At 36.6% G+C, this 144,179-nt stretch overlaps 6 protein-coding genes, 1 long non-coding RNA gene, 1 other non-coding gene and 2 pseudogenes across 18 annotated transcripts in view; 3 read left to right on the top strand and 7 right to left on the bottom strand.

The window, feature by feature from the left end:
• The first annotated feature begins 320 nt into the window (after positions 1-320).
• LOC122148854 lies at positions 321-2,399 on the top strand (annotated as a pseudogene).
• A 4,887-nt stretch (positions 2,400-7,286) lies between these two features.
• Positions 7,287-12,278, bottom strand: LOC122148818 (annotated as a pseudogene).
• Positions 12,279-13,892: 1,614 nt separating this feature from the next.
• Positions 13,893-15,590, bottom strand: LOC109063814. Of its 3 annotated transcripts, XR_006162641.1 has the most exons (4): positions 15,129-15,590; positions 14,511-14,572; positions 14,296-14,338; positions 13,893-14,112 (listed from the first exon to the last, which is right to left on the bottom strand). It is a non-coding gene; the product is annotated as an uncharacterized LOC109063814 (long non-coding RNA). The 3 variants fall into 3 exon arrangements; XR_002013301.2 differs by lacking the exon at positions 14,511-14,572 and having other exon boundaries at positions 15,129-15,585; XR_002013302.2 differs by lacking the exon at positions 14,511-14,572 and having other exon boundaries at positions 13,893-14,117; positions 15,129-15,585.
• LOC122148882 lies at positions 14,406-14,472 on the bottom strand. Its single transcript, XR_006162691.1, has one exon. It is a non-coding gene; the product is annotated as a small nucleolar RNA SNORD52 (small nucleolar RNA).
• A 456-nt stretch (positions 15,591-16,046) lies between the features above and the next one.
• Positions 16,047-30,779, top strand: LOC109063757 (alpha-tubulin N-acetyltransferase 1-like). Of its 7 annotated transcripts, XM_042776758.1 has the most exons (12): positions 16,047-16,187; positions 18,555-18,615; positions 18,703-18,794; positions 18,971-19,028; positions 19,108-19,221; positions 19,938-20,039; positions 20,484-20,529; positions 21,859-21,904; positions 22,310-22,384; positions 24,055-24,259; positions 26,653-26,756; positions 28,639-30,779. In XM_042776758.1, exons 1-12 carry the CDS (start codon positions 16,096-16,098, stop codon positions 28,913-28,915), a joined length of 1,272 nt encoding a protein of 423 aa, XP_042632692.1. In that variant the 5' UTR covers positions 16,047-16,095; the 3' UTR covers positions 28,916-30,779. The 7 variants fall into 7 exon arrangements, with proteins under 7 accessions (XP_042632692.1, XP_042632693.1, XP_042632697.1 ...); XM_042776759.1 differs by lacking the exon at positions 26,653-26,756; XM_042776763.1 differs by lacking the exons at positions 26,653-26,756; positions 28,639-30,779 and adding an exon at positions 24,836-24,969.
• On the bottom strand, positions 29,487-37,901 carry si:ch211-152p11.4 (regulator of G-protein signaling 1). Of its 2 annotated transcripts, none has more exons than XM_042776767.1 (6): positions 37,646-37,901; positions 36,677-37,129; positions 35,033-35,095; positions 34,708-34,838; positions 32,136-32,302; positions 29,487-30,979 (listed from the first exon to the last, which is right to left on the bottom strand). In XM_042776767.1, exons 2-6 carry the CDS (start codon positions 37,123-37,125, stop codon positions 30,809-30,811), a joined length of 981 nt encoding a protein of 326 aa, XP_042632701.1. In that variant the 5' UTR covers positions 37,126-37,129; positions 37,646-37,901; the 3' UTR covers positions 29,487-30,808. The 2 variants fall into 2 exon arrangements, with proteins under 2 accessions (XP_042632701.1, XP_042632699.1); XM_042776765.1 differs by having other exon boundaries at positions 36,677-37,169; positions 37,646-37,897.
• Positions 37,902-45,355: 7,454 nt separating this feature from the next.
• LOC109112474 (uncharacterized protein C5orf49-like) lies at positions 45,356-46,430 on the top strand. The gene is made up of 3 exons (XM_019125391.2): positions 45,356-45,557; positions 45,853-45,969; positions 46,085-46,430. Exons 1-3 carry the CDS (start codon positions 45,441-45,443, stop codon positions 46,259-46,261), a joined length of 411 nt encoding a protein of 136 aa, XP_018980936.1. The 5' UTR covers positions 45,356-45,440; the 3' UTR covers positions 46,262-46,430.
• A 591-nt stretch (positions 46,431-47,021) lies between these two features.
• LOC109092483 (adenylate cyclase type 2-like) lies at positions 47,022-111,086 on the bottom strand. The gene is given in 26 exon segments (XM_042777180.1): positions 47,022-47,476; positions 47,570-47,694; positions 47,817-47,931; positions 48,107-48,214; positions 51,104-51,250; positions 51,346-51,504; positions 53,405-53,434; positions 53,436-53,490; positions 54,127-54,311; positions 54,978-55,108; positions 56,562-56,688; positions 56,750-56,800; positions 62,037-62,069; positions 62,906-62,981; positions 63,141-63,184; positions 63,330-63,506; positions 65,654-65,736; positions 65,739-65,789; positions 66,094-66,248; positions 67,924-68,051; positions 68,160-68,271; positions 70,807-70,955; positions 79,870-80,019; positions 91,742-91,903; positions 100,969-101,166; positions 110,637-111,086. Coding segments are annotated over 26 exon segments (3,255 nt in total). The 5' UTR covers positions 110,988-111,086; the 3' UTR covers positions 47,022-47,323.
• A 14,391-nt stretch (positions 111,087-125,477) lies between these two features.
• LOC109112222 (terminal nucleotidyltransferase 4A-like) lies at positions 125,478-140,173 on the bottom strand. Its single transcript, XM_042776768.1, is given in 14 exon segments — positions 125,478-127,096; positions 128,371-128,526; positions 128,630-128,776; positions 129,790-129,971; positions 130,820-130,926; positions 131,010-131,136; positions 131,908-132,121; positions 132,331-132,459; positions 135,593-135,700; positions 135,872-135,992; positions 136,564-136,610; positions 136,712-136,835; positions 139,341-139,790; positions 139,792-140,173. Coding segments are annotated over 14 exon segments (2,271 nt in total). The 5' UTR covers positions 140,004-140,173; the 3' UTR covers positions 125,478-126,949.
• A 3,316-nt stretch (positions 140,174-143,489) lies between these two features.
• Positions 143,490-144,179, bottom strand: part of LOC109112475 (3-oxo-5-alpha-steroid 4-dehydrogenase 1-like) — a 3,748-nt gene continuing 3,058 nt past the window's right edge. For both annotated transcript variants that reach the window (XM_042776770.1, XM_042776769.1), the window contains one exon: positions 143,490-143,712. In XM_042776770.1, coding sequence (XP_042632704.1) covers positions 143,646-143,712 — 67 coding nt within the window. In that variant the 3' untranslated portion in view covers positions 143,490-143,645. The remainder of the gene's footprint in view (positions 143,713-144,179) is intronic.

Here is a 144,179-nt window from a genome sequence, read left to right on the forward strand (position 1 = left end):
TGAGCCCTGTCCACTAAGCATATTTTAAATATACAAGTAAGCTGAAGCTGTGACGGCCAAACACTACTTATATTGGTCTGAAAATCCTGTCTAGGTAGTCAGCTCGCTTTTTTAAAACACAGCCATACCTTGGGGAAACCAGGGTCCGTCCGCAACACGCCGTCCTCCCCGAGGGAGTGATTTAGACAGGCGCAAAACTCATCTCATGTCCTCGTCTCCTGTTCATATCGCGTCCAGCTCGACATTCTGACGAGAGAGCTGAATTTCTCGTCGTTCTTTAACATCCTTTAAACCGAGAGCAGACGATCATCGACCTATGAATGGAGACCGAGCGCCGCTGGAAGGTTTGTTGGGCTTTTGATCAGCGCTATGGCGGAGGTATCAGTACATCGAGGCGAGACGATAACGGATACCGTTCCGACGGGCACACCGCCTCCGCCCCAGCAGGTAACCCTGCCCTAGATAGCGTACACACCATCACGAGCCACACGCTACACCGAATCATTCAGGTTCACGGGAGCGTGAGTAAACAGCAGCCCGGGGTCTCTCATTAACTGATCGTTTGTAGTTAGCACATCGAGTTAGTTTAAACAGGACGGGGACTAGATCCCAGCGCGAGGCCTGTTCAGTGAGCAGCATGTTCACCAGGGCTCTTGGTTTCGGTTTGGCTTTAGTATCACAAGTTAACCCACATCAAAACAGAAAGGTCATCCGCTGAACATCTACCTTTAGAGATATTCCCCACGGATAACCGCGGTTTGTTAGGGCATTTACTGCAGTTTCTTATTGTTAATGCCCGTTTATAAAAGGACATTAAAACTTGTGCTTTTTTACAGCCCTGTAAACACTTTTACCAAACATGGTACGGCACAAAAAGTACTCGGGACAGTACTAGGGTTATTACAGGTTAACTACAACTAAAACCTAAAAAATTAACATTGTTGTTCCTTACAATAAACCGTAATAAAACGTACTTCAGCTGGTTTCAAAGGTAACTTCTCATTTGCATTTAACCATTTTCGTTTAGTTTGCATATACTAACAATGTCAAAATGAATAAATATTATTAGACATTATCAATATATATATGTATTGTATATGTGTGTGTGTGTAGTACTGTATGTGTGTGTGTGTGTAAAATAAAACATGACAGATGCCAACAACAATACTAAAACTTTAAAGGAAATTCAAATGAAAAATATATCAATAAAAACGAATTCCAATGTTAAATAAAAACTGTAACAGTATGTTAACTTACTGTTTATATTATATATCTCTATGTCTGTATATATATAATGTATGTATGTATGTATGTATGTATGTTTTATTTCTACATTTATTTTTGTTCAAATTTTGTAATGAAAAATACCAGCAATAGTGATCCCATAATACATATATATATCATATATATATCTCTTATTATATATATATAGATATATATATATATATATATATATATATATATATAATACCATATTTTCATATCACCATCATGCGTGTGGTTTTTTTTACAGTAATTTAAAGAATGGGTAGCTATTGCTGTTGTGTACTGTATGTCTAGCAGATGTTGGTGTACTGTAGTACAGTACATGGTAAGATCCCATGTTACTTTAATACGGTTTTACAATCAGTAACATAAAGCCTAAACAATGGTTGAGGTAGCTGTCAGTCACCATCATCGTCGTCTAACTGTTAATGGTTACTCATATCTGTAATAACATTTAATACTGTAAGTAATATTCTCCCTATGATGGGCTGGTTGTGTGTGCTTTCAGGAGGGCAGAAGCCTGACCCATCAAGCTCAGGAAAAGGAAGACGGAGAAGAAAGTGGAGTGGTCCAGTGACACGCGTGGACAAGAATGAGCATCTGGGCCGGAGGTCTTCAAAGTGTGAGTCTCGTTTTGTTAGCATTAGCTCTGAATCCGTTATTCAGTTTGATATTCATCGAGGACTTGATGAGAATCTGCTTCATACTTGAAACCAGTGTAGGACAGATCTGCATCTGGGCCAGATTTTAAATAGCTGACCTTGAAAATCGGTTTTAAATGACTTGCATCTATTGAACGCGCTTCGTTTCTTTAAATAGATAGTCCTCGGCTTGTTTGTGTTTCTTTCTTCCGTCACATTCTTCTAAAATGGCTTTGATGTGTTCAGGTTGCTGTGTTTACGAGAAGCCTCGACAGTTCGGCGAGTCGTCCTCGGAAAGCGAGGGGGATGACGAGGTAAAGGCTGCGGAAGCGCGCACTGCATTCTGGGACACGGGAGAATAGGCCATGGACAGAGGGAGGGCGGAGGGGGCACAGCGCCCCCTAGCTCTGGGGGATCAAACCCTCACTAGTAGCTGAGGCCAGTGGGAGAGTGGGTTTGGAGGGAAGGGTAACGGACGGCGTGGCCACTACATTCATATCCCTCATCCTCAGCTACCCACCATCCGATTACATCACACCATCACGGGGTGTCGGAGTAAGCTTTTTGCGATGAATGAAAGCTTGTAGAGCAATGCAATGTGATTCGTTTTCTCCTGTCATTAGTTTGATGACCGGGAGAAGATTCTTTTTGCGATCTGAATGCTGCAGAAAATTTGTTGTACATAGGTTTTTAATTATTTTGTCGAATCTGTATTTATGTGTTTGCATTTAACAACTTGATCTTATCAGTTTTGTGTCCACAAATGGATTAAAACCTTAAAATATGATTCGGGAGGGTTATACCTTTTAGTTTGAATCAAGCGGATTTAAAAGTAATAAATGCAGTGTAAAAAAGGACTTTTCTATCATATATAATTTGCCTTCGGTGTCACAATTCTAGCAGCAGTTTTTTTCTTCATATCACTTGAGGAACTTCAAGCGTAATGTGTGTTGGGTGTTATAGTGAATTTAAAAACATGGCAAGGTTCAGGAACTCAACCCTTTGGATATTTTTACAAGGGCGCACTTTAAATCATCTCCATCAGCCGTCGTAAGTTTGATTGAGTTATAGTGAGACTCCCCTCAGACAATCAGACTAGTGAGAGACTCGGCATGTACGTGCAAAGACATCGATGTGTTTGTAACTTCGTGAAGTGGACTGAGAAACATCTGTGACGCTGGACTTCATTCTGAAGGCGAGTTGAGAACGTCTGCTTGAGCATCACACAAAACTGACTGAAAATAAACCGCAGCAGTGAAATTAAAGAAATAGTTCATAAACATATGAATATTTGCTGAAAATGTACTCTCCTTTAGGCCATCCAAGATGTAGATGATGTAGATGTTCATCAGAACAGATTTGGAGAAATGTAGCATTACATCACTTGTTCACCAGTGGATGCTCTGCAGTGAATGGGTGCCGTCAGAATGAGAGTCCAAACAGCTGATAAAAACATCACAAAAATCCACAAGTAATCCACACCACTCCAGTCCATCAGTTAACGTCTTGTGTGTGTTCATAAGAAACAAATCCATGATTAAGACTTTTTTTTTTTATTTCAAACCACTGCTTGCGGCAAAAAATACGAGGCCATAATCCATAATGTTGCTTTTCTCCAGTTGAAGTGAGTCATCTTGTGTGTGTGTGTGTGTGTGTGTCTAAATCAGGAGGAAAAATGCATAGATCAACAGTTCTAAATGAATATGTTGCTGGATTTTTGATGAGAGGACAACAGGGGATGAACCTTTTCCATTGGAGAAAGTGTTATTTTGGATTATGATATTTTGGCCAGACTTGACAGTTTAAAGCTAAAACACTGACTAATGATGGATTTGTTTCTTAGAAATGTGCAGCTTTTAACTTCACAAGACATTAACTGATGGACTGGAGTGGTGTGGATTACTTGTGGATTATTGTGATGATTTATCAGCTGTTTAGACTACCATTCACTGCAGAGGATCCATTGGTGAGCAAGTGATATAACGCTATATTTCTCCAAATCTGTTCTGATGAAGAAACAAACTCATCTACATCTTGGATGGCTTGAGAGTGTGTAAAGTTTCAGCAAATATTTTCATTTCTGGGTGAGCTACTCCTTTAAACAGGCAATTGATCTAAAAATGTGTAGATTTAAAATATTTTCCTTTCATTTGCATGCCTTACATGAAATACAGGGGAAATGTTTTGTGTGTGAAAAAGAGGATCACCCTGTGACATGTAAGGTGTCTCATCTCATCCTGGGCGCTATGGCTGCTTTTATTTGGCAGAAATTGGTATAAAATCCTGCTAAAAGTGGGAGAAGTGCATGCCGTCAGGATGGTGTGTAGTAGTTTTGACTTGAGCTCTAAGGTGTAACTGGATTATATGTGTAATAAAGAGCACGAGAGAGTGCATGGCTGAATGCTGGCCAAGACCAAATGCACATAGCATCATCTCTCTTCTGATGTCACATACAGTTTACAGTTGATTCCCATCAGGACCGTCACTGCAGTCATCAGCATCCAAGCATTCACATGCATCTGTTGTCCCTTTACTGTGAATGCACCTGTATGTACATAGGCAATGGTCATAGAATGGATTTAACATGAATAAACAGAAGTTAAATTATGTGTTTATATCTATTAAAATGCTTAATGGCAACCTGTAATGTGGTGTTTGACTCTCATCCTGATTCTATTCAGTCCTTATGGAAATGTACATTTATATAATGATTCATGTGATGCAGTTATTAAGGGTTTCAGGAGCTAATATGTTTTAGATTAGTCATGTGGAAAGTGAGTGTTAATTTAAAAATATACATTAGAAGCATAGAATGGAGATGTGGATCAGTGATGTTATTAAAGGGATAGTTCACCCAAAAATTTAAATTTGATGTTTATCTGCTTACCCCCGCCCGGGCATCCAATATGTAGGTGACGGTTGTTTTCTTCAGTAGAACACAAAATTATGATTTTTAACTTCAGGCGTTGCAGTCTCTCAGTCGTATAATGCATGGCAATGGTAACAGAATCTATGAGCATAAAAAAATCATGCACAGACAAATCCAAATTAAACCCTGCGGCTCGTGACGATACATTGATGTGTAAAGACACAAAACGATCGGTCTGTTCAAGAAACTGAACAGTATTTATAACGTTTTTTACCTCTGATTCACGCAATGTCTGAATTGTTAGAACTCTTGTGAACGCGCTTCACAGCAGCAAGTGGACCATTGACACTCTATCTACAAATCTCAATCGATTTGGAGGCTGTGCGGTAATGCACTTATAAGTCTGCAATCCGCCATAAAGCAAGAAGAAGAAGACGATGCCTCAGGCGCCTGCTGCTGTGAAGTGCATTCACAAGAGTTCTTAGGGTTATGGGATTGAGTGAATAGTTGGTACAGTTAGGAGATTTTGTTAATTTTAGGTTTATTGAGTTGTACGATCGTTTTGTGTCTTTACACATCAATATATCATCAAGAGCCGCAGGGTTTAATTTGGATTTGTCTGTGCATTTTTTTTATTTTTATGCTCAGATCGTTTTACCATTGCCAAGCATTATACAACTGAGAGACTGCAACGGCTGAAGCTAAAAAATCATAATTTGTGTTCTACTGAAGAAACAAAGTCACCTCCATCTTGGATGCCCTGGGGGTAAGCAGATAAACATCAAATTTTCATTTTTGGGTGAACTATCCCTTTAACTTTGTGTTCTACTGAAGAAACAAAGTCACCTACATCTTGGATGTCCTGGGGACATTAGATTTAAACAAAGTTGGCAAATAACTGAAAATAAAATGGCTTAATTTGAAATGCTTAAATGATTAAAACAGATTAAAATGAGAACAGATTTAGAAAAATATCTCTTCTAAATTTATTTCAATTTTTATCTCTTATTACTGAAATTAAAATTTAAATGAAAATTAATTCAAAATCGAAAGCTAATTCAACAAAATAAATAATTCTAAAATAACACTACTGTGGATTATTGGTAGTTGCATGTGAACCAAGGTAAATAATTTAAGATAATAAACATATTACAAATAGAAAGGAAATTAATTGTTCCTGTCATTTCCAGGACTGAATATGTGATAGAAATTATTAAAATCTTAAAATGTAATGGAAATTTGGTGTGTATGTGTTATAGATTTTTTTAAAATCTTAAAATGTAATGGAAATTTCTACAGTAAAAATATTTTTTTTTTTTTTGCTCTCTTGTGTAATATATTGTTTTTTTGTATTTGCTTTTTTTTATATTTTAAATAAAAAAGTATGGAAAAATAAAAGATTAATATTTAAAAATCCATCTTTGGAGGTTGCATGAACATTTTTAATTTTACTAATAACCACGGTGGCCATCTGTGTCATGACAGCAAATTTAAGTTAGAGCCGGGATATAGAGGTTTCCGTAAACATCCATACAACCAATATTCATATCGCCATGACCAAAAATGGACACGGTGGTTAAACGAAGTAAAATAAAAATGGTCAAGCAATCACCTTCACAATTTTTGGACCACTTGAGGTGGACTGACCCATAACAGATAAAATCTGTGTCCACAAGCATCCATGTCCTAATATAAACAAACATACTCCAGACATGAAATATGGGGAAAATGAAAGTTTATTTTAGCTGTAAGGACTATTAAAGACTGAACTGTAGATGCAGATCTCACAACCCTGAGCTGCAATCCATTTCACTCTACAGCAGACTTTTCTATTCACAGCTGTCTGGTTTCAGCAGTGGCCCGCACTTCAATCAACTCAGGGCTTACAAAAATGGAAAAACACATTTTAAAGAACCTTCAAAGGTCACACATATTCTTACATTGCTTACACAATTCTAGCGCTACATTTTAATGCTTAAATAACTGACATGAACATCCTAGAAATTTATAAACCAGTACCACAAAGAAAAAAGTCATTCACGACACAAGAAGTTTCATGCATAGATAAAACGCCACTGAACACATTCAGGAAGAGAAAGCTATTCTTGCAAGCGAGAGACATGCTTGTGCAATAAAGCAATTGGATATTAAGCTGTCAGTATGCACTTATGCAAAATGACTTCCAATTTATTTACACATAATTCCCTGTGAACTGGCCAAAGTACCAGATATCGTGAGGCACAAAAGATATAATCAACTGAAACAGAAATCAATCAAGGAAGACTGACAACACATCTGAAATCAATCTAGATATGCAGTTAATGCTGTAATGAAGTATACAACAAACAGAATGGTTCTAATGACGTCACCCAAAATATAAAGGAAGGCAGATTTGTAGCATTTCATGAACAGGTTTAGTAAATTAAAATAAGTATGGAACAACGTAATGCACAATGCACGCTGTATGCAGAAAGTGATTTAAAAATCATTCGCGTCCAGTTCCTTTATAATTGCACTCAAAAAAAACAAAACAAGTTTGCCTGTGATTGGACTAATGGACTAATTAAGGATGGGCGATATAATGGACTCAGCCCATTAAATGGAAGGGCACATATGAAAAGTCAGATACAAACAATCCAAAGACGCTGTTAGAGGCCACATTGAGCTATGAATTCAATAAAGTGACACATGCAGATGTGCAGTACATACAGCGCGGCGTCGCAAAGCTATTAATCACCATATAAAAGTAATGTTTCGTTACAAACAACTTGTCGTTGAACTGGTTCAGCCTTCAGAATCTCACTGAAATTCCCTGACAATCAATGATTGCTGGGGTGCTCAGTTTTCTGTACGTGTTTCGTCAGGTTTGTAGATGGCAGATGTTGTTTTATCGCCGTGGCTGTAGAGTCTAGTGTTTAACTCGTCCACTTCTCCTGCTAGTGTGCTATGTAAAAATAGTTTTGGGGAAAATTAAAAGTACATTTTAAAGTGAGCAAAAAACTTCCACTGGTGGTGAGAAAGAGGTGCTGGTACATTTAGGGTGCTCTTCAATCACTCGAGGGGTCGAATCCTCAGTGGAAGATTTGGGTGCTGGACGATCTGCACGTCAGCAACCTGTGACAGAAACACAGAAGTGCTTAATCACTGCAGTATGAGAAAAGCTTGATATTTGTGTGTTCTACTTGAAACAGTTCATACAAAAATGACTAATTCTGACCTAATTCACTCACACTTATATTGAGCTATGATGGAGAGAATGGATTAAAGTCAATATTGATTCAAATCTTGGACAGTTTGTCACAAAGTTATTGTATAACTTCATAATAGTGCTGGGCAATCAATTATATCATATCGGGATTGCAATAAAATGTATGTGGATAATGATGATAAGCTCTGGACGTTTTTTACTAGGTATGGATTTAATCTAACAGCCTATAACGTAGTAGAAATAAATGTGAAATAAAATCTGCTTCACAAACCCAAACATGTGTGACATGAACTTCATCAGAGTCACTTCACCAGCTTTACACGGTTTACTTTGAGAGAAATTACCAGCAAACACACACTGAGATCTTCCTGACAACCCGCCAAAATAAAAGTGCTGCCTTACTTACAACAGGATTATATTATTACTACTGTTACTACTAAATTATAACTGAAAAATATTACTACTGTATGCTAAAATGCAATTATTATTCAGAATATTATTTTGTTTGAGGAATATCTTTCAACCAAGAGATTTTTTTCATTAATTTATAGAAAATAATAATTCTTTGTTGTAAATTAATTGTTAAATTTTCATTTGATTGCAATTTAAAAGATTAAATTGATATTAATGCATTTAATTTGACACTTTTTTGTGATCAACTTGTATTGAATCATAAAACATAGAAACCATAAAAAAAAATTTTTGATATGGGGCCATAAATTAAAAGGTAGCTAATCCGAAGAGTTTCATTGTGAAGAAACAAGTTATGTTTACATTCATTTTCAAGGTCTAACAAAAATGTGCAAAGCATTTTCTTCCCCATTAATGCTTAATGAATATTGTGATACATTTTCGATATGGTCTGATATGGAAAAAAAAGTATTTGACAATATTTTTAGCCATATCGCTCGCTGCTCTTCTTCTGAATACTTGAGATGTAGCAAAGAATTGTATGGACTACCTTTATGATACTCCTTTAATGTGCTTTTGCATCCACATTCATCATAATTTCAGGAAAAAGAAATAGTAGCACAAGCTGTGGTTTAAATTTTAAAAATAAATAAAAAATATTTGTTTATCTGCATGTCATGAATTCTGTATTAACTGATGTAAGAGAACTGTGGACATGAAAATGTATTTACTTAAATTACTGAAATATTAAAAGGAGAAACTTCAAGCAAATATTTATGGCAAAGTAGTGGAGTGACAAAAAAAGGAAACAGCATGTGTGTCCTCAACAATACTGAAATATTAAAACGAGAAACTTCAAGCAAATATTTATTAGAATCATTATATGAGCTTTATTTTGTTTAATTGACACACAATTTTCATTTTAGGATGAACTACCCCTTAAAGCCAGAGGTCAAAACATACATTTGTGTACAAAGAAATTAAAATGACAATATATCCCCATAGACAGTCACTCTGGGGGAAGAGGACAATATCTGAAAGTGCATCCCAGAGAAACAGAGATCGTGTCAGCTGGGAAATGATGTATGGTTTAAAACCACAAGCAGGTTTCACAGCTCTCTGAAAATGTCATGCTTGTTTTTTCTCTGGGTGAAAGATTTAAACCACAAGCCTCACAGCAAAGGTTAGGAGACCTTATTGTAGAAAAAAAAATAAAAAAAAAAAAAAACTTATAGGAATACCCATCCAAAAATCAAACAGTAATCCATAACCGAATGTTCTGTAAAAGATGTGAGTGCAAAAATCATATTTTTTTGGCATTGTGGGTGGTTGCGAAGCAACTTAAGTGTTCTTGGTGTATTTTAGCATTTTGCTGTGTTTGCGACGGTGCAAGAAAATGGAGTGAAGACTTTTAGATCAGGGTTTCCTAACCTGATCGGGGGTTCATGAGTTAATTAAAATCTAATTAGAAATAATCATAAAAATGTACAATTAATGTAAAATCTAAATGAAAAACTTTAAAAAAATATTTTATATTTTATTTGTTTACCTGCATGTCATGCGACATTTAACCATGTCAGGAAACCGTGCACATGCAGATGTGTGTACTGAATTATTAAATTAAAAGGATATACTTCAATCAAATATTTTTGGCAAAAAGCTTTGAGAATCCCTGGTTTAGAGAGTGACAGCATACCCCTCTTCAACAAGCCTCAAGACTGAGCTATATTTTCTTTAATATTCATGCATGTAGCATAAAAGCTGGACGTATGACAAACCTAAGTTCAATACTTACTGTTACAGGTTTGTTCAAATCCTTATGACAGTGAAAGTGATTACTGATTTTGCAAACTTTATACTAAAATGCAGTAGTGCACGAATTTCCAGCAACCAAAAATATTTGTTTGAAAATTTATTTTCGGTTTCGGTGACCAAACACTGACCAAGAAGGTGACTTTTAGCAGTTATCTGATGGTACATTTTGACTGTGTCAGTGTCTATTTGTGCACACTTGGGATGATCTGAGCTGATCTCAAGGATTGGGATTGGGACCAATTAAGTTTTTTTTTTTTTTTTTTAACTAATCAGTATGGGTTCTTCTAAGCCAAATCCTTATTTTACATCAGCTGTCATGCAGGTGTCTTGCAGTCGGTATTAACTTTAATGTACTTGAAGTGTGCACCAAACACTAGGAAAATACAAGTTTTGGATTGTGTGGACGGGATTGACAAAATCAGTTTATCATTTTAAATGGATCTTAATCTTGATGAACACAGATCTTTTAGTCAATGCTGTCTTCAGTTGATGCATGAACCAAACTTTACCAAACATTATTCCAGTAATCACAATAAGCTTTGCAACTTTTAATATGACACAAAGTCTGAGCTTTCAAACAGTCTGTCAGTTTTTCTAATGAAAGTAAAACAATACGTTAACAATTCGGTTTTTAGCTAAATGAAACCTTTAATTTCAGCTTTCATTAAAATTCATTTCGGTGCCTCACTACATACGGGACGGATAGATTTATACATTTCTTGCGTAAGTAGATAACAGGAAAGCTTTTTCCCTTATGACAACAGCACAAACAAAAGAAGAAAAACAACAGGTTCTGTGGGCAGAAACAACTAACAGCTACTTACCCAAAAACACACTTTTCCCAGGACTTCAGCTCCTTTGTTTATCTCCGTTCTTGCTTTCTTCAGCTGTGTGCTGTGGCTCATTCTGCTCCCGTATGTCGTTCTGTTCCTCCTCGCTCTCTGTGACCTCTCCGTCAGCTTTCCCATCATCCCCGTCTGCCGAAGCCTCACTCTGGCGTACGCTGACAGAGATGACCAGCGCTTGCACGATACCGAAGATCAACGCGAACAGCAGCAGGTACTCCTGTACCACCCACAGCAGTCCGGCCATCCCGACAGACGACACCAGAAACATGGCCATCAAGAAGCCCCCGTGGAGCCACAGCTTCAGCGCCCCCTGCACCCCCAGCACGTCCAAAAGTAACTTGGTCGGAGGGGATACGGTGGTCAGGAAGCCCACCACAAACAAGTCAAAGAGGTGGCGGAGGAAATTAAAGCAAATATCGTAGTGCTCAGGCACGATTTCTCCCGTCCACGAGCGAGAGAAGAACTGGAATGCAGATGTCTGCGGCGTGGGGGACGGCGGAGGCGTCCCATAGTCTGACTCCCCATCGACTTCATCGCTGTCCCACGTCCCTTCACTCCACCCGGCACATTTCTGCTGGTGGAGCGGGGTGGACAGCGACCACCGGGGCCAGAAAAAGTATCTGGATGGAAGCATTCGGCTCCACCAGCGCGAGGAGCTTCGGGCGGCTGCTTTCTCAATCTCAACATCAGCCCTCAGCTCTTCAACTTCCAACGGCTTGAAAGTCTCCTCGGTCTCCCAGAATTCCTCTGCGATTGTCTTTTTGGTCCTTTTTGGTGTTCTCCGTCCCCCCCCTCCAAACCCAGGCAGTAAGTCCCCACAAGCCTCCATCTGCTTCTAGCATGAATCTCCGTTGTTGGGGGTTTCTCAGGTTTGGCCTTACTGCCCCAGGACGAGTACAGACTCGCTGGACTGACCCACCCCCAAACTCGCCCTACAACTGCGGTCATGTCTGCACTATTACTTTATAATGTATATAGTGTTAAGTCTTTATAATGTGTGGGGGGGAAGCTAATATAGTTGATAATTACACATTAATAACTATAGTATAACGCAATAATAAGCACAGACACCTCTTCATCTAATGGTATAGCTATTAAAAAGTCAGAAAACTTTAGAACGATGTATAAAGTGTTACACTGCTTCAAGTATAAGAAGACAATGAGACCTCAGCAGACCTGTGTTAAGGCGTGTTTGTATTAAAGCAGCTGAAACCAGAAAACGACTGACGGCCACACCTGTGCAAATCACTCAGTGACAGGAAAGAACATACTTTTTAATTAAAATTAAAACCGAAACCGAACCAATATTCCTGTGGCAGGGGGGGTTCGTTTATTTTGAGCTCTCCGGTGGAGCGGCGTCGGTTAGCATGTCTGAACTAGCCGCGCGACTTTAAACACTGAACTGTGTCGATGCTGAACGACGAAACACTAGCGACAGGGGAATAAAACATACCTGCGACCCCAAATCCTCAGATTTATATGACTGCAGTAAGGACATGCAGTTATATCTTCCAGACATCACGGGTCTCTCTGCTTCACTTAAAAAAACACACATTTGAGTTCACTTATAGAAACCAGCTTCACATTCCTGTTCACTAGCACCCGGCAGAAACGTGCTAAAATTAAACCGTTTCAGCACGTAACCAGCTCGACAAGGTGCGAAAATACAGTCCAGTTTAAGTCTGTGTACGAGCTGGTTTGCTTGTCTAGTTAATGGGAAATCCGGCTCATTTCGGCGAATCGATTCTTTCAAACGGTTCATTTGAAAGAACTGGTTCAACCAATCAATTCAGTGAATCTTTTAACTCGCGCTGCCTGATATATCTCGGCGTGGCTTATTGTTCGATCGAAAATGTCCCATTAAAGCCATATAATAAAGCCACATTGCTGTTATTTACGAGTATTTTATTACGAGTCATACATGTATGTAAGAGACTAGCTGGAATAAATGCCATTACTTTTTATTACATTTATATTTATGCATTTAGCTGACACTTTATAGTCATAGTGTACAATGCCGGGTTTAGCTGTAACGCTTTTCAATAGTAAAAGTATGCTAATATATGCCATACCTGAATACCACAGATCTTTTACTTCATATAATAAAAGAAATACGCTAATATATATGCTAAGGTTCAGAATTTAACAATTCTTTCAATCTGTTCTCGGTTTTCAATGAGTTGGAGTTGTTGACTCGACAACAGATTCATTTGAAAAGATCCGACTCAAGATGACGATTCGTTCACAGATCGAGCGTCGCTACGCACTGCTACGTGCAGAACAGAAGCGGTTACAGATTTGTGACAGTGCGTGTAAACTATTAACATTTATATACTTACAAAGCGTTGGTCCTTATTTTGTTACAACAGGTAGGCTAGTAGCAAAAAATATGTATAAGCGTGTACCGGTAGTGAGTGGAGTGAAGTCAAATATAACACTAGCCGCTAAGTAACTGAACTCTTTCCATAATAAAAGTCCTTAGCGATTCCTAACAAACAAACAGCAGCTGAAGAGATGATACATTGTACACGAATACTTGAAAAGACCCATTAATAAAAATTCGAGCCTATACTGACTGATTCTTAATCTTTAAATATATTTTAAACATTTAGATAGCATATCAGAATTTCATGAATAACCAATTTCATTTTTTTTAACATATAAATCATGTATAGGGTGTAAATCTGCTACATGGTATGAAAGCTTTGTACTGTAGAATGACTCCTAAAAGCATTTGCACTAATATTTGACCTTATCCAACAACATGAATAAGATTAAGCATAACACTACAAGTTGGCCCTGCTACTCCCATAAAAAAAAACAATGACTTCATATTGAGCTGTAATAGTGATTTTTATTAAAATGTAAAAGAAAACTACATTTTTAGAAAAAGCAGCATACAAAGAACTGAGAAGTCAAAAACAAGCAGTTACTTTCTCAAACTGTCCTTGGAATGACACAATGACACTGAAACACAAGTGTATAGGCTGAGAAAACAACAACTACAGAGGAGCTTTCAGGTCACCACCGGCCCTTCTGCCACTGCATCAACTTCTGTCCTTGAAAGAAAACATGTGTATTAGATTACACACGCATGAGATGAGTGTATTAGTTGCCTGTGAGTGTTTCAGTGCGCCGCGAGAAAGTTACTTCATTGAGTTTCAGTGGAACCGAACAACGCAATCATCATTAACACCCAATTATAACCAAAGCGAAGTTTACTGGGCCAGTACTTACACAGTGACAGATTCAAAGGACATCACTCCGGCATCATGTCAACCTAGAAAAGATAAAAACATTAACTAGAAGTTCTTAGTAATAAAACACATTTCCATACTCAAGAGCTGTGCTCAGAGAAATGTGAAGAGCTTCATGTTGTCATCAGAGACTCTAGTCTATTGAATCATCAGCGCACATCACTGATAAAACATCAGCACTGTTAGGACACTGACCTCTATGATGATTCACGGGCTGGAGACTGTATCTATGTTGGCTAAAAATCCTTAGTTGAAAGCTTTGAAAATAATATATAATATATTTTGTCCAGCGGGGAAAAAAATAATAATAATACACACACACATACACACACACACACACACATACATAATACACACCACACACACACACACATATATATATATATATATTAACCCAGTCATTTAAACAACACATTTCAGAGCTGTAACAACAATACCGTGAAACCATGATATTTTTGCTGAAGGTTATCATACCATCAAAATCTCATACTGGCCCATGCCTTCATGCAAAAATAATAAACAGGGGTTTTCAATCTTTCAGATGTCACAGACCTCCAAATAGAGTCAGAGGGACCACCATCCTTAAGTTTAAAAGACTATATATTTATATGTATAAAGACCATATACTATTACATAGTTTTCAGTTACATTTTTTAGTACAGTAAATGTATTATGAGTCTATTTAAATACATTTTTAATATTTTTATATTAATTGAATGTTTTTGTTTAATTATAGTTTATTTACTTTACACATTTTTAAGCTGTTTTGTAAACCTCTGAAAGAAAACAGAAGTGCTGTGGTCTCGTACTTACCTAGAGACTGCTGCAGCTTCGATACATTCTTTGACTTTTGTTTTCCCAAGAAATCAAAGTTCAGTTCAAGTACATATGATCTGCAGAACACTGGAGGTAATGTTATCGAGTCATATTCGTCTGAGCATGTTGATGTATGGACTAATGGCGCATTCGAGGTTAAAGCTCGGCCACGTCGGCGTTTCTAAGCAAGCTTAAAAATATAGCACTAAACTGTGTGTTTGGGGGTGATTGATACTAAATAAATAAATAAATAAATAAAAGGTAAATCGTCGCTGCCTAGATCACTGCAGTGCAGCATCCGCAGAATTGAAAGAAACGCGCAGCGAATGACATTTAACAGGGTCCTAACGCTGCGGGCAGGGTAGCGAAATATCTGCCTGCACGAAAATACAAGCATATCTTGTGCAGATGTCCTTTTCTTCTTTATAATTTATTCAAATAAAATTATGCATGCACTTTTTATTGCGAGATGGGATATTTGTGCTACGACAACAACCATTTTTCAAACCACCGAAGCATTTAAGTATATTAATGTAACTAATAATTATTCATTAAGTAATATCGCAAAAGCACAGTCGCTCAGCATGAAATGTTGTTATTGAGAAAAAAAACAGAAATCATTAAATAAGAGATAAAGTTAAATGTTCTTAAAAAGTTCAGAAATATATATATACGAAAAAATATAAAATAAATATAAAAGAGTACAAATATTGCAAATATCGCACATTTCTGCCACTGTCTGAATGAAAGATTTTTATGTTTACAGTTATAGAAATATAACTAGAAGCTATAAAATATTTTGCGGTATTGAATCCTGCAGGCGCGTGCACGGTGTACTACGGCTGACCGGTGTACTACGCTCCTCCAGCGCGCACTAGTGAGGGAAGGGAGTGACACAGACACAATGGGAGGACAGGAACAGCATCAGTAGAGGATTGTCTTAAGATTCCAGGTCTCTCCTACAATGGATTTCCCCTTCGACGTGAACGCGCTTTTCCCCGAGAGAATTACAGTGCTGGATAACAACTTGAGTGCAGGTCGGAGAGCGCATGGGAGGTAATGTGTGCTGGGAGAGAGATGAGGGGCATCTGTGTGCAGCATGCACTGCTTTTGTCTTGTAACAGTGGTTGACAGTCGTGCATTGTGCTGGGAGTGATATTGCATCTGGTCCAGGTCATCTTTGTCATCTTTTTGCTGTAATGATAAGCCCAGTGTGTTTCTGTATGGAGGGCTTGACGTCAGAGTATGCAAATACTGCTCTGAGTAAAAACCAAATCTGCCATGAGTCTGATTTTAATCTGCCATGGGTTTAATCTGACCGATGCTGATTCAGCAAGACAGCCGCAGACTTCACTGTCATCACACAATAAGAAATCTCACCATGCTGCAGATAGATCGATTATAATAAGAGTTTGAATTAATGCATTTATTATATTGAATATAAATCAATTTTATAATAATAATACAATACAAATATTTTAAGAATACATTTTATTTGTAATGCACTTTTCTTATTACAAACAAATAATAAATGATATTTAAATAACAATAATAGTTTTACTGAAAAGATGTGTTTTGAGCAGTTTCTTAAAGCAATCAAGTGAAGGAGCATTTCTAACAGAAGCAGGTTATGAATTGCATATTTTTTTGAGCAATGGAAGAAAAAGCCATTTCCTCCCATAGATAGATTTATTTATCTATGCGATAAATCTATCATAAATAATATTTATTTATGAATTTTAAAATGAATTTTAAAATGCACCAAAAATAATTTTGAATATTCAATTTGCCAACATTAAAAAGAAATCAAAATTAGTATTTTTTCATTGACAGATACATTTAATCATTTAGCAGAGGCTTTTATCCAAAATGATTTACAAATTATAGGACAATCACACTAACAAAAAAAGCGACAAGATGTAAGTGCTGTGATAAGTCCCATTTAAACCTGCATATTGTTTTTTTATTAAATTTAGAGCTCTCTTTAGAAGTTTCCCAACCTTTTGGACACGAGGCTGTATCTCTCTTATTCGCAAGCTTCTGATTGACATCTGAGTTCCACCTTAAAAGACGCGATGCTTCCGCGTCAGTCTGCTTGTTATTCGCTCTCAACTAGGCACCGTGCTGCTTTTTCTCTTTTTCATGCTTTTTAAGGGATTATTGTTGCTTTTGTGTCTATTTTCAGAATAAAGAATAAATAAACTATCTTGAAATGCAAATTGCACTGCTTTATATAAGCAAAAATGGCCTAAAAATATAAAGGCACATAAAATATAATTACAGTATTTTTTAATTATTGAACATGCCATCAGTTCTACTTAGGGACCGTGTGATTTTTCTCTTATTCATTCATTTAAAAAAAATAATTCAAACAGTTATTACAAATTTTAATATCCCGAGTTGACTAGAGATTATGCCAGCTACAGCTTGGATCCAGCCTCTTCTGAAGACTTCAGATGACCCAACACCAGATTGACACACAGCCCTGCAAGGACTCCAGAACATGAAACATGGATGAGTATACCAGATGATCGTCATCATTGTTTTAAAATGCAAATGCATGCGTATTTGTAAATACTGTAAATTGTACTACCTTAAAAACTGTACTTTCTGGATCCAAGCTGTCGCTTTTATGTGCCTTTATATTTCTACAGTCCATTTTTTTCTTATACAGCAGTGTTATTTGCATTTCAAAATAGTTTATTATTCTTTTATTCTAAAAATAGACACAAAAGCAACACAATCCCATAAAAAAGCACAAAAAAGCCGCACGGTCCCTAGTTGTGAGTGAATAAGAAGCTGTTTTTTTAAGGTGGAACGGATAGTGTCAATCAGAAGCTGGATTCAGCCTCGTCTTTTTGACTCCAAGGATCACTTTTGTCAAAGACAATATTCAAAGGCCCTAATATGTAAGCTGATATCTCATGTATAAACTCTAAAATAATAAAATAATATGTGTATATGTCAATTTAATTTGTATCTACATTGATGCATGTTTTTTGTATCAACATTTTAATTAAGATTATATTAATGCAACTACTTACTGGGGCCCCCTGGAAGAGCCATGATTCACAACTGTGACGTAACAACACCCTATTGGCTATTTATAAAAATAGGATAAGCCATTTAATATGTCCCACCCAAATATAATATATTAACACAGGACAAAAAACTGCTCTCATTTATATATGTATATTTCATAATATCAGCCACTGACCTTCTTGATATTGGCGTGAGCTATTGAAAAACCTGTTAAAATGTATAGCACAGCTATATATGATTCCAGCTTGTAAACCAAACAGTTATGCATTGTAAATGTGTACGCATCCGTTATGACTTGCATAACTGGAATCATATATGCGAATTCACATTTGACGACATCTGTGTGTGAGATTCCTAACATACCTGGTTTTTGTTCTCCAGACCAGATCCTCTTCTTCAGATCAGCACAGTTATAGATGAGCTGGGCAAAGCCTCCTCTAAGGTGATAATAACTGTCTTTTTGAGCTTGCAGATGTCAGTTTCAGTTTGTCATCATGTCATGTGTGTGTGTGTGTGTGTATCTCCTCAGGCCCAGCAGCTGCCTGCTCCTATAACCAGTGCTGCAAAGCTCCAGGCCAACAGACACCATCTCTACCTCCTGAAAGATGGAGAACAGAACGGGTTCGCTCTCTTTCTCTGTCCCTCCCTCAGCCTATGCTTCAGATTTAATCTATTTACATGTCAATACAGCTGGGCTCTCTCCTTCCTGTTTTCCCATTTCCATTACATATAAACACATCCTCGTCTGCTGTTAATAACAGTGTTTGATTCGCTCTTCCTGTCTTTTGCTTTACCAGCGGGAGGGGTGTTATTGTTGGATTTCTGAAGGTTGGCTACAAGAAGCTGTTTTTACTTGTAAGAGTTTGCTCATTATTGAGTTGGTAATTAAATCTTGACACATTAGTGATTTAAAGTATGTTGTAATTGCATCCAGGACCAACGGGGGGCGCATTTGGAGACCGAGCCATTGTGTGTGCTGGATTTCTATGTGACAGAGACATTGCAGAGACATGGCTACGGGCTCCAGCTCTTTGACTTCATGCTCAAAGTGAGTGTCTGTCAGCAGACAGATTTATTAAAGGACTAGTTTACAGAAAAATCAGTCCAAACCATGTCACTTTTCTTGCTTGCTTGCGTGGAGCACAAAAGGGGATGTTTCAAAGAATGATCATGCTGCTTTTTTACCATGCAATAAAAACAAGCAACAAAAAGCATCATAGAAGTATCATGAAAGTGGTCGATATAATTCATCCTGAAAGTCTGAACAAGCTGGAATGTAATTCTTTATTCTCAGATCATTCCCCCTTCACCATTAAAACTCATTTGCAACTTCACATTTTCAAACTTGCCCCATCAAGACCATTTGTTTTTGTGTGTCGACATTGCTGAATGCGACACAGCAAGGTTGAATTTGCAGAAGTGCAAATAAGATTTGAGCACTATGGTGAAGGGTAAGATTTTGGTTAAAATACTTGTTTTATTCAGATTTCCATTGAATAACTTCATTTAAATCTTGAGTATCTTATATTTTGTGTATTTCTCAGACAAAGAAGTTGCATGGACTGCTTTTCTGCTTTTTTTTTTTTTTTTTTGGGGCTTGTGTGGAAAAGAGCAGCAGGAACATTTTTCCAAATATCTATTTTTGTGATTTCCAGCTGAGAGGTTGGTGTAAAGACCCATTCGTATTTGCTACTAAGGAAAGAGTCCTGTTTGTATTTTGTGACTCATGTTTTCCTGTCCTGATCATAATCTCTGATTGAACAGCACAAACGGGTGGAGCCTGAACAGATGGCGTACGATAGACCTTCTCCTAAATTCCTGTCATTTCTAGAAAAGCACTATGATCTCAAGAGCAGTGTGCCTCAGGTATGATCTCTCTTTTAAAATGAAAGTGCTGCATGGTGCAAAACAATCACGGCCAGTCAGAGCATGTTTGGTGTTACGTGGAGGGCCAGTGAGATTTTAAAATCTTGTTCCTTTACATTTAATTGAGTCACACCTGGTTATGAGAACACACGGTTACCCTTCTCAGAAATGCAAACTGTAATCCAGTTTGTATTTGAAACAAACAAGATTACACTACTTGATGAAAACGACTTCATCAGATACTGTAATAACATGTTATGTCTTGGGTGTAAATCCTGATATGGATTATGTGCATGACGTGTGAGCGTTTGTTTTTGCACACAATACAGACTTTATACAATAGTGTTTTCCTCAAAGAATTAGGTGTGTGAATGACCGTTGCAAAACTTGATTGTTATGATGTAATCGTCCAATTTCTTGTCCTGTCACACTCGTTCCTCTCAGGTGAATAACTTTGTGGTGTTCAGTGGATTCTTCCAGAGTAGATCAGGTAATGCCTGACTGCATCACTGTTCTTCTGTGGGTTTGGAATGTTGTTCTGGATCTGTGCCAGTGTTCAGTGAGTCGTTCTTTCAGGGCAACCTCCCATTCAGCTCATTATAGTACGTGCAAGGCGGCACTGCATTGAAATTCCTCCTCTTTTTCTTTTTCTTTTCTTCCTCAAATTTCTGCAAGTACACCTGACAGTGACAAGGAAATACTGGCCATAAATATTTCTTTTGACCATGAAACTGTATTTTGCATTATTTTAATCCTTGCTGTTATTGTTAACTAAAACATACTTTTCATTAATTGAAATAAATCTGAAAACAATATAAAATATAAATGATAGATGAAAATCTTAAAAGTAAAAGTTGAAGGAAATTTTGAAGTCGTTTTGAAATGACTGCAACTAAAACTAAATTAAAATTTAATATAAAATATAAAATAAATAAATAAAAAATAAGTGCATAGTAATTAATAATAAATAATAAAATAAATTAATATAAAAATGTCAAAAGCACAAACAATTATAAAACTAAAAATATAAGCTAATTGAAAATATGAATTATACGTATACTATAATAGTATATTAATTAATAAAAATCAAAAAAATATTTATTTAAATCATATGACAGTGGGATTATTTAGTTGTTATTCCTTGCATATTGGTGATAAACACTGTAGTTGTACAACTAATCTATGTGTCTCTGTAGAACTGCTATTGTCACAAAAACTTTCATCTTGATAGCTTCGGTTTGAGATAAAAACTTTTTTTTTTTCTTTCAGAGATTTTGATAAGGATCACCGCGTTCACTTGCATAACTCAGGGCTAGGTTATCATTCTTGTTCTGTATATAGTTATCAGACAACTGGTGAGTAACTTTAGATTGAAATTTAATACAGAAAAAAAGTCCAGAGCCTAGTAGTTTCTCTAAAACATTAACAATATTATTTTGCTGCCTTGCAAACAAATGACATTTTAGACGATTCCACAATTAATTGAAAAAAAAAATCTGTCTTTGTTGTGCTTGTCCGTAATGCTCATAGCTCTCTTTTGGTTCCTTTATTGTTTAATATTTTTAGTGCTTCTATATTTAAATCAAGTGTATTTGCTGATCTAAATCATGACCTGTTATGTTGTTTTCTATGAAAAGGAATCTTTGTACCTGCCAAAAACATTTCCAATGCATTTATTCATGTGTATAAATGACTCACCGAGCCTGATCTGGGCTGTTTATACAGTAGTTGATAGCTACACTACACTGGTAGCTATCAACATACAAACAACTCAAAACACTTATTGTTCAAGTGCTTTTGTCTCATGAAATCTATCAAGGAACACCTCCCACCCCTTTGACGGATCAGGGGATGTACGGATTTTTTGTAAGGCCATTGAATATCTATTGTTCCCCTCCCCAACCCCACAGTGACCCAGCTTCCACCTTACTTATCACTCCCTTATTTGTATCCTCAAATCCACTCAATACAGACTCTTCCTCTGCAGACAGAACCCCATAACCTCTGCCCACATCAGTCAGTCCCAGCAACTCACTCCCCTACAAGATCCCTTGCTGTTCCCCTTTAAAATCCAATTATAGATAAGTGCTATATGTTTTCCCCAAAGTGCAGTGGAATGATAATCGATATATGCATTATGCCCATGGATATAAATATCTGTGAAGAGTGCAGTGTGTGCTGTTTAACTGCTTGCTGAACTCTAGACTTATCCTCAACCGGTTGTTTCCATTGGCTCTTTCTGACCACAATGCTCTTTTTTTTTTTTACAGCGGTCCAATTGAGAAAAGTTCCCCCAAAAAAGCCAGAGGGAGAGATCAAACCGTATTCACTGATGGAAAGAGAAGGTGGGTTACTCATAGGCTCACTGTCGTATATTTAACCAGTTGGCACAATACAGACCCTAGTAGCAGACATTAACACCAACTACCTGAATACGGACATCCGCTGTAATAAATAGTTTCAGCTGGAAACAGGCCTCTCTTTATTTATTAAGTGTTTTGATTTGGTCCATCAGTTACTTTAGAGGCCTCACAATCCAGTCACCAAGTACACAGGTAACAAGGTGGAACAAAAAATCTGTTCTTATTCAGAGCCGGTGTCATTCTTTCAAATACTGGACTGGAATGGCATTTAAATGGTTCAAGTGGAAGTGATTCAGATTCCTGAACAAATGACTATTATGAGGCGGTTAGCAGATAGGACAGTTGATGTAGTCTGATTGTCTAACAAGTGATTCTAAAAATTTTTTTTGTGAGTTAAAAACAGAAAAACTAGTGTAATCAGATTCCTGAACAAATGACTATTACGAGGTGGTTCTTTTTAGTGATTCAGCGGCTTACGGTACAACCAATGAAGTCTGAATGTCGAACAAATGATTGTAATGAATCCTTTTTCAATGATTTAAAAACATATGACTAGTGTAGTCTGACTCATGAACGAATGACTGTTATGAACCAGTTCTGAATCAGAAACATATAGTGTAACAAATGACTTTTATGAGCCAGTTACATTTAGCCGATCGAAAACATACAAGACAATCAATATAGTGTGATTCCTGAAAAACTCTTTTTAGAGATTCAAAAATGTACAGCACAAACCATGAGGTCTGGTTGTTCGAGTTCTGTTTAGGGAATTATAATTTCACCAGTGTAGTCCAATTGAACAAATGACTCAGCATCAGCTATGAATCAAAAACATACAGCACAACCAGTGTAGTCTAATTTCTGAACTAATGACTGTAATGAGCCAGTTATTTATAGTGAGGCATTGGAATTGACCTATCGGTAAGCCCCTCCCCTCGGTCGCAGATGAGCCAATGGCAGTTGAGTATCAGCTGCACGGAGACCGGAACTCGGACATCTTTAGGTTTCAGCGCCATAGAGAAACATTAGAAGATCCGAAGCTTTCATCGGTGTGATGGTGTTTATGCTACGAAAATGGAAAAACGATGTGCATGGGGTACTTATAACACAGATTCCAGGTATCCTGAGAGGATGGCCAATGGAATTTATTTAAAACCATCTCCTAAACCCAAATAAGACTGTCACTAAGCGTTCAACCCCAATTCCAATGACGAACAAGTTCATTTTCTCTGGTTGTCATACTCTCATTAAGTTACAATTTTCATCTGCTCAAGCAGAACGTTTATGTCATCTTGTGCTTCAGCAACGTATCTCTGGCTAAAAAACCATGCTAACGTAGTAAAAACCTTAATAGCTAACTCTTCTCACGTTATGTACAGTGTAGGTCAAAAACACAAAAATGAAGGTCTACATTTCAGTGCCTCTCCATATTAAACTGGTTAAATGTAAATTAACTTAATCTTACCCTGCGGTACATGAATCCTGGATGTTCCAGCAGTAACTAAGGGGGGCGGGGCTTACCAACAGATCAACTTCCTTTCACTTTCTTTTCCTTAAAAGTACTAAAAGGATCATAAGTGGAACTGTTGAGGAATCGGTAAGAGGAATCATAATTCATAAATCTTTTTGATTCCACTTCCTCTCTTCCGCAGTGGTTCGGCAGGAGCAGAGGGCTCTCCCCTGGCCGTTCATTCACCCCGCGGGTCCCCCCCACTCTCCCCGTCTGCTTCCGTCATCTCCGCAATCCCGTTCGCTCAGTGTGGGATCCTCCCCCAGCCGGGCCCCGCTCCGGCCCGCCGCGGCCCCCGGGACCCCCTCCTCCCAGCTCAGCGACAGCTGCAGGGCAAAACGCACCAGGTACACCTCAGCCACACCTCACAGCCAGTTACAGCATTCTTCATTCTAAATCCAGCACTTTGCTTGCAAATATTTACATTGCCTCCTCTTCGCTTTTTTCCATCTGGGGCTTATTTTGGAGGCTGAGAGCATTTGCTTTGTGGGAATGAAAGCGAAGAGACACAGGTCGCTCATGTTCACTAAGAGCCACTTCCTGTGTTAGATGAGTGCATGGTCGACTTGGCTGCAGGAATGTGAAATTCAGCTCATTAGTGCATCATTAGTGTGTCACTGTGTACTGCATACAGCTCAGATACACTGTCTGTTTATTCTTCTAACACGTAAGCAAGCCTTGACCACTTTCTTTTGGAGAAGCGCTAAACATTTCTCCTCCTCTCCCTCTCTCTTTCTTCTTCTCCTCCTTTCATCTCTGATTATGACATGCTCGTTTTATGCATTGACTTCCCCAATTATGACACGCTCATTTTGTTGTCGAACCCCTCACTTTATTTGATGCGTTTCAACTTTTGTTTCCTTTTAACCACATGCTTTCTCTCTTTATCTCATTCTCTCGTTCCACGCTAGTTCTCTAAATAGATCTAGGCTCAGCTTTCATTGACCCTCAGTCTTTAACTTCATTGTCTTAAACATCTTAGCTAGATCCAATTAAAGGAGTAGATCACCCAGAAATGAAAATTGGCTGAAAATTTACTCAGCTTCAGGCCATCCAAGATGTAAATTAATTTGTTTCTTCATGGGAACAGATTTGGAGGAAATTAGCATTACATCACTCGCTCACCAATGGATTCTCTTGCAGTGAATGGGTGCCGTCAGAATGAGAGTCCAAACAGTTGAAAAAAACATCACAATAATCAACACATCTCCAGTCCATCAATTAACATCTTGTGAAGTTAAAGCTGAAATCCATCAAGATGTTTTTACCTTCAAACTGTTGCATTCGGCTAAAATACGAGTCCTCTCTTCATGGTATTTCATAATATTCATGTTTTAATCAGCTGTTTGGACTCTCATTCTGACGGCACCCATTCACTGCAGAGCAAGTGATGTAATGCTGAATTTCTCCAAATCTGTTCTGTTTTTGAGTTTGAATGATGTATATATTTGATGTATTTATTAGATGGTATGTTTTTGGGAATTTGTTCACCAAACTTTCTTTTGTGTGAATTTTTAATTTAGTTCATTGATACGTCAAAAACTGATGTCATTCTTTACTCACACTTTTGTTAATTTTATGTGGAACTCACAAGGAGAATTTTGAAGAATCTTCAGAAGGATGGTGTGAAGATTCTGTAGAATTCTATTTCTATTGAACTTTTTCATTGTTTGACTGAACTAAAATGTTCTGATTTTGCTTTCTGCCTTGTGAGTGTATGAATGATGAATGATGCCTGTAAAAGTATTTGATAATATTACACATTTGTAATTAAACTGGAATCTCTTTTGGTCTTTTCCACACCCTTTTCAGTCAGGAGTGTTTTAGATAATAGAATAGAGTTTTTACAGATCAATTTGCTATAGCGTTAACCCTCAACTGTCAAAAATCCTCTGTCCTGACCAGCAAGTAATAAAAGTTGCCACTGAAAAACTGATAGGTGGTATTATTTAATCACTTGTCAATGAATTCATTTGTCATATAACAGATTACTGTAACAGAACATAAGGGATATGTTCAAAAATTTGCTCGGTGTATCATCAGCTTTAGATTCTACACTTAATGGTCAGGAGCTCCTTAGGACCTTGGATTCATTTTTAAGTCTAGATTTTTGTCTGGTTCAAAACAACAGCATTTGTTTTTTAAAATAGAAATATTTAACATTATAAGTTAACTGCCACTTTTGAACAATATAAAGTTTCTTGCTGAATATATTGATTTCTTTCTATCTTTTTAAATGATTTTATACTGTAGTTAACAAGATGAACTAAACTCTTGTCTGAACGTCGTGTGTTCACTGAAATGCCAATTCTGTCAGTCTGTCACAAAATGGCTCAGAATAAATGGTTCTGAGAAACGCTTGCCACTTGCTTTTGATATTTAAAGTCCTGAAATATCAGCCATTGCATTTGACTGCAACTCTGATGTCCAAAAGAAAACCCAGACGTTAAGTTGCATCATTACACCATACTAGATTTTAATCTGTCGTGAGATTAAAAATCCTCTGTCACATTACACAATCATTTCCTTTGTCCTCTTTCACTGGAATTTATTTTCATACAGTGTTGAGTTTTAAATTTGCGTTGGCAGTTATGTTTAATTACGCTTTTATTTGTTCCTTTTTTTCTGTCACATTTATTTTTTTATTGTTCCATTTCTGTCATTTTTTCATTTATTTCTCCGTTTTCACTCTCTTCGTTCCTCTGTTGCTGTTGTTTGTCCATTTCCTCATATCCTGTAGCCATCAGGGTCTGGTTGCCAGGAGCAACCTCTACAGTCGCCCTATCAACAGCCGAGAACTCAGGCAGTTATTGGCGGAAGAGCAGAACCCCTTGAAGCTTCCAGGTAATGCACCGTTTGAACCGCAGTCAACCATTTACCACGGCACAATGTGCAGCGTTACGATGGTCCTCAGGAAACCACAGTTGTAAACCATTAGTAGCTGTCCTGTGTGCTTCCTCGGGGCTGAAAGCAGAGTTCTGTGAGAGAGTGTGTGAGACAAGGGCAGATGCAGAGGAACACAAACACACTTCAGAAAGGTCGGCCTTTTCTCACATAACCTTTGTGAGAGTCAGTATTGTTTACATGTGAACTGGAAGTGTATACTGAAGAAAACACCAGGGATTGAGAACGAGGTAATGACAAGGGCTCCACAGAATCAACGCCTACAGAATTCCACAGAAAGCACCGCCGATTTCTGCTGAACTTGTTTATTAATGAGGTTTGCTACGCCAAGTATCACTTTTATTATAGCTCATGCTGAGGGTTAGGATTTGAGCAAACCATTAACCCAGAGTATGCAAACTTGCTGCATTAATTTGTCCCATACTATCATGCTTGTTTTCAGAGCTTAAAAGTATATTTTTAATGTAGTTTTGCTTGCAGATAGTATGATATTAATGAAATAAAAGGTAGCTTAAGTGCCCTTAAAGAGAGTACACTTTCATGACTACATTTCTTAACACACTTAAGTACACTAAAATATACTTTGTAATAATGTCACATTTAAAGTATGCTTTATATCATGATTTATTTAATAATCTTTTGTCATGCTTAAAAAAAAAAAGACTTATTTTGATGTGTTGACTAGCTTATTAAAGCACGACAAGTATTTTATGATTTTATGATTTTAACATTACTTTGTTATTCGATATTAGATTTAAGGTTAATATATTTTAACTGTACCAAATTGCAGTTTCATTACAAATATGTTATTAAAAATATATTTATCTACATACCCAAGTTTCTGTAGAAATGACGTTAAATTATATTTTAATTTACCATAAATGTTTGTCACTGCATTCAGCAGTACACTTTAAACATATTTCAATGAAATGACATATAAAGATTTACTTATATCCTGGATCAAAAATGCACTCAAAGTTCAGATAATTGCATTTAATATAATTGAATAAATGTACACTATAAAGCATTTTCATGTAATTGCACTTAATAGGCAATTAAGTGTTGGAAAACACAACGTTCAGTTTGCACTTAAGTTGATGTAAACATTGATTTTTTTTAAGCTCTTTTTTGTAATGTTTTTCAGTTCACCAAAATAAATCATTTAAAACCTGGCTTATTCAATATTAAGTTTAATATGCTAATGCATGCAACTAAACTCAGCTGCAACTAAAAGTCTAGTATCCTCAGATAAGTTTAACACTTGTCATTTTAACTGTTATTTTGCGTATATTTTCTTTTACAAACAGTGCAAAAAAATGTCACTGAAGTGTGTATGTTCTGTGCAGGCCAAGTTATGATAGGAAATACAGTATGTGCATGTTCCTACTTTATCTTTCTTTTTTTTCTGATACAAGTTTGATTTTTGGGGAAGTTGTGGCCTAGTGGTTAGAGAGTTTGACTCCTAACCCTAAGGTTGTGGGTTTGAGTCTCAGGCCGGCAATACCACAACTGAGGTGCCCTTGAGCAAGGCACCGAACCCCCAACTGCTTGGGTTTGGGTATAGGGTAGGTGGTTGCACAATTGTGGTGGTGTTTGTTAAGTGGTGTGTGTGTGCACTTTGGATGGGTTAAATGCAGAGCACGAATTCTGAGTATGGGTCACCATACTTAGCTGTATGTCATGTCACTTTCACTTTTTTTTTTTTACTTCTACTTCTCTTCTCAGCCTTGGCCTTGTACTTAATTCACTTGAACTGATCTTCTCTGCTGCTCAATGTGCTTCTTTCTCTCCATTTTTCATTGTATTTCATCTTCTTTTCCAGACCACATCCTCAAGGCCAGGTTGTGTTCTTTCCGACACATACCACCCCAAAGAAAGATCACGTACAGGAACAGGCCTCCATAACAGCCTTGGAACGCAAAGAAGAGCCGCAGACCAAAGTGTCACAGAACAGAGAAGAGGACTGGAGGAGAGGTGGAGCGGCTGCGATGGAGAGGGGCGGAGGGAGAGGTGGATGGTCCTGGACGGTTGGGGAGAGTCACTGTATGGTCCAGTGGGTCCGACAGAAACAAGAGTATCGCAGCACACGGCCCTGGTGACAGAAAATGTTAAAGGGGTCATCGGATGCCCATTTTCCACAAGCTGATATGATTCTTTAGGGTCTTAATGAAAAGTCTGTAACATAGTTTGGTTAAAACTTCTCAATGGAAGTGTAAAACAGCAGTCTTTTTACCCTGCCAAAACAGGTCTTTTCAGAGCAAGCGGTTTTGTAGCATTTTCCTTTAAATGCAAATGAGCTCTGCCGACCACTGGGTGGATTTTTATCATTATAGGGTGGTTGTGTACACACACTGCCAACACACATTTCAGTTCAAACAAAGTGCATGTGCATCCGATGACCCCTTTAAGAAGAGAATGAACTGTCGGACATCGCAAAGAAATGAGAATAATAAAGGGAGAAAAATAATTTTTAAGAATTTTTATTAAACCACAAAAGTGAAAAAAGACCTTTACTGAAAAAAACATCAGCAGCTATTTGTAACTTTTTTTTTTTTTTTTTATCAGTCCTGTTTATAAATGTTTCACCTATTCATTTTATGGCTTGTGCTTTTATAATCACAATTTTATGATGTATTATAATGTTTTACAAAAACAGGTCAATGCAAAAGAACAGAATTTTTTGTGAAAATTTAATTAAACGGTGGAACATTTGTTCTGTTCGATTCATTTATATCGCTGCTCTCAAACAACATAAATACTTTGACAGTCAAACTGATGCTCATTCTTGTACAGCAATCACATAATTCAATGAATCCCTTAAGGAAATCCTTTATATTATACTCAAAACAGATTAAACCCTTGGAAAACATTTGACCAAGGACATTAGTAGCATGTCTACAGTAATAATACATGTACCGTCTGTAAGTCACAGCTGACATCATCAACAGACACTAAAATACAAACATCACAATTTTTTTTTTTTAATCTGTGCGTTCATCTGGAATATACATTTCAAAAATGTTCCCTCTCAGATGTTCAAGTTGACATTTTTGTGATCTGCTCTTTTTAAGATGTTCTTCAGTTGTTTAATAATAAGAATACAGTGCTAAGTGCTAATACAGGTCATTTCCTCTTTAACTGATGCCTTGGAAATGTATTTGTGCTTACTGGGATGGTATTAGTGCTGGTGTCAAGCCAGTTTGCTCAAGCAGGATCCCATTCAGTGTCTGCATTTTAATCCTGTCAACTTGTGACATTTCCCTGCAACACGCTCTACAGAGTATTACTTATGTATGTGTGATGATTTAAAAAAGGGCCAAACTCTGTGATAGACCTTTGATTTCAATGTGTATAGTCACACGAGTACAGCTTTAATATGCAATCTGTGATCATAAAATCACAATATGCTAATGCACAGGGTTTAATATGTCTCAAACATTTTAAACTCAATCTGGCCGTCTGTCAAGCCTACAAGGAAGTTTTCACCTTTTATTTAAAGTACTTGTGTTCATATTGCTTATATAGATAACAGTCTATTTTAATTTTGTCTTGGTGAGAGCTTGAGATTTTGTTTGAATGTGTATTTAAGTATAATATAGAATTATTTATTGGAAAGAAATTTGAGGAATGAGTCATTAGTGCTGCTCCTTCGTAACTACACATACAGTTGAAGTCAAAGAATGGTCTGACCCTGAAGTCACCCTAATGAGTGCTCCAGCCTTTCACTGAACAGCCCATTCTTGCCAGACGTGTTTTTCCCTTGTTGACTGTCAACATGCCAAATGTCAGCACTTTTTTCCCCATTGCATGTCCCTTTAGACCCTATGCATTCAAGTTCAAGACAATCGCATCATCCCTGCTCGTCTGCTTCCCTTTTTTTCACTAAAACGTTCTTCAGTAGTTTAGATTTATTTTTTTTTCATCATAGAGACACATTTGCGGTCTCCGCTGTCCAGGCATGATGTCTGTTCTGTTTTCATCCCGTTCTTGTTCTAATATGAATCCCTCAGTAGTGTGACGTAGATCTCTGACTGGAGGAAGCGGTGGTAACTGTCCATTTCCAGGAGGCTGTAGATGCGCCTCTGGGCATGTGAGAGGGAAGTGTGAGAGGGGGCTTTGAGGAGCTCTAGGGTCAGTTCTCTCGTCTTACTGTCCAGGTTCACCTAAAAGTGGCAGAAAAGAAATTCATAGTTGACAAATATTCGCACAAAAATTAAATACTGAAGGATATCTAAAATGATCTTTGCTTTTATAACAGACAATATGACTGACTGTCAAGCTCCCAAAAAGGCAAAAAAATTGTTACTTACAGTATACAAAAATCTTATATATTTAAGCCTTCTAAAGTCATATGACAGATTTGTTTGAGGAAATGCACTGGGAATATCAAGTGTGAAAAATATCCCACCCCCCACCATATAACTTGAATAATTATATATAATTATACACAAATTCAATATTTATTTTCAAGTCTTATGATAGATTTGTGTGAGAAATTTGCCTTTGCTTTTATAATAGGCACAAGGACTATCAAGCTCCACGAAAAAAATGTAAAAATAAAAATACATGAATGAATAAAGAAATGCATTTAAATAAAAATTTATATATATTTTTTTTATTATAAAAACTGTTCTATATATAAGTCGTCTGAAGTCATATGAAAGATTTGTGTGAGGAAAGGACCAGAATGTAATACGCACTGGGACTATCAAGCTAAAATAAAAAATAAAAAATAAGTTCAGTAAGGAGTGTGTTTTTTCTAAGTCTTCTGAAGTCATATGACAGATTTATGTGAGGAAAGAACCAACATTTATTTTGCTTTTATAATACGCACTGGAACTATCAAGCTCTAAAAATGACCAAAAAAGATTTTTTTTTTAAAATTCATTTATATATATTCAAAAATGTTTTATATTTCTTTAAGTCTTCTGTAGTCTTATGACAGATTTGTGTGAGGAAAGGATCAAAAAAATTTACTTTGCTTTTTATTTGGGACTATCAAGCACCAAAAATGACCAAAACATAATTACCATTTTTTTTTTTTATGTAATTACTATTATTATTTTAACAATCCAATAATGTGCTATATAAGTCATCATATTATAGATTTGTGATGAAAAAACCAAAATATAAAGCCTAAGTTTACAATTTCTGTGGCATTACTGAAATTTGCAAAAATAATTAAGTTGTCAGGTGTTCAGCAGCCCCAGTCCCCATTTATTTATTTTTTGAATGAGAAAAAGCAGCTTGTACATTGTGGAGGTAATATTTTCAATGCTGTGAACAGACAAACATACAGCCAAATTTGGATGAATCTACCTCTCTGGGAGCACCCGGCTGGATGTAAGTCTCAGTGATCATTTTTGCGCGTCTCTGCAGGCTGAATTTGTTGGACGACTGTCTGTACTGCTCACAGGCCGAGTAGAACTGCAGGTTTTCCTCACTGAACTCGGATCGCAGGAACGCCTCAAACACTGTGACGCCCACTGAAGGACAGGTGAGAAGAGAAAGAATCTTAATGAACTTAGTGGGGGGAAAAAACTGCTATTTCTGGTTACAAATGGAGGGGGTAGAGGCTGAGATGACGCATTCACAAGCATGTTCTGCCATACACCCACACACATTATATATAACACTCAGGAAAGAAAAAAAGCTTTGTACATAGATATCTTGAGGGTTTATCTCACACCACATACCTTCCTTCCCTCTGATTTTCTCAAAACCCTTAAACTACGAGTTGCAACACTCTGAAGAGAGAAAATAGAAGCAGGACGGGGGGCAGGCCTCTGGAGTTACAACATACTGCTGTTCCCACACTTCAACCAGTCCAGACACCAACACACACCCACCACACATTTCACAAAAGATTCAAATGTGAAATCAAATGCTGTATAACCCACACTAGCTTCTGTGCAGGCATAAACAAATATGGCACAAAAAATATTGAACTTGAATTTAAAATGTAGTTTTAAAATATGAAATAAATTATGGTATTGGCTTGTTTTTTTTTAAATGCATTTAAAATAATGCAAAGCTTAAAAAGGTCAGTTTATAGTTATTGATAAACATTTTCCATAAAATTCATAAAGTATTTGTTTGATCAACCCCTAAAATTTACAAGGGTTGAATGGTTGAGGCAATCAGTCAACACTATAATTTTTGTAAAAATTGCACTTATGTATTTCCCATCACGCTGTAGAAATAATCCAAAGGATGTTACTTATCGGGTGTCGCAATTTTAAGAAATGTTGCTATGTTGCTTTAAGAAATGTTGTAATGTGGAAAATTCATGTGGTAATAGCAATTCGCTATATTCTGAATCTTGTGGTTTTGGTTTATGTCTTTATTTCCGTTAAACAATACCCTATTCAAGGAAAGCACCTAATATGTAGGTGTGTAGAGTATTAGTTTCCAAAACAGCAGTGACACAGAATGGACTGAACGCAGAAATGGATCCTCACTCCATATTATACTCTGAGCAAACAGTCTCGGCTGTAACTGCAGACTGTACAACAGCTGTCTGAGAGATGGAAATGACGAGATGCTGTTAATCATTAAGTCCTATTAATAATAACTAAAAATGAAAATCACTGGAACCATGACGTCAGGGATCAAGCATAACCGTGGCCGCTGTTAGTCCACTGTTTACACACCACAAGCTGCACTAATAATAAACGTTTCTTAGAAGTTATGTGTTGTTTAGACAGAAGTTTGTCATGTACTGTATTTCAGTCTCACATTCGAGGTCAGCAATAATTATCAGTGGTGCTTTCTAAGGCAACTATTGTTATTGCCCCTAACTATATACAGTAAGTACTAAACTTTTACTTTTCTGAGAAATCCAACCAGCAATTTTTGCCTGGTGGACAATGAATCTTCCACTCAAGGGACTCGAATCATATCTACAGACCTCATGGTTGGACTCTTTTTCTCCCTGACAGTCACTCACAAAAGCCTGGCGTCATGCGACAAACCTTTCATAGATGAGCCCCACTCACATTTCCTTCTGAAAATGTTGGTTTAATCTGTGCAATAACACATCTGCGCTCTCATCCTCTCGGGAAAAAGCTCATTATTATGTTATCTGGCTTCTTCATATCGTTTCATGTTGTTTGGGAATTCTCCGGAAACACGTGCCTGAAGCTACATGGTTCCTCAATGTTTAGAGGAAGCAGTTTCAAGGGTGTTTCAATGATGTAACAGATGGGTTTCATTACTGAACCACAGAATTATACCGAACACAAACCAAGCTGACCTACACTACAGGTGCATTTATTTGATCTAAAGTACAGTAAATCTATTGTGAAATAGTATTACCATTCAAAACAATAGTTTTCTATTTGAATTCATTTAAATGTATTTTATTAATCTGATGCAAAGCTGAATTTTCAGCATCATTGCTCCAGTCTTCAGTGTCACATGATGATATGATAATTTGCTGCTCATGAAACATTTCTTATTATCAATGCATGATAAATAGACAGTTCAAAAGAACAGCATTTATTTGAAAAACATATTTGTCTTTCCTGTCATTTTTGATCAGTTTAATGCATACTTGCTGAATAAAAATATACCTTTTTTTCAAACCCCACTCCCATACTTTTGAACTGTAGTGTATATATTATAATGCTACATGATCCAGTATGGATATAAGCCAGGATATGGTCCTTTCTGCACAGATTATTTTCATTAAAACAACATTTCAAGCATGGATGGGCAGTCGGCCACAAAAATCTCAATTTCCAAGAACAGCTTTCCAGGTCAAAGTTAGAAGAACAACCAACAGCTTTGCTTTAGCACGACCCATGTGATGCTGTGGTGTCTCACAAGCGTCCTTTGACCAGCTGCCTGGCGACTCACGCAGTTTAAAACCGAACGACTAAGCGCTCACCTCTGCTTTCCAGCAATGCATCAAGGGACTTGGCCCAACTTTCCATGTCCTTCCTGCTGAGTTGAGCTCTGCTGTGACCCACCTCACTCCACTGCCTGAGGAAAGGCATTCGAGAACGCCTCTCTTTAGCGCTGAAAAAAACAAAAGAGGATGAGAGGATACGTGACAAAGATAGCCACAATAAAATGTGTGGAATCAATAACAGCGGGCCAAAATAAAGAGCTGGGAAGGGGCAAGCGGCAGACAGAGAATAGGCCAAAAGTGAAACAGAGATGAATCTGAGAAAATATGTGGCTTGGTTGTTTGCTGAGGTGTTTGATTTTACCTGGTTATGTTCTCTCTGTGCTCCGCACTTGTCAAATTCGAATGTGAGGACTGTGGTGAACCCGTGTGGAAGAAAATAAGGTCACTGATTAACACTGCATAACACTGTCAAGATGATCTGACATGATTCAAGACTTTAAGGAAGTATCATTTACACAAATGTTCCATGACTTAAATGTCGTGAAGGTGTTGCGTCATGGAAAGCATTCACACAAAGCCGGATCTATCAGATGCCAAAATATTTCAAAGAATTAACATTCTTGCTCCACAGTATCTCTTCAGGATATCTTGCCACAATATTGTAGATTTAAAAAAAAACACACACATTTGCATCAATAGTGTGATTCCCTCATACAACACCATTCAGTTCCCCTTTCAGAGCCTGCTTCTCCTTTTACTGTTTGGACAAAGCAACATTATCTCAAGGGATAAAACTGATTCAAAGTGAGCTTGACTACTTCTGTAATACAACTGCATTCATGTCTTTGACTTCGTTACACTTGGCTGAATTCTGAATAAGCAGTGCTGCTGTCTCCTGGAGCTGAAGCCCTGCGGCTCCTGAATTTATGTGAAAGACATCTTGTACTGTACAAAACGCTCAACAATAAAGATGGCTCGGTGGCCAAGGGCCAGTGTGAGAACGTTTCAGACCATTTAAAGGAACTGTTCTGCCATATCAGTCCAGAGAATACATGCTTACATGATCTTCTATTTATCGGTTTCTGTAATGTTTAAAGTACCATTGTTTTTTTTCACAAATTCTGCAGACTTAAATGAGGTAATACTATCCAGCTGTCTGACATATAAAAGCTTTTGTGATCGTCTTGGCCTCAGTTAGAATATGTGGACAATGATAAATGAATCAGTGAGGTCTTGCACTCTATGCCATAATTTTCCATAAGTACTTATAAATATAGCTGTTATGGATTTACACTACGGTAGATAACCGTTTGTTGTTAACATTTTTGATTTTTTTTTAAATATAAATATATTATATTATAAAATGTTAAAATATATATGTTTTTTTTTTTTGGTTTGTTTTACAAAAACACCATTTAAATTACACTGCTGTTCAAAATTTGAAGTCTAAGATTTTCTGCATTAAATTAATCAAAATGTTATAAAATATTTATACTATGCTGTTCTTTCGACTTTCTATTAATCAAAAATTAATTTTTTTTATTAAAAGTGTCATGTTTCCACAAAAAATGTGAAGCAGCACAACTGTTAAGAAATGTTTTATAATAAGAAATCATGTGCTACTGAAGACATGAGTAATGATGCCAAAAATTCAGCAGGAACAAATTACATTTTAAAATACATAAAAATAGAAAGCAGTTATTTAAAATCGAAAAAAAATATTTTACTGTATTACTGTTTTTACTGTACTTTTGATCAGATAAATGCAGCCTTGGTGAGCTTGAGACAAAAATGTTAAAAACAATTATACACCGCAAACATTTAAACGGTAGTGTTTGTTGTTAAAAACACATTCAAAAATGCTATATTAAAATTGCTATAAAATAAAAAAACTTCAGTCCTGATGAAATTCAAATTGTCAATATGTGAGCTGCAATGTGCAATTAATTTTAAGGATTGTTTTATAAACATTAACTACACTCTAAAGAAAGTCTCCAAACTTACCTGTCCAAACAAACTTTTGACGTGTAATTTAGCAGCTGTCAGTTTGGCCCGAGCTTGCTGTCGGTGATAGTGGGGAGGTTTTGGGGAGACGGGCATATGGCCAGATTTGAGTGTGGATGACGGGGAGTGGTGCTCGGCTTCACACTTTCCCACACTCTCACAGCTGCCTTTAGCATTGCCAGTGAGCTGGCTGTCACTGTACGCTTTAAAGCTCTCATTAAGATTCGTCACTTTCAGTAAACCAGAGTTCTTCTCCAAGTCCACCAGATTTTCCATACTAACGCTGTGATCTCTCTTGAGCTCCCCCTTTCCAGCACTCCCCGACTTTGCATCTGGGGTGCAAGGATAGGATGCGAGGCTCCATCTGGCCCCTTCCTCCGAGGTCCTGTCCGTATCTTCCCAGGGCAGGAGGTCCAACAACGCACCCTCCGAACTGAACTTACGCATCATTATGCTGGATTTTGAAAGAAAGAAAGATACAGAAAATGACAGGCCTAAAGAAAGAACAACAGAACAGACAAAAAGAATTAGGCTACATTAAATATATAAATACATACAGTGTCTAACTTGTTTCTAACTTGTTTCTAACATCACTGAAATAGAGATAAGCTGCTTTAGACAGACAGAAAGACAGACAGACAGACAGACAGACAGACAGATAGATAGATAGATAGATAGATAGATATCTCTTAACACATTCCCAAAGTGTTGCTTCAAAGTAAGAGTGTTTGTTGTTGACTACTTAGTTAAAGGGTTAAAATATAACCTACGTTATGCTTTACATTTGTAAAAAACGAGTCAGTTCAGTTCTCATCCACGAACGGCTCTACACTGCAAGCTCGCGAATGCGTTTCTTTTAACAGGAGCGCTTCAGTTTGTCGCGTCGCGTCGCGTCTGTAGCGCAGCGTGTAAACAAACCATCGTGAAATCTGAACACTTGAATAGGCTATGGTGCACATATGTCATATACCTTATTTTAGATCCCTTTCTCGTCTTTTCATGACAGATCCTTGATCGTGTCTTAAATCCGAGCGATTCGGGTCGAGTCCGTGCACACACAGAGCCACTGGATCCGAAGCGAGGCAGCAGAGCGGAGCGAGTCTTCGTGTGGTACTCAAAATCACGTCTTGTTTGTCCCTCTTTTCATTTTACTCTTGCATGACAAGCAACGCCTATTTTCTTTTTGTCACACCCATAGTTCAGTCTGGACTTGCCCTCCCTACATACTTGTAAGGACGAGTAGTAAATACTGACACAGAGAGCGGTTATGGTGACTGTAGTTGACGTCAAAATACCGCCGTAGTAACTGTAGCCACCACATAGACATGTAACAAATTACAGAACGATAAGCTTCTAATAATATGCCAAGAAAATAAAAGATTAATATTTTATTGTTTTGCATTGATACCTTGACAAAGGCGTTGTGCCGAAACGTTGGTAAATAAAGAATCACCTGCAAGGGAGTGTGCGGTCTTATAATTGAAGTAATTATGATTTGGCATAAACCATGTTTTCTATGGTACAGTTTTACACATAACCGCTGGTTGACAGTAGGTGCCTCCCTGAACGATTAGGCTATATGTATGTATTTTTTTTTTTTTTTTTTTTTTTGTATATTATATTATACAATCATATTTTCTATTAAATCCTGAAGGCTCTCTATTGTTCACAAACAGCGCCGCCTACAGGTAAAGCGTAGTATTTCATGCAAGGACAACGGATGCCAAATTTCCCCATTTTGATAGAATGAACTGTTCTTTTTTTTTTTTTTTTTTTTTTTTTTACATAGTACGATTTAATTAAAATAAATACATTAATAACAAAAACAGCCTTCCGATTTAGGAGAGCCGAGAAACCTATGTAGGACTTTTAGGATTGGCCATGTTTCCCTGCACATTTAGGCTACTAATGCAAGCTTGTCCAGTAGATGGAGGAGTTACACAACAGATGTTTTTTAGAGCCATCAAGCTGGATATCAAGCTATCAAGATACAAAGAACTATCAAGATTATACTGAGAAATACTTATAATCTAATTAAATTCTAATAAAATGTTATGTTCTCGTTTTGTTTTGTTTCATACAGGGTTGTTGGGTTGTTTTTTAGCCCCCAAATCTGAGTTCAACTTGTTACTATCTTAAAATAGTTAATCCATTTAGCCTGTTACATTACAAACAATTACAACGATTATATATTAACAATTTATAACAAAACAAGTCTCTCTCAGAATTTGTTATGTGCAAATGAAAATAATACACATTGACATTACATTACAGTCACTGCAATGGCCATACGCTCGTCACTGGTTCAGTATGTGTGTTGCTACTCGAGCACTGAGACGGGAGTTTTTGCATGGCCCATGAGCCTCTCTGTCTAAAGGGGTGCTGTGCTTTTGCATGTCTCTCCACATGGGGTCCTTCAGTTTCAGGACCAGACAAAACAACAGCAATCCTTCTCCCAAGAATGCATTGTACTTTAGCCTTGAAATAGGTCACAAAGTCTCTGAAGAACTTTGCATCATGGTTCAAGAAGAAATCTTGCGTGACTGAGCTGTCACTGAGCTAGACATGATCTTGAATACTAATGCTAAAGTCACCAGTAGTACTCATACTAAAACTGATCATGCGTAGTATATTAATCCTTGTGTAAAGACAGATTGTGTGTCAGTTCCTAGGCCGTCCTCAGCACTACCAGTGCCTTCTGAACTCTGTATTGCAGCTGTTATACTAGCTGTGCTACATTGTCATCTCTCACAACTCACAAGTGTGCATTTCTTGTTCTGTGGCTATTTCATCTCAAAACTGCAACTTGTTCCAAAGAGTCTGGAGCCGTAGAGCCTTGTATTATCCATAGTTGTTTACTCAATGCAATGTACATGAAACAATTTTCAGAAAGTAATGGTTTAAAATTCTTGTTTTCCTTTAAATGGGTTATTTTACTGTGAAGGCAGAAACAGTGAGTAAATGCAAGTGAAGTGTACTAACAAGCAGCAGTATCCAGCATGGCTCACCTGCTGAAAACATTGTGCTGTGTCCTGGTTGGGAAATGTGTAATTTCAAACCCAGTCTAAAGGAGTTTTCTTTTTTTTATATTTAAATGTGCACATTGCTGATGTTTTTTTTGCAGAGATGGTTCATGTATGTATGGCCTATGTTTGGATTGATGCTAAGAGTTTAAGACAGTGTATTTGTATGCATTTTAGAAGGACTCTTTATTGGTGAGGTTACCACATCATGGTCCAGTTTGAATATGGATTTAACATTCTTTTCGACATGAGACCATAGTCTGGACTATTTTTTGATTGTTCCTGGTTAGGCGGAGTCTGGTGTTTGAGAGCTGTGGCTTGTTTTCATTACAAGAGGTTGGATTATTAATTTGGTATCAGCCAACTTCAGCTCTGGTCAGTGTTTGGACATTGATGTATTACAGATAAGACTTTCGCACACATCAACTTTCACTTGACGAAATCCTACAATCTTACGTTAATTCATTTGTTTGTTTGTTTTTTGTACTTTTGTGTATTTACATTTTTGGCTATATGTTGCTGTATTAACCTGAATTTAATGTTTTATATTTTGTATTTAATAAATCCATTGATTTCAAATCCCATTGACTACTGCACATTTTTGACAATATAGACATAGTTATGTGGTGACTGCATCCATCTCAAATGTGTAATTGATTTTCCCAAAGACTTAAGTTATAGTAGTTGAAAGTATTTAAAATGAAACAGATGTATTGTTATAGATCAGGGGTGCATCCTGTTCTTGGAGATCTACTTTCGTGCAGAGTTCAGTTCCAACCCTGATTAAACAAACCTGTCTGTAATTATCAAGTGCTCCTTCAGATCCTAATTAGTTGGTTCATGTGTGTTTGATAAGGACCAGAGTTGGGCACCCCTGTTGTAGATTAATAGTGTGGCCTAAGTGAGGGTTGCCCATGCAGGGCTAGCAGTAAGGGGCCAATGTTTTGCCAATGAGCAAAATCTCAGAGGCACCTTGTATTGGCAGCCTGCTGGGGGCCCTTAAGCTAGCCCTAAGTGGGCCTGTAATGGGCCAGTGCAGGCTTGTTTGCAGGACATACTATCAATGTTGATGTATTTAATGTTTTTAGGCTTTCTGTCAATTTTCACTGCCACCTGTACAACAAAACAAAACATAACATTACAATTACATTTACAACATGACAGGTGTTCTGCCAATTTCATACCAGCTCAGAATGTTGTCTGTTAAAAGATTAATAATTGTAGTTGGCACGAATTGTCAGGCATTGACAGCAGTGTGTGTGATGTTTGGGGTTATGGCAGTAAACTCACCCTCAGTCGTCAAGTCCACTATGCTGCTGTGAGCTGATGCTGGACTGACTGGACAGCTTTGAACCTGTTGATCTGCTGGGGGAAGGACTTTAAGACCACTGGAAAGAGGTTCCTGAAGACCATGATCCCCTATAGAGACCAGACATTTGACTGTGGAGAAATTTGGTCTAAAAGGGGAATATACACAGTATATATGCATATAAAAAGCATGTTTAATCAAATAGTTATTAAATATTGCATACTCATTATGATGATTCTTCAGTTGCTACATGCTATCTAAAAATGTATCTTCTTCAAACCATGTTTCATCCGTTTAAAAATTTATGTCCTACAATATAAATCTTATCATTCAAACTTATAGAATTTTTGTAATTTGATGTAATGTGTGATGATGTCGATTTGTAATGGATGGTAATTAATGACACTTCATCCTAGACAACAGAAGAAAATCCCCTAATTAAATAAGTTCCTCTTAATAGATACTCATATCTAGCTAAAAAAAAAAAAAAAAAAAAAAATTAGTGTTTTTGATGTACAGAGCTCTAGTAAACAGAAAACAGTTATACATTGTCAAATAGTTATTTGGTTTACATTCAGCGTATCTCTCAGGTGTCCGTGCCTGCTCTGATTTAAGAGACAGCAGCTTCTAAAAACTATCAGTCTTTCTCCTCTTTCTCACTGGTGTCTCATCTTCTTCACCAGCACTAATGGGCAGATGTTGCTTAGCCGCATCGGTTCTGAATGTTAAGGCTGAGATGCCGTACACCTGAGCACTGAGGGAACATTGTTCTCTCTTTTGGCCAGTGAGAAAAGATGTTTTCTTGTTTTCATCTGTGTTGAAAGATTTATGACATGTGGAATACATATCTGATGATGGCCTTGAACTTTTGTATTCTGATGTGTGTGATGGTGTGGATTGGAAAATATATATATATATATATATTTTTACCCTTAGCGCGTCTCTCATAAATGGATGACTGCTCTGAGCTGCTGCCACTTAATGGATTTAAAAGAGAGCAGCTTCTCAAAACTCTCCGTCCTCCTCCTCTTTCTCACTGGTATCTCATGTTCCTCAGCAGCAGCACTAGCGGGCAGATATTGCTCAGCTATACATTTGCACACATTTACCTAGATCAGCCTTAAGGTTACTATTTTGTTGTGATGCTTGCTGCTGCACAATGGTGCCACATTGTTTTGTCCAATGTTTCTACATTTTTTATGTACATGTTATAGTGATTCTTTCATTTACATTTACATTTATTCATTTAGCAGACACTTTTATTATTTCATGTTGTAGACCACAAAATAGCAATTGATTTACCATTGAGATACAAGTTTTAACAAAATACAAAATAAATTATAAAATGATAAACCTCACAACTGAACCTTTAAACCATTTTTTTTTAAAGAAAAGGGATGAGTCGGAAGTATAAATCATTATATTTTTTAAAACGTTTTATGTGGTTGAATTTTCGCATTGGTCTGAACAAAAACTGCAGACTGGATTATTGAAAATGCACATTAATTCATTTTTTTTGGATCGTAGGTATTGTGGTTTTTTCCGGTGTAGGGTGTGTATATAGAGGATCTGATCTTATATGTTATTTTTTATGGTGTAATGTGAATGTGGTGATAAATTTTTTTATGAGTTTCTGAATCAGTTCCCTTCAGAGGTTCATTCAAATAAAAACTTGAATTAGTGAGAATGAGAAAAGTGGGAAAATATAGCCTATATTGATGAGGAAAATCCACTGATGAGTTACTAGCGTAAGCCTACATTTTATTTTAGTCATTTTAACTTAGGGCTGTCAATCAATTAAAATATATAATCATGATTAATTGCATGATCGTCATGAGTTATCTCCTGAATAATCACAACTTAATCGCACATTTTTATCTGTTCTAAATGTACCTTAAATTAATACTTTCCCCCATGGTTTCAAAGACAAGGCTTAAGCTAGTCCCAGACTAAAATGCATGTTTGAGCTGTCTCAACTGAAAATATCTTGCTCTAACATATTTTAAAAATGAATTGTTCTGTGTCAAGATGCACACCTGTAACATTTTGTTAAGGCATTTTTGTAAAAGTTGCTTAAATATCTTAATTTAACTAAGGCCTAGTCCTGGTTTAAATTAAGCCCCATTTGTGAAACCGGGCATTCAGGTTTTTAATCTAATCAACATGGGCATGGACAAATATGAATGCTTTATGCAATATGTTTATTATTAATGAAAACATAGTTAACAGAACATGAAGAGTAGACATGTTTCATAGGTCATAGATGTTTTTCAAAGAACTTGTTCATGTCTATTAGACACATGAAAAAAGAAAAAAAAAACAACAACATAGAAATACTAGGTTCTTATTACTTCTCTTTCTTTGCACTGAGCAATTTACTTACACAAACCTGTTTGTATTTTCGCAAGACAGGGCAGCTCACTTTTTCTGAACATGCAAAATGTACATTTAGTATTTTTTTTATTACATTTGTTTGCCTCTCTGTGCCACATACTGTATTTTGATGCAGCTAAATTCTCAAAACTGTTTTCATTGACGTATTTGACTGTTCCTGTTGTCAGACAACGAGATGAATATGAAATAATGACTGAAACACGACCCATTAAGACTAACCAGCTCTCCCTTCCAAGATGTTAATCTGCACAAAAAATCCTGATATAAATCAAATAAGCTACACATAAGATAACGACAATAGCTGAGCTGTGATTTTGGATGTACTTGCATGTAAAATTAGAGAAGCAGCATATCTTTGTTTTAACTGAAAGCGCAGCTCCTTTCAGATTTATCGAGGAAAACTTTGCTGTGTAAGCTAATTTAATAAGATATTACATATGATTTGTGTAAAATGTAAAGTGTTGCACATTTTATTGTTGCAGAGATGAGTTTTTTCACTTAACGTTACCTGTAGGCCTAATTTGAGCACCACAATTAAACTGCAATACGTAGTGCCAAGTATTAAATGTACAAAATGTTTAAATAAAGCTCTGTAAAAACTTTACTTACATTTTCCATTGGATAATCAAAAGATAATCAAAGACAAGTGCAAAGACCGTTAGTGGGGGTTTTGGGACCATATATGATTGTCTATGATTGGGACAGTACCTCTGTCATTGCTCACATCTGAGGAAAGACTTACTCTCAGTGTGTGTGTGTGTGTGTGTGTGTGTGTGTGTGTGTGTGTTTATTTCCTGTAAAGATAGGTGTTTGAAAAATGCAGAGACGTCTGCTGATTTGTTTCTATCCATTTACTAATTTTCTCTCTGTCTTTCTGCAGTTTTAGCAAGAGATGTTCCTCCACTACCTCCTCCTGGAAGATGTGCACCATTAGGACAACAATATAATAGGCTAAAGCAAAGCAGAGTTCAGCTGTGAAGTTGGAGGGTGCATGAGGGACATAAAAGAAGTAAAAAAAAAGGTATCAATTTATAATTTCAAACATAGAAATAAATCACGTTTAAATGTAGAAACTATTTATTTAGTTATTTTACAATCGCAAAGTCACAAAACTGTTCAAACAGGGAGCACAACAGCAGTCTATGGGTTAAACTGTGGACCATTTATCCCTGCTTTGACGCAAAATGCATTCAATGACTGCATCTTTCAAATTACATGGCAATTTGCATGTTTACATACTATTTTCAGAACTGTTAAGCATAAGTTCAAAACCAATTAAGACCTATTAAACCTTAATTCAACATTAAACCTGAATAAGACAGCAGTACACAGCCTGACGAAGGCAAAACAGCCGCAGCGCGCAGGTGTGCACTTGTCACCTGTTTTCAAACTTATAGCCATGATGTAATAAAGGCTTTTTAAACTTTCTGAATAAGATTCGAGTGCCTTGGACTATTTTTAATCTTACGAGTTAAATAATGCCTTGCATCCAACGAGCACCGAGACATTTGCATTCTTTACTTCGAGACAGCAGTTTGTTATAAATGTCTACAATGATACTATATTCTAAATCTAAAAGAAGAAGAAGAAGAAAAAAAAATGTTAGTCTTTTAATTTCATTACCAAAAAGGGACTACTCAGGAATGATTTTATAGACCATGCAACATACACACATACCCTGCGGTGAATTCATACAGTAGAGAGTTTTATAAAGAAATTTAACAAAAGAAAGCATTGGATAATGCCACCTGTTATTAGTGTTTGTGAGAAAGAGTGCTTGCAGGGTGACAAACTTTGCTAGTGTTATGGAAGAATTAAGTGTTTTCTTAGTTTTAGTAGCCTGCATTTTTAAAAATGTAGTTAAATAAAGCAATGAAACAGAAGTAATGTAGCAAAATTAGCTATAAAAAGGCTTTTAAATAAAGCCAGTTCGATTTTTTTTTTCCTAGCAACCGCTTACCAAGTTTCCTAGCAACCGCAGACGCTCGTGTGTGGTAATTGTACACGAGCTCTCCAGCGATAAAAGTGCAACAGCTGTGATGAACATATTATCCGAAACGAAGTCTAAACCGCTTTCCTCGCTGTCAGTATTCAGCTTTATACCGCCCCGAAGGACAGAGCCCAAAGAAATGCGCTATTTCAACTGCAGCCCGAAGGTAAGAGGCGCTGCTCAGTCGAGTCTTCTGCAGCCACTAACGTTACGTTTTGCATTAATATCAATACTAGTGGCTTTTGTATATCAGGTAGATTATGTGCAGTAAATGTAGGTCTTTTAGTATATCTGGTTAAAACATAATTTTATAATTTAAGATTTTTTATTTAGTTTTATTTAACGTTCATATATTTCTAACGTCTTAAGATCCTTTGGATACACTGTAGATCAAAATACCAAAGTACACATTTTCAAAATAACATTTTCTGAAACCAAATTTGTCCATTTTTCTGGGACAGGCCCCAGAGAGGTCTCTGTATGACTGCTTACATCAGAGCACTGAGGGCTATGATGACAAACTCCACCGTGATGACAGAAAACATGACAAATCCCGGGGCCTGGACATCTTCAGTGAGGTGCGCTTTTCCCCAAAACTCCACAGCGATCCATCCATGTCAGTCCATGCATTCTGTGTGTTGTTCTTTTTGTTTTAACAATGCTCTCCCATTACATCTCAACCTCCCATCGTAGGAATCATCTAGACCAGCACCTGTTCTGTCCTCTTCTGTGTATGGCCGGTTTTCACCGCTGCGGTACGACTCAGGGAGGAGCTTTGCTCGTGTTGCTCACATTCGTTCTGATTTCTACAGTAAGAATGGGATCACCTGGACCGTGGAGGAAAGCTATGGTTCTGTGACACCTGTCTAAATGCATCTCTTACATATGGTTACATATGTCACTGCACATTACAGTTCATGTCTAAACGTGTGTAATGCTACAAGCAGAGCAGATTGTTACTTACATCCATACAGTATAATATGTATTAATCATATGGATGTTTTTGATGTTACACAGTGAATTAAAAAACCTGTCAACATGCTCATGTCACAATTCATGCCTAAACAAAAGAATCAAAAAGAAGAAATTATATGCTGCAATATTAATTAATATTATAAAAGAATAATATTCATGAATATTAATTAATACATGAAACCTATTTTTAACCCAAAACAGCTCAAATTCATTACTATAAAAGCATATTATTAATAATACTATAAGAAAGTATATATGTAAAGCATTTACAAGAAAGAGTGTGTGTGTATATTTATATATATATATATATATATATATGTGTGTGTGTGTGTGTCATGAAAAATGCTTAATATTGCAAAATATAGCCTTTTTTGCATTCTGACATTATGTGAAAAACTGTTATGTTACTAAAATGATATTATTAATAATAGTGTGCCTGTGTGTGTGTGTGTATATATATTTTGATATATATATATATATATATATATATATATATATATATATATATATATATATATATACTTTATTAATTTTTAGAATTATAGTATTGTCAATAAACATATTTTGCCTATATGGCTTGTTTATATTAATAGGTTTTTATGTGGTTTTAACACTTTTCATAGGAAGCCTATTTAAAATTCACATAGACAGAGACTTTGACATTTATATATAAATTTTAATGGATAACAAAATGATAGCATCAAAACATGGCCAACTTTGTTAACCGTCTTTATTTTACAAAATTCTGCTGCTTTAAATTATGGATTGAGCGACACACAATTACAAGTCTGAGTTACACAGAGCCTCTGAGCCATCCATTACTTATAAAGCAATGCAAATAATCTAGTGTATGTGGTGCAAACAGAATGCTGTAGAGCTCCACTACAACAGGCCAATGCTATATTGAACTGTACACGTTTTAATCAGGTCAGTGACTGACTAGTGTGTGACTGAGGTTCAAGGCATTACATTCCCTTGTGATAAGGATCGTGTCATCTCAGTGTGAACGAAGAAGGTTTTGAGATCCCCTTTGCCCTTCACGTTGATGATCCCTCGACAGGAACACATGTAGCCCAACGTCTGCAAGATCCGACTCGTCTCCTCTGTGACCTGTGGAAGGAAGCACACAAGATGTGAGCCACTGAAAAACCCATTAACAATTCACCAGGCTTGCAAAGTAAGTAGGTCAGAACAAGGATCGACCTGGATTTTGCCAAGCACCCCTGTGCTTTCCATCCTACTGGCTACATTCACAGTGTTCCCCCAGATATCGTACTGCGGTTTCTGTGCTCCGATTACTCCTGCAATTACTGGGCCATGGTTTATTCCTGGTGAGAGAGAAGCCGGAAACATTTGAAACATCCTGAAGGTTATTATCAGACTCTCTGCCAATTAGGAAAGGCAAACAAAATGTTACCGGGGTGTAAAAGTGCTGATGGGCCCTGCTTACCCACTCGCAGCTTGAAGTCATTAAAGGAATGTTTGTTGATGACGTCAAGCTTCCCCACCAAAGCAAACGCAAACTCCACCATTGTTCCAATGTGCATGTACTGCCGGTCGTAGTCCTTCAGAATAAGAACAAGGAACTCAGTACCCTGGGACTCTCAAGTGTGACGTTTCAAGCACAAATCAAGCTTTTAGCATCACAGGCAGGTCCTACAATAGGTCTAATGAGACTCTGCAATCTGTTCAGTATAATAATTATAATTTTGGACCAAACACAAGAGCTCCAATTTGTACCTGCGCATACTCTGGTCCAGGGGTCACATTCAACCCCGTAGCAGCCATGTATGTGCTGCCAATAGTTTTGATCTTCTCCACGCCACTGAATTTGGGTTTTGACAGCAACTGCAAAACCCAAAAGAACAAAAGCATTAAGAAGAGAATTAGATATGTTAATGCATTTGATCTTTGCAGACTAGATCTGATGCTGCTTCTGCTGCTGCATAGCAAGTATAGACTTCATACTGCCATCACTCTTTACTAGTGGTCGACCGATATTGGTTTTATATAATTTTATATATATATAATTTTAGTTAATATTTCAGAAATTTGAAATCATTTGACATACTTTTAATAAGTATTTTTCACAAATAAATAAATATTTAATAAAAATATAATTAAAAAGGAAGAAAACACTGTAACCCACAGGGCACTCGGTATTCTGGGAAGTTTGTGTGCATCATATTTTCAAAATAAAGCCAGGGTAACACTCATTTTACATACAGCCACAGAGAAAATGACATGAATATGACAGTGGGCAAATGCATAAAGTGCAGTATAATTTGAAATCACAAGTTTAAAGTTTAAAGCATTCAATTCACACGGACCGACCGTCACACAGAGAACACGTGATCATGCAGGATAAAAATGCACACTTCACAAGGTCTCACAACTGGATTCGACCAAGTTCACAAGGTTTGTGAAATTAAATGTTCATTAGTCATTCAAAGATTTGTTTAAATTATATAAATGCATATTTGGTTAATGCTGATGGCAAACAAGAAAGTATTATAATGTTAGCCCTTCTATTACTAAGAATATAAAAGCAATTGTTATAATACTTTTTGTATACTTTAATTCCTTTTTTTCAACCATTCTATCTGATTATAAGACAGGCTTCTATCCATATTAGATAGAACTGTTAACAACGACAGTAAACAAGAGAGAGAATGTGAGCACTGTGCACTGTCAAAATAAAAGTCCCGCCTATAACACATCGGCCATGCAGAAAAACGTATCGGCCAATGCCGATATTTGGAAAATGCCAAATATCGGCCGATATATCGGCCATGGCGATATATCGGTCAACCACTACTCTTTACTGGCATCTATGATTCTTTAAAGAACCTTTAACATCCATGGAACCTTTAAAATGCACAGAAAGTTCTTTATAGTGGAAAAAGGTTCTTTAGATCAAAATGATCTTCATATACTAAAAAAAAAAATGGCTTTTTTAAGAATGGTTCACTGTGAAAGGTTCTTTGAGGAACTCAAAATGGTTCTTCTATAGAATAAAAAGAACATGAAAACAAGTCTGATTTCATATTTATAAGTACATCTCCTTTGTTAGGACCTGCCCCCCTTTTTACTGTTACTGTGACAAGCTTTCAAACTAGAACTGGGTTTGTGCTATTAAAGTAAGTATTACATATTGCTCTTATCTCAAAAGCCAGACTTTTGACTAGTCTGATCCACTTTTCAGCTTATTCCAGCCAAGAACTGCCCACCTAAACTGGATGAGACCGTATAATTGTCACTTAAAGCACCCAGAGTTCATTTTATTTTTATGTGCCATTTATCTGAAACTGCTGATACCACAAAGACTTCTTTTTCAAAGGCAGAATTTTTCTCTATGCATCAAACAGTCCAACTTTTAATGTTTTAACACTGTAATGTGCTATTTTTAGTTCATTTCTGAAATATTCTGTTTGAAACTAACCAATGGACCTAAATAGGCGTACGTCAGTAACATTATTAAAGCAGGGCTAAAGGAAGGATCGCAGGTGATGTTTACATCTTCACAAGTACTTTAGTGTAGCTTTCCACGGCATCTGAAATCAAAATAGGGTTGTGTTCATGGCAGTAACCAGCTATGATGTCACTGAGGTCCAAACCTACATTAACTGTTCAATTGTTTCAATTGTTCAAAATTAACATTTTTTCTCTAAATGACTAATTTACTGTTTAAAATCTTCATATGAATATGTGTCTGCATGTATAATAATTATATATTATATAATGTATAATTAAGTTTAGACAGTTTGCAAGAATGTTTAGCATCCGTGGTATGAAAATGATCACTGCAAGGCGCTGGCGGAGTGAATGGGGCTTGAGAGAGTTGTGAGTGAGGGCATGGGCACAGCCTCCTGTGTTGCCAGATCCAGCTATTATAAGCGTCTTTGGACTTTAGAGCTAAACTCAATAGGACACTGGCCCTCCAGGAGAGAGTATGGAGACTCCTGCTTTAGAAAGTTTACAAAGTAAGAAGTTGCAGTTTAGGGTTAGCAATATCTTTATCTTATCTTATTTACAAAAGATTTGTACTAATTAAGGTTTATTTATTTCTTTTCTTTTTTTTATAGCAATATCTGGCAACACTGCACTTAAACTGACAGTAATCAAAAAAGCCAACAGACAGGTTATTGTTGGCAGGATACCACATTCGGTAAGGCAAACACAAAAAAAACATTATGATATAATCTGTCAGAAACTTTATCAACGCTATCAAAAACAGTAGCATTTAACAGTAGTACACAGATCTGTAGAACAAGTAGGTTACAAAATTAAATGAAATATACCATGAAGTATATGGTATATACTACCCATGAAGAAGTCTATGCTATTTCATTCAGTATAGTAACTAAATTTTCATGAAGTCTTGCTAAAAACATCCATAAGAGCACTAGACAAAGGAATGGATATTAATGAAAACTACAAAAGTAACATGCATTGTTGCATGAATAATAAACAACTGATAAAATTATTCACCCCTAACTTGTAGTAAAGTATTAACTAATTTTGATGCAATAAATATGGCATAATTTAACAATGTTCCTCCCTCCAAAACAGAGAAAACATCTTTCACAAACATCTACATGTCTGTCTCTTTTAAAGTATTAGTGTATATAATGAGTTGTTTTTGTAGGGGTTATTATAACACAATTCTTAACCCCACCCCAGACCTCACTAATTTTCAAACCCTGTTTATGGCCATGGTTGTGTCTGTGAGTTTACCTCATCAAAATCTGCTATAATCTCATTAAGGAGCCTGAGACACTCCAATCCTTCCTTATTAACGTCAGATTCTGTGTAAAATTCCTTGAAGTCTGGGATGGAGGCGAACATCACACATACCAGATCATACGACTGATGGTAGAGATCCTGTCAAAAATACAGCATACAAAAATACATCTGGTGTTATAAACACAATTTATGCACTTTTCACTGGTGTTTTTGGACATTTGGATGCCATTCACCTCATTCTTCCAGTTCCTCCCCAGGAAATGTTCTGCCACATGGGCAGGAAGTACATTTTCCAGAAGCACCTGGTTTAGGTTCTCCATGGTCTCAATCTCCTCACACTCCTTCTTAAACTTGTTCCTCCACAGGAAGTCTAACCTACAGTAATATTCATTCTGTTACAAGAGGACACAGAGGTAAAGAGGTGGTACACATCTGATCACCGTAATGTGGCTTTCAAGATGACAAAGAAAGCAGAATCAAATGCACACAAGGACAGTACATTATTTTTATGGATTTTTCTTGCATAAAGGGCTGCTATCATGAAAAATTGCTTCAATTTTCTCTGAGTTGTAGCTTTGTGTTCCAGCAGACATTCATCATGAAAAAGACATCTTGAATCAGTGGAAATGGCACTTTGAAAGGCATTAAGTAGGCACTGATAGTCTTTCTCACTCATTCTATATTTGCTTTTGCTTATTTTTTTCTGGTTCATTGCTTTGGAGAAAAATCAGTCCCCGGCTTACCTATCACCTAATCAACCCGAACACCACATTACTTATAAATGAATTCACCTAAATGCACATTTCAAAAACAGAGTTCATCAGACAGGCCTATTATCCAGGGACAAATAGCCTCTCATTAATCTCAGAATCTCAGAAAAAAAGAAAAGAAAAAAAAAAACTGACCCACGGGCGACCTGTAGAGACAAGGTTTCAGTACAGACTGAAATACATAAAGTTCTCTCTATGTTGTACAGGCAAAAAAAAAAAGAAAAAAAAATCTTATAGTGGTATTTATTAAATGCTTTTTTTGCAGGAAAGCTTTATGTTATTCGGCAGCCAGAGGCTGATGAGTGCTGATAATAACTGAAGCCATAGAAATTGGGAACACATCTGTGCTGCCACAAAACTCTGAGCTTAATCGTAAAATGACTTCTGAAAAATTCACATTTCAAGGTAAGAAGTGGCTGTTTCTAGATTAGGCTAAAATATATTATTATATTGTCATTGGATTAACATTCAGGCACCTTTTATAATCTAATCAATTGAAAAACTGATCAATTAAAGGAAAGTATAAATTAAGCTCATTCTGCCAATTACCACATAATGATGCACTTACAATGGTAGGTACATGGAGGCTTAAAGATGCTTTTATTTTTGTTCAATGGCTTATATTAAGGTTTCTGTAAAGAAAAATATGTTATGTAAGCTGCATAAATTTGTTTAAATGATCGTTTCAGAGGTGAAACTAAAACATGCATTACTGCTGTAATTTTTGTTGGTGGATTTTTCTCTCTAAGTACCTCCAAGATCTCCAAATTAAAGTGAGTCTTAGAGGAATAGTTCACCCCAAAGTTAAAACTGACTCGCCCTCAGGTCATCCAAGATGTAGATGAGTGTTTCTCTTGTGAAGTGAAAAGCTCTGTGTTTGTAAGAAACAAATCCATCAAGGCATTTAAGCCATCACTTCTGGCCAAAATACCAGTCCATAATAATGCTTCCTCCTGTGAAAAGCCCATCTCCTGTTGCCCTATAACATCACAATCCACTGACACATCTGTTTAGAATGTTTAAAGACTGTTTTTGCTTGTAAACAGTACTTGATCTGTGCATATTTCTCACCTGATTCAGACAAGATGACTGTTTCACTGGAGAAAGCAATATTATGGACAGAGGAATATTTGAAGTTTAAAAACGCCTTGATGCCTACAAACGCCTACAAACACACAGCTTTTTCACTTCACAAGATGTTAACTGATGAACTGGAGTCATGTGTTTTACTTGTGGATTATTGTGATGTTTTTTCAGCTGTTTTGGACTCTCATTCTGACGGCACCCATTCACTGCAGAGGATCATTTGGTGAGCAAGTGATGTAATACTACATTTCTACAAATCTGTTCTAATGATGAAACAAACTCATCTGGCCTGAGGATGAATACATTTTCAGCAAATTTTCATTTTGGAATGAACTATTCCTGGATCAGTGGAACTCATTCCAAATAATTCAACTCTTTAGAGATAACTTCTCAAAAAACAAAGAGCAAATATGATAGCAGATTGAGAGAGACTCACCTGTCTGGCCAGCACAAGCAAAGTGACAAAAGAAAATGAACAATGACACAGAGCCCATGGTCTTCAAATCTTTAAGAACACCCGGCCTGAGGGGGAACAGACAGAAATATAAACTTCAGAAGTCAAGAGCACACAAAAGAGCCAAATATATTGTGTGTAGAGTAGGATATGGACAGGATACAGACTTCTCAGCAACATTTTGTCAGTCTAACCTAACTCAGATTTATATTGTCCTAATGTTGCATAGGCATAAACTGTCATTATGTTGCACGGGCAGTTTCCAATTTGATACTTTACTTAATATTGCTCCATTCAGAAAGGCTTAATGAAGGCATGGAAAGAGGAAACAATAATAAAAGAAACAAAGAAAGAAAAATACCAAAGCAAATAATAATAATTATGAGAGAAATGCAATAGGCTTATGTTAAAAAATGTTTCTTGTCAAATCCTCCGAAAAGACTAATCCACACAAAGCCTGCCATCTCAGCAGCAGCACCTGTCACTCATAATCCCTGGAGATATTGAGAGACCTTCTGGAAAAAAATTGCCTCCACAGTTACCAAATGTTTCTATGTGGCACAATTCTTCATTCTTTCACTCACTGTGTGTGTGCAATGGAAATATTAAACAAGTGTCATCTACAAATAAAACCCCCCCCTGCAGATTATTTGTGACAATTTTTTAACATCACTGTATGTGGGAGCATACGGGAAATCCAGTACCGGTCTGTTTTGCTGGGTCTTGTAGAGGCCATGCTGTAATCATCCAGTACAGAGGCATGGGTCTGAAGAATGATGATATTGTAACCCACTACAGCAGCAAGCATAATTATCATCTTCAGCTCATAGTTTATCCTCAGGAACACGGAGCATGAGATCAATCCCAGAATGCAGCTGTAGATGAAATACTGCCAGGGAAGAGAAAGCCAGTCAGATTCACATCTGTACATTCATCACGGCCAATCAGTATCAATGAAAAGAGAACTATGAAGCTTTGATTTAAGTGCTAAGAATTTAATAACAGAACATATATGATGACCCTGAAATATTACAAAATGGATGTTACTAAGAAAGGCAAAAAAAAAAAAAAGTCATATACGCAACGAGTATTGTTTCCTAACCAATGTACTGTATCATTCTAGGAAGATGCTTGAGGATGCTTTTGTCCACCATCTTAATATCTGTAGAGATCTAATTCCATGTACACACTACATAGCTCTTAGTGCATAACTATATTTTCCAGAATATTTTTCAGCTGCTTAATATCACCATAGAGTCGCCATACATAATCACGCACAGTATAAAGTGACTTTTTATATACTGATGCAAGCGTAGACAAATTGGTTCATTTCAGGACACTCACAATTCATCACAAGTCTGTTCCTTCAAGGATACAGAGAACTTTTCTTTTCCTTTTTTTTTTTTTTTTTTTTTTGAAAACCACATCTCAACAGAGGATTTACAACATGTTTTCATGTGGGTCTGTAAATAAAGGTTATTCAGTTCATATTTTTTTTTCTTAGAAGAGATTTATGGAGCAACAAAGACATGAGAATAGATTTATTACAACTTACTGGCAAGTAGAACTTGGTATGTTTTGAGGGTCCCCCTGTGGTTTGACCATATGGACCATACCATACTGTTAATTGGAAAATGTTGAGTGGAGGTGATGCTACCGTACCTAATCTTCGCCCTAAGAAGACACCTTAAAACCCCGAACAGATGGAAGACAAAAAACCAAAATTTTAGACGAACTTATAGCAGAATTGACACCATCATTCTTTAGCTAAACACATCTGTTGCAAGATTGTTTGTAACAAATATGTTTTTCTGGGGGGTTTGTTTTTGTTTGTTTTTTACAAAATGTGCAAAAAGTCAACTGCAAGCAGATGTGGAAAAGCATGGCCAGATGAACAATTGCCAACTTTGGCAGAATAGAAGCTTCTGTGGATAACAGTTTTTTTTGTTCCATCTTGGGTGCAGGTTATTAATTAAAAAGATGCTAAAATATTTGAAACAATGTTTGTTACTGTTGTGGTATGTGAACCTACTTAATTTGTTTATTATAGAAATTACAGTGGTCCAAAAAATGTTTTTGACATTTAAGCCCAATTAAAAAATCAATGACTGTCCACTGCAAGAGAAACAAAATATCTAAGTTTTACAAGCCCCAGCTGCAACTAGGTAACAGTTCTCATCGCAATGTTGTGAAGACCTAAAACCCAAGTAATTTTGGGTCACCAGTTCTCTGTTGTTCTCTACCCACAGGGAACAAACACATTCACTTGAGGCTCAGGGGACTACCATTAGATTACCCAACTGAGGACCAGAGCCCTATACATGCGATGCTACATGAGGAATCCACCAGACAGCTGACACTAATTCTGCTCCTGCCCCTTTACTGTTGACCAACCCAGTTCCATAATAAAATCCCTCCAACTGGGAAAAAACTGGTGATTTATTTATCACCAACGGCTAAATAATGTGTCCAGGTATCTATTTTGTAATACTGATAAAGTTTATGTATCCGAGGAATGAAAATCATGCACTTTTAACAGAAAGTAACTTGGCCTTTTATATCACCTTGCTAGTCTTATAAGCTAAAAGTCCCTTTCAACAAAGTAAATCAATTTTGACCGGATGAGAGCTGTAAACTATACCACCACTGCTGTATTTTCTTTCAATTATTTTTGAAGGTAAAAACGGTGCCTATGTCACATTAATTACCTGGTAGAGGTTCCTCAGGTTTCGGTACTTGGTCCCATCCTATTTTCTAGTATATATATAGAAAACGGGGATTTATAGCAGAGCTTCAATAGTGTAGATATTTTGTAATATTATTTGAGGAAAATATCCTCTTATAGGTCAGAAGTGATTTAAAAAATTAGGCAAGAGCAAGATTTTTAATATAACCCTTATTTCTAAACAGTTTCTTGAATTACTGAACCATAAAGCCAGCAATCAGTTCATGATATTGACATAACCATAACTAAAGCAAGCAGGGAATATTTCTCTTATGAACATGCTCATAATGAATTATACGTGAACATAATAAATGTCAGTCATTTTAAAAAAGCAGTCCCCCCAAGATCTAGCTGATAGATCAAGGTATTAAAGAAGTAGGGATGCTCGCTACCATAATTGACTACAGCCATGACCTAGGATCAGTGCAGTGGTTTTGCCCATGGATGAGCGCAAGTCGTCTCCAGGGCCTTTTTTTGTGATGACTTTTAGAGGAGCCAGGGAAGCCAGGGCATTGTGCAGTGAGGCTGCTTTGCCCCATTGCTATAGCAACAACAGAAAACAAAAAGAAAAGAAAAAACAAAAAACTTTAACTCCCACCCACGTCCTTAGCATATTTGCTTCTATTCCACTTGCTCAAGGTTATGATTGTGCCCTAGAAGTCAGAGACACATTAATAAACATAACTTCACAGTTATAATGAATATATAATGAGAAAAAAGCCAAATCTATATCAAGCTTTGAGATGAAGGCACATGTACAGACTGCATAGCCCAATCCATTTTACTTTCATCTATAATTTCCCATAAAAAATGCAATTGACTAAATTAAAGACTCTTTCCCTCTGAAAATAGCTGGTATAGTTATTCTCCACCCCCAACAACGAAAGTTTGATCTCCTTGGCCCCCAAAGCAATTCCATTTGGCCTGAACACAACTTTTCCCATTTGTTTTGTCTTTTCACTATTATTTTCAATCAAGATACAACAGTTAGCATAGTAGCTTAGCATAACCACCTAATTTTCCGCACCTCACTTTCGAGGTTTTTGAAGAAAAGTGAAGGACTAAAAGGGACCATGTGGTCTTTACTACCCAGTATAGAGTTTCTTTGCAATGACAATGACAATGCCGTAAATAGTGACAGCATTTACACTTTTGAATAGAGTTCCATTCAAGCAAACTAAAATTTGATGAAGAAAGGCAGCCCTTCCCTCTGAATGTTTTATGTCCTGAAATGAAGACTATCACTGGCCTTTGAAAGAAACCTGCGCATGCAGCGAGCCTTATGAAAAATGCGACGTCCTGTACTGATTGCAGTAGCATATCTAATATAATTTGTCTGTAGTGCCCCGAGTAACACCTTTAGTGACTCAGTTTCATGCTACATTGTCAGAGGTGGTATTAAAACGGAAACTGAATTGAAAAGAACGTTCACAAAAAAACACAACAAGCCATGTTGCAAGAAACGCTTTCAGGCTTAAATCCAAAAAGAAGTAAAATAGAGGTAAGATGCTGCTTTCCTACAACAAACAAAACAATAAAACCCCTCTCAAACCAGATCAATCACACGTTAGTTACATCACCAATTGACAAAAAATTATCTTTCAGTATTTACACACAGCACTTTACCTCCTGGAATACACCTTTACCCCTCCCTTTCATATTTGTGAATCTATGGATCAAAATATGAACTCTCACATCCGTTTTAAATGGGAACCCAAAACAGAGATACTCCTTAAACTAGCTCCATAGAAGCTCGTAGGCACTCATGACTTTGAACAGTGTGTGTTGTGAAACCAAAGAGAGAGTCCCTACCATAAAAGAAACTCAATTTAACTGCCAGAGCTTTCTATAAAACATGGCCCCTCAGTACCCCAATTCCAAAAAACCACTGTTTTACTGCACAAAAATAGATGGCAAAAAAACCCCAGTCAACAGTACCCCAAGCCCTAAATCCTATGCTTTCTATTTATGACACACCCACAAAAGGGTTCTGGTCTCATGCAATATTTTCCTTAAGTGTGTGGCTATTTTTGCTTTTTTTTTTTTTCTTTTTTATCATCACGAATTCCGAATCTTCATCTGAAAACACGATGGTTAATTAAATGAACTGGGGACATCACGTCAGTCAAGGCGTTGGATGAACGCATGCAAACCCTTCAGAGTTCTCTGGAAGGTTCCTCTAAAAATTATAACTTCTGACACCTCAATACACAGAAAAACAGTTGACACTGATTAATAGTATGAATTCCCATGGAGTGTATGTGAGAGGTTGAATCTCACACATGTCAAGGTCACCACCCCCCCCCACCCCCCCGAAAATTTAATTAATTAATACACAATAACATATAAAATTGAAGTCTATATTTTTTAAAGACCGACAACATTTTTAGTAGTATTAGTGACATTTTTGGATTAAACAGACCCCAATTCTAATGTAGCCATTCTTTTCAAATAGTTTGTTTGCTCAAAGTTTCATACTCCATTACGATTCTTAGTACCGAAATAGAGTAATTACTTTAATAGTGGAACGGTTTTGGTAATTTTTAACATCAAAAATGATAATTTTAATAAAAATTAAAGCAGTACCCTAACAGGAATGCTACACTACTGCCCAACAAGTTTGGTAGTTGGTAACGATTTTGGACATGTTTTTGTGGCAAGAAGGTCTCTTATACTCAAACAAAGGCCTTAGCACTTATTTGATTAAAATTATGAAATACTATTAACACTTGTAAAATACCTTTTTTCTATATTTGAATATGTTTTAAATTGTAATCTAGTCCTGTGAATGCAAAGCTGAATGTTCAAAGCATCCACTACTCCCATTCGTCCAATGATCCTTCAGAAAATCATTCTGATCTACCTGGATTTACTTCTCAAGACAGCCTTTCTCAATTATTTTAAGTGTTGAAAACAGTTTCAACATAATATTTTTTTTTTTTCAGGAATTTGTTTGAATGAACACAGTTTAAAAGTACACAGCATTTTTTGAATAACGGAATGCAAGTAAAAACTATTAAGTAAAATAATAATACTAATTTAATGTAAAAAAACAAAAACAAAAAAAGAAATAAAAACCAAAAAAGAAAAAGATTATTTTCAATTTACATACTATTTCTTGGAAAGTTAGTTACTATTAAGAAAGGCCTTTTATTTCATTTTCATTAAGACAAACAGCATTCCTTTATTCATTTTCTTTTGATTTTGGGGTATGGAATATGCACTCTCAGAACGTGGTTCTTTGACAGATTTCCAATGACTAGAGAATATACAAGCTCGCCTTTGAATCATTGAAATATAAGCCATTATCACTCTAAGCTTTCATAATCTATATTAAGATGAGAAAAAGCATGGCTGAGATTTTTAAGAAAATAGAAGAGACCACCAGGTGACCATTTACTTAAACGCCCAATTTAATGCTCCACGTGTCCAAAGTAGCTTGTAAGATTTATTTATAGGACCCACGCTCTTCTAAGAGCTGACACCACCAGAGTCGCTTGTTCACCTCCGGGTTAAAACACAGGCAATTCAATCTTGTTTTTGATATGGTATCTTTTTTCCTCTATTCCTAAATGGCATTATTGGCCGACACAGATGTATGGTCTCAAATGTGGCGGCCAAACTACGACTTATTAAATGAATCTTCATCACCACCAGTTTTTTATTCTCACAACCATTGGCAAATGGAACAATATTAACATGCTGAAGGAGTGGCTGAAGAGACTTGAATACCACACAGCCAGCCCTGCCTCAGTGGGTCACTGGACCATTTTCACAATCTCCGGAAGAAAATCTACTTCAATATTTGACGTCTACAAGCCCGAGCACCACTTACCAGTATGTGAACCAACAAAACAAATTGCGGGAGATCCAAACGAGCAGCAGGAGAATCCCAATTCCGTATGAAACTCCAAGGACTGTAAGTTTCTGTGAGAGACAAACGATCATCAGCTCCTCCAAAGCAGCAATTTTACTCATCATCCATGTATTTGCCTGCTATAATTTGGTTTATCCTGCAGGCAGCCTATCACCAATATTTATGCAATCGTCTGACATGGAAAAAGAGCAGAAATAGATGTAATGCCATACATAGGAGTAGGATTAACCAATGCCCATCATGTTTTGAATTTTTTGGTAGTTTGGTGATTTTGTTGGTAAGTTACCTGTTCTGTTGTGCATTCGTAAATGGAACAAATGTTTGATGGAATGTAGCCGGTTTGGTTGGTATGTGGCTGATAAGGGTTGTAAATACTTTATTAGTGCACTGCTAGCCATTGCCTAGGTGTTTTGGGTGATTGCAAGGTGATTGCTACCTGCTCCAGGTCAAAATAACCCACCATCAAATCCACCATTAAGACATTTTGCTCTTGAGATATACAGTACCCCACGTCAGTGTTATTATTTTTTTAATGTACCATTATTTTATTTATTCATATTACTTTCATTTATATTTTCTGTTTATATAATTCCAGTTTTCATTTTTATAATTAGTGGTAGAAGTTTTATTTCTTGTAATGTGTTTTTTTGTTTTAATCGCCCTTTCACAACTATTCCTTTTTTTTTAGGCTATTTAGTTTTTTTTTTTTTATTTCGTTTTTCCTTTTTCGCCCCCTTCATTTAAAATTATTTTCCGTTTGTTGCTCCGGCCCCCGTTTACCCTGTCTTTATTTTTTCCTTAATCTTACAGTATTTTTCTCCCATTCAGTTCATCGTTTAATTTTACTCCCCTCTTATTTATTCCCGTTCGGCTAAAGCCCGCCATTCCCGTTTTTAAAGTTTTTTTTTTTGTCCTTTCCCATTCTTTGGTTAGCTTACTTAGTACTTTCCATCCCTTACTGGCAACCGGTATCCTCCGAATGAGTTCCAAATCCCCGGCACCCCATTCACGGTTCCAACCCCCGCAAATCTTCGTTTTCCTCGCTGGCGGTACTGCCTATTAATACGCCACTGGTCTCTGTTCTGTTCCCTGGTTACCGCCTCATATTCTTCTTGCAGTCGGTCCGTTCTTGTTAGGTTTTGAGTTCAGCTTTGCCGTTCATGCACAAACACTTTCACAGCGTTTTGTTTGGTCACCCCCGGAGCAGAGCCCCCCCGCTCCGAGCCTTCTTCCGTGTCGTCCTTGTTTTTTTTTTAACTTTTTGTTCGACATCCCCATTCCCCTTAGCCCTCTCGTTTCGTGATTTCTCCTAGGGTGGGACCCCTTTAGAGCGTCCCTGTCGGCTTTTTGGGGGGTGGCGCAGTTTGGTGCCGTACTACCCCCCCACGCCCGGTCCCTATTTCGGCTTTTTGGCCCACAACACCACACCCCCAAAACTGGTTAGTTCCGTTCTTTGCGGTGCCCTATCTCACTATACATCTGTTATAAATCAATTGTGCGGAAGTTGAGAACTCAGCTTGAGAGGAAAGCGCTGTGCCTCCGGCTCTTGTGAATGTGTCTCGGTCAACCGAGATGAGCAGTAAATTAGGCTGATTGTCTTGCATTAACGATTTTTCCTGACTTCATACAAAAGGAGGACATAATTTCCAAACCCGAATGGCTTCTCTGATTAAAACAATAATACCTCTATAACACCGTCTTGCTCAGGGCTTGGGTCTTTTCTCAGACAGACATTATGGATGTTCCCATCACCCAGTGTCTTTATCAATTGCACTCATTTTTCCCCAAACTCAGTTGTGTAGATATGTTGTAATATTATTATGTGTCACTGTTGGTTTCCCGTGTGTGTGGGAGGCCGTGCAATTGCGTCGGAAAAGACAATGGAGTTTACTTTGAAGTATGTTTGAAGATGCTGTGACAGAAATGGTTACTTACTTCGCGCTGCGACTAAGACCGGCACTATAAAGCGCCAGACGAGAAAATGCGGACAAGCACACGTGACGTCAAGTTACCTTGAAGGCAGGCAGATTTGTGGCTCTGTTGGACTGTTAGAAAGAAAAAAAACAAGAACAAAACATATCCTCAGCTCTTTCAGCATCTTTGTTCAAGTGTTTTTCTTCACCACGCTGACGCGCATGACATCAAGTTTTGCCATTCAATGACACATCTCAAGGTGGAATGTCGCATGGTTCTCTTCTCTTTCGGTTGTCTTTATTGTGAAAGAACAGAGAGACGCTCCTTGAATGTCGCCTCTGACTTCCAGCCACTGGTCTGGGTGGAAAGAAAGCATAAATTAAGTCATTTATAACAATTAAATTCTCATTGCAACAATGAATCGCTTTTATAATAGCTTGTTGGGGTGATATTGATGGAGGAAATGTTCTGAAAGTGAAACAAAAGGATTGTGTTATACTGTATATTGAGCTCCGAATCGACCACTAATGAAAATGCTTCTATTTTAGATTTTTCTATTTAATATAAATATAAATAATTCGATAAGTATTAATTTTAATTTTGTTATTCAATATATTATATGAATAATTGTACTTGTTTAATTAACTAATTTAATTATTTGTTTTTTATTTATTTTACTAAATACATTTTAAATGAAAATTATTAAATTAAAAAATATATATATATATTAAATAAAAAATATTTAATAAACGTGATATAAAATATTTGTTTGACGATTATGTTTTCTAATATCAAACTTTTCTTTTTGTTTTTTTTTTTTTGATTTTGCTGACTTTAAATCGGGATTAAATCAGATTTTGAATCCCAGATTTTCATTGTGAGGTCAGACTTGATCCTTGCTATCATTTAGCTATTTTTTGTGTTTTCATGAGTTCCTCCTCAATGTGAATTAAGATGATTAATTTTGTGAGTTGTTTGAGTTAATAGTGCGAATGATTCTTTCGTTCAACTCCTCTTCAAATCTCTTTTTCTGTGATTTTGTTCTGAAAGGGAAGAAAAATGGGGGAGAGAGACTAACCAACCATGGAAATGTAAACAAGGTCAGTGTGAAAGTTCAGAAAAGTTATTCACTTGAATTTAGATTTTTGCTTTTTTTTGTTATATAAAGCAATAAACAGTAAAAAAAAAAAAAAAAAACAGACCTTTCAGACCTATGTTGAAAGTTGTACTGCCCTAATGGCACATCCTGTAAGAAAAAAAATGTTACACATGTTATTAATAGAGCACTATTAAGGGCTTCAAGCAAAACTAGTCCTGATGACTGTAATCACCATTTAAATCTTGAATCAGAATGACTGTATGTTTTTGCATGTGTGCTCAGGTTGACTCACGTGTGTGTTGATCTTGCCGTTCTCGTTGGTCATGCTGTCTCGATGGTGGAGGTTAGCAAACGGTTTGGCCGCTCCCCAGGACTCGAGGTACTGCGTCATGCGGACAGACGCCCTCATCTTGACCCCATCCAGAGTGGTGCGAAGACGAGCAGGTAGCGGGGGACTCCGTTTTTCTGCCTACGCATGAAGTGCAACCATAGCTTGAAGTACAAGTCTAAATGGATGTGTTACAGGCTAGAGGTGTTAAGGGCACAGAAATCCAAACAATCGGACAAGAATATTGAATACTGAAGTGGTGGGTCACAGGTTTGTTTTGTAATACATTTTTTATTCAAGTGTATTAAGTGATCTGATACTGATTTTCAGTACATTTTTGTCTACTATGGATTCTAAACAATTTTGGTACTGTGTCAAGTCACTACTTGATGTTCAGTGTAAAACCCTGAAGTCCTCAAGGAAAACCTGTAGAAAGCCACTGGTGTGCAGGACTGGATTTCTATCATGATTTAGAGTCAGTCCTAAAGGATCCTAATGGAATCATATACAGACATACCAAGAATCTGCTTAAAATAGTATAAAATAGCTAAAAAAAAGGTCCTAAAACTAGATTAAATGATTACATGTATTAACAAGTTCATTCAGGAGAATCTAATTTGATTGTAAGTGGATTCTTAAAAATTCTGATTGATTCCTTTAGGACCCAAATTACGGTTCCAAATTATGATTCAGATCCCATTAGCACACAGGGACATGGGATTATTAATAAAATAAAATAAAACTTTAAAATTTTAATGTTTATTGAAATAATAAATTAAAGTTAAATTTAAAATAAAATAAAAAAAAATTAAAATAGGTTAAGGGGATGGTAAATTTGTTAAAAATTTGATTATTATATATATTTTTAATAATTTTTATAGAAATATTAATTAAATTTGTTAAACTCAATTCTTCACACTGCTTTGTGATTTTGTTTGATGTTTAAATTTTTACAAATAAAATTGAATAGAGCTGAAATTGTTTCTGTTTAGGTTAACATTTAACAATATTAAAAAAACAGTATAGAGAGTAAATATTTTAACACTTGTCTCCGGCGGCTTTGTACAGAGACAATATTAAAAGCCATTTAATACATTTTGAAAACAACATTGTATTCACACCTAATATCACGTATAAATTCAAGCCTGAAAATATAAAAAAAGGGGGAGCTTAAAATACATATTCATTCATGTAAAAGCGGCGTTACACATGAATTCATATGTATCTTAGGAAAGGGGTCTCTTGTAAGAGGTTTGTCCTATTTGAGGGCGCTTGACACCAAAGTTAGAAAACCCCTGCTGCAGTCTAAAAGATAACAGAGAGGCTCCCTTCAAATCTGTATTGTCTACTTACAGCAGCTTGACTCCATGGCAGTCGTTCATTAGAATAAACAAAAAAAAAAATGCAAATTGGCATTAACTGAACAACAGGGTGATCAAAGAAAGAAAAGAGAGCAACTAAACAAACAAGCAAAAAGCCCTCCAAACTCAAATGCAGTTATCATAATGGCAGTGTGGAGGGGAGTGGGTGTGCAGTGGGCCTGTTATGATAAGAGGGCAGAAAGGCTCGAACTGAACAGAAATAAATGTATGAGTCTCTTATGAGGAAAATTTGCTGCTTTTGTGTTACCCTCGGGCAAAGCAAATGCATTGTTGAAAAGTAAATAAGGCACTGGATAAATAATAAAAATGAAATAAATAAAAAGAATAGGCATTGTTATTTGAATATATGGTGCCAGGCATTATGCTGTCTGGGGGCTGAAAAGCCCACACACATCTGAATGAACGGATATTCAGGAATCTTCTGGGTCTTGATGCCTGTTTCCTCGAACTTGTGTTGAGATAAACACTCTTCCCAGGTTTGTCAAATATGAGCACAAAGTCACATTTGTGTAACTGCAAAAAAGTCTAAATATGGTAATTATGCTAATTAGTGCTCAAGGTGAATTGAATGCAAAGCTAGTTTGAAAAGTTCAGTTGCATAACTAGACACATTATGATATGATTTATTAACATACATCATACAGCAGATGTTTGTTCGGCTATGATTAATACTATGTTTAACTAATTTTCTGGGTAATAAACAGATATTTTTATTATTTATAATTATGTTATTTATTTAAAAGTGGTTTTATTGTTTCCACAATAATTATTATCATAGCTGATATTTGTTATAAACCCCTAACACGATTAAAGCCAGTAAGAAACGCACAGCAACAGTGTTTTCTTCAGAGAATGTAAATGTCTTGTTATTTATAAACGTGAAAGCTAGACTGCGTCATTTTTTACCTTCGGGTTGATGACTAGATACGTGATGATGCCGTGCTCTTTCAGGTAAGAATCTCTGCTTTGTCCGTTGCCTGGCTCGATTGATACGCTCCTTTCAAATGTTCCAGTGTCACAGAAGAGATGTGAACCCGTCTGGAGAGGAGCACACAACTATTACAGGCTGGCGAATGAAAGAACACTTCACAAAAACAGGTGCATTATGTGAGTGTACCACAAATGTTCCAATGCTCACAGAGACAATCGAGATATGAAAAATGAATGTAGTGCTTGGCGTTTTATTCAACAAACACTCATTAGAAGCACAAAAGCACATTCATTGTGCTCTCAAAAAAGCATTTTTATTAACGTCAAGAACCCTCCACGAGCATAATAGCACTTGTGGCAAATATGTGAAAATGTGAAAATGGGGAAAAAGAAAAGTCATATGCTGATCTTACCCAGGACACCCCCCGCCTCCATGTGATTGGCCAGGGTGACGTCATGTGACCAAACATCATACTGCCATTTCTGAAGGCCAATCACACCGCAGAGAACATTCCCAGAGTGCACTCCAACACGCATGTTAATGTCAACCACGGTAGCATCTCTCACTTTCCTGAAATAACAAGTTAAGTTTACTCATTGTTTACTATTACTACTTTATACATTTTAATACAACAAAACCAAAAACAAAAAAATAAATCACAGTGTTTGCCGTAATAGTGTAACTGAATATGTATTTATGTAATTCATTGTTAGAAATTGGATTAATTAATCAGCATATTATAAACTGTATTATTTAATCAGCATGTAATTAATTCAAAATGTATTTTAATCAATTATCAGAATTAAATATATTCTTAAAAGTATATAAAATATTTTTATTACAAAGTTTTTAAGGAAATGTATGTGAAGGCACAATTAATATTTGTCTATTAAACTTATTGTAAGCATAAACCTTTAGATTGAAAGGTTTTTTTAAATCATGAGAAATTTTGGATACTCTTGACAGGTTTTATACAACTATTTTATGTAAATAAGGCAAGTTTTCTTCCAGTGTCATAAAAGATATTTCTTTCACAGCATGTACGCACTTCCGGCTCTCCCTCCATCCTTTGAAATGAGTGAAACAGCACCATATTTCACTGACACAACTCAGCTTAACACCAGAAATATTTATAGCAAAGTAAATATCAGAGGGTGCCAGGACTGCAGCGGTACGTGTTGCTTTATGAGGGAGTGTGTCTGGTGCCTGTGTATACATTCATTCAGCACACAGAACGTATCATCTTGTGATTTAGATAAGCTAGTTTGAATGTTACCATGTCCCTGCTGGCACAAAACAGTTTAGGTGTATACATTCATTCAGGTTTTTTTTTATGCAGGCTGGGTTGAGCTAGTTTGGTGCTGGTCTAGTTTGTGTACCATTATAAAATTGCTTAACCTGCTAAAAAATAAATAAATATAATAAAATAAAAAGGTGCATTGCACCCCTGGAGGTGTGTGTGTTTCTGACAGATCATTTCAGTGTATCTGTCACACACCATTCTTATTTCTAGGTGCCCCTCAACCTGAGCTATATTATGTTGGAAAATACACCGAAGGGTTCTCAATAACCCCCCTAAAATGAATTTGTGTGTGTGAAAGAAAAATACTGCAGTAGCGTAACGGAAAGCAAATGTGTGGCAGAAGAGCGGAAGAATGAAGAATGGGTGAGGAATCGTGAAAGGGACTGGAAAAAGGAGCTGCACTTTGAGCTGGAGAAAGGAGAATGTGTGGGTTTCAACAATATCACACATCTGAGCCTCTTGAGTACGAGGGTTATTTCAGCCTCAGAGAGTCGTAAAAGGGATTGGAATAAGGAGATGCAGAAATGGTCCCTTGTAAAGGCCGTAATGTGACAAACAGCTCATGTGTAGTGGTTTTAGGGCTTTTAAGCAGATATAACTCTATGTGACTTTTTGTTCTAATGAAGAAATGGAAAATGGATCATGTGCAATCAGCTGGTCATTATCTCAAAATAAATCCTGATAAGCACTGGCTTATGGGACGCCCAGCAGGTATCCCACAGGCTGGGAACCTCAGGCAACCTTATGGCATTGTATGCCAATTATATTTAGGTTAAATTAGCCTATTAAGACTGAATTTTACATGGTGTTTGCACAGACATTTAAACTAGCACAGATATGTAGGAAAGTAGTTTAGTGGTTATTATGCAAACATATTTTAATGCAGATTGCTGTGATGGACCGATTATAATCTAGTTTGAGAAAGACAGAGTGCTCTTTTACTTGATGGCCTCACACATGTCCAGCCCCATTTTCACACAGTTATTGGCATGATCGGTCAGAGGGTCCGGCAGCCCTGACACACAGTAATAGCAGTCGCCCAGGATCTTGATCCGCATGCAGTCGTTATCCTGCATCAAACAAACCATCAAGACAGCCTGTGTAGTAGACATATTGTGTACAGGAAAAATATGAATGTTATATAAATATTCTCCTATGCCCGTTAGGTCATGTGATACCTTGGCTATCTGGTCAAATTTGCCGAAGAGCTCATTGAGCATGTAGACAAGTTCTCCAGGTGAACAGTCACTGGCTAGACGTGTGAATCCAACAATGTCTGCATACAGAATGCTGTGGAAAATATTCAAATGTTCAAGAAAAGGAGAATTACGCAAACTGGTAAAGAGCGCGAAATTATGCTTTTGTACAACATTTAATACACACCATAAATATTTTCTAAAGAAGCATTTTTCTCATTTTCCAGTATCGAAAAATCCTTAAAAATACAGCAGTGTAGACCAACATCATCTGTGATACTGCTCTTATTCAACAGTTTATTAAACTGAAAACATCTAAATAAATTATAGGCAGTTATTTTGTCTTTTTTTTTCTCACTCAAAGGAAACAATTCTAAACAAAGCCACGGCAGAATCAACTGTTTTGTCAAAAACTCAATTATAAAGACAAAAGTCACTTGTTGAGTGACTGATTCAATGACTCACTCATAAAGACAGCAACTTGTTTTGTTCCTGAATGAATCTGTTTTTTCAATGAATTGTTGAGTTAATTATTTAATGACTCACTCATAAAGAGAGCAACTTGTTTTGTTCCTGAATGAATCTGTGTTTTTCAAGGAATTTTTGAGTGAATGATTCAATGATTCACTTATATAGAGATCAACTTGTTTTGTTCCTGAATGAATCTGTTTTTCAATGAATTGTTGAGTGAATGATTCAATGACTCATAAAGAGAGTTATTTGTTTTGTTCCGGAATGAATCTGTTTTTCAATGAATTGTTGAGTGAATGATTCAATGATTCACTTATATAGAGATCAACTTGTTTTGTTCCTGAATGAATCTGTTTTTTTCAATGAATTGTTGAGTGAATGATTCAATGACTCATAAAGAGAGTTATTTGTTTTGTTCCGGAATGAATCTGTTTTTCAATGAATTGTTGAGTGAATGATTCAATGACTCACTCATAAAGAGAGTTATTTGTTTGTTCCGGAATGAATCTGTTTTTTCAATGAATTGTTGAGTGAATGATTCAATGACTCACTCATAAAGAGAGTTATTTGTGTTGTTCCGGAATGAATCTGTTTTTCAATGAATTGTTGAGTGAATGATTCAATGACTCACTCATAAAGACAGCAACTTGAGTGAATGATTCACTTATATAGAGATCAGCTTGTTTTGTTTCTGAATTAATCTGTTTTTCAATGAATTGTTGAGTGAATGATTCAATGACTCACTCATAGAGTTATTAGTTTTGTTCATGAATGAATCTGTTTTTTTCAATGAATTGTTGAGTGAATGATTTAATGACTCACTCATAAAGAGTTATTTGTTTTGTTTCTGAATTAATCTGTTTTTCAATGAATTGTTGAGTGAATGATTCAATGACTCACTCATAAAGAGAGCAACTTGTTTTGTTCCTGAATGAATCTGTGTTTTTTCAATGAATTGTTGAGTGAATGATTCAATGACTCACTCATAAAGACAGCAACTTGTTTTGTTCCTGAATGAATCTGTTTTTTCAATGAATTGTTGAGTGAATGATTCAATTTGTCTGAATCCGCTGAGTGAATTTGTTTTGTTCCTGAATGAATCTGTTTTTTCAATGAATTGTTGAGTGAATGATTCAATGACTCACTCACAAAGAGAGTTATTTGTTTTGTTCCTGAATTAATCTGTTTTTCAATGAATTGTTGAGTGAATGATTCAATGACTCACTCATAAAGAGAGCAACTTGTTTTGTTCCTGAATGAATCTGTGTTTTTTAATGAATCGTTTCAAATGATTCAGTGACAAAATCATTCACTTGTTGTAAAAGTCACTAAAACCTCCTCACCACTAACACAGACTGACTGTCTGATTGAACACAGAAAAACTGATACAAACTGTAAAAGGTGCTGTTGGACTGTATATCATTGCTCTTGGAATGCTGCTCAGCCGATCAAATCTGAGGACTAAAACTGCTGTATGAAAAAATATTTTCTATGGTAATTGACATTATACCACAAATGCTGTCCAACTTAACTTTTACTGAACCTGAAACGCTCCTCTAATACTGCCAATATCCTTCAGTAACATTAATGACATGAGTGCGTGGCCTGCCCTGGAAGCTACTCTGTGAAATCCATTGTGACTTAGAGATACAGAACATTATGTAGATGCCAAGAAAATATGATTCGCTTTTTCCTTCAGTCAGTTACACTGAGAATGAGCAGAGCAACAGTCAACCTCACAAATCAAAAGGATAATATATGGAAATAAAACAGCTTTGAAGCAGAAAGCAAAAACAGCAAAGGACTACTTGTCCTTCAAAGCAATGAACAAAACTACATTTGTGTTTTGATGAAGAGCCTCTTCGACAGTTTGCCCTGAAGATTGTGTTTGTTTTTACTTTTTAATAGAAGGCAAACAAAAGTGTCTAGGCACTTTCAAATGCGAGCTACTTATATCTAGGTTGATGAATAACTTGTTTTTTGTGTGCAGACTGAAGGAGGGCAGGATGGTTTGACAGGATCTATTGAGGGTATGACAGCTCGGCGGAGAGCAGGTGTGGTGTTTAGGATATGTATATATTTTCTAGGCTGCCCAGAATAAATCAGCTGAGTGCACAGAATACACTAGTATGTGTATACTATGTAGATATGTACCTACCTTACGTTGGTGTGTCTCTGTACGTAGAGGTTGTGGAAGTTGTTGGTGTTTTCCGCCTGCCCAAAGTTAGGCCCCTTCAGTCTCTGAATAATCTCTGCCTTCATCACCCTTGCAATGTGGGCGGGCAGCAGAGACAGCAAAAGACGCTCCTATTGGTTGAAAAGAGAGGCTAATCAACACATTATAATGATTTCTGAAGGATCATGTGACACTGAAGACTGGAGTAATGTTGCTGAAACTTCTGCTTTACATCACAGGAATAATTACATTTGAAAGTATATTCAAAAATTTTAAAATGTAATAATATTTAACAATGTTTTTTTTTTTTAGTGTATTTGTATTCAAATAAATGCAATGAGTATAAGAGACTTCTAAGAGGTAAATGATCAGAATTGTAAACAGAAACGATGAACAAGACTAGGACTTTAAATGCACAAGCTGATGATTTAGTGGAGCAGGTGAAGGTAGAACTGGTGTTAATATTCACGAGATATTCACTTTTTATAATATTTTTTTTTTTTTGGGGGGGTTGGGGGGGTGTTGTTGTTTTGTGATAGTTGTTTTTTTAGAGTATCTTGTTGGTCCTGAACAGTTAATCTGCTGCTGGTCTTCAGAAAAATTCCTTCAGGTCCCACAAATTCTTTGGTTTTCCAGGATCTTTTGTGTATTTGAAGCCTTTCCAACAGTGACGATGATTTTGGGATCCATCTTTCCACACTGAGGAAAACTGAGGAACTCATAAACAACTATTACAAAAAGTTCAAATGGTCACTGAAGGAAAAACAATGCATTAAGAGCCAGGAGTTGAAAACTTGAACCTTGAATTTGAAGATCATGGTAAATTGAACTTATTTTGTCTTCTGGGAAACATGTAAGTAACTTCGGTAGCTTCTGAAGGGCAGTACTAAATGAAAAAAGTTATTTAGGCAAAATTAGAAAAATGTACACATCTTCATTCTGTTCAATAGTTTACACCCCTGACTCTTAATGCATTGTTTTTTCTTTTAGTAATAGTTGTTTTTGAGTCCCTTAGTTTTCCCATTGTGTGGAAAGATGGATCTCAAAATCATCTTCATTGTTGGGGTTCAAATACACAAAAGATGCTGGAAAACCAAAGAATTTGTGGGACCTGAAAGATTTTTCTGAAGAAACAGAGAGCAGCTTAACTATTCAGGACCATCAAGAGACTCATGAACAGCTATCATAATATAAATAAAAAAAAAAAACAGCTGTGGATCATCCAGGTGAGGACACTCAATCCCTTACCATTGCTTACTCTAATCTACCCCGGACTCCATTTCCCACAATCCTCTGCATGGACTCATCAATACTCATTGTCTGCACCTGTCTCATTAACCCTTTTTTGTTCACCCTGTATAAACCGGGTTTAGTTTTTCATTCTTTGCAAAGTCTTGTAAGTGTTATACTGCCTCTCTGAGCGTTTCTCCCGTTTAAATGTACCTTGGTTTTTGGATTCTTAGCCTGTTTTTGGTTACCCTGTTGCCTGTGTTTTCTCCCTTGTTGTTTAGTCAGACTGATGATTGCCTTGCTGTCTGATTACGATTCTGGACTTTCCTAATAAACACTGCATTGGATCTTCAGTCCCAGTCTCAGAGTAGTTCCATAACAGCAGATAACAACACAGAATTAAGAGTCAAGTGTATGTATAACTTTTGAACGGGCTCGTTTTTTTAAATTCAACTATTATTTTTTTTTTTGTGGTATGTGTGTAAGTGTTTTTTGTGTGATATATTATTATTGATGTCAGTACTTAATAAAACATAACATGCATTTTGTTCCCCCTTATTTTGGTAAAATAATTACATTTTGCAGATATTCTGACCACAACTGTGGTATATATACAGTAATATTATTAAACAGTATATATAAACAAATGGTGGATGACTGTTAGAATGACAGACAGAAAATAAGAGAAAAATAACCAATGTGGATGAACAGATTGAATCATAGCAGTGTAACTAACAGATGTCTCCTGTTCTCTAATGAAAAAAAAAAAACCCTGATTGTAAAATAAACATATGTGATTCAACTTAAGAACATATGTAGACGTTATTTGCTCAGATTCTGTTTTGAATTTAAACAGGTGAAATCTATTAAGCTTTACACACCATGTATATCTTTTTTTACCATGCTAATTATAGAGATCTTATCAACCAGGCTGATTAAAATGACCAATATTTGGTCTTTCTTTTTTAAATATTTTTGTCATCAATCGACAGCTGTGCACAGATGGCTGATTAACAGAAGTGGTCAGCATGGTCCACGAATAATGAAAACGTTCTGTTATTTGAATTGTTGTGAATAAATGGTGTACTTTATCAGCCATCAGCCACCCTGTTCTTTATTGCATTGGCTTTGACCATGTGAAATCCCATATTGGTCAATCACTAATTAAGTCCATTTTTAACTCTGGGTTAAGTTATGCATCACACTTGAAAGAGGGTTATCTCTTTCAAGTGTGTAATATGGAACAAGGATGAAATATGGAACAGGATTGTGTTTGAGGTTTGAAAAGCCCAATCAATTTCCATTACTTTTCCCAGCTTCATTTGTTTTCCTCTCAGACCATCCTGCTTAATGAAGGCCAAATAAAAGAAAACAAAATAATGGGGTGTGTGTCAAGTGCTGATTGCGACTGCAGGAAAAGAGGAGAAATTATTTCTACAAATTTTACCGCTGTACTCAGAAGAAGATGTAAATACTTTGAAATAACAATCCATTAATGCATTATTATCAAAAATGAGACAAATCAAAACAGGTTGTCCACACTAATGGCAACTTGTGCTGTGGTCTGAGAGAGTTATTGCTAAAGGAAATGATGTCATTAATCCATAATGTGGTTCTTTGTCTAGAGTACAAATGGTATAATTGCTGCACACAGTTAAAGCAGAAATATTAATTTGCAAAATTTGATGTTCTGTTTGGATGTCCTATTGTAAGTCCTAATATATCACTAAATTACACTGAGGAATAGAATTCTTATGATGAGATATGTAATCTGAAGAAAATGCAGATGTGAATATGGTGGTGTTGTGGAAAATTACCAGGGTGTTGGTGTGGGGGTTGCTATGGGGTTCTTTGTGAGTCTTAGGCCGTTGTCCACCAAGTGGCTAGTGTATTTTTTCAACTGCTTTTCAAAGGGAGCGCTGAATTTTTAAAACACCAGGAGCATGACGAGGCGCTGAGCGTTTATTTCACGTTGAGCACTGTGTGCTCTGAGTTTTTTTCTTGGCGTCGAGAATTGAAGAAATGTTCAACTTTCTGTTAAAACCACTGATCTATAACAGAGAACTGAATTGCTCATGACGTCATAAAAGTGAAGCCACTACGCCACCATATTGGTATGTATTCCCATACATTCTATTGAATTATTAGGAAATCGTACAATTTTAATGAAAACAACTACCTGGTCTCATGGCATAAATGTACCTGGGTGCACTTTTTAGCGAGACAAGAAATACGTACCAATAAGTACATATCAATGCAGTTTTCAAAATAAATGAGCAATAGTGGAGGTAGTAATACTACGACTTTTTTTATTTTTTTTAACAAATTTTTAGAGTTTTTATTTTTATAGAGTGTTTTTTTCGCAACAAATTTAAGAATATCTTGTTATGACTTCAAAACAATATTAATATACTGGGAGACTGAAATCCAGCTTCATATCTATGGGCTTTCATAGGCGGTAAGTTTGTTCAGTAGCTCACGGAGTACGAAGTTGTACTTGAGAGGTGAGGAGCTCCGGTTTGAATCCCGTGTAACCACGGTTCGACAAAACAGTTCAAATCTGCATATAAGGAAGTTAAAACGGCACGGTTGCATCAACAAATGCATTTTTATATCAGTTTTGCATTTGTTAACACTGTTGGGTAGGTTTATGGTTGGGTTTGGTGTAGGGCATATTTCCAACACGATAGAGCATTAACTTTTAGTGATAGCCTCCGGATATTTGAATTCTGAACCGCCGCAATAAATACCTGAGGCAACATAACAAAAACACAGCAATATGTACTTATATCAACATAATAAATGTTAAATAATAAAACTAACTTGAAATTTTAACTAAAAGAAATCTCTTCATATAAACAAAGGCTTTGGCTGTGCTCTATTTAAAAATGAGAGGCAAACATTTGAATTACTATCCAAAAAAGATGCTAAATAATGTTATTTGGATTGAATAATTTAAAAATTTTAAGCAAAAACAGAATGGTCTGATTTTAGCTTTGTGAATGAGACGCAAATGTCACTCTGACAGCAGGTGCCACTAATGGAACAGCAGGTATTTAAATGCTGCTGCCACTTTAAGACTGAATGCACTGATCTAATATATCTCCTAATGCACAGGAGATTGTCTGAAACGTGGTTCTCTGTGTGCACTTTGAAGGAGTGCACGCGAATGGTTTAAAACACTTAAATGTTTAAATCCGAAAGATGATCAACGATCAGCTATGATCTGTTTCACCCCTACAAGCGAGTGAACAACGCGAATCAAGTTAGGAATTTTAAATCAATATTCAAGATAGACCGTCGGGCAGGGCGGTGATACATTTTGGTAGCCCGACTGGAAAACACAATAGCCCCGGGACATTGGGCTAGCGATTTTGCGAGCCCTGCTCAACATATGTGTTACAAATGACAAAGTGCTCATTCTGAAATCTGAATAAAGATTTATGCTTTAACTTACACACCTCAATTCTCGTACATTCACTTTTTATGTTTATGTTGATTTTTTTTTTGTTAACTGCAAAAGTTTCATCAATGATTTCTTTAACGGCATTCAGGTATGATTTAAATGTTTGGTTAAATTAATAATTTTATCAACATGCATACATAACATTTTACTCCTATGGAAACTGTAATTCTAGTAAAACGCTACAAATTTGTACGATTTTGAAAAGTCTGAAATAGACGTTGCTCAGTCAGTAAATAAAATACCTTAGTGATTTCAATATATCGCTTATCCTGCCCGAATAGACATAAACATTGGACATAACATCTAAATGAACAATTTACATAGACATACCCTAAACACTAATCCTGTGTGACTTATAAGTTTCATATCGGGTGATTTTAGGTCAAGGTTTTTGCTGTCAGTCAATGGTGCCCTCTGGCGGTAGGGAATAGTAAGATGGCGGCTCAAACACTTCCTGTGGCTTCACCGACTGATGACAGTTTAGAACGCAACGAGCAATCCAGTCATTATATATGAAGATCAGTGGGTAAAACGCAGCACTCATTACTGTCAATTTTTAGTCAGCGGTCTAATCACAGTGCAGGATGGATGGGACAAATTACATACCGACCAAACCATCAAACCCTCCTTGTACAACAGCAACAGATGAAAACAAGAAGCACAACAATGGAACAAAATCATTAAAAAATATAACTTCAAGCAGCATTTAAGGGGCCAAGCACAACAGAGGTAAAATGTAGAGGTAAGGAGCTGTCTTTAATTATTCAGTAACGACCAGGGCCCGGTTCCCCAAAACGTTCTTATCGCTAAGTAGTTCTTAACCTATTCCTTAACCTCTCTCTTAATGTTATGGCATGATTCCCGACACGTTCGTACGCTAAGTATATCTTCTGTAAGTCACACTTTCGTAAGGTTGGTCTGGACCATTCGTAAGCGCTCTCTTAGCGTTGTTTGAGCTCAAGACGCTAGTCGCCGCCACTGTGCAGCAGTCTTTAGAAATCAGCCGCAGCGCAGTACAAGTCAAACTATGGTATGTTGACAATGTTGTGCTCAAAAATTCTTTTATGTTATGGACATTTTAAGACTAATAATAAAATATGTTCACAATGGATACAGGCCTATTTATGAAGTTGACTTTATTTGGTATCAGAACTAATATGGTGGTAATTAGCCTAGGCTACTTCGTAATGTCATTAAAGCGTTTAAATTGGCAATCACTTTTGATAGTTAAAATCTGGCAAAACAATTTGGGTCTAAATGGCTAAGATCTATAAATGGGTAAGCATGGTGGTGTCCAGTAAGCGACCAACTATGGCAGCGATCCAACGTGTCCTTGTATTGAATCAAAGACGGCGGCGGCCGCAGAGCCGTTTAGTCCATGTAATTTTTTTTTATTCTGCAAAACTTAAGCCCTTTTGACATTTTGCCTGACGCGCTATATTAAAAAAAAATCGCCTCCCAAGACAACTCATTATGGAGCTGCTGGACCTTCTCAGACTACCTGTGCTTGCCAGGCTAACGCGGCGGAATATTGCTTTTAAGCCCTGAAGTCCAGCTGCTTGCAGCGCTAAGGTTTTTTGCTACAGGGAGCTTCATCGAGGTCGTGGGAGAGGGCTACGGCCTAAGCAAGACCTCGGTGTGGAGGTGTGTCCACACTGTCACCAATGCCCTTCTGCGCCATGCCGGGGATTACATCCGGGGAATTCTGATTGTAAAGTACCTTACCATTAATATAAAAGTGTATTACATAATTTTTAGAAGTCGTTAAATCCATGTCAAGAAGCGGCACAAGTGGCACAACGGGATAAGGAGGGTGGATGATTAGCGAGGGATACCTGGTTCGTCTACCCGTCACAACATATCGTGTGAACATATTACTGACGATTTAATAATTTAATTAATAGTCTCATATATTTACGGATAACTTAAACTATGTTAAAATAAATGTTACTGGGAATAATTTGAGGAATGTTTTGTTTGCATAGAACGTGGTTGTTTTTTCTTAAGCCCTAATGCAGCTTTGCGTGAAGTTGAAAATCGATTCCTGAGCAATCGATGCCAACTAATTGTCAGCACCTTCACTTGGGACAGCGCCTTTGTAAATGTCGAACGTAAGAGGCAGTGTGATAAGAAGCTTCCTAAGGGACACTTCGGGGAATACACTTAGGAACATAAACAACTTTGGTAAGATATATCTTTCGAGTCTTCTTAGCGCGCTAAGAGTGAGCGTTATCGGGGAACCGGGCACTGGGTTATGAATCGGTGATGATGGGGGTTTTCCTTACTTGTTACTTGAGATTTAAATTCTTGTTGAAATGTTCTGTCTGTAATTAAGTAGCCCTGAACACCTTGATTATCTGGTCCAGAATGTGGTTGGATTAGGGTTTGAAGCTGAACTCTGCAGTATGGTAGCTCTCCAGAGCAGTTTTTGAAGACCCCTGTTAAAGACATTGTTGAAACAGGCTGACAAGGCAGATTAGGTATCATTAGATTCGGTATGCTGCTCAGAATCTACCGAGATCTAACAGCCAAACTGGTCCGAAGTTATAAGCAAAATGATTGTAATTTTTTGTAAATATATTTTGACCAGTAGGTGGCACTGTGCCAGAACTACTCATGTGTCCTCAGGTCATGCTTGTTATATCACATACCAAGTTTGGTCCACATCCACAAGCTTTGCGAAGCTATAGCCTCTTTGCTTTGGTATATCAAAATCCTGGTATAAAAAAAAAAGTTCAAAATTCAAAAGTGCAAAAAATCTTGAACTGTAGAAATTAACATTTTGGAATGCATTCAACTCAGCATGAGCCAAGGATTCAGAGTAGAAAAGAATTGTGGTTCTTAGAATAAAGGGTACAAACCTTTCACCCTTTCAAAAGATACAATTTAGGTACCAACATGTAATTTTAAAATACTAATGCGTACCTTTAAAGTACTAGTATATACCATTTAGGGGTAAAAAGGTACAAAGATGTACCTTTTAGATTTTGTACCTTTTTTTCTGAGAGTGTAAGCTGTCAAATTTTTACATTTACGTTTATTTATTCATTATTATTTTTTTTACATTCACCAAGTTTTACAAAATAAAATAAAATTTATTTTATAAAATAAAATTAAAAAAAAATATATCCTTTTTTTTTTTAAGAAATCAACATATTTATTTAGCAAGGACACATTAAGCTAATCAAAATTGACAACAAAGACACTAAACGGTTTTCTAAGATTTCTATTTTAAAAAAATGTTGTTCTTTTGAGCTTTCTATTCAGCGAACGAACCTGAAAAATGCAAAAATGGTTTCCCACAATGAAAAAATGTTAATCAAACACAACTGTTTTCTGCATTGATGTTTCTTGAGCAGCAGATCAGCAATTATTAGAATGATTTCTGAATGCATCATGTGACACTGAAGACTGGAGTAATGATGCTGAAAATTCAGCTTTACATCACAGAATAAATGACATTTTAAAATGTATTCAAACACAAAAATAATCTGTTTTAAAATTATAGTAATATTTTACAATATTACAGTTTTACTACTCTATTTTTAATCAAATAAATGCTGAGCATAAGAAGAGACGTCTTTTCAAAACATTCTAATATATATATATATACATATATACTGTATATTTAACAATAAATATTTATGGTATTATTTATATAACACAGAGTAACAATTCACAGCACAGCTCACAGCACACACAACACACATACACAATTCAATCACACTGAGCAGTGAGTGAGTGAAGCATTGTCTTTGCTCTGCGCTCCGTAATTGTTCTGCCAGGAAAGCCAAAAAAACAACAACAACTCCGATAACATTTGTAGACTAATGGAGCCGAGGGCTTGTGCTGGAGCAGGGTTATATTTCACAGAGTGAGAGTGATAATTCCTGATGGAGCAGAAGTGCCGTCAGTGATCTGCCTTTATCTCACCGCTCATATTTCACTCACTCAGCCATCGCCACAGAGAGACACTTTATCATTATTTCACACAAAACAGCAATAAGCACAACCAGCCCAGGCAAACAAGAGGCCTTGTACAGACTTCCGCCCCACCCATATCCAACAGGAAACACAGCGCTGGGGGGAAACAAAGCTATTTTGGGACAATGCAAATCTCTGCTCCGGACAATGCAACTGCCTTCGGATATTAACAATCTATTGTGGTGATATAATGATCTCTTCGATACAGCTGCAGGAATGACTCACGCTCAAGCCTATCCAATACCTCCCCAAACGAGGCCTACATTAACTTCCTGTTCCCTGAAGGACCGGGCACCACGCAGTTCAGCGCTGTTTATCCGTTCTTTGAAAGCAACAGGCCATCAGTGTATCCCTCTCAGTCGTACCTGCTGATGTTTCTCAAATTCCAGTTTGATGGGAGACTTGATGCAGTTGCAGGTGTCGTGGTACGTCTGTTTGAGAGCCAGATCCATCAGGTGTTTGTGATAGGCTCCCGCCACATTTCCACAGATGAAGATGATGATGTTAGCCAGGATCTATACACACACACACACACACACATAAAACAGCTTTATTGAGATACTGTATGCTCTGAATGTCACAAAAAGCTACATATATTAAATGAAATATGATTATATAAAATTATATATATATATATATATATTATATATATATATATATACACACACACACACACACACACACCACACACACACAAAAGTAAGAAATTAATATTTTTGTTTAACAGGGGATGCGTTAAATTGTTCAAAAGTGTCAATAAAGATGTTTATATTGTTACTAAAGATTTTTATCCAAAAATCCTGCAGAAATCCACAAAAATATTTATAAGTCGATAACATTGATAATGATTTCTGAAGGATGATGACTGAGTAATGATGCTGAAAATTCAGCTTTGCATCACAGGAATGAATTACATTTTAAAATCTGAAATAGTTCTTGTAAATTGTAATAATTTTTCACAATATTACTTTTTTTACTGTAGTGTGTTTATATATATTAACGACATGTACACACAATTTTCTTTTTTTTTTTTGTTGTTGATTTATGATATATAGATTACCAGATATAATACTGTTTACATTCAATATATCAATATTATTATCATCGAAATTATCAATATTATTGTAATCTATACATAATAAATTTACCAAAACAGGTGACCACAATAACGTTTCTTTGAAAAATTAACTGTAATCATATTGTCAAACATTTTATTGAAATAAAAATGTAAATGAATAATTTCAATTATAATTTTATATTGTAGTAATAAAAAAGAGGGGGGGAGGGGGGCATGATAAATTTGTCATAACAATGTAATAATAATAATGTAACAATGCAATAAATCTTAAAACACTCTCCTTTTAACAAAAAATAATCTTATGTTTATTGCTCAATTTAATTTTATGTAAATATATTACATTTCTTTTGATTTTGGTGTGAAAATTAACCTTAATTAATAAAGATTAATAAATTCAGATTAATAAATTCAGAAATAAAGTTCTCAGAAACCTTAATTCCAAGCAAGTGTTTATAAATGATCAGACTGGTAATGCATATGTTAAATATTTAGTACTGAATTAATGTGGAAACTCAGTGTGTAATCAATACAGCATTGGCATACAGAATAAAACAAGTAATGAATGCATTAAATTTGCCTCGTAGCTACAGGAAGACATTAGTGTCAGACCACAGACACTTCAGGAAAATACACACAGCAAGCCAAATGGCTTTTGACTGAGTTTCAGATGGCAGAGGTAAGCGCATTAGCACAAGATAGAATCAGTATAAGGATCCAGAGAGGGATGTGCCTCGACATGGATTTGAAAGATATTGATCTTCAGGAAAAGTGAATTCAGTCCAGCCCATGAAAAGCTTTCAGCAGCCTCTTGCATTATGTTAGTCTTAGAAAATATCAACACAGTACTGAATATGGTGCTCTTATCTTTCACAAATGGAGAGCAGGATGTGTTGAATAATTGGCTTTAATTGCAATAACTGAAACTGTAGACACAATAAGGCATGAGAAATTACAAATCGTACAATAATGAAGATTTTGGCTCGTGAATATTGGTTCGGTCTGGAATGTTCAAGAAGATGAACAAGAATACCATGATGTAAAGATAAATGTAATAATATTTTTATAATGTAAATAAAAAGGAATGTTCAATCAACACCAATAACTTTAAAAAGTCTTCATTTTCTTTAAGTAAAATTGAATTGTTCCTTGATGAAAATATATTGTTTAATTATATTTCATAATTCAAATAAATGAATAAATAAAAATAAATAAATAAAATAAATAAATAAATAAAAGGCTTATTTTTAAATAAAATTTGACTTTGATGTAAATTATGTAAATATTGAATTAAATTATATTTTATAATTTAAATAAATAAATAAGGAACCAAGCAAGCACACAAACAGATAAACATAAAACTTGATTAATTTTTAAGTCAAATCTAATTTTGTGAATATATCATTTAATTATATTTTACAGTTCAAATAAATGAATAAATAAATATAAAACAGGCTTCATTTTAAATAAAATTTGATTTTGATGTAAATTATGTAAATATCTAATTTAATTGTATTTTATCATTTAAATAAATGAATAAGGAAGCAAGCAAACAAACAGATAAATATAAAACTTGCTTAATTCAAGCAAAGTCAAATAAATGTATACATACGTAAAAAAATAAACTAATATAAAATGTGCTTAATTTTTTAAGTACAATTTAATTTTGACTTGATGTGTATATATAATTGAATTATATTTTAAAATTTTTGATTTAAAACTTTATCACAAAATGTATTATTTAAAAATAAAAAATCAACACTGTTTTGAATGATTAGCTCATAAATATTAATTAGGTATATGGTAGGTTGTGATGTCATGGATAAATAAGTTTGATACCATGAACCATGAAACGAGTCTTATTGTATTTTTTGTACATAATGCTGTTTTTAATGTTTTTATTTTATATTTTTTTTACAAGAGGGACCGAGGGACAAGTCAAAATCATTTTGTGTTGTAATCGACAGTATTCCATAAATACTGCCAATTAAACATAATTTGCGTCTAAGCTCTGGAACATTTCTTTAATTTGCCCCATTTATGTGGTCAATCTAGTCTGAGCCTTTTTCAGACTCATCAAATTTGCACCTTCTCCATGGCAACCTCCACACATGCGTCTGAGTTCAGCGGTGGAGTAAGAACAGACGGGGTTGTTAAGGTTCACCCAGACTGTGCAAAGGCCTCTGCCGTTTTTATTAGACCACAACCTCCTGCTAATATCACTTAGTGACATTATTAGCAGATTAAACATCATCCCCTGCAGGCAATTACACAACACTCTCCATCAATTAGAAACACAATCAACAAAGAGCTCCTCAACAACACCTCAACTCATCTGACCAATCGAACGTTAACCTGCAGACTACAGGAGAAGATGTGTTTGCATTAAAACACTGTCTGGCTGTGTCTATACTGAAGACTGCTGTGTTGGTATCAGTGAATGACTTAACCAGAAACAGAAAAATGCTTTAAACAGGCATTCAAGGCAATATAATGTAGTGTTAAATAATCTAAAACAAATATTTAATGACTGATTGCATATTGCATATATATATATATTTCTCAGTTAGTTCTGGTTTATCAGTTTGATTGGTTAATATTGATTATAACATCATAAATAAAGAGCTGGTGAAAGGTTGTGTTTGTTTCCACCAAACATTTGGACTAAAAAAAACAAACAAATCGTTAAACGTATTCGTCACAAAAGTTTATTCAATATTTGTTCTGTTTTGATAGAGCCATTAGCTATGTGCTTGCGCATACAAGGAATTTGTTTTAGTGACATAAGCTTCCAGTACACAAAAGACAACACACACACACAGTCAAAAAAAAAAAAAAAAAAAAAAAATAAAAAAAAAAAAAAAATAAATAAAAAACAGTTTGCAGATAAATAAGTGTATAAACAATTGTGCTATAAATGATAATGGAATTGGATTGAGTAAGATGCAGGGATGTACTAGGATGAAGGGGTAACAAATAAATATAAGGATATTGCACATTTTTATTGTATAAGTGGGGGAACATTTAACTGTTCATGAGGTAGATTGCCTGGGGGAAGAAACTGTTCTTGTGCCTGACTGTCCTGGTATTTGCGGCTCTGAAGCCGCCGGCCAGATGGCAAGAGTTCAAAGATGGGGTAACTTGGGTGTGAGGGATCCAGAGTGATTTTCTGAGCCCTTTTCCTCACTCTGGATGTATACAGTTCTTGAAGGGTGGGCAGGGGAGCACCAATAATCCTTTCAGCAGTCCGAACCGTTCTCTGTAGTCTTCTGATGTCTGATTTTGTAGCTGAACCAAACCACACAGTTATTGAAGTGCACAGGACAGACTCAATGACGGCTGAGTAGAACTGTTTCAGCAGCTCCTGTGGCAGGTTAAACTTCCTCAGCTGGCGAAGGAAGTACAGCCTTTGTTGGGCCTTTTTAACAATGGAGTCAATGTGATTGTCCCACTTCAGGTCCTGAGAGATGGTGGTTCCCAGGAATCTGAATGACTCGACTGCAGCCACAGTGCTGTTCATGATGGTGAGTGGAGGGAGTGCAGGGGGGTTTCTCCTGAAGTCCACGATCATCTCCACTGTTTTGAGCGTGTTCAGCTCCAGGTTGTTAAGACTGCACCAGACAGCCAGCTGCTCAGCCTCTTTTCTGTAAGCAGACTCGTCACCGTCCTGGATGAGACCGATGAGTGTGGTGTCGTCTGCAAACTTCAGGAGCTTGACAAAGGGGTCTTTTGAGGTGCAGTCGTTGGTGTACAGCGAGAAGAGCAGGGGGGAGAGAACACATCCCTGAGGGGCACCAGTGTTGGTGGAGCAGCTGTTGGACATGAATTTCCCCAGTCTCACTAGCTGTTGCCTATCTGTCAGAAAGCTGGTGATCCACTGACAGATAGAACTAGGAACAGAGAGCTGGGTCAGTTTGGTCTGGAGGACTGTTGGGATGATGGTGTTGAAAGCCGAACTGAAGTCCACAAACAGGATCCTCACATAAGTCCCTGTTTTGTCCAGATGTTGCAGGATGAAGTGCAATCCCATGTTGATTGCATCATCCACAGACCTGTTTGCTCGGTAAGCAAACTGCAGGGGGTCCAGTAAGGGGTCCAGTGATGTCCTTCAGATAAGCCAGAACCAGTTTTTTCAAACGACTTCATGACGACAGATGTTAGAGCCACAGGTCTGTAGTCGTTAAGTCCTGTAATCTTGGGTTTCTTTGGAATGGGGATGATGGTGGAGCGTTTGAAGCAGGAAGGCACTTCACACAACTCCAGAGATCTGTTGAAGATCTGTGAAAAGATGGGGGCCAGCTGGTCAGCACAGGTTTTCAAACAGGCTGGTGTAACGCCATCTGGGCCTGGTGCTTTTCTTCTTTTGTTCTTCCTGAAGACCTGGCGCACATCATCTTCACAGATTTGAAGAGCAGGAGGTGTGGAGAAGTGCAGTTGCAGGAGGTGTTAACGGTTGTGTACAGAGATGGTCAGAATGGGTGTTGGGGGTTTAAAATCTACAATAAAAACTCATTCAGGTCGTTAACAAGTCGTTGATTAGCCTCAGTGCAGGAGGATGGTGTCTTGTAATTAGTGATGGCTCTCAGTCCACTCCACACTGAAGTTGAGTCGTTGGAAAGTAAGCTGGTCTTCCAACTTTTTAGCGTAGGTCTTTTTTAGCCGCTCTAATCTCTTTGTTCAGTGTGTTCCTGGCCTGATTGTACAAGACTCTGTCCCCATTTCTGTAGGCATCCTCTTTGGCCTGACGAAGATGTCTGAGTTTTGCTGTAAACCATGGCTTATCATTGTTGAATGTTAAATAAGTCCTGGTAGGAATGCATATATCCTCACAAAAACTAATATATGATGTTACGGTCTCTGGTGAGTTCGTCCAGGTCGGTGGTAGCAGCTTCAAAAACACTCCAATCAGTGAGGTCAAAACAGGCTTGTAAATCCTGCTCTGTTTCGTTGGTCCATCTCTTTACAGTCTTTACTACAGGTTTAGCAGATTTAAGTTTCTGCCTGTGTAGGTTGGTATAAGATGAACCAGACAGTGATCAGACAGTCCCAAAGCTGCTCGTGGAACAGAGTGATATGCATCCTTTATTGTGGTGTAACAGTGATCCAATATATTACTGTCTCTGGTGGGACATGTAACATGCTGTCTGTATTTTGGCAGTTCACGGGAGAGATTGGCTTTATTAAAGTCCCCAAGAATGATTAAAAACAGAGTCCGGGTGTTGTTGTTCTGTCTCTGTGATCTGGTCAGCGAGTTTCTGTAAAGCCGGACTTACGTGCGCTTGCGGAGGGATATAAACACTCACCAGAATGAACGAGTGAAACTCCCGCGGCGAATAGAATGGCGCTTTGCAGTTAATGAAGAGTGTTTCGAGATCTGAGCAGCACATCTTCTTTAACAAAGTTACATCTGTACACCACCGTTCATTGATGTAAAAGCATGTCCCGCCGCCGCGCGATTTCCCCCGTGATTCTGCGTCGCGATCCGCTCTGAACAGCTGAAAGCCGGCAGATGGAGCGCGCTGTCCGGTATGGCGTCATTGAGCCAGGTTTCCGTGAAACACAGAGCAGCAGAGTGTGAGAAATCCTTATTTTGTCCGAGAGAGCAGAAGGATTTCGTCCGTTTTTGTTGGGTAGAGAGCGGAGATTTGCCAGATGGATGCTAGGCAACGGCGTTCGAAATCCGCGCTTCCTGAGTCTAACGAGCGCACCAGCTCGCTTCCCCCGTTTTGCGCGTCCTGAAGCGTTTGATCAGCCGCCGCTGCTCCGCCGACAACAACGTTCAGTAAAACGTCTGAATAATTGAAATCCGTTAAAAGATCTTGTGGTAGGTTCTGCCGAATGTTCAGCAGTTCTTCCCTGGTGAAACTGATCGTGTTTGTTAAGCAAAAAACAGGAAAAACTAACAAAAACAGTACAAACACTGGAGAGCCAAGCACTGAAGCAGCCGTCTCGCGGCGCCATCGAGAGCTACATATATGTACATATATATTAACATTCTCTCAAATAAAGACCATTTACACCATTGTAATTTCCTGCACACCTCAGATTTAATTTTTTTAATTTAATAACATTTAATAGCACTGGGAGATGGAAATGAAGGTAGTAATTCAGCAATCATTTATTTTTTAATATATAATGTTATTTATTTTTAGCTGACTGACTTCTTTGTCTGACTAGGGCTTAATTTCTTCCAAATTATAATTCATCCCAAAATAAACAAACAAACGAAAAAACATTAAATTAGTTTTTTCACAAAGACAAATAAATCTGACTATTAATTGTAATTTTGTAATTTTTCTGTGCTTTTTTTAATTTTTTTTTTAATTATATTTAGACTTAGGCTTTTTGTTTTTATTTAAGTTTTAGTTTTACTAATTTTGCAACTTCAATGTAAATTCTTTTTTTTTCTAAATGATATAAAAAAAATACTATTTATTTCAGTTATCCATCTAATATTCATATTGCATTTTCTTTATTTTAATTTTAGTTAACAATAACAACATTGGTCAAAATGAATGAGAATATTGTAAATAAATAAAATAAAATAATTTAAATAAGTACATTTTAGATGTGTGTGTGTTTGTATCTATCTATCTATCTATCTATCTATCTATCTATCTATCTATCTATCTATCTATCTATCTATGTATCTATCTATCTATATCTATCTATCTATATCTATCTATCTATCTATCTATCTATCTATCTATCTATCTATCTATCAATATGAAAATTATATTCAACATCTGATACAACTAAACACAAAATTATAGCTTGATTGGAAATGGCAATGCTCACAAGTGATATTAACCAAATGCAGCATGTTCTCTCTCTCTCTTTCTTCAAGCATATGCTATTTAAGGGCTGGTCCACCTGTATCTCACTGGGAGAGTTTTATAGGACAGGTCCTCCGAGAGCAGCCTTAATAAGTCATTCTTCTTGCTGTAATCGCTGTGCGGGAGGAAGAGGCCAGTCATAAAAGTAAACGAACACAGAGCTGGGTCTGCGGGGAACCACAACATAATTACAAAACACTGGCATCTGACATCATCTCTGCAACTCTGACCCAGACAGATGTGACCCTGTTTTCAACTTTGTTACTTTTTTTTTTTTAGCCTCTGATTAACACAAGACCTTCGGTTGCCGAGTACGTCAGCTGTAAATCTCCTGAGAGTGACGTACGAAGCCTTTAAAGCCTCTAACAAACAAGGCATGACCCGCAGCTCTGGAGAGCACCTAACATAAAGAGGACGTAACGCCTCTAATGAGAGCGCAGAAAGCTTGATTAACTGCAAGTGCTGAATGTGAAGGGTCGTTAAGGTTGGTTTTAATGAAGCTCTCCTACTGCTTGAGAACAGCGTGGAGGACTGACCGTGGTGAAAGTGTTTACCGTGCCTAAAGAGGATTATTTTTAAGGTTTTAAATTGGACTGCACAACAAGCTTATAATAACAATCTACGCCCTTCCGCTACTGGGTTCTTGAACCTGCTGCTGCTGCTGCCTCTTGGACACAACCTGACAGCCAGTATTTTTGTGTTCCTGTGGACCATGTGACTAGACTGTTGCCTTGGTTACATGCGCTGTGTTTAGGTCCGGTCTGAAAAACATATCTGCTTGAGATCTGCTTAGGAAAATAATAATAAAAAGAAAGGTTCTGGAAAACCAATAGAAAGGTAGGCATGAATTATTATTTAAGAGTTATGTAAGACTCTTTAGTACAGTAACAGAACAAAATGCAGTGCAAGGAAGTGCACTCTGTGTGCATATCAACGATATGTATTAATGTAGCTAAAAAGAGAGATAATGAATATATATATATATATATATATATATATATGTAGATACGCGAGACTGGGGCATGTTGTCACACCTTTTACTCCAGTGAATATTTCTCAGGAATGTTTAATTTTTAAAGGTGAGTTTTTGCATAGACACATACCTTATAGTCTTGACTAAAAAAAAAAAGCTATTCAACATTTTCACCATTATTGCCCAGGAAAGAAAGGTACAATTAATCAACACACACTGACTTTTTGTGACAACATGTAAATGAGTTGCTACATGCTACATGAAGTTGTCACAACTGGGACCTGCTGTTTATTGATTTGAGAAACATTGTTGTTTTTTTTATATATGAAATGCTAAATGAAGTTGGTTATTCACTAGAATTTCAGCAAAATTAAACTGTATAATAATTACACAACACAAAATAGTATATGAAACTGGAAAAATTGTTACATTTACATTTATTCATTTGGCAGATGCTTTTATCCAAAGTGACTTACAGTTGAGGAATATAAGCGATTTATCATAAAATGGCAATAAACAAAAGAAGTGGCAGTTATACAAGGTTTCAGTCTTCATTCAAAATAGTAAAAGTCGGGAGAGTAAGTTATAAAGGATAATAATAGAATAGAAAAGTGAAGGCATATAATTTTTTTTTTTAGGAGGATGCAGTTAGATGCTCATGGAAGAGATGAGATTTCAGTTGTGAGGGATTCGGCTGTTTGGATGGAGATAGGTAGGTCATTCCCCCAACAGGGTATGGTGAAAGAAAACGTCCTAGATAGTGATTTTGTGCCTTTCTGCAATGGGACCACAAGACTCCACTCGTTTACCGACCGCATGCTTCTGGAGGGGATGTAGATGCATAGGAGAGAGCAGAGGTACTGTAGGAGGGTGCGGAGCCTGTGGCTGTTCTGTGCACAAGCACCAATGTCTTGAACTTCATGTAAGCCATGGCTGGAAGCCAGTGTGGAGAGATATTAAAGGGTAAAGTAAAAAAAATAAAATAAATATCATTCCATCATTTTGGCAGCGGATTTGGTAAATTTTACAACAATTAAAATTTGTTTGACTACTTGCCCCACAAAACATTTTTGAAAAAAAAAAAAAAAAAAAAACTCATTATGGAAATTCTTTAATTTGCTCATTATCAGTAGATCAACCTGCAGAACTTTACACTCCCAGCAGTGCTGTAATGAGGTTGTACTCTTACACTGGCCTTTGTTCTGAATTTGTCTGATAATTGATGAAGTCTGCATGATTGATTCTGTTACTTTCTTCTTTATTACTGTGAAGCTACTTTGAAATGATCAGTATCACACTCCACCACTTGTGAACTTACATGATGCATTTTCAATGGGACACACTTACAATTTTAAAAACAGTGGTGTTGTACTGAGCTTTATTTACACTTTTCCCCCTATTACTTTGCACTTTAAAATACATGTCTAAATATATGTTCACTGGTCCATAATGTATGTAACAGATGACTTACTTCTAATTAAGTGATAAGAAGTAGTTGCAAACGTTTCACAAAATGCACACACCTAAATGCGCAATACTTTATGCTCTGTGACCAAATTAGGTGTAATACATGTATCTAATATATTTCTGCACTTTACACAGAAAAGTTTTCCTCAAATTCTGATCTGTGGCATTTTTCAGACCTGGGACAGTCTTGCACACACACTTCCTGTCGCTTACAACTCTCAAGTGGCCTGTAAGTTTCAGGCCGTTTCTCAATACCAAGTAGGCAAAGTTTGACTCGCGAGTGTGAACTCCTGAGGACGGGAGGAACAGCAGCATACTCAGCTCACCTTGGCTACTCCGGTTATCCTCACTGTTTGTATATTTACAATAAAACAGAAATATGATATAAAACACCACTGCCTCTTTTCGTTTTCATTTAAACATTAATAGCCACAAAAATGTGGTTCCGGTCCGCGCGTACATACAATACTTTGATGATCTTCACTGTGTGTATACTTATAACAAAACCAAATATAAAACACAACCCTCTTTTCATTTTCATTTTACAAATATAAAGCATATTAATATGTGGTTCAGCCGATATGTACATTACCTTATTTGCATGTATAAATAATATGAAATATGACATAAAACACAACCCTGCCTCTTTTTGTTAAATGTCAATTTTAATGAACAATTTAATTTAATTTAATCAACAAAGTATAAAGTAGCCTATAAGAGGCTTTTGTAATAGGAAATAAAGACAAAATGAAACAATTCAGTCAAACGGATGCTAAATCAGCGCTGTACTATGGTAAAGTTAAATAAATAAATATGAAAGTTATGAAACTTAACTTTGTGCTCAGCCAAAATGATATGACAAATAATAGATTCAAGCGACCAAACATTGCCTGTTAGATATACCTAAAACAAATTATATTTAATGTATAACCACAACAGAGACATCAGAGCCAGCGGCAAATGTCAGAAAGACTAGCCGAGGTTAGGCTGCCCTCAGCGGGAAGCACTGAAAAACTATTGAAGCTACATTTCATGACACAATAACAGCAGCATTTTGAAAATGATGTGGGTTTAACACTTGCTGGTTGGTGCAAAATGTATTGTGAGTTACCTGCTGCCTCAAGTTCACACAAGTCACCTCTTGATGCATCCTCAATAAAAGGGGCAGACCAAGAACATATGGGGGTTTTTAATGTGTTTTTTTTTGAGAGATGTGGAGTGTTGTGGAGTTTTAAGAGATATTTTGTTGAGTGGTTTTTTTTTTTTGTTTTTTTTGCTGTCTGTCATTTTAAACTGACACCAAGTGGCATGGATCCATTATGTTTGCTTCATAACAAAGTTGTTCATATTTGGTTCATTCCCTTTCATTTATATTTTTCATTTCACTTTACTGCTTGTTCTGACATTTTATTTGCCCACTTAAACTCACTCTGCATAAAACAAACAACATTTATAAAAAAAATGAACTTAATTCAATATATATTCACTGCCAACTCTCCATCCCAATGCTACAGTGTTTAAAGAGAAGAAGTTCAGGACCAAATGACACAGATCTGAAACAGTTAACCCTGTGGAATAACACTGGGTGGATCAATTTTGCCCATTATTTCTGAAATTAAATGTGTCATATAAGTGGGAAGCCATATGATGAGCAAAACAGCCAGGCTGACAGTAGAGGATTCTGGGAAATGTGCCCTCTCATGACAGCAAAGCAACTGCAGAGTAGAAACATCCTTCCACATTCACTCGCTCTCTCTGACTCACATTCGCGAACATATTCTTCTTAGATTCTATGTAGCTGTTCCTTTCTCAGCCCACACGACTTCAGTGAACGAAATCAACACACACACACGCACACACACACACACACACACACACACACTTACCTGCCAGACAAGGGCCTCCATGTGGTCTGTAGTGTTCGAGAGCCAGATGCTGAGCACTAGTGTGTGGGAGGATGAAGTGAGGACACTAGCGATGACGGCATCCCTCATGGAGAACGGCAGCATGGTGTACACCACAAACACAATAAACAGGAAAAACGACACCTGCAAACAGAGTTAACAGTGCATTAGATTGCCATTTAACATCTACAGCTCACAGACATAGGACAGAGATCAGATCAGGATAAACACTGAAATACACAACATGACTAAATGTTACAGTTTAGATAAGCTGACGCTAGTTGCTGACAGTCAAAATCAGTCTGCAGATTAGAGTTGACAGATTTCACAGGAATTTGCATAGTGTATGATGGTCACACACTGACGCTAGTTGCTGACAGTCGTATTATGTCTGTAGGTTAGGTGTTTATGCATGAGTTTGTTGTGTTTCGGAAAGACTTGAAACCTGGTCATGTGTGATCCTCTGTGGTTTAGTGTATGATGCCCAGTTGTAACTATTTACAAAGTCGGCAAGTGCACAGTGCCTAGTGTTTTAAAATCCATGGTTTAGTGCAAGCTTTGGGGGTGCTGATGGAAGTGATCTACTCCATCTGTGCTTTGATCATAATTCTGTATCCCATCTGGACATAGTCTTTGACAAAAAGCGCAGTTTTCTCAGGTTTTTGTTCACTCAAGTGTTTCAAAAAAAGAATGCATGAAGCTAGAATTTAGACATATTGCATGTTCAGATATTAATACAATTCTATTACATTTTTGTGAAAATAATCATAAATGCTGACGGTGGCAGGCAACTTACTTTTAAAAAAATGCTGGCAGGGAAAGAGTTAAGTAATAAAAAGTACTTGCAAATGTTTTACAAAATACACACACTCATTTCTGCACCAATAAAAAGCGTAACACTTTTTACTGCACATCTAGCCTCATTTGGAAGGAAATAAAACACTAAAATGACATTGTTATGTTTAATTCCAGCAGGAAAACTGTAGATTTAGGGATTTGTTAGGCTATTTGTCTTTGAAATTTGCTTAAGTAACTGCATGGCGTTTTCATGGTGATTCAAGACGAGCACTTCAAAAAGTGAGCTGAGACCATGATGAAACATGGGTCGTGAGTGTTGGTTTGCTTTCCTTTGCCCACAATGCTGAGAGAATAACAGGGTTTCAATCAGTGCTGACAATTTGATATGTCTCGCAAATGCCAACCATCCTTAACCAATCAACCACTTATATTTATGATTTAACTTCAATAATGGTCTCAAAAATGCTAAATCATCCGTGTATATTTGTGTTATGCATCTTGGGCTTACATATTATGTATATAATATATTTGTGCTCTGGCTCGGCTGTCCAATATAGTATACATTTTTAAAGAGATGTTTATATAATAACTTTTTCACCCTGCAACCTGTCGTAACAGCCTGTTTACAAAGCATTATTGCTGCACAAAATGTGCTGCTCAAAGTGTTCATACTAAAATGATAAGGGACACTGTTAAAAATAAACTTCAGCCACTTTTTCCATACACTGGGATCCTTTAGAATATTATAAAGAAGGCTGGAGCTACATTCAGCCAGAAGCAGCACAACATTTGGCAAACCTTCACTACATTTTACTCTTATCATTGGTTTATGTGGTGTTCAGGAAAAATATATACATAATCCCTGCTTTTATCTTATTACCTCAGATTTTTTTGAGCATCCATTATGCCTCATTGACGTAATAAATTTGTGCGCTCCTGGGCTGATGCATTCATCATCAGAAAGTTACGTACATTCAGTTTAGTAAATGCATTTTTTGACTGGAAAGATAGAGAGGTTCTGGAAGTTTCAGTGTACAGCAAGCTCTTTTATCTCAAAAGAGTTTATTTGAAATTTGATTTGGAGCTTTTTCAAGAGGTGTAGCATACTCTGATAAACTGAATGAAGGTGAAAGGAATATGCTTCACTTTTAATATTCACACTTTGGTCTGGGGACCAATTCTTACTATAAACTAACTATTAACTATGACTTTTGCCTCAATAAACTCTTAATCTGCTTCTTATTAATAGGTAGTAAGATAGTTGTTAAGTTTAGGTATGGGGTAGGATTAAGGGATCTAGAATACAGTAATGCAGAATAAGACATTACTACCTGATTTATTAATACTAATAAACAGCCATATGCTAGTAATATGTCTGCTAATAAGCAACTAGTTAGTAGTGAGAATTGATAATTAAAATAAAGTGTTACCATTATGTTACTTAGTTGTTTCTACTTTACTTTGAAGACTTCTGAAATAACATCTGTTATCATTGGCTAACCTGTGTGCTTGCATAATTCATGCAGACATTTATCAGGATAGCAAAGTTGCTAAATACCGAATGAGTATTAATATGCAGGAACGTTGCTAAGGGGGGAAGCAATAAATTGTACAAGAGTGCCATAAAACCTAGTGATGCCATTGCCCACATTTACATACAGTATTAAAGGGATAGTTCACCCCTTTTTTCTTCAGTTTCTTTCTTCTGTTGAACACAAAAGAAGAATTTCGAAGAATGTGGTAGTTGACAGTAGCCATTGATTCCATAGTATTTTTTCCATACTAAAATCAATGGCTACCGCCAACTGTTTTAATACCAAAATTCTTCAAAATATCTTATTTTGTGTTCAACAGCTGAAAGAAACTCATACAGTCTTGGAATGACATGAGGATGAATAAATGATGACAGAATTTAAATTTAAAATCTCTTTAATATGTAATTGAGGGCAGTATTTATTTGAAAATGTTTTGCTCTACTAACATTCATATATTTCAAAAGAACAAGAACAATTCTGTTTTTCACAATATGTCCCCTTTAAACTGTCTGTAGCCTTTTAGTCTTTTTTTTTTTTTACGCTTGAACGATGTAATACGCTCATAAATATTTCAAAACGTATGTTTTATATGTTCTTACACTGAGTGCTGTTTTTTTGTGAACGAGGGCTCAATATAGCACTGGAGGAATGGCAGATAGGGCACTGGACGGCAGCAAAGCCTAATGGATTTCTGGCTTGGTCACCCTCACAGACCACACACACGCACACACACTGCCAAAAAACAAACAGATTGCAGGGGAGTGGTTTTTTTCTAGACGTAACATGTCTTGGGCCTTATCGATCGCCATTTCCACTCTGTCTGGCGCAGAGGAGGATCAGAGGAACCGTCAGGAATGGTTACATTTGGCTTGTGGAGGAGAGAGAATCCCCCAGCAGACCGAACGCGCCGCTGGGCTCCGGGCCGAAGGGCGTCTCGCACTTTCACCTCGGATTGGACAGATAGTTTGAGTTTTCGCTAAAGTTTTGAGTTCAGCCTCAAGAATTGGCAAGGTTAAATGCTTAATCTCTCAAATGAACTGATTGCTTGGCAGTTCCATGCATGCTTAAAGTTCTGGTCTATCTGCTAGCAGGATTAAGACTGGCAGTTCAATTCAGTGGTCTTTTTCTACATCAGACCAGGATATATGGCACTGAATCCTAAATATTCTCTCTTTGTCTGGCTCCCAGTACATGCATGGGAACTAGAGTGATGAAGAAATCAAGCATGATACAGCATTAAACTGACAGATCAAGTAAAAAAATAAATATTTTAAAGGTGTACTTTACAATTTCATAAAGAAATACACACTGTAAACAAACAAACAAACAAACAAACAAAAATATTCAAATGAATATGGATATATTTCTTATCCAAAATCCTAAACATATTTCCAAATTTAGATTGGATTTTAAATGCCAGATTTTCAATGTGGACTGAGACTTTTGGATGTCACCGCATCTTTCCATATGGCTCTTTTTCTTCCAGCCAGTCTTTGTGATCATGATTGTTGGGCCAAGGACAAATACAGTCACAGCTGGTTTGAGCTCTGTGAAACTCTCAGATCACATTTGGAGCGGTTTGCCGGTATTAATCAGGTTTGAATTATCACACACATGCAGTAGCTGCCAATGAGATTTGCAGTGAGGTTTTGACTGTACGTCACAGATTTCTCATTTGCACTAGATGGGAAAAAAATGTTCAGCTGCCCAACTCAAAGAGAGGAATCCCAATATCATTAATCCAGTCTGATGATATTTTAAAATTTTAACAAGTTTGATTATAATTTAGCTCATTATTAATGTGTCCCTGTAGAGAATCTGATTATTTGAGTTGATAAACGATTGTATAATCATCTACAGCATCCAAATCTTTAAATACATTTTCACCTGAACTATTCCTGGATTGAGGTTATTATAGTTAACGAAACCCCCTTATTTGGAACTAACTATATAAAGAACTTATAAAAAGGACAAACACACACACAACAAAATAACAAAAACTTTACAAATCAAAATGCAAACAGATGCACTATGGCTTATTTCTCATAAATCTGAATGCCAAGAAAATTCAGAAGTATAATGCACATATTTTATGAATACAGTTTGTAAAACATCATTTTGTTTATACTCACATTACCTTAAATTGCCTTTTCAACATAGGCTTTACATAGAGATCAGAGTTTTAAGTTTTATCATGATGCTATTGCTATATTGAGAATATTGAATACTGTGTTCAGATATTTTTGCTTTAAAACCATCACATAAAATTAGATTGTAACATATGTAAAGCATTTTCTTCAAGAGTTGCTAAGGCAACAGATGGTAGTAAATACATAAGACACACTTAACAGATTTGCTTTTTCATAGTGAATAAGATTATGTGGTCTACTGGGATCTTAATGTCTGGTCTGCACTGCTTTTGTATTAGGAAAGCAAATGGAAATGGAATAATCTGATAATCTGAAAGCCTTCCATTAAAGGAATAATGATGGAACATATAAGTAGTGTTGTTATCATCACATGCAGTCCAATCACACTCACGGATCTCCAGAAAAAAAAAAAAAAAAAAAAAAAAAACGGGGTGAACTGAGGACAATTAGCACACCCCATTAAACTTATTAAACAACTGCTGTTACAGAGAACAGCAAATTTACATAATGGCATAAAAGTGCAAGTCTGAGGTATCAGTGGCAGGAGTGACACTTTCTGAGACATGCTACTGATATACTGTATATAACAACATACTGAACTTATTCACATTATTTTCATACATTTAACTTATATATTTAAGCTGTTTAGCTTGAAATGTGATAAATAAATAATAAATAAATAAATAAATAAATAAATAAATAAATAAATAAAAGCTTTTTTAAATATTATTTTAAATGTTCTGATTTAGGTCAAACTGTGTTTTACTTATAATAATTAAATACTAATTTTACCTAAATTTAGCATTTTATTCACTCTCAGAAAAGGTACAAAGCTGTCTATGGTGTGGTATCCTAAGGTGCAACAGCTTTTTTAATATTATTTATCCCTAAATGTACTAATATTAGTAAAGGTACATATAGTATAATAATAAAGCTACTTATCAGTACTTTAAAAGTACATTATAGTACGTTTTGAAAGGTATCCATTGATTTTTCTGTCATTACATGGTTCAAACCAGAGGTAAGTTTCTTTATCTGCATTTTATAATGTTTTCATATATTATATTTGCCTTATAGTCTCTGTTTGTTATGGTAAAAAAATCACAGTGATCATTTGTACATTTTATAATCATTATAAGCATTTTAAGGTAGTTAAATTACCTTTATATATATATATATATATATATATATATATCTGTTTGTTATGGTAAAAAAATATATATATATATATATATATATATATATATATATATATATATATATATATTTTTTTTTTTTTTTTTTTTTTTTTCAGTTAGAAGGTGTATTTTATAATGTGTAATTTACAGTGTAGGAACCAAAATTTACTACCAGAATTAATCTTAACAAATTAACTGCATTTATTCTTGACTGACAGCAGCTAGCAGCTGGTGCTTTACAAATCTTTTTTATTGTAGTGATTGTTTGCAATGCTGCTAAAAGTTGCTATCCACTTCTCACTATACGTGCTTCCTGCACCATCTTAGAGCAATCGCTTTTGCCTTTGCCTCCTCCTTTTTTAAAAGTATTAAAAAAGTGATTCAAAATCTAAAGTCTGCCTCCTTCACTCTTTCATCACTTTATTAGTTCCCCATCATTGTTTTACATCCTTCATAAAGCATTCAATCAGCAGTTCTTGCAACCAAATTTTGGGAAATGAAGATACACAAGACTGTGTTTTTGGGGGTCTTTTCTTCTGATTTGCCCTCAGGCTGATTGGCGTAAGGTGAGTATGGCTGCCTTTTGTTCCTCTGCTGAGCTCAATTATGTTCTTTCTTCTCTACAACATACAAAGGCTGCTGGCTTTTCACAGGATCTCTAATGGAGAACTACTGCTGTGGGTTAATGATGCCTGCATTACAGACTTATGTGAGGAATAGTGAAGGCTTTTCATCTGCAGTAGTACCTCGACACATGTGAGTCTATAGTTAGGGACTGTTGTTTTTTCTTGTAAGTGTTGCGAAGCAACTCCAAGTGTATAGCTCATTAGAGCTCAAGCAATGTGGCCGTGTAGCTTGTGGCACACCAAAGAACATAACCAGAGAGAAAACTGTAGGAGCACAGTGTGTAGCTTAAAAGGCTACAGTAAAAACAGGAAATTAAATACGGCATAGCCTAATAGAGCTCTTTAAGTCTTCAACTAGTGTAGACGTAGCTACTGTGCCATTCAGTTATGCTAATAAGCACACATTTGCTACTTCAAGACACATTCAGAAACAATCAGAAACTCTTTGCTAATTAGTACTTTGCTGCAGTACTCTGAGTGCTAATTAGGTGGTAGTTTATTCAGATCGCCTGAACCCGACTAGTTCTTCCCGTCACGTATGCAAAGCCTTATTAGCAGGCTCTTCTGAATTTCCTGCACCAGAAGTCTGGTTCCCTCTAGAGCTAAACCTTCAGGCACAGCATGTGAGCTCAGACTGCACTAAGTGTAGGGAATAAATTTTGACAGAGCCCTGATAAAAAGGCAGGTGTAGCTGCTCACCACCATATTTGGCATTTTGGATGCTGATGTGACGAAGTCTCAACTGTAGATTCTTCACTTAGGTTGAACTTTTTAGCATGGCTGCAGTGGTTCACAATCTACACCAGCACTAAAACATCACTAACAAGCCTGGAACAGATATAGGTTGAAGGTTAAGCTGGTTAGCATAGCCCAGTATCACGATTTTCTATACATTAATTGAATTGTGGCTCACCTAAATGTAGACCAATACATAACAGAGTGAAAGGCAATTTAGTTTCTTTAGCCCCTGTGCCTCTAAAACAGGCCATAGAGAAGAAACAAAATAAAAGCAATGAAACACAACGCAAAGCAAAACAGATAAAAAAAACAAACAAAACAAAACAAAACCAAAACAAAAGCAATGAAACAATACAAAGCAAAGCAAAACAGAGCAAAAAATAATAAATCAATAAAAGCAAAGCAAAACAGAACTGAACATTAAAAAAAAAAAAAAAAAAAAAAAAAGCCAAACAGAACAAATAAATGCAAAGCAAAGAAAACAAAATAAAAGAAAATAAAATAAATCAAAATAAATCAAATCAAAAATAATATTGAGGGAGAACAATCAAATAATGCAACTACAACTTTGGGCCACTCATTAATATGGTATTCATAACCTCACTTCTAGATAGTTGTAGCCCTAATGTTTAATCATCGTTATCCAAGAAATATGCTTTTCAGTTAGATGAAGTAGGGTAGAAAAACATGGGTTACTTGTATAAGAGTTTTGCTGTATTTTTTATGTTTTTTTCTTGTGCTTGGGAGGCTCGAAATGTAGGTGATATAAGAACATTCATACTGTAGCTATTTTTAACCAACGATTGAAAGAAATGAGGCACATGAGGCATGGTATACCGTACTAAGTTATAGAAAATAACTAGTTAAATATATATGTACAATACAAATCTTTGTTAGTACAAGAGAGCTACATTGCGTCTGTATATAACATGCAACCGGTACGATCATTGTTCTTTTTTAGATGTTCAAGTCATCATTTAGCTATACAAACAGTAATAGATGCAGATGGAGTAATAGTGGCAGAGAGAATCTGTAATTATTGTAAGTTAACATCAAATATTTCTGTGAGAGAAAATGAGAAGCTTTTCTTGTATGATTGCTCTTTGTATGCGGATTTGTTTCTTGTGGGTGATGTCTGTATTGATGTGTCAAGTGTTTATGATTCAGAGTATGCATGGACATTGTTATTGTATATATACCATGTAATGAAGAAAAGAGTATCTGCCATGTCATTGTGATCTTGTGGAACTATGGGCCGAGATGCCATATATTTCTGAAAATAAACTAAACTATAAACTACCTCACCTCTGATCTTTCCGGAATAGTGGGCATATTTATGGCTAATTGTTTAAAATGGATGTCATGTTAGGTGCCACCTAGCTTTTACTGAAGTAGTTCCTAGTGAAATGTTGCCGCCCTTTGACCCAAAGCCAGTTTTTGTTGTATATGCATATCCAGATCACTGAGCCCATCCGAGTTATTAAGTTATGAAGTCATGTCAAGCAAACAGCCTGGATGACTCACAGCAAGCTGCATTTACTAGTGCACGGAACAGCCGATCTCTCCTCCTACAGCCAGCGTAATATCATAACTCAAGAGCTGTTTATAAAAGACGACTAAACCGTGGATGTTTTTGCCATCTTGTTGAGCGGTGGCTGGGCTGATTGCACCTCCTCCTCGCTAACGGAGCAGAGCGGGAAGAAGAAAAAACAAAGTGTGCGAACAAGCTAAGCAAGTCTGTTTAATACCTGATTTGTTTTATGGAAGCAGAGGCGAACTTGTCATAATTACTCTTAAGCCATGCATTTATGTTGAGACTGTGTCACAGTCATTAGCCAAAATCATGCGTTAAGCAGAGTTCAATGAACTAATGAATGATTCAGTGCACAGAACAGCTCGCACACTAAAATTCATGAATTACTGTGCAAATGAATGGAGAAAATGACACCGCGTTAGTGAATATCTGCATGATTGTTTGTGGCTTTTCATCCAAGCAATTTTCTTGAACATCTACATATATAAATCGCACTGATGCAAGTCGTGTTTTATGCATGGCGAATACCTCATTCTGAGCACTTCAGTATGATAAAAAGGTAAATTAGGAAGTGATAGCCGTAGAGGTCGAAGGCGGTCACTGAAGAATAATTGCGGAGAGCGATGAAAATGCTGTCACTCAAGTCTCACCTGGTCCCATGGACAGATGATCCCACCGAAGAACATGAAGAGGTAACCCATGGCAACCAGACAGCCCCAGACGAGCAGGGAGAAGAGGCGGAGAAGCTTTTTGAAGACTGACTCAATGCAGACGAGGATGAAGATGGCAAGAAAAATGGCCAGAGTTGTGGGCACAGTCATGATGAAGGCCATGTGCTCCTCCATGGTCTGTGGAAACACAATGACAGTTCACGGCTCATTCATTGATGCATTCACTTGCTGATGAAGAAGAGAACTGTCTATTGAGACGTGCTGGAAAAGAACAGAAAAGGCACATTTAGAGCTGGATTTAATACAAAGAAGGACTGAAAGATAGATTCTTCAATGATTTTATTACAAAAACTCTGACCCTAACCTTATACTTTGAACCAGAGTTCAGTCCATTATGTCCAAACTTTTCCATTAGCATAATGTGCTCTATCAAAGTGTATTTTGTGGGACAGTAGTGTTTTTACTGTTGAATTATTAATATGGACAATTAACATTTGAAAAACACTTTGCACTCAAATTGTTATATAATATCGTTATATGGGGTTGACGTTCATAAAATGTAATCAAATCAATTAATGTACATTAAAGTCAACATGAAACAACATTTGCAACCAATTCGCTTCCATTATGTGGCATATTTGAGTGAAACAGGATATGCAATGAAAAATGTGAACCGGGATAAACTGATTGTGGTCATTAAAATCTTTTTGAAAGAAGTCTCTTATGCGCACCAAGGATGTATTTATTTGATCAAAAAATACAGTAAAAACAGTAATACTGTGAAATATCATTACGATTTTAAATAACTGTTTTGAATTCGAATATATTTTAAAAATAACTAATGTATTCCTGTGATGCAAAGCTGAATTTTCAGTATCATTACATAGTGTCACATGATCCTTCAGAAATCCTTCTAATATGGCGATTTGCTGCTCAAGAAACATTTATTATTATTATTATTGTTATTATTATTATCAACGTTTGACAGATTTAATGCATCCTTGTTAAATAAAAACCATATAATATAATTTCTTTCAAAAAAATCTTGACCACTTTATGGTGCTTCTGTGTTGTTTTGGAGACTTGAACATCTACAGTAGTCTGTAATAAATGTAAAATGCATGGAAAGGAGTGATCAGTACATTCTTTCAAATTTCTTCTTTTGTATCTCACGTTAAGGAGTAGGTAATACTGACTTGGAATAAAAGGCTGAGTAAATGATTTATTTCTGGTAGGACTATCCCTTTAAAAAAGGTAAATATGGTCAATTTAATTCCATGCTGACTTGAAAGAGGCAAACTGTGAGCTTTCATAAAGTCTATTTCTACCTGTAGCTCTCATCATCAGTCAGTAATTCTCTGTTTGACTGCAAGAGTGTGAGGGACTCACTCAGTCTAGACTTACAGACACACACTCACTGACTGTTCATCTACTGCAGACGGAGACAGAGCCGCGGCAGGAGGGTAGTCAGAGAAGAGAATTTTAATAACTACATTATAGCTACATTATCTATGCAGATTTATTGGAGATGACTCATGAATATGCCATGGAGGGTTTATTACGGTTTGAATTGAGCAAAGATGACTTCATTCTTTGGCCATCATTAAGGCTATTCAGCTAAAAAAAGAAAAAAGATTACAACAACGTAATTCAATTCAGGTAGTACTTATTTATTGAGGTGTGTGTGTGTGTGGCTTGTACAGGTGCTGTAGATGTGGTGTTGCACCATCGGTTCGCATGACTGTGTGTGTGTTTTGTGAATGATGAGAGAGCACTGAGCTGGCAAACTCACAGTAATATAATGCCAGTCCCACAGTATGACTCACCAGGCCATTAGAGGAGACACCCCAGGGAGTACTACAAATTCAAGGGATCTCTGGCACGCAGATCGATTCTCAATGAACTCTTGGGGAACACACCCTTTCTGTTTCCATTAGCCACAGACAGACAAAGAAGGGCCCATGCCTGCTTCAGTTTTTCATGCACTGAAATAACTCAACATCGATTATAACTTGATACTGAAAATGAAAGAAAATAAAAGCCATGCTTCATTGTGAAAAAGTTGCTGTCACAAAGCTAGGGAGTTCGGGAGTGGTTGCTAGGGGATCGATAGATGGTTGCTAAGAAATTCTGGGTGATTGTTACAGGCTCATCATGTATTTCTTGTAGGCCAAAACACAGAAGCGAGTTCACATTTTAGTTCTTCCGGATCCACTGTCATGAAGCCAATTTTTTTTTTTTACGGGATTTTGATTAAATGTCTTTAATAATGTCTGTGTTTTCACGTTTTAAAAAAAAATAAATAAATAAAAGCTTTTACCTGTCTTAAAAAAAGGCAGTTGCTTACAAGTGTCTAAATGTGACTCCAGAGATTGTTATTAAACATCATCACACTGAACAGGTAAACTCATCCACTCGCTAGTCGCTTTCACAGCCTCACTGTTTATAATCGTACTCATGCAAAAACTATTCTAACTCAAACTTTCAGGGAAAATGTTTTAAAAAAAGACTGAAAAAATTAAAGAGAAACACCGGCATAGTTTGTTTATAGCTTACATTTCTACTTACTAGTCTTCAAAATTCATAAGTTGTGTTGTGAACAAAAAAAAAAAAAAAAAAAAAAAAAAAAATTGAAAAGTCCTATTGGGTTTTTGTTGAGGGAACCAAGAGGATGTCAACAAAGCATTTTTATTACCAGAAAATCACATTAAAACTGCATTTAAAAACTACATACTGTACCACACATTCATAATTTATTTTTGTTACTTTTACTCTTCAAATGTCTTTTGTGTACATTTTTTTTGTTTGCCTTGTCACAGATCCAGATTTTTTATCTAAAAATGTAAAAAGCCATCAATTAATTATTATTTTTAAAACTATGATAAACTAAAACTAATAATAATAATGTAATAATTTTTTTCATTTGTATACATTTTTCAAGAATTAGAACAGATGTAATTTTGACCACACTGAACATATTTACCCATATTACATTTTTGGTGAAGTATGATGAATGATTCTTCAGATGAAAGCAAACATTTTTCAAAAATAATCCATCTCTGTGAGTGCACATAATGCCAGACACACAAAGCTGATGCTTCAAAAACAACACAAAGTGAACGTAATAGTAACCGACAGGTGTGTGTGAGAAAAATACTAATATTTTGAACCTTTTGAATATACCATTGTTTGCAGCCAACTCTCATATATGCATTTAAATGATTAGTATTTTAATCAGTGGTTCATCTACTGGGGTTTTATGAGTTATCATTGTGTTCACTTTTGTCAGCTTTCATACACTTTCATTATATGGATTCACAGACGTGGATTATTTGTCTAAAGAACTTCATTCATGTACATCTGAAGAAAGACACTCATACACATCTGAGATGGGATGAGGATGAGTAAACGATGAGAGAATTTTCATTTTTTGAGTGAAGATCCCTTTGACAAGGAGACAACAGTGTCATTGATGAGCATGCTGGAGATTTGAGATGTGATGTGCAAAGAACAAGAAGAAAAAAGGTAAATATCACTTGCGAACAGAATTGTTGTGCATAATTTCCAATCAAGCTGTAATTTTGTCAAATTATGACAAAATGTGAAAGTATTCATCATCAAAACAAAAGAATCTGTCATTTTATTCCAAAAAAAATGTTGTTAAATGTCACATCAGCCATAATCGTTTCTATCACAGAAAATACAAAATATCATTTGAGATGTGGTGGAATGATTTTCAAAAACAAAACAAATCAACAATATCGACAGGACAATGTCAGGCTACAAAGTAATTAATTCTATTTTAATTATTTGTCATGTTCTAAAGAATCCAGGGCTTGTTTTTTATAAATCAATGTTCATTTCTTGTTTAGCACCTTTGTCTACTTAACATCAACTGGACACTCTCAGAAAAAAAAAAAAGGTACAAAAGCCATCACTGGTACGGTACCTTTTCAAAAGGTACACTTTTGTTTATTATTTTCAGCTAAAGGGTGCATATTAGTACCTTAAAGATACCATTCATGTCTAGCATCATTGATGTCCGTAGCATAAATGTGCGAGTTATGAGCCAATGGGTTTTTATTGTCTAAACCCTCATATATGCAATAATAATGCTTGTCTTAGCAAACACCACTAACAATGTGCATCCATCTGAAATTCCTCTCCCTCTTTCCAGGGCAATTATAATTAAATGTCTACATCAAAGTGCTGATTCACTGCCTACATGATTAGCCATAAAATCCCCACTTTAGGCCCATTCCCATCAGCCCTTCTCCTTCCTGTTCTCCTACTCCCATCACTCTTTCATCCCTCACAGCATGAATCAGACTTGGCTCCTATCAGTCTCTTTTCTTCACCCTATCAATGGCCAGAGCTCATATAGTCGGCTGATTGTGCATTTGAGTCTATTTAAATCCATTTGACTCCATTTTGGCAGAGAGACGGACACACTGAGGTGCTTTGTTACAGCACTATCCCCTCCACAGGCACTTCCTGTTCATTTGTCTGCATGAGCATTTCAGTTTAATCTGAGTTTGTGTGTGTTTACTGTGGTTTTGCAGCCCTGGAGACTTGCTGATGGGGCAAAAATGTAAAGCATGCCACTCACCGTCAGCAGAAAGCAAACTTACACCGTAACCACATACAGTACTCATGTATTTTTAACTGTCAAAACAGAGCCACACTTTCATTGTCTCACACAATAAATAAATAAATAAAATAAAATAAAAATTAAAAGGAAAAGTAAATCGATTCTTGTATTGCATTTTGTGATGTGGGAATATAATTCCACTGCTGTGCACCTGTAATTTTGGGAACGGTATGGAGTCATGCATTTTTCATACTCTTATTATTTTTCCAAAGTACCGACACAATAAGGAGAAAAGGGAGCATTATTTTATTAAAAAAAATGCAATTCATACATATGACTCTTGTTGGTGAGCATGTTTATGATTATAAATTAACTGACAATTGTAACATTTTAAATTAACTTGACAAGAAATTCTTGAGTAGTTTGGCAAAATTATCATTTCTTAGAGAAAACACTAAACAAAACATTTTAGCAAAACTGTTTCACTGTTTAGATTATAAAATTTCGTGGTACAAACCCCAATATTGTATTCAAAATATATTTAAAAATATGATTTTGAAAAGGATTTAGATGTATACTCTTGCATGTATTAAAGGTGTAAGAGCTTGATGCATTAAATTCAAACATTCCTTCAAAATGGTATAAAAGTTAACATGAAATCAACACTTTCTGGTCGTCGCACACACCAGGGAACCAGCAGCACACGGTTAAAAAATTAACGTAGGACCTATAAGCCTCGCCAAAATGGCAATGAAAAACATAATTGGTTGCAGATACCACTTGGTATGATATTTTGTTCCTAATGCAATGACATTCATAGATTTTTAAGTGTGGCTTAAGTGTCCTAATACTTTTTTGGAGATGTCAGAAATCACTGTTTCATGTAATAACCTCTTAATCGGGGCTCTTCATTGTTCCTGCACAGGGTGGCTGTGATATGGCAGCCTTTTAAAATCTAAGTGGTTTGTTAAAAATGGGCATTAAACAATAATGCAAGTACAAACGACATGCTCATCTTACACTGCATTTCTAATTAACTCAGCCAGGCAGAGGCCAACACATTTCTACAGATGCTGTGGAGTGTGTCAATGACTGAATTCAATCAATGGCACTAGAAGCGAATCTTAATGATCGCATGAGCTGGTAAGATCAGCTCAGTGTGAGGCTGTCATCTTCATAACTCATCTAATTGATCAAGCTGCATGTTCGCTTCATCCCACTCCACATTATCATATTTCTGCAGTGTTGGAGTCAGGTTTTAACATGTTACCCCACCCTTATCTCACCCAAATCCTCCTTGACACGCTACACAAATGATCCTGAGCTGTAACTGAATGGGAGGTTTTTTCTTTATGCACAGACTAAATGGATTGTTGATCAGGAATGTGTTCATGAGCTTGTTTGTGTTTGCTGTTGAAATTGAAGCATCGAGACGATGTGGGTCTGTGGATCTTGTCCAAATAGTCTGTTCCAAGATTTGGCTCTCAGTGTAATTTGAAGAGGTCAGAATGGGAAGGAGTGCAGCCATTAGAAAATAAATCTCAATAGTAACAGGCTTATCATCAGCAGGAGAGAAAAATGTGTCCAATTTTGCCTCACCATCATTGATTAAGATGGTATCAAGTGTGTTACACAGCACATAAATCATTGCCTGATGAGTTATTATTCATTTTGGTTAAGAAATTGCCAATTAGAAGATGCCTCTTAAGTGAACAACTGAATCAAACTATATAGTTCCTATGTCAAAAGCACAATTCTAGTAGTGTAGAAGTCATGTGGCTTGTTGAGGAGAGTGGCTTGTTTTCCTAATTATCAAAACCCACGATTTTCTCCTGGCCGATCATAAAACTTGCAAAATAAATAAATAAATAAATAACCTTAGTAAAGGTATATATACAGTTCTCTTGCACAGTCAAGCACCACTCACATTTTCTTCAAAAATTGTACAAATATAATTGTATGAATCTAAATCGAAAATCAAAAATGTACTTTTACTTTGTTGCTGTACTAAAGTACATTTTTCAAGTATCTGTCATTTATTTTGGGAAACTTTTACTTCAGAACATTCCAAAGTATGATATTGTACTTTTACTTGACTACATTTCATAAAAACATATAATTTCTTGTTATTTCAAACTGCAGAAATCGACACCCGCTCTGGGATGTGATGTAGAATTCACAAACAAGCTGATTACATTCGTTGAACTTGTTCGCAAATCTGGAACCAATTCAAATTCACAAATCAAATGCTACACAAGCAAATTGGACTCATCCAGTTTGTGAACTAAATCAGCTGAAAAAGTGTTTTAAATGTTGTATGAAATGCTTGAACGCATGTCACCACATGTACATATAGGCTACTTTAGGTAAAAACGACAAATAACGCAAAATAATGACAATGTCAACGCGCATTTTGTTTTCCTCCATACTTGCACATTTGAATTATCAGTAGCTTAAACTGATATATTAGTATTGTTTTGATACTGTATGATTTGGTGATAAAATTCTTGCTTTATTTGCAGATCAATACATATTCATACACTAATCTTCTTATATTAATCTACTTATGCTCAGAACCTGATTTGTGTACTTTGTCCACCACTGGTTATAATTAATTGCGATATAACTAAAAGTTGTGTGTTAAATGAATGTATCAACAGGTCAAGGTTTTGAAAAATGTGTGTAATGGCCATTTTTTTACACACCACCAGTTTGCATGTTTTTCTTTTTTGGTAAAGGAAAAACTCCTTTAATTAACCAGTGCACCTGATTAATGTGGCTTTCCAATGGAGTGAACTTTTGTTCTTGTTTTCAGCCGTGTTATCGCATGACTCCACCAGCCTTTCATCAATCTTTCATTTCTCAGGACAGTGCAGCAGCAACACAATCTTTAGACAGATTTGCTGTGAAAAAAACAAGATAAGCCTTCAAAGAGGAGAAGGCAGAACTTCCTGCACCTGAACTTAAACAAAAAGGCACAACGGACAGAGAAATGCCGATAAAGCAAAGTTTGTTTCATGAGATTTTTGGGTCCCATTAGCCAGACTGTGTAAAACAGACTGCTGTTTCTAAGATAAGAGCCTCAGCGCTTCAAAAAAACAACATACCCGCGGTCAAACCACAGGAGCATGATGTGTCACCACACACACACACACACACACACACACACACACACACACACACACACAAGCGCTGCGTAAATGAAGGAAGTGGGTCCCTGCGCATTAGGCAGTGAATGTTACTGTCTTAAAGAATGGGGTCTAGGGAAGGTCCCGAGCAGCTGCCTAAATGATACGTGAGGTCGATCAACTGAGATTTGTTCTGTTTTTGTGGCGATGCTTTAATTAGCATGCTGACAGTGTGCTGTAGGGGGATTCAGTCCTGCAATGGACTGAGCTATCAATTCCCTTAAAAACAGGTGATTGTGTGATCATGATACAGTAGGTGATCTTTCTTTGGGATGTGCTTCATTTCTCTAATCTGATCTCTCCCCATTCCAATGAATTCACAAATTAAAATGCAACCAAAAACCATTCCTGATGATCATCAGCCGACACGATATACCCCCCCCCCCCCCCCAAAAAAAAAAAATAAAAAAAATAACTGACCTTATACTTTTGAACCCATTACACATAAACACAGACAACTGAGCATCTGGTGAGAGAGAAAGAGAGTCAGAGAGAGAACGAGTGAAACAGCAGGTGAAAATGAGGGTTGCAGAAGTGGCGCTCTCAGAAACAGCTCTCTCACCAGAGAGATTCACACAATCTGCCAAAGAGAGAAAAGACACACACACGCAGACACACACACAGAGAGAGAGAGAGTGCTGTACTCCGCACACACATGGGTAAAAACACTCTCTCATAGACCAAAACCCCATTTCTGCAGCGCTACCACAACCACAACTGTGGGACGAGAGAGGAAAATGAATGGCCTCCCAAAATAGGAACAAAACAAAAACAACTTAAAGAGACAGTTCACCCACAATGTACATTCAGTCATCGTTTACTCGCCCTCATGTTGTTCCAAACCTGTATGACTGTCTTCCTGTTTACAATGACTTTCTTTTGGATGTGAACTGAAGCCTTCAAGCTTCAAAACTGACATATAAGTGTCATACAAGAGTTGTTTATGACATATGCCGAGTCTGCTGAAGTCATATGACAGCTTTGTTTGAGGAACACGCCAAAAGTCATTATTTACCGATCATTTTCCTCCACCTACAATTTGTTTAGCATCTTAAAATTTAATTTGTGAACTGTGTTAGTCTAATTTATGATTGAATCATACACTCAGATCGGTTTTGTGAACCGGATCAAACTGAAAAGAAAAGAACTCGAAAAGAACAAGTTTTTAACATTTTAAGCTTAATATTAAGAAATGTGCATTATGCACACGTAGTACTCCAAATAAAGTTGAATTATAATTTTTATACTAGTAAGTCTGGAGTGATATGTCAGTAAATATGTTAAGCGATTTGAACCATACTTAGTATTGAAATAAATGAATGTTAAATATATGATTTTTTTTCTTTTTTTTTACTAGGGACCGTCTATTAAATATTGACTTGAAATATTTATACTGGTTATCAACTGGCATGTCTTTTCTGATGGGGTCACAGACAGAAGTGAAAATTCAACGTTAAATGCAAATAACCATATAATTGTGCATAGTTTGTGTAGAAAAATAAACAGACTTATCAACTTTTAAGAGGGAGGAGAAAGCGCTACCCAATTTTTTTTTTACTATTGACGTAAAGGCTCTATGGTGTTTCAGTACAAATTCATCTGTAACTTTGCAGAAGCCATCCAATTCAATAGGTGCCAATACGAACTAGATATACGACAATATGCCCACTAACAAAACCAAACAAGGTAAAAGAAAAGCATTTTGACACAGTGAATATTAAGTTTTGGGTTAAAATGCTGGGTCACAACTTGATGTCCAATGCAAAGTCCTGAAGCAAAGCCAGTTGAGAACCACCAGAAGAAACACTGTGGTCCAATGCAATACAGAAAAGTACAGAAGAATAGATGGATAAAGAACAGTGTCTCACCAGTCCGGAGGCAAAAAACACAGCGAGCAGAGCCAGGCATGCTCCCATGACGATGAGCAACAGGAACACGATGAGTGGATGCTGCAGGCTCATACGGTAGTAGGACTCGTACACCCAGTCTGGAGACTTCAGCCCCCCAGGCGACACCACCATGTCCTCCGGACCTTCCAGCAGGTACGCCGTTTGTTGGAACATGGGGTCCGGCTGGACCCCGGAGCCTTCGTCTTCGTCCTCTTCCTCCTGCTGCTGCCGTTCAGGCTCGTCCTCCTCCGTGAGAGTGCTCAGCTGCAGCGGGTGGGACAGACGTGTCCCGCGCCAGGGCAGGAGAGAGAGCGCTGCCGCACGCAGCATTCTCCAGCCAACATGATGAACTGAGCAGCAGAGAGCGACTGAGACACGCACGAGAGAGCGTATGAGAGGAGGAGAGAGAGAGAGAGAGAAAAGAGAGAGAGAGAGAACACGGGTGCCGGTCTGGCAGCAAGGCAGAGAGCAAGCTCTTAGTAGTGACTTTGTAGAGTCTGTGTCGGAGAGAGGAAGAGAAAGTCTTCAAAAGAATGTAAAAGAAAGGAGGAGAGAGGAAAGGGAGTGGTGGGCTTGACAGAGATCCAGCAGGCGCAGTATAATGTCTGCTATGCAGTGTGTGGCAGGTTCAGTGATACGAGTTAATCAGAGATGACTGATTACACACGCAGAGGAAAATGTGTCGCTCAGATGTTGCTCTTTCATAGCTCAGGAGACTTTCACGTGGCTCTGCTTCACTGAAGTATCAACTCTGATTCTTCAGATATTCCGTGGCTGGAAAAAATAAAGTGATATATAATACAGAAAATAAAAAAATACAATAAATTTGTCTGCTTCTGTTGAGTCAGCAGCCGTGCCGGTCAAGAGCTCTGTAAAGAGAGAACCTCCCAGTTCTTCTCAACGTCTTTATGTCAATGCTGCACTTGCAAAAGAAAGATTGTTCAAATAACATGAAAATGACTGAAAAATCTTTCACCTCATTAATAACAAAAGAGTCATTATAGCTGACCACCAGAGACACTTGAGGTGAGAGTGCACTTGTGGATGAAATCATCACTGCAATCAATGATTAAACATTTAGCTGAAGTGAATAATTCAGAGCTGAATTATTGAATCAAATACAGTACAGAACTATAATCCACATGCATGTTTTTTACCCGCTGGAATAAAAAAAAACAGATGGATATAAGGGTAATAGATCAAAGGGAAATCAGATCTGGTCTTGAGGCCCTGGAGCGCTGACTTGTGGAAATGTCACCAATCCAGGAAAAATTGGATGTCAGAAACCACTAAACCTACAGGAATAAAACAAATTCAAATTTGACTCTACGCATGACAGGTAATCATATCTATAATAGAATATTTTAATTCATGTCATCCACGTTAGAGTGATGTGGCATAGTGGATAAAGCGCTCACTGAAGATAACCAGAAAATCGATGCAACATTTGAGGCTTGTTCCTTTCTTCAGAGCGATTTTCAGTGTAAAAAGTGTACTGAAATTCACTTAGGACACACACTACCATTCAAAAGCTGATTGGGGTCGGTTAAGAATTTTTTTTGTGATGATTTAAAGAAGTCTCTTATGCTCAGCTCCATTTATTTGAATAAAACAGTAAAACAGTAATATTGCAAAATATTAAGAAAATTAAAATAACTGTTTTCTTTTTGAATATATGCTAAAATGTAATTTATTCTTGTGATGTAAAGCTGTATTTTCAGCATCATTACTACAGACTTCAGTGTCACATGATCCTTCAGAAATCAGTCTGATATGCTGATTTGCTGATCAAGACATAGAAAATGTGCTCGCATTATCCTCCAAAAAAACTGCTTGATGTTGTCAGCCAAATCCCAATGCAGGACAGGACCTGAAGCATTGAGGTGAAATATTGAGACAATCTATTCTTTTTAATAATAATAATAATAATAATAATAATAATAATAAAAAGCCTGCTTCAGCACCTTGGAACCCATGTGGAGTCCAAGTCTGAGGCTTTTTGTTCAGATGAAACACATGCAAAGCACTGCACAGTTGAGAATAAGCACAAAAGACCTTCGTTAGACAGCCTCCATTAAAGCGGCCCTGGCCTAATCGCTGTGTGAGACTGTGGCACTCTGCTGAATTTTGACTCCACTGAGTCTGTCCAGTGAAATGGGCTGATGATCTCATTAGATGTGCACTAGATCTGAAAAGAGCTCCATAGCCACGCAAATGCATGTATACAAAACCAGCCAGTGCAACCTGAAGCATGACCTTTGTTTGCTGGTGCAAACCTCATCTCACTGAAGTGCTGGAGGCATCATCAGTATCCCTAGCCTCCGGTAACGGAGGTGACATCTCTACATTGCTCGAAGCTCACTGTTGCCATGTTGTGTGGTATTATCATCAATAGACTTTGATTGGAGAGCTTACAAGTCAAATTTTTGTCCTACTGAGCACTGACAAATTTGAATCCCAACTACCTGGGGTACAACACCTGCATCTTAAAGATCCTATGCAATCAATAAATTTTGTGTCTTTTAGTGTATGCTATAGCATTTAAAAGTTTGTAAGATGTTAATGTTTTTGGAAGACATCTCTCCCACACTCACAATGGCTACATTTATTTGATCAATATTGTGAAATGTTATTACACACAAAAAACAAACAAAACAAAAACTGGAGCAGAATTTACTTTAAAAACAATATTCACTCAAAATTTGCCAGAAGTCATTACAAAGAAATGGCAAGTTTGAACAGAATTAAACATGAAATTTTGAAGCTGAAATCGTATTTTCTTAAAAAAATACTCCTTTTTTTTTCATAGTGTACTTTTATGGTATTGCTGTTTTATTTAGACGAAGTTGAACTGTAATTGTAGAATTGCATAAACATTCTAAATGTTTCTAAATATTCTAAATATAAATCTTCAAAAATAATTCTTTTTTTGTTCCACAGAAAAAAAAAATAGCAACATACACGGTTGTATGGACATGCGGGTGAGTAAATGATGCCAGAATGTTCCTTTTTGAGTGAACTACTACTTGAAAGCAGCAGCAGGGGGTTTAAATCATTAAGGGATGCACAGCACTATCTCTGGCGAGGTTTGAAAGTCTAACTTCTAATGTTCTTTAATACTTCAGTCCCTCCTCGAGTCTTCCATCTCAGTAATAATCTGTCTGAAGAGCCTCTTATCTGCAAGGACAGACTGCATGCATCTCAAGATGTTCAAATCAGAATCTGTCTGTAATCTCACATACCAAATCATTACTGGTCATTACTAGTCACCGCACGAAGCGTCCTCACGATATGGACAGAAAGCACTCATGAAAGCGAAAAGGTCAATGAAGCCAGACAATCTTTCAGGATCCAAACAAATGTCAACCACAGGTCAAGATGCCAATTCCACAGCCAGCTAAAAAGTTCAAGCCATTGTTAAACTGAATAGTGTTGGAAACATTCGGATCATTTGATTGGTGGGTTTCAGGCATTCTGAAGCTGTAAAAGAGGTAGGTGTCTCCAAGATCCAAAAATAGACCTTAAACAGGCTAACAAGCGGCTGGGATTTTCACTGCGGAGCATTTTGTCGGCATATCATTTTGTTTGTCATACACACCTTTGGTAATTTGGAACTTTTCCCAGTGTGTGTTTCATTTCTTTTCTTCCTGTAACTGTGAAGTGATGCATAACATCTGCTGGGTGGGGATGACAGAATGAGAGCAGGGAACAAAGAACACACAGTATGTGTGTGATAATATCGTAATGTAATGGCACCGATGCTGATGGCGGCCTCTGTGGCGTGCTCTGCAGTTGTTTTTGTGTTTTTGTTAGTTTGTCCTGTCTTTAGTTATATTCCTGCAATCAGTTTCACCAGAGATGAATTGCTGGACATTCGGAACTACACATCACCCAATATATTACCGGTTTTCGACTATTCTGGTGTTTTGCTGGACATTGTAATTGGCTTCGGGACGCGCAGATGGGGTAAGAGAACCGGCGCCCTCGTGAAGCTCAGGAAGCGCGGGTTTCGAAAGCCGTTGGTTAGCATCCATCTGGCAAACCTCCACTCTCTACCCAACAAATGGACAAACTCCTTCTGCTCTCCCCGACAAATAAGGATTTCTCACACTCTGCTGCTCTGTGTTTCACGGAAACTTGGCTAAACGACGCCATTCCAGACAGTGCGCTCCATCTGCAGGTCTTTTAGCTGTTCAGAGCGACACAGAATCAATGGGGAAATCACGTGGCGGCGGGACATGCTTTTACATCAATGAAAGGTGGTGTACAGATGTAACAGTGTTAAAGAAGATGTGCTGTTCAGATCAAGAAACACTCTTCATTAACTGCAAGCCGTTCTATTCACCGCAGGAGTTTCACTCGTTCATTCTGGTGAGTGTTTACATTCCACCGCAAGCGCACGTGAGCTCAGCTTTACAGAAACTCGCTGATCAGATCACAGAGACAGAACAAGAATACAGAGTGTCTGTTTTAATCATTCTTGGGGACTTTAATAAAGCAAATCTCTCGGCAAAATACAGACAGCACATCACATGTTCCACTAGAGACAGTAATATATATGGGACCACTATTACACCAAAATAAAGGATGCATATCACTCTGTTCCACGGGCAGCTTTAGGCCTCTCTGATCACTGTTTAGTTCATCTTATACCGACCTACAGACATAAACTGAAATCAGTTAAACCTGTAAAGACTGTAAAAAAGATGGACTAATGAAGCAGAGCAGGATTTACTGAATGAGTTCTACTGCAGGTTTTGAAAGAACACCCCACCACCTGCCCTGAACACCTCTCCACACAACCATTCACACCATTTCACCACCTCCTGCAACACCCCTCTCCCTCACACCTGCAATTTAGATCAGCAAAGATGAGGTGTTCCAGGTCTTCCGGAAGCAGAAAAGGAAAAAAGGACCAGGCCCAGATTGTGTTACATAAGTCTGTCTGAAATCCTGTGCTGACCAGCTGGCCCCCATCTTCACACAGATCTTCAACAGATCACTGGAGCTGTGCGAAATCCCTTCATGCTTCAAACGCTCCACCATCATCCCCATTCTAAAGAAATCCAAAATTACAGGACTAAATGACTACAGGCCCGTAGCTCTAACGTCTGTGGTCATAAAGTCATTTGAAAAACTGGTGCTGGCGCACCTGAAGGACATTACTAGACCCTTACTGGATCCTCTTCAGTTTGCCTACAGAACAAAAAACAGGTCAAACCGTATAATCAGCACTGGAGCTCCTCAGGACTGGGTTCTCTCCCCACTGCTCTTCTCCCTTACACCAATGACTTCACATCTAAAGACCCCTCTGTCAAAATCATGAAGTTTGCAGACGACACCACACTCATCGGCCTCATTCAGGATGGTGACGAGTCTGCTTATAGACAGGAGGTTAAAGAGCTGGCTGTCTGGTGCAGTCTCAGTAACCTGTAGCTCAAGACGCTCAAAACAGTGATGGAGATGATCGTGGACTTCAGGAGAAACCCCCCCTGCTCTCCCCCCACCTCACCATCATAGACAGCACTGTGACTGCGGTGGAGTCATTCAGGTTCCTGGGCACCACAATCTCTCAGGACCTAAAGTGGGACATTCACATTGACTCCAAAAAAGGTCCAGCAGATGTTGTACTTCCTTCGCCAGCTGAGGAAGCTCAACCTGCCACAGGAGCTGCTGAAACAGTTCTACTCTGCCATCATTGAATCCATCCTCTGCACTTCAATATCTGTCTGGTCCAGCTCAGCTACCAAATCTGACCTCAGAAGACTACAGAGGATAGTCCGGACTGCTGAGTGAATCATTGGTACAAACCTACCTTCTATACAAGAACTTTACTCATCCAGAGTGAGCAAAAGGGCTCGCAAAATCACTCTGGACCCCTCACATCCAGCACACTCCCTCTTTGAACTGTCGCCATCTGGTCGACGCTACAGAGCTCTGCGCACCAGAACGACCAGACACAGGAACAGTTTCTTCCCCCAGGCAATCCATCTCATGAACACTTGACAATAACTGTGGATCACACAACACTATTTATACACACAGACACTTATTTATCTAAGACACATACTTAGTACATACAAAACTGTCTATTGTAATATACCTGCACATACAATTGTCAATTTGTATATTGTTATACCTTACTTACTTGTTCTATATTTTTTATTCTTTTATTATCTGTGTTTTTTGTTCTGTCACTGTCATTCTGTTGCACTGCGGAAGCTTCTGTCACGAAAACAAATTCCTTGTATGTGTAAACATACCTGGCAATAAAGCTCATTCTGATTCTGATTCTGATGTTTTTGTCTTGTTGAATATTTGCATATTCTGTTGCATGCACATTTTAGATGTTCAATATCAGCCTTACACAGTGAGGCTCTCTCAAGTCGGTAAAATAACGGGTTGTTTCTCATGGGTCTGTGATGCCCATTAAAGCTCTACATGCACTAATGCACTAACTAATTTAAAATCTGACCAACCTTTTGTACCTTCCCTTAAAATAGGCCCATATGCACGGACGAGCACATTTGCTTGAGAATTTAGCTAAGAGAAGCAAATTGCATTCTCTGGGTCACTCACTAACCCCTAATGCCATTAAGTTTGCTCCAGTTGATGTTTCCTCCTGATTTCACATCATGTTTTGATGTAAAGTTTCTTGTAATTGTATAATTTGATGTAATTTACCATGAGTTATGCATTTCTGCTTATGTTTCGTAACTCAAAAAGAATGTGGAAGGAAAAACAATGTTGTTTTTAATTTGCTGCATAAGATACTGTAACAAGATTTCAGACTGTGACTTAAGCCGCGTTTCCACCCGCTGGAACTTTACCCAGGAACTAGGGATTTTGGGCTGGTACTTGGTGTGTTTCCACGCAGGAACCAGGATCTAAATAAAGTTCTGGGTAAAAAAATGCCCCTCAGAAAGTCCCTGCTCAGGAGGTAGTACTTTTTCAAAGGTCTGGAGGTTTCGTGGGGGGACTTGAGCGCTAAACATGCTGATTGGTTGAGTTCACGCAGCATTGTGATTTCAACCGCCATTTATTTTGGATAATTTTTCATATTACTGTTGCTGTGTCATGAAATGTAGCTTCAAAAGTATTTCAGGAGAGAATGTAGTTGTTTAAAACTCAAATCGGCGGTTTATTTATAAAGACAGTGCCTATTTAAAAAATGTGTTTCGCCGATTTCCGAGATGATCAGCTCCATGGTATCAGCGGGAGCTCGGTGCTCATGTGTCCGCCTAGAGCAGTCTCAACTCGGCTAGTCCTTCTGATATTTGCCGCTGGCTCTGATGTCTCTTTAGTGGTTAAACATAAAATATAATTAGTTTTGGGTAAATCTAACAGGTGATCTTTGGGCTTTATTCAATTTATCTATATGGTTAAAATGAAAATAAAAAGAGGCACTTGATATAATATTTTGGTTTCATTGTAATGTAGGCTGTATATATACACATTTCCCTGAAGTAAGTACATTTCTGTAGCTATTATTATGTATAAATGAAAACGAAAGGAGGCAGTGGTATCATATTTCGTCTTATTGTAAATATACAGTGAGGAAAATTGCAGTAGCCAAGGTGAGCTGAATGATGTTACCAAGTATGCTGCTGTTTGCAGAATTAATGGACAAGTCTGAAATTTGCATTGTATTGAGAAACACGCGCAGACCTACATCACCAGACTATTTGCCTAATCTTCACGGTACTTTAGACTGTGGTGGAAACACAGAAAGCAACAGGTCTGGGGGGAAATAGTTCCTGGGGAAAAAAGTTCCTGGTACAATTGTTCCGGGTAATTTCGGTGGAAACACGGCAATACATGGCTGCAAATGAGAATAATTGTAAAAATTTGCAACAGTCATTTGACATCTGCTCCCAAGGTGGACTACAGGCCCCGAAATGCACACAGCGAAGTTCATTTAGGGGTAAAAAGAAGTCAGAAATATCTTTGCAACAATGTACTGTAAGCAAATATCCTGGTGCCATCCTCACTGCTGAGAGCAGAGATCAGATGAATATGTAAATATGTGCTGCCAGTGTTCTCTCAGTAACAAAATAAACACACAACATTAATGACAGCAGTGAATAACCAGCATTTAAGACTTCTGATCATCTGATCATAGCGATGTGGATCAGTCAGTCAAAAAAATAAATAAAAAAATGTTTACTGAGTAGCATTTTTAAGGCTGTTGTCAACACAGCACAACAATTAAAAAGGAGATGAATTAGGCACCTAATATAATATTTAATATAAAATACTATACTAATATTTAATATTTATCACGGGATATGCCTCAATGTTTATTTTTCTAGATAAACTAAAAGAAAGTAGTAATCAGACATAATCAAATACAATATAATACACATGGGTTATGTATCATGTGTGATTATGTTTCTAAACAAACCAGACTTTGAAGGGAAGTAGGAGGAAACATAATATTATATAATATTCACAAAAAATAATATAATACAATATATTATTTAACACGGGTTTTTGCTTCAACATTTATGTTTCTAAATAAGCTAGACTCTAAAGGGAAGTAGGATGAAATGTAATATTATATAATATTCACAAAAATTAATATAATCAAATAAAATATTTAACAAGTTATATGTCAATGTTTGTTTCTAAATAAACTAGACTCTGAAGGAAACTAGGAGGAAACGCAATATGTTATATAATACTCACACAGTAAAATCAAATGTAATATAATATTTCACTTGGGTTATACGCCAGTGTTCATATTTCTAAAACTAGACTCAGTAGGAGGAAATGTTATATAATAGTCACATAATATAATCAAATATAATACTTATCATGGGTTATGTGTCAATGTTTAAGTTTTTTAAATAAACTAGACTCTAAAGAAAATTAAGAGGGAACTTATTACATAATATTCACATGAAATGTAATATATTATACAAACAAACCATAAGACCAACCCTCTTTGTAAAAATCAAGTATGTGTGTGTATATAAAATATTTGCCTCCGTGGTAACAAGCTAGAAGTAATTGTTATCAGGGAGCAAAAGAAGCAACTTCCCGACATCTCCTGTGAGAATATCTTTTGTCTTTGGCTTGGCGTGTTCGAAGCAGTGACGTGATGTGGAAGAATTAATTGGATTCTCAAGGCAATTTTCCTGACTCTTTTCACCCTTCATGTCAGTGATACTGAGAAACAACTGTGATGGCATATCTGGATAGATGGTGGTTTTGTTGAACATGTAATTGGGGTGTCATCAGTTAATTAGGTTCTGCTTTGTTTTTTAGCCCCGCAGCAACAAAATATGTCACAATTATACGTCACGGCGACCACGTCTAGACTCGAAAAGACTTATCTTCCCGCACCTGCACTGATAGATAAGAGCCTTCCAATAAATCTTTGAATATTTTGCCATATGAGTCTCCCCCTATTCATCATCTGGTTCATTAAGCGAGGTCCACTGTCAGAAGAGAGAGAATTACAAGTGACAAGAGCATATTGAGCCCAACCAGAACTCATTTTGCTCCAAAAAAAAAAGGGAACTGCTCTCTTTTCAAAGGGAACAAGTACAGCTATAAAATATAATGTGGTTACACTTTGTGTGACACCATGATGGCAGAAAGACATTTTAATGAAGTTATATCATTTGTTTCCCAGCCGCGGGCTTCAGCGTACTCTGAAAAATAGAGCAGTTTAACAATCTGCCCATCGTGAGGAAACCTTCATCTTGAGCTTCTGAAGATTTGCATAGATAACTGACAACACCTCAGCCCCTCAGTTCCTTTGTGCGCACTTGCAGTTCACCTCGTAAGCAACGTGGAAAGCTGCCGGTTTCAGATGACACATCTTTTGTCATTGAGAAGTTGTGGTTTTGTGTACTGATGAGGAGAAGAGACAATGCTGGTACTGGAAATCTCATTTACTATGTGTTCCAGAAACAAGGCTGTAGCTTATATGGTGACAAACCCATTGTTTCATGAGTGTATTTTTATAAAAATCTCTGTGCAGAAAGGAGGCCAAATCTATCCGTTTCGATTTTTTTCCAAATACGTCTCTCAAAATAGCAACACATATTTTATGCCTCAGCAGCCTCCGCTTCGCAAGGGTTCATTACTGCTGGAGCTGCTCGGAGGTGTTTTGGAGAAGACTTTGATTCGTCTCTCTTCCCTATCAGCCCAGGTCCAATTGCTCAGTCCTGTGTTTGACTCCATTATCTCTCTGGAGCTTCTTCAAACATCATCTCACATCATGAGGGTGCAGCGATTTTCTATCAACTTCAGTCCTTTCTCTTAACATCTTCCTTCCACTTTCTTTCCCTTTTTACACGTTAAGTTTTGGGTGTTTACCTAGAAGTCAAAAGACCATACGCTTTTACAAAATAGGTGATGTGATGGTAATAAACCATGGTATAATAAGATTTGATTTTTTTTTTTGTCTGCCATGATATTTAGTCGTACTTCATATGAATTGTAATTTCTTATTGGATGATTAGTTGTGGCTACTTTCTGGTTAGATTTCAATAACAACTGAACTCAGTTACATTTTTGTAAGGGCTGTCGATGTATGACAACAAAAAAATGTGCACACTGAGCGAGGTTGGAATTAACATTTTCTCTTTTATCTATATAGAGTATTGTGTATTGTTTTTGAAACAAATTTTCTTTTAAGAGTGTTTTTCTGTTTGATAGTTTATAGTTTTGTTCACCTTCATGTCTTGATGCTTTAATAAAGTAAATGTCAGAATAATATTTATATTGTTATTAATATTTTAAGTTATGATTATAAAAACAATGTTAATTGTAAAACAGAAGCATTCAAATATCATCTTATAAGACATATTATTGGGAGATATCAAGTGACAACTGATATTTATATGTATTGTCTGTTATACTGTTATGAAGATCTCGTTGATTTACATTACAAGCTATCAGAATTTATTTTTGGCCATATAAATATCAGCAATATAAACCAGGTGTATGAGCTCCATATTCTCCTATATCATATTATATGAGCCATAAAAACCTGAATATGATACTCAACAAAAACACATGCAATGTTTCAACATGCAAGATGCTGTATAAAAGTTTAACAAACTCTTCCATTTAAAAAAATATATTTCTGACTATTATCTCATATGTCAGGGTTTACAGTAAAGTAAATGTAAAAAACATGTTTAGCAAATGTTAGCAAAAACAGGTTAGTAAAGCACAGAAAATGATCATAATGATAATTAAAACACGAACGTAACAAATTCTAGCGTTGCAAAACATCATACTCTTATAGGCTGAAGTCATAATTTCAAGTAGTAATATTACATATCCAATTTAACAGGAAAACAGGATTATAATATAGTTTCCTCCTTGTAACGTTACTAATGTGATTCAACCGTAGGACGCTCTAATAGGCTATTCAGTAAAACTACAGTTGTAACATTGCTTTTATACTAGTTCAATAAACAAGCCATTTATATGTAGTACTTTACATTTTTTAGACCCGATATTTTGCCAGTTACCTGCACCCGTTTTTTTCATCCAACGAAACCAACTCCAACCGACAGAGCAGAAGAAACTCTGCGAGTCTTCAGAAACACACAGAAGAGATTCGCTCCCGAACGAATCAGTGTTTCTGAACGAATCGTTTAGATGAATGATTCACTTGTAACCGCGCGCGCCAGAGACCCAGTCCGAAACCGCGTGAACATTATGGAGTGAGTGCATGCATTCAACAACCCCACACCTAAAACAGGGGCGCCCCCAAGGGGTGGCCAGGGTGGCCGTAAACTCTGGCCACCCCTGTGGCCACCCCTAGGATGATTTGCAGTTGCTACTATTAATTTAAATCATATTTTAAATCTAGTAATTTTAAGATCTATATAATTTATATATCATTTAATATAGTTACTATCACACGAAGAGTGACGTTTTCTCCAGAAGTCTGCCATAATTGCAAATGTGACATTGATTTCATCCAACAGTTCAATAAAACAGAAGTTTTAATATCAAGAGTTTTACGTTTTAGACAACATATTCACTTCTTTTTGCGCTCTATTTCTAAAAACAAAAAAATCATTCCAAACACAGCCACGTTTTTGTGTTTGAGTCTAGGAGCAATCATGATAGTGTTTCGTTCCTGATATGAATCAAACGTTTAAATGATTCGGTTCAATCGCACGCGAAAGAGACTCACTTATTTAAAAGTGACTCGCTGCCACCTACTGGCTGTTTAATTTCACATTTAAGGTAACCAGTTTCACTTTTTTAAACAATTTTCAAAACATCTAGTTTTCAATGTTTTATGTTTAAAATATCAAAACATTATTTATTAATTTGTAACTCCAGGTTAAAGTATTCCATGTCCTCAGAGCTCCACATTAAACAGTATTAAAACATCTAAATGGCACTTCAGAGATGCAGTTGCAGTTTCTGTTTTCCTCTGCGATTGCAAAAGATCAATTTTGTTGATAACTGATTGCATTTGCGTGGTAAAGCCCAAATGCAAGTGTCTGACTTAAAAGATGGTGCACACTTTTAGTAGACCAAAAAATGGCGTCTAAAGTATTAAGTAAAAAAAAAAAAAAAGCCTCAGCTGTCAGCACACTTAGAAATAAGATATTCACACAATAACACACACAGCAAAATATTGTCTAGAATTTTCGTTATCCATAAATCCATCCCAGAAATCAACAGGGAGATATCATTTTTTTGTCAATATTGCAAACCCTTTATTTATTTATTTATTTTTTTGATGTGCCACCCCAAGATTTACTGTGGCCTCATCTGGCCACCCCTATTAAAATTTTCTGGGGGCTGCCACTGCAACTAAATAGTTAATTTAGGCAAATATAGGTTCTTTATTTAGCAATGTTATTGGGTTGCTGCTTTCTTGAAATGTTTTGTATGGAAGAACAGTTTTTAAAAAAGATCTGATGTGAAAACGAAAACATGAAGTTAAACAAGAATTAATAGGACAACATAAGTCAAGTTTGGATTTTTAGAAGAGAAGGATTTTGAATTAATGTGGGAAAAAAGTAAATAATTGAGACTTCTATATTTTGTTATATAATACACCTAGTCATACCTAAAATGTGACAACTTAAGTAAGCTTTATTTATATAGCACACCTTTTAAATCAGTTTTACAAAGTGGTTATGTCATATATTCTGCATTTTAAGTAGTCCCGTTATAACTACTGCTATTTTATAAAAAAAAAAATAACAACTCATTGATTAACATTACAGTCTATAAGAAATTTAATTTCAACATTGGGTCCATATTAATATATAGAGCATCTGCACCATTTACCAATAGCATTATTTTGCGAGTCTGATGGTGTCCTGTGAAACAAAACTGATGTGTTTGTTTCCTGTGAGTCATAAATCTTGATATTTCAGCACTATGGCACAGTGGTATCTCTCACCACAATGACACGTATGCATTTTTAATTTGCATTTTTATATAGATATATATATATATATCTATTATATAATATATAATAGTATATATATACTATATATATATATATATATATATATATATATTGTCTAAAGTTTCAGTCATTTTTCATAAAAACAAATCAGACTATCATTTCATATGTCATGCATTACAAGGTTAAAGACAACTATTGTTTTTACCAAAATTCATGCACATAAACTCTACATCATTGTGTGGAAACGTCTCTCTGTCCTTACTAGCAAAGAATAATTTGTTATCAGCTTGTGTTTATCTGTTTAGAGTACAAACTGAAGAGCTCTGCCATATGAAGTGCAAGCCCACCATCTAGTGTTAAAATATCAGTAATAGTACCAGCTACAATCCTATTGTTTTCAATCTCCGAACATCTGCCATTAGTGCTGATCTAGCAAAGCACCATTTAATATTTCATTAATTTATTCAAACGATTAAAGTAGAAAAAACAAACCGCAAGTGCAGTGCGTGGTTTTAAAGACGTTTAATTTAAAAAATAAAATAGATAAAAAAAATACATAAAAATTATTGAAGGATAAACAAAAACAATTCCTCCGTCTGATCTCTTGGATGCTGGGCGGCCACACTGAGGGCTTTCAGGTTTAATGGATTGACAAGGACGTGCTTTTGGCCACTGCGACATAACTGGACGTAAAAAAAAAAAAAAAAAAAAAAAAAAAAAAAGGGTTACATTTAAAATCCATCATTGAGATTCAATGAGGAGTGTGACACTGTATCAAGCAAGTACATCACCACAAATGTCAAACCATTACAGAGTGAAACACTTCCACCTTTCCCACACACCTTCACAGATTCACTCGGGGAAAAACAGGGAGCCATAGCCATTTTCATTCAGACAAACCACCTGTAAAAGTAGGTCCTTGTGTGACCGAAGGAGGGGGAGAGTTGCTCAATGTCTGACCCATTTTGCAAAAGATGCTGGTTCTATCTAAAGCAGAAACTGCTATTAGAGTTACATTTGCCCTATTGCATTGTAGGCAGGCGAGTCAAGAGTTACAAGGACAATCCGTAGTCTCCGTATCAGATATGACTTTGTAAAATGCGTCACGCAAGTTTGTGGCAATCAGTCATTCCATATAGGTTGCAAGACATGGTTTTAGCGTTGTGACAGCAGTAAAATAGTCCGGTTGATCTCCAGGGGACAATATCTGCTCCGCAAAAACTCCAGACAAGACGTCCGGCTGTTCTCCTCCATGAAATACAGATTGAACTTTGCATACAGGAAACCTGTTCACGTGTACTTTGATGAGTCGCTCTCAGGCCCGGCTCTGTTAACGGTCACTCCGGTTGAGTTTTTCACAAGATTTACAAGCAAAACGGCCCGTCGTGAGGGACACAGGAAGAGAGATTTTCAAAAAACTCCACTTGCATAGTAACAATAACCTGTATGCCTGTGACGTTCTGAGCAACAGCAATACAGTTTTAGTGTGCCATATACAAACAGAACCCAACCCCCCAACCCCAAAAAACAATACAATACAGTACAGGAATAGGTAATTACCAAAAAGGCATATATTAGCGCATGTACCTGGCAATAAATGCACGTCAAGATTCCAGAAAGGAATCAAAATAAATTCCCTTTCTCCGCTAGTCTGATTCGGGTGCCCGTTCAGAAGTCGAAACGGTCCGATTAGGGCACCTTGCATAAAGCTGCACTGATCTGGAGTCTGCTCGCACGTTCATTAGAGCTTCCCTAAAATAATTCACGTCTCACACTTACCTAGAGTGATTTAAAAAGGACAGACACACACACAGATATAAATGAAAGCGCGTACAGACTAAGGGCTTAAGTGTTTTTCCATCTCTATTGGTTTTCAATCTGTTCAATCAAAGGCCTAAAGCCTAAATGGCACACAACTACAACCTTAAAGATGAACGAGACGAATTAAAGCAACAGATGAGTTTCTGAAGCTCAACACAAAGTGGGAAATGGCGGCACCTATAGGCAAGTCGTTCTGCGAGATCTACACTTGCTGCTTTAACTCACGCTCGTCCAGGTGCAATTTATGCCGAGAAAAGAGGAAGAGGGAATATCAATTCTCAAAAACAGTTTTAAAACAGACTTGTGCCTGTCTGACAGGATCTGTAAACGATGAACAAAATTAAAAACATTACAAAAATAAAAACATTTTTACAAAACAAACAAACAAAATGCTGGACAGAAGAAAACAAAAAATTAAGCATGTTTCCAGAGTGAACGAAAAATATAGAAATTAAGAAGATATTGCACAAAACAAAAATAGTAAAGGTTGCGTGATGTGTAGAGTCAATACAGTGGGGATCTCTGGAAGCATGTTGAGTGCAGGATTCGAAGCCAGCGTTACACATACATACACCCCGATTCAACAAACAAACACTTGAAACCCACTGAATCCAGTTCGTCCCACATGTGAAGGGTGTCACGTTTAGACCGAAAATGTGAAGACGAGAAAACAATTGAGCATGAAACACACACACAAACATACACAAAAAGGAACGTTTCACCTTTCAACCAGGAAGTTGTGGAGTAGACAACCAAAAAAAACAAAACAAACAAACAAAAAAAACAGTTCCTGTTCTTGAAGCTTCTTCGGGAAGATTGCACAGGCCAAAAAAAACCAAAAAAAAAAACATCCGAGTCTACATACACATGCACAGATTCAGTGGCAGACTGAACTACTTAGCACCACCATCACCACAACTACTGAACGAGGAGCTGGGTTGCAAACGCTGGTCTCTCTGTGCTCACACCATCAGTAGGAGGGCTCAATGAGTTCTCGTCGTTTTAAGATGGGACCGGAGGGGTGGAAGAGGAAGTGAGGAGTGGAGAGGGAGCGGCGGCGTCTTTATCTGCTGACGCTGGCCGGCAGACTGTCCCTCTTCCTGCGGCGCCAGGTGTTGCGGTTGTACTGGATGTGGCCTCGGTTGGAAAGGACAGGACTGTGCACCACGGCGGGATTGTGGAAGCCCTTCAGAGGAAACTTGGGACCTGTCTACAGGAAATAAGACAAGATAGGGCAACTTAGGACGATGCTAGCATCTGAAAAAAGAGCTCAGCATACACAGAAACTGGATTCTAAATAATTTTAAACAAATGCATATCACTGAAAAGTATGGGGACAGTACTTATTTCAGAATGTAGTAATTATTTTTATTCAGCAAGGACACATTAAACTGACCAAAAGATACAGTGAAGAGTTTTATAATATTACAAAAGATTTATATTTGAATGAATGCTGTCCGAACTTATATTCAAAGAATCCACAAAAATATTAAGCAGCACAGCTGTTTCCAACACTGATAAGAAATACTTCTTGAGCAGCAAATCAGCATTTTAAAATTCATTCAAAAAGAAATGTTAATTATTTCTAAATATTTTATTAACTGAATTGTTACTGATCTACTGTATATTTGATCAGATAAATGCATCCTTTATTAGCATAAAAAAAAAATGTCATTAAAAACATTAAAAAAGAAAAATATATAATTAGAATATATATATATATATATATATATATATATATATATATATATATATATATCTATATATATATATATATATATATATATATATATATATATATATATATATACACACACACACACACACATATATACACTAATTATATATATTTTTTTTTTTTGTGTGTGTAGAGACTACAAAAGGGTCCATGGAAAATTGCAATAAATAAATAAACAATTACGAATTAAAAAACAAAATTAATAAAAAAAAAAAAAAACTGCATAGCGTAAAATAAAAATAAAAAAAAGGCAACAAAAAAAGTCATCTTTAACTAATATTTCTTCCCCATTTTTTCTAGCATTGATACACAGGCAGAGCGAGTTATTAAGTTGATAATTCTGATTTGACATAGTTGCGCATTGAATTTGTAGTATAGTTCAGCCTAAAATTATTTACTCACCATAATGTTGCTCCAAACCTGAATGACTGTCTATCTTCTGTGGGACAAAAAAGATGATAGTTTCAGATCCCATTGACTTCCGCTGCATGTTAAAAAAAAATATATACATAATGGAAGTCAATGGGAACTGAGCCTGTTCGCTCACCAAATTTTTTCAGAAGTCAGTCAGTCAAACAGGTTTCAAATGACATGAGGGTGAGTTAATGGTGAAAAATGTAATTTTGGAGTGGACCATCCCTTTAATTTGTCATTAAACTAGAACTCTTGAAGGAGGAGGGAAAGTTGGGCTCAGTGTCAAGATACAGACAGCATGTAGAGGAGAGCGCATGCGGGAGACCGCCTACCTTGGGATGGTGGTGGGGACTGGGTAGAGGGCTGGGGGGAGCTTGGGGGACTGCAGGGGGGGGCATGTGGAAGTATGGGGGTGGTCCATTTGCCATACACACCTGTCTGCCAGGTAGAGCGTGGAAAGAAAGATTGCCTGGGATTGACACTCTCGCCTGGAGAAACACAAACAGAGGGGACGTTACCTAACCATCAATGCATCATCATCATCATCATCATCATCATCATAGTTAGCTAACAACCAAAACAGCCCCTCACCTGGGTGACCGGAGGCATGGTGAGTGCTGCCGTGATGCTGGCTTTGCCCGTACCCATCTGAAGCGCTGCTGGCAGGGGACCCGGTGCCAGGAACTGAAGAGGGAAGGTGACTACAGGTGGAGCGACATACGGTGTCGAGTCAGAGTCCTGAAGGAGCAGAAGTCAAATATGTGAGAGGGAATGACAAGCTAAGGAATTATAAACCTGTAAAAGCCTGACACATGAAATCACAATCTAATGGAGTGTACTGAACCTCTAGTCAAAATCTTAAAATTACATCATTTTTGATACATCAGGCTTTTATGGGTTTTATACAAAAAAAATGCAGTTTGGTGCAGTTGCTTATATTAATATGGTAAAAGATGAAATTCTGATAGCTTGTAATGCAAATCAGTGAGATCTTTATAACAGCATTACAGACTACTCACATAAAATACATATAAATATCAGTTGTCACTCTATATCTCCCATTAATATGACATAAGATGATTTTTAATGCGTAGTTTTCGCTAAGCAAAGTTTTTATTGTGGGATCAAAACATAATGCAATACATTTATTGAGAGATGGAAAAATAAAAGTTCCTCAGATGCCTGATGCATAATTAATACTCACATTTTAACATGATTTTTATAAAAATACAAGGTATGGGTAAACAAATAAACCTAAGCTGCTTTAGTTCAGATAATGTTCAAGGGGCAAAGATGAAAGAAGTTTCCAAAAATCAAACTAATACAAATTTAATACAGTTTAATTACATAAATATGTCCGACACTGAGACTGAACGACGATGGAACATTACTTCAACCCTGACATCTTATTCTCACAAGTTATTTTAAAACATTAAAACTGACACTTTACTTGCATTTAATATGCTTTTTATGCATATTAAATCACATTTCAGTTTAAATGTGATCATATAAATCACAAATTAATGCGAACACCAAACTGGAGCATCTCGTCTTTGACCCTCATCATTAAATATCACCAACAATATTAAAGTTATTCTTACATTTACTTTATAAAAATCATTAAAGATTTCACAGCAAAAACAAACAGGAACCACGACCTGTGATCATTTAGAGGCCTTAAAACTTTGAAGATCAAGCATAATGCAGTAGGTTTATAGGGTTAAAGAACGTGGATGAAGGAAGATGCTTACGATATCACTGCCTGACAGCGAGGACGCAGAAGAGGCGGAGGAGTGCTGTTGGGGGCTGGAGAGGGACATGGGTGAGTCTGCGCTGTGAGGAGACACCGAGTCCCTCTGCTGCTGGTCCTCCACACCTACACCCAGCAGTGTGCCTGTCTCCACCTGCTCCACCGAGTCTTTATGAGATGGACCTGCATGCAGAAGACAGCAAAAACATCAGCCATACACGACTACAAGTTATGCTGAATCAGAGCAGGTTACATCTGAAACATGGCGGAAACTGGCGGATTCTGTCTGAGGACTTCCCCAGGCACTTTTCAAAAGGTCACATACGCCATTTCCAAACTAATCTACCAAGCGCCAGTTTAATATAACACATTAATCACAGTCAAAGTCCTGAATAAGATGTGTGAAAGGGATAAAATGCTGTTGAGGGGGACACTTGCTCACTTCAAGGGCACCTACAAAGTTACGCTTCATCAGAAAGCGTTTCAAATCCATTCATTTCAATACACTGCAGGGACAAAATGCAAGGGTTTGCCAAAGTGGCCAAATACATACAAAACTGTCAAAATGCCCGTCTTGATGAGTATTCACGTAAACAGTCGATTTATACCAAACAGTTGAGAAACAAAACTTGTTTAACTTAAGTTAGATCCGTGCATTAGGTCTTAAAGAGACAGCAACATAAATAAACCTGCTGCTGTCTGTCATTAATGTTTATTTATACATTGAAGACTAACCAGTGTTTTTTTAAGTTAAACAGATTATTCAGTTTCTGTGGTATTTCTGTACCTGAATATTACCGTTATAACTACCTGACAAACTTAAAACACAGTTCATTTTACTTCTTTGTTTTTGTTTGTGCCATTGCAGGTCATTTACCCTCCAAACAGGACATGAGTGACCCGTCCACTCAGATGGTTTATAATGCCTTATCCATGAGAACTTATTGCACATTATGAAGTACAATCAAACACAAACACACTGAATGAAAAACACATACATTGTGAGAAAGTGTCGTCATATTGAGACGTACCTGGATTCCTCTCAATGCGGGCGTTGTGTCTGCCACCCCACTTCTTTATGATCCACTCCCTGTAGTCGATGACTTCCTGGGTGACTTTAATTATGCGGCCCAAAGTGCTGAGGCGACAAGATAAGTGGCAAATTAAATAGAGTTTGAGAGAATTAGGGTGAAGGTGCTTGAATGCAGATGAGAGCTGTACCTGTCACTGTCTTTGTTGGGGTAAGAACGTGCGAGAGGTGACACGGCGTGACCCAGTATTATATAAGCGTAGTCAAAAGCCTCCTTCACCTGCATGGCACCGTAAGAGCTTCTGCCCACGTCATTACCTAAAGTCACACAAAAGAAGAAACATATAATGTTTCACTTAAAAAATTTTATGCTAATTATTATTGCACTATTTATTTTCATGTAGCATCAATATTTTAATAAATATTTAGGTCAGGTACATTTTAGGACTTCTATCATTAATTCTAAAACATTGGTTTAGTAGAGCTAACTTTCTGTACAAATTTTTTTTTTAAAGATATTTTGCAAGGATGGAAGTTTCTGTAACATTCTGTAACATTGTAGTGCTTTCTGGAACATTCCAGAACATTGTGGGACTAGTCATAAAAGGCAAAAATCATCCAGCGTACACTTCTGAAGTTTTGGACTCACATTTGGATAGCTGTTTATGCTAAACTCGAGATGTTAGCTCAGTATTATACATGTGCCCTGTCATTTTTATGCAAACAGATTAGCTTGTGTGAGTTGTCAACATATTTTAGTTTTCATGAGCACTATTAATGATAGACAAAAACTAATGTGATTTTCATGTGACATTTTATAAAGAAACATTTTAAATAAGAGTGAAATAAAACTTTTATAAACATTTGTTTCACAGTGTAATGAATACAGTTCTTAAAGAACTGTATTCATTCATTCAGTAAATTACTTTCAGCATTGCTTTCATCAAACTACTTTTATTGCCTTAAAGCACATAAGAGCAACACCAAACATCTCGTTTTCTACAATTTCAAAAGTGTTCAATGGCTCGGTTTCAAAACCTAGTGGGCATCTTAATTCATCATAGGCAAAGTTAATGGCTTGAAACACACCTGGAAGAAGAGGGTCCTCGATACAGAGCATGGAGGGCCTGTAGCCATTACTCATGGCCTTCATGATGTCCTCTTTAGCCATGTAAGCGCCGCCGTTCTTTATCCTGATGCCCGTCTTCAGGTAGTTGAAGTGTCTTCCATACAGCTCGAAGAACTCGATGAGCAGAATGCCAAGGTTCATGTTGGGATTCCTAGCATCAATTCTTGGGTGCAACTGTGGGTGTAAACAGCAGGCAAGATTATACAGAGTCTCTTTATTTGTTTGGTAAGGTCATTTATGAAAGGAGTATGACTGACAGTCATACAAAGGCAGTAAAATATGCTTAACAAGTAATGACAGATTTCTATGTGAGACTAGACCAAGTTATTTTTATTATGAAACACTCTTTGTCTGCATGTCGTGAGCGGCTGCTTATGTTGCACCTGTAAGAAGCTGATGACCATCAGGATGAGACTGTAGGAGCTGATTCCCCCCGTGAAGACTTCGTTGAGGTCTCGCTGCAGCAGGAACTGTTTCAGCACTAAGATTAAATAAGGCAGCACGGTATACTTCTGTGTGGGAGAAAAAATACAAAGTATTTTAGACTTTAGTACATTGCACCAAATGACTCATTTAACACTTGAATGTTCTCTACAAGGTTCACAAAGGGTCTTTTTACCACAACAGTGTCTCATTACACATTTATTTACATCAGGAATATCTGTTTTGTGAAGTCTTGCACATGTATGTGCCGAAAACATGGGGGTTTCATACATGAGTGTCTTTCACTGTTGTTGAAATCCAGCTGTTCAGAAGCAGACGTATATTACATGAGGTAAAGTGTTATGATAACTGGTGACGGCCCGATAAATCTTACATTCCTCCACCATGCAAGACTGACATCGTCTTAAAGGTTTTGGTTGGGTGTCATTCACTATCGGAGTGTTTCAAGTCATCCTGGGAAGTTTGCATTCCTCAATTATGTTTGCATTTTCAATTGCAATGTCTACGTTAAAGTCACTTTAGTCTGAGCAAGATAAAAGCAAAAAAAAAAGAAAAACCCCGCAAGATTTAACTTCACAAAATTTTAACTCAAAAGGAATTGACCAAAAAATTTGAGAAACCCAGCTGTAAAGTATATAAATAGTTTAATTAATAAAAATGGGACTCTATCACCCAATATTTACGTGAGCTATGTATTATGTTTATAAGATTATTAAGGTGCTAAGTTGGCAACATGCTAACATCAAACTCAAAGTTGAGTCTCAGTGTGCTTCACATACACTTAGGATGCTGCCTTAGAAGATGTCTATGTAGGCAGTAGACAACAAGAAGCTCACAAGTTCATATTTACAAGTTGAGAAGTCGTAATTATGACGTCAGGTGTCACATTCGTCATTTTGATCAGAATAGGATGGCAATGTTAAAAAAAAAAAAAAAAAAAAAAAACCTCCAAAAAAAAAAAAAACAAAAAATAAAAAAAAAAAAAAAATCAAAAAAAAAAAAAAAAAAAAAAAAAAAAAAAAAAAAAAAAAAAAAATTAACTCCACGTCTACTAAAAAAAAGCTTCTGTTTCCCCACTAGTAATTTAATTTGTTCATACGAGTTTAGACTCAAATACCCTCTTTCCAATATGAAACGAAGGCCCCATAATAATTGCATGGATTATTTCATATTTGTATCAGTTAGGACTGTAAGTCCAGCATCGATTCAGTCTTACACAGATTCTGTAGCTCACTGAATCAAATTAATTTAAAACATAAGCACTGGACACTACCAGGCTAAAACCACACCTTATATTTGCGTTTGCCAGCACATTTTGAGAAACAGAGGCTGTTCTCTGTAAAATGCCATATTGCAACATCATCTCACACGCACAGATTTTTTACAAAAAGTTAAAAATGAATAATTAGAATATTTAGTAAAATATTGGACTGACTGTCCCAATCACTAAATAATAACAGACAGCTATTCATTAGTTTGTGAAATTTCAAAATCCGTTGGGCTCAAACATCTAAGGAAGCATGTAGCCCCATCAGTTTGAATGATGCCTCTGACCCTGAGCATGTGATTTTTTCATTTGTGTGGTTTCTATTGTTGCTACATTATTTTTTTGAAAACGTAGAACATATTTTAGTACAAAAGTTATTGGTAAATTCACAGATTTCACACATCAATCTGTGTGCATGCACATTTCCTCAATCAGACCCTTTGTCCCGGTGTATTAAGGAAGATGCACAGATGATAGCGGTCACAGGGGAGTACAGCAGGTATGCACATGGAAATGAGCTTTGCAGAAGAACATCAAGGCAGCAGGTCATCTCCTTATTCAAACATCTGCACTGAAAGCTTGCTGACAGATGTTAGGTTATGCTGCAACCTTTTCTCTCTTTAGGCTAAGACTGACAATTTAAGCCTGACATCAAATCAGCAACCACAGAGCAAATCTAGGACACATAGTACATGTAAATACAAGCAGGGTTCAAAATGTACTTCCTGCACAATGTACTGTAGCAATAAGTAACACTGCAACGCACAATGCCCTTTCAATGTTTTTACAAGAAAATGTAGAAGACTTAGGCAAAAATTCAACCATAAGTCTGTTGGGAATTGCCTACATGAGGTGAAAGAGCTGAAGACTGGTAAACGGAGCTGCCTTGCTTTTGTTCACTGAAAAACATCTTATGTGCTATAGTCTCAACATAAAATTAAAGCTTACATTTACAAAGAAAAGGAAGCGTGCAAAGTTTAACTAAACTATATTAGTCCCAATGTGTCATTAAGGCTGTAATTACTCCATTGTCTGTTCCAGCTTGATATGTTCTCATCCTTTTGCAAATCATAGGCTACTAAAATATCACTTTTACAGAGAAAAACGCTTTATATGCCATTTCAGTGAAGGTAAAATGGACAAAAAATACTGAATATGACATGACTAAATATAAAGTGCAATGTTTCATCAAAAGTCATTGTACTAGAAATAAAAATACAATTTATTTGACCAAAAAAATATGGTAAATTTTTTTTTTATTGTGAAATATTACAATTTAAAAGAACTGTTTTCTGTTTGAATATTAAACTGTAATTTATTCCTCTGATGGAAAAGTTGAATTTTCAGCATCATTACTTCAGTTTTCAGCATCACATGATCCTTCAGAAATGTGTGTTGTTGCTGTTTTTTCTGCTTACTAGAATAATTTGCTTATCTATATTGAAAACAGTTGTGCTGCTGATGTTTCTGTGGAATCCATAGCTTTGTTAATCCTGAACAAAGTCAGGGTTTCCACAAAAACATTAGCTAACATTCATGTCAAGATGAACTTAGAAAAATGATTGCCCAAAAAAAAATAAAAAAATAAAAAAATAAAAACCTTGTAAATACTCTATTGTCTGCTACAGTTTGACATGCTGTCACTTTGCAAATAATGTCAACTAAAATCTTATTTTTAGAGACTAAAACAAAGTGATATGCTATTTAAGCAAGTAAAATAGATTAAAATTATTGAATATGACATGCCCTTTAGTAATTCATCAAAATTAGATATACTACGACTAAAACATACAAAAAAAATGGACAAATGAGCAGTGCAATAAATACAAGCAAGCAAACAATATTCAGTTGGAGCCACTCTTGAACCTATACATCAGTGTAGTTTTACAAAATTGTTAAATTAGATTTACAAAATATGCCAAAACGGTTTTTACCTTCATGTATTCTTTGATGAAGCTAGCAGCTTTGATGCCCGTCTCCACGTTAAAACTAATGTCCACTTTCACCTCGGTCTCCTGATCAGTCAGTTTGATGATTGGTACTTCAAAATTCAAAGATATGAATAGAACACAATTAATGGCTAAGAAACCCCCAAATGTTACAAATTAAAGCAACAATCCAAAGTCATTCTTGGCACACAAAAAAGCAACAACCACTGAATATGAACCAGTTTAAGTGTGGTTGGTGTTAAATCAACAGTGGGAAACACGTACCGTAGCTTTGTCCAGAACTTTGATGGAATAAGGTTCTGCCACATTGTGTTTTCGGAGCGCCTGCTCCAACTGCTGCAGGGGAGGTTTCTCCCATTTCCCAAACACCACCAGGTCAATGTCACTACAGTGTAAAAGAATCAGTCAGGTTTAGGTTTAGGCAATTTGTTAAAATCAACACATTCCAAGAAGCCTAGTGGAAGCCCATAGCTCCAAACCAAAACCACCAAATAAACTCACAATCATTGTCTCCTCAGTAGCATTCAGCCAAATGCATGAGGCCTAATGACTAACATTAACACAAGGAAAATCTTTCAGGTTTAGAGACCAATTTTATTTGGACTGCACAATTTCGTAAACTACAGATCTAGGATCGTTTGTGCCATTCTCACATTTGGAGTTAGCAAACAGCAATTGATCATAGAAAGTCCGTTTAGTTACTAAAAGACAGCTATGTGAAAAAAAAGAGCCAAAAAAGGCTAGCAGGCTATAGTTGTGATAAAGATGAAGCACGTGCTCTGATCCCACCAGTCTGTGAGAGTCATCTAACTGTGAATAGTGTTATGCCTGTACAGCAACAACGGATCATGAGAGCTACATCATGTACTGTATGTTGACATCTGCTAACAGCCCCGATCAAAATCTCACTCCTGTGTAGACACTTAATGTGCAAGATCAAACACACATTCATTTACCTGGTTGGGAGAAAGAGTCCAGTGCTAAAGCTGCCAAAAATCTGGACCTAAGTGCATAAAAGTAGAAACAACTACATTAGTATTTTTGACTTCTAATTTAATATGCTAATCATAGCCCTACTGCATAGACTTCAGCTCTTAATCTTACATCAGCGGTTGGCCACAACTCCTTAATGACCGACTCTATCCTGTCCACCACCTCCTGTCTCATCGTGGTCTCCTGAGGACGAGGAGACATGAAATTGTAGAAGTCCATGATTTCTTCATGCAACTTGGAAGAAATGACAGAAAGAAACAATTTGGTACAATTAAAGAGGCCATACTGGCAGATCCATCACAACAACTCAAAGCAAGAATCTTAACATTTGTTTAAAAGAAACTGACTGGTTAAATGTTAACCAAATTCAAATTCATATCTGGCTCCATTCTTGTATAGAAACAGCCATTTGGTCCTCCCAAATATGAATATTTGACTTTAATTTTTGTTTTGAATCAGATTTTTACAATTACATTTCATAGAAAAGAAAAAAAAAAGAAGCACATATGAACTACTTATTTGTTATCTGTCCTACACCAGTGTCTCTAAATTAAAGTTTATGCTAATTTACAGACTTAAAAGTTCTTATTATTTTCCTCAGAAATAACATAGCTGGGAATACCAAGAAAACCAATGGTCCACCGATCTTAAACACCTAAACAGCATTTTGCACCTATGAGTCTATGTCACAAAAATGCTGTCTAGTAGGACTACATCAGCCACTCAATAGGTTTTGAGACAGTCACTGCCTCATTCGGTTCTAGATTCTTCCATGGAAAAATTCCAGAGGTCTGCAACCATCCACCACAAATATAACAAGTTCATGCAACAGATTCGTCCCTTCTTACAAGCCTACAATTGCGGAGTAACTAAGGACTAAAGCACGCATTGTATTAAGTGTCCAGTCATACTCATAAATCAGAAAACACACCAAAACCCTAAACACAGCCAACATTAATAAACAGGCCATGACAACTAATGTAACAAAACGGTTAGTAAAAAGCTGTTGTCAGACTTATAAGCAAACAACAACTGACTTGCTATATTTGTAAACTCTACTTGGAAAAAGTGTAGTTTTTTAAGAACTCAACTAAATAAATTCATTCACTCAGGATCAGGGTTAGTGATCAGTCGTGTTGTCACATGGTCCCTGACATCCGGACATGGCATATAGTGCGCATTAATGCCCACCCACTCATCCAGCTGCACTGGTTCCAGAAGCATCTCTCATTTCCCCATTAGGATTTTTTTAAAAGTCGTAAAAAGTTATATAAACCATGAACCAAACCAACCAGCTACGAGAGGATTCAAAACATTACAAACTGTGACTGGTAGCAGAAAAATATTTGAAAATCAGAGAAAAAGTACAAGACTGCATGCTTAAAGGCTATTATATGGGAAAGACAAGCAATCCTATTAAGAGTTCAAATTAACAACTGAATCAAAAAGAGAATAAAAAACTATTGATTTAAATGGTTGATTATGCATATATAAAACAATACTTTTTATATAGGCCTACACTGCAAAATAACTGCATATCTCGCAGCGAACGTAATGTATTGTTTCTATATATGTTGGAATCAATAATTTTATATATGAAATAAATGACTTTATATGAAAAAAAAAAAAAAAAAAAAAAAAAAAAAAAATTTTCACATTCACATTATTTTCACATATTTAAGCTTTATTCTACACTGCTGTTTACGTTTTAGTTGACTTCCTGGTTCTATGAAGCCCCTCCCTCAGAAATACTCAGTGGGCTCAGACTGGTTAGCTGGCCCAATGTGTTTGTGATTCGCGAACCACCTAGTGCACATTTTCTGGAAATGTCACACCACCTTACCATTACTGGTAGTTGCGTGTTCCAGGGGGCGGGGTTTATGTAAGTTATAGGCTTAGTGATGTCACAAACCCAGGAAGAAGCTCATTGTAGTCCCAGCAGCCTTTTCTGTAGTCCTTAAACAGCAATTTCTTTCAAATAAAATAACTCCCTTTACATTGAACTTTGAGCGTTGTAACGTTGCAGATGTTGTTTATGCTTTAACAGCAACATTACACACTAACTAAAATTTAAAAAAGTGAAATCATAATCAACCACCCATTTAAAATATGAGTTGAAAAATGTACAAAAGCATATAACCATTAATTAACAACACTGTAGCTCACAGTCGATTTGTCTTTAAAGTTTTATAAGTCAACGCTAAAAATTAATTTCCATTCCTTACTTCCAGAATCTGTTGCACACTATAACAATCTCTCTTTCCTAAATCAAGTGTTATTAAAAAGACGGTTTCTGATTTGATTTAGTTCGTTAAACGTAATTAACTTAAATAAAATGTTCATTTACGTTACACGTTTGTTTCTCGGTTACACGAGTCAGTGAGTTTTTGACTCGAATAAACGATTCGCGAATGAATCGTACAGACCGGTTCAATCGATTCACCAGCAACAAGATCCGACTCAAAAGATCGAATCGGTATCGCTAACGAATCAGAATCGCTGCTATACGTAAACTGCTGGGTTCCACAAACCGAGTCCCATCCCACAGATCGCAGTCGAGCCCAGGATATCACAGCTAAACGTGCTAAAGCTAACCCCCCGGCCCAACACGTCAAAAAGGCCCACCAACACTTCACCACACACATAAGGCCACAGAAAGACAGCGCAGTGTAATAACGCCCCATCCCGACCGCAAGCAAGCGAACGCTGCTGCTGCTGTAATAAATCAAGCTCATCTCACCCGTCAACCCCTGGGTTATATTTCCTCGTCTTCCACGGCGTGCCGGAGCTCTCATAATTGCCGTTAGCCCAGTTGGAGAGCAAGTAGTTTATCCCGTAGGTGCTGGCCTTGTTGTCGCTTTTCCTCCGGCCCGGGTGATGGTGGTGGTGGTGGTGGCTGTGAACCGCTGCCGGGTGGGACGGGTGGCGCTTCATGCAACTCTGCTGCTGCTGCTCTTGATGGAAATGTCGTAGATGAGGATGAGGAGGGTGATGATGATGGTGGTTGACATTATTCAGCACGCTCTCCTCGCTGCAAGTAAAAAACGCATGCCCCTTGTTCATATTCCCAGCGATCATATTAGGGCTTGTAGTCCTTATTTTAGAGCAGCTGGACGCCGGATCCGCCGCCGAGCCGGTCTTCTGGGTCATTTCGCCGTCTCCCGTGTTTCCATTCAACGCGTGAGCCGCAGCCGCTGTTTTTAATGTTAGTGCTGTTATTCGCGTTGGACGCGACAGTCTTATAAACGTCAAACGCCGGAGAGTTGACACGGAGGTTGTTGTGGTGATGGTGGTTCTGGTGCTGACTAGTCCGGTTCACCTGAGACGTCTCCCACACACGCATCCATAAAGCGTTCGCAGGACCTTTCTGTTCCGGCTGAATCCAAGCGACCCTCGGATCCATTCAACTCGTCTTTCTAGCAGCGCTGTCAGACAAACGAACGCCTTTCCCCCCCGTTCAGCGGATGAGTTTGAGTCCGGGCCGCGAGAACGAGTCTGTAAACGGAGCTGCGCGAAACCACAAGGAAAATAACGACGTGCCGAACGCCACAACCAACGGGAATCGATTAGTGGCTCTTTTCCCCCGCTAGCGATAAACTGTTAGCTAAACTATACAGTGTTTCCAATATGGCGTATTCCCTTGAACCCCGAAATTCAGTACGCATGTGTAGGATTTTAAACCATCGGGGCAGCACACACCCCCGAGCAGCAACCCCACCCTTCTGAACGACTTCAAGCGAGGAGGACGCGTTTGAATTTAAAACTCAGCCTAAAATCAGTCTTCACCGCGAGCGACGCGGCGCGATTAAAACACACGCGACACGCGCGAACTCAAAGCAGCTTAACGTTAGTGATTACAATGGCAGTGTGTGCAATTATAGCGTACTGATGCATCTAGATTTTTTTTTTTTTGAATTCATATATTTATAAAAAAAAAAAAAACCATAATTTTTTTTTCTTTTATTTTTTAAAAACAAAAACAAAAATATAAAACAAAAAAAAAAAAAAATTACAGACACTGTCAGCACTGCTTGTAAATATTGCAAGTAGGCTATCCACATGAAATATCATATTACAAAGTTCAAATATGTATAGATATATATGTATGTGTGTGTGTGTGTGTGTGTGTTTGTGTGTGTTTATATACACATACATAGCCTATAGGCCTATTACTTTATTAAATATTGTGAAAAGCCCAACAATAATTTGGCATCTAAAATATTTAAAGATATTTTATTTATTTATATGATGATACATTTATTACCATTTATTTGAGGTCACCTATGTAAGTCAGTAATCAAAGGTCTCCCTACTAATCCTAGTTTTTTCTCACATCTTCTGAATTTCTTTAAATAATTAAGTATATATATATATATATATATATATATATATATATATATATTATATATATATATTTATACACACACACACACACACACACACACACACACACACACATCATTATCATTATTATGAATAATCTCCATTTTTAAATACTTTCTTACATTTTAAAAAAAGAATATAAAATGTGTTCAAAAATGCTACATATGTAACAAAGCTGTTTTCTTGATGGCGCACAGATGCAGAATGTGTTAGACAATCAAACGAATCTGCTGACAATTATTGAGGGAAACATTGAGAAAAAAGCTCCATATTTTTCCATTACCAATTATGCAGTTCACTGCTTTAATGGTTTGCCAAAAAAGAGCCCCAAATCAACTTTTTAATGCTAAACACAGTACACAAACTCTTAAAGAAACTATATGAAACTGAAAGCAATGTTGATTGTACTATGAAAAGTGTGCAGCAATTTAAAGGAGGTAAAACAAATGCATGATCCAATTTGAAATCAATTCATTTTTGCAAATAATAATAATAAAAATAAAAAAAAACTAATTCAAAAAACCTAATCAACAGGTAGCAAAAGTCACTTTTTCTCAGGAAAATAAGGGAACTCTAATGGTTAAACTGCCATCGTGCTTTCGAGGAAAGAACAGGCATTCTCTGTTGATTATGATAAATCATAATCTGACATGATGAAGAAGAAAGCAGCAATAAGTTCCTCCCACTGTGATTATCCTTCAGCTCACGTGCAGCATGTGTAAGGTGGGGGGGGACCCGGCACGGTCAGAACACTGTCACACTACATGCAGAGAGGGTTAATCCATACAGCGGATTGTCAGAGCTGCTAGTCTTGAATGATATGTCTTTGCATGCTTCTACATCACTCAAAGCCTTAAGCTCGGGGTCAGAAAAGCGTGTGCAATGTGGTTTGCAGGGGATTTCATCATTGAGGTTATTTCTTCAAAGAACAGCCGGACAGATTTCTCACTGCCCGACATGACACCTCCAACAGCTCCAGACTGACCACGAACATCTGAGCGGAATCAACTAGAAGCATTTTCTGAACATCAATGTTAATAAATGAAAGCTGGAGTACACTGGTGACTTTTGGAATGTTTAAGAAGTCTCTTATGCTCACCAAGTCTGCATTTACTTGATAAATATACTATAAAAATATAAATATTATTTCAATTGATGGCAAAGCTTCATTTTCCGCTACATTATTCCAGTCTTCAGATCCTTCAGAAATCATTCTAAAATGCTGATTTGCTGCTCAAGAAACATTTCTACTTATCATCGATTTATCATCATTTCTATTTATCATCAAACAGTTGTGCTGTTTAATATTTTTCTGGAAACCATGATGATTTTTAGGATTAATAGAAAGTTCATTGAACAGCATTTATTTGATATTGATTTTTTTTTTTTTTTACATTATACAGTAAATGTCTTTACTGTTACTTTTGATTAAAGTAATGCATCTTTGCTTAATAAAAGTATTAAGTTCATTTTTTATTGTATTTACCCCAAACTTTTGAATGATATGTATCAAGGTTTCCATTAAAATATTAAGCAGCACATTGATAATAATAAGAAGTGTTTATTAAGCATATCAGAATGATTTCTGAAGGATCATGTGACACTGAAGACCAGAGTAATGATGCTGAAAATACAGCTTTACCTCACAGGAATAAATTACATTTTAAAACATAATAAAATAGAAAGCAGTTATTTTAAATTCTAATAATATTCCATAATATTTTAGATTTTTACTGCATTTCTGATCAAATAAATGCAGCCTTGGTGAACATAAGAGACTTATTTCAAAAACATATATATTCCAAAATTTTGACTGAGAGTGTACTGTATGTGTGTAAGGTATTTGATTAAAAAAACAAAAAACATACACACCAATAGCTGAACTAATATGATACTTATACCTTCCGCATTCCAGAGTAAATGAACTCACCCACTCTTACTGCTGACATACAACACATAACTCTTGCCATACTTCATACATTACGCCTGAAGGTATTATGAGAGCCCACCTGCTGCTTGTCAAAACATGTCAGCGACGGTATATGATAACATTACAAACATAACTTATATACCACCACGATGTGCACGATCTATACATACAGTATGAATCTTACAATGAAGTATAAAAGCAAAACAAAACAAATTTGACATATTAATAACTATAGCTGTCCTTTTAAGGCAAGGTATGCAGTTCTTTTTCTTTGAGGGCAGTACTCGTTCTTGGGATACTTCTGGATATTGATCTTAATACTTCATTTTGACAGCTTCATGTACTGACCCCACTGCCCCTGCCTGCCATCTGTTGACTGAGATCTTGGTAAACGTCAGGGGGAAGGTCCATTTAGTTGTGTGTTTGTTAAGAGGAATCGACTGGAGGCTTTATGGTAACGACAAATGAAGACATCCAATAATAAATCCATTCACTGTAACCTTCTAAACAGTACACCTTTGATTGACGGTTAAATCAGTAAACACAATACGAATATTAAACTGAAATTTCCTTTCGTAACATTTAAACTCATTTTATTTCACATTTTATCATGTACAGCAGAGTTCTTTATTAACAAGGAGTGTCTTGATTTTTTGTTTTTTCTTCAGTTTTCAGTCCAAACTGACAGAATATTGTTTCTGTGGGCGTGTGGCGGCTGGGCTTACCACATGATCAGAGCACAAACGGTATTAAAGCTTTCCTTGATTTTGGATAGTCTTCAAATTTTGTGAGATACCACCTGTAAAATGAAATGACACAGATACTGATGTCATCATACAACAAAAATATTTATGGGCGAATCAGTCTAGAACATGCCAAGTCATATTTCCCCCTTAAAAAAAAAAAAAAAAAAAAAAAAAAAGACAAAAAGAAATAATTAAAAAGTTAAATTTGAATTAATTTAATAAAAATGATAAGTGGTTAAATATGTATATAGTTGATGAAATCAGTGTTATTTTAATATCACTGAGATAATATTATAGTATGTATTAATATTTTGCATTAGTTATATTTTGTTTTTAGTTTAATTTCAGAAATTTTGTTGTTTTTTGTCATTTTTATTAGTTTTTTTTTTTTAAATATACGTCTATTTAATTTTTATTCAAAAGTTAAAAAACAACATCAACAACAAAATCATTAAAAAATCCAGAATTATTACAGCAGTGTGAATTTGTGGGGAAAATGTAAATTTCACAATGTCAATTG

This window comes from Cyprinus carpio, chromosome A19 (genome assembly GCF_018340385.1).
Source record: "Cyprinus carpio isolate SPL01 chromosome A19, ASM1834038v1, whole genome shotgun sequence".
Classification (NCBI taxonomy): domain Eukaryota; kingdom Metazoa; phylum Chordata; class Actinopteri; order Cypriniformes; family Cyprinidae; genus Cyprinus; species Cyprinus carpio.

Bases quoted from the DNA above. Each gene is read 5' to 3' on its own strand.
- LOC109112474 (XM_019125391.2), top strand. From the start codon at position 45,441: ATGAACATATTATCCGAAACGAAGTCTAAACCGCTTTCCTCGCTGTCA. The intron at 45,558-45,852 runs GTAAGAGGCGCT...TTTCTGGGACAG, and splicing joins ATTTCAACTGCAGCCCGAAG to GCCCCAGAGAGGTCTCTGTA. The intron at 45,970-46,084 runs GTGCGCTTTTCC...CTCCCATCGTAG, and splicing joins GCCTGGACATCTTCAGTGAG to GAATCATCTAGACCAGCACC.
- si:ch211-152p11.4 (XM_042776767.1), bottom strand. From the start codon at position 37,125: ATGATGCGTAAGTTCAGTTCGGAGGGTGCGTTGTTGGACCTCCTGCCC. The intron at 35,096-36,676 runs GGTAAGTTTGGA...TTTCTTCCACAC, and splicing joins GTCAAAAGTTTGTTTGGACA to GGGTTCACCACAGTCCTCAC. The intron at 32,303-34,707 runs GTGAGCGCTTAG...CCTGTCCTTCAG, and splicing joins TGCATTGCTGGAAAGCAGAG to TGGGCGTCACAGTGTTTGAG.
- LOC109063757 (XM_042776758.1), top strand. From the start codon at position 16,096: ATGGATTTCCCCTTCGACGTGAACGCGCTTTTCCCCGAGAGAATTACA. The intron at 16,188-18,554 runs GTAATGTGTGCT...TTTGTTCTCCAG, and splicing joins GGTCGGAGAGCGCATGGGAG to ACCAGATCCTCTTCTTCAGA. The intron at 18,795-18,970 runs GTTCGCTCTCTT...TTGCTTTACCAG, and splicing joins AAAGATGGAGAACAGAACGG to CGGGAGGGGTGTTATTGTTG.